At 41.5% G+C, this 144,179-nt stretch overlaps 2 protein-coding genes across 2 annotated transcripts; one reads left to right on the top strand and one right to left on the bottom strand.

Annotated features, from left to right (window-relative positions):
- Nucleotides 1-30,692: 30,692 nt before the first annotated feature.
- On the top strand, nt 30,693-101,248 carry ABCD3 (ATP binding cassette subfamily D member 3). The gene is made up of 23 exons (XM_084635752.1): nt 30,693-30,876; nt 58,590-58,626; nt 70,369-70,467; nt 72,278-72,366; nt 75,588-75,657; nt 76,690-76,787; nt 77,008-77,131; nt 80,285-80,341; nt 84,386-84,528; nt 84,894-84,963; nt 89,235-89,304; nt 89,438-89,535; nt 89,630-89,721; nt 90,460-90,551; nt 90,644-90,716; nt 91,408-91,471; nt 93,658-93,735; nt 93,843-93,908; nt 94,017-94,106; nt 94,786-94,905; nt 96,250-96,354; nt 97,778-97,834; nt 99,408-101,248. Exons 1-23 carry the CDS (start codon nt 30,764-30,766, stop codon nt 99,483-99,485), a joined length of 1,983 nt encoding a protein of 660 aa, XP_084491878.1. The 5' UTR covers nt 30,693-30,763; the 3' UTR covers nt 99,486-101,248.
- Nucleotides 101,249-129,794: 28,546 nt separating this feature from the next.
- Nucleotides 129,795-139,970, bottom strand: F3 (coagulation factor III, tissue factor). Its single transcript, XM_084635751.1, has 6 exons — nt 139,786-139,970; nt 137,574-137,688; nt 133,046-133,230; nt 132,412-132,593; nt 132,121-132,280; nt 129,795-130,731 (listed from the first exon to the last, which is right to left on the bottom strand). The coding sequence occupies exons 1-6, from the start codon at nt 139,871-139,873 to the stop codon at nt 130,586-130,588; spliced, it is 876 nt and encodes a 291-aa protein (XP_084491877.1). The 5' UTR covers nt 139,874-139,970; the 3' UTR covers nt 129,795-130,585.
- Between the last annotated feature and the right edge of the window lie 4,209 nt (nt 139,971-144,179).

Genomic DNA, 144,179 nt, shown 5'->3' with positions numbered 1-144,179 from the left:
CAGGTGTCAGGCCTTAGTTAATGAGAAGATGCAACAGTTGGATGCAATGATCAGTCAGGTTGAGAAGAGGGTAATGAGTAATATGACCTTGTTTATGGAGTAGTAAAGTGCTTTCCAGAACAGTTTTTAAAACTTTCATGTAGCACACTATAGCGTGTTCAAAATTAACTTAGCTTTGTGCCAAGGTAGACATGGCTTCATTCACAAATCTTAACAAATCTTTGTTTAATTTCATTTGGAATTTAAAAGTTATAATAAAAACAAATGATCTAAAATACAATTCCCTTAATAGAGTTTAAAACTTGCAATGGCTGGGAGGTAAGACTTCACTATTTGCCACTGGGGAAAAAAAATGATTTCTAAGGACCTCTGACAGGTTAGCAAAGAAAAGCATTTAAAGAGTTTGTGGGAGGTGGTTGTGCTACATCAAATAATTGTCCTGCTTCACAGCCACACAAAACAATACAACAGTTAGTTAGTTTAGGGTTTAAAGGGAATTTTATGGTCTATTGTCACATACACTAGAAAAGGGTTAAATTGTTCAGATTACCCTTCTCCCAGGTGGAACATAAAACCACACCTTTTCTCCTGGGGTGGAAAATAAATATTTCCCTTGTCTTCACTGTGATAACAAGCCCCAACAAGGAAAATCAGGACACATTCCTTCCTTGCTTTATAAGCAGTCAATTGATTGCTCCCAGCACATTCCAGATCTGCTAGGAAACCTTAATTGTCTTCACCTGGGGGCCCTTGCCGGAATTCCTGTCCACTACTACAACCTGATGGAATGGAAAATTCTTCTCTTTCTCCCAATCCCTCACTGCCAAGTCCTGAATTGGGTTATACACCCCGCTCCACAGTCAAGTGTAATTCCATAGCTTCACTTATTATGTAAATATGTGTGAGCTCTGTAGGTGCAAATGGCTCTCTAGAAGTACATGTTTATAGGTGTGGTAAAATATTTTGAGTACAATTTATCATCATAGATTTAGAACTGATAAAAGATAAATAAGGGAATTTTGACCATAATGGGGAGAGGTGATAGGTGAGGTTATTTAGTTGTTGATTTTATAATTAATCGTAGTTATTTCATACAGAGTTGTCTGAGGACAGAAACAACTAAAGGCTATTTTTGCTTGTGGTTTTGCAGAAGTACAATAGAGCATGACAATGCACCATTTGGTGCACACTATTATTGCAGAGAGTAAGCCAAATCTCTCAAAGCCCTCTCCACAATCCAGACACCAGTTAATCCTTCTCATAGGATGGATCTATAAAAGACCAAATTCAGTTCTCTGAAGGTGTGAGTTGTCTTAATGGCAAAAAAAATCACACAGAATAATTTGGGGGAAGTCATGAGATCTAAATCACAGTGGAATGTAAATAACTCTGGAATCAGTAATGTACAAGACAGTTTATACTCATTTCTAAACAAAACTAGAAAAAGGGGATAACGAGCAGACTCCAGTATACACACCTAATCAAAGTAGCAGATCAGGTAGTAGTCCATGATGAGTCTTGAAATTCTCCAAGAACTCAAAGCCTGCCAAGGACAAGGAAGAAACCTCTGGGGCTGATCTTGATCTCATGCTGGTTTTACACCATATATGATTTTACTCCTGATTTACACCATTGTAAGTCAGATCAGAAGTAGGCTCACTATTTTTGAGATTCTCTAAATTTGGAACAACTGCATTTTTAGAAGCTCTTGTCTGTTTTTCCTTTCCAGATTTAGTTATATAACTGTTTGTGATGGCATCAAAGTGGTATTAATTATTTGAATGAGCAGTTGTATTGAGCATATAGCATGGTCTTAATATATTGCTTCATGGAACACAACTTTCAGAGACCAGATGTGTGCCTGAAATGCACAGCTAGAGAATAGGGTAAAAAAAAAAATTCTCTTTTGCACACTAACATAACTGACCAGTACCTGAGGGAAAATGAGAGGTTCATTGAGATCAGCAATAAGAATATGCCACAAATAGATGAGCAGAGCCCAAGACAGATGCACAGACAGTCTTGTAAAACTGTCATGAGAATGAACCAGTCCAGGCACAAAATCTACTCGCTCTTACAATGATGATGAACCATCAAAAGTTATTCACCCCATACAAGCAGAATTTTGCAAGGGCATGGCATGGGTACTCTGGCAGAATGGCATACAGGTGCCAGCAGGTTTGCAGCACTATCTGACCTTTACTAGAACAGGCATGTTATGGAAGATGCAGGAGTTGGAACTCTGTGACTGAGCTTGGAGCTCTACCCCATGCAGGACAATCAACAGGAAATAGGATTAGAAATAAGAAGGTGGCAGTAGCTCTGAATTCCTTACAGAGCCTGGTAGACTTCATATTATGCTGTTGCATTCCACAGTCTGGAATGGTATGTTACTCTCCATTGTACTTCTTGGATGATCAGAATGGAATCAAATTGTCAGCAATGGAAGCGGACCGTCCAGTGGTCATGATTTATAGTAGAATTAACCAAATAAACAGGTAGGACTAAGGTCCTAGTGCACAATTGCAGGAAGTACAGATAGGAATTTTTCAGAAAAAAAAATCTATCATTACTATACCAGTGCAGCTCCACCACTGGCGTTTTAACTATTATATAATCTAACTCTGCACAGATCAGATTTAGGAAACATTGTTATGAGGAATAAAGACTTTGGAATAGCTTTGAAAACAACTGCCTCCACCTAGAAAAGCTTTCTGGCATTTTGTGTAGGTACCTAGAAGTTCTCCAGGACAAATCCTGGAGATACCTGTTGCCAGCATAAGCTTCAGCATAAACCATACCAATGAATAACAGTGTCAGCTCTTTATTCAGGCATCCAGTTGCATAAGAGAGTAGATGTTGACAAAGCTTTTGACAGATATTGCAAGCCCAATATCTTTGGGACCATATATATTAATGTTATGAATGTTTATATATCATTGTGGACTGATGTATCAGAATTTGCAAGATTGCAAACATGTGGATTAGCAGTGAATGGAGGGAACTGATAATATTAATGTATCCACATTTTCTTGCTGACTGGAAGTCTGATTTTGGTTCAGAGCCTCAATCAACAAATTGGGGCGACATTATAATTCTAGGAGCCTTATGTGACAGTAAGTGGATAAAATACTTCTGAACGAGGAAGGGCATCGTGCCTGGCTAGGACATCTGGAATGAGTTCTTTATCCTGAGTTTGTCTGAAACAGCACACTCTGCAGTGATTTCTCCAAAGTGCAGATAGCTGACAGCAATGCAGCTAGCCCTGCTCAATTGATTGCACTAACTCTATCCCACAATGCAATGCCTTCTGGCTTCCAGTGAATGTTCTGTACTAGGGTCACGTAGTGTACTGTGTCCTTTCCCTAAGCAATCTATGGGTCAATTCTGCCTTATATAAAAGTGTGTTTCTACCAGTTGATAGGACTTGATCCAATGCCAATTAGAGTTAATGGAAGGCATGGCCTTGAGCCAGTTTTTGCTTCTTTATGGTGGATATTAGAGGTGTTTTTTCTGGTTTTTTTTTATACTAGAAACTCAGATGTTATTCATCCTCACTTTCCTGAGAGATCATAGATGACTGAAAACACCATGGGATCATGACATCGGCAAAACCATGCAGGTCCTTTTAAAAGCAGCAAAACGATGCACTCACAACAGTGAGAAAATTAAAACATTGACTCAAAATACTCGTGCTCTCTTGGGAAATGTAGCCTTTGGGTCTCAGGCTAGTTCTGAACCTCACCACTCAGACCCATTTTGAAGATGAAAGAGGGTCAAAACTGATTGTCATCTTTAACTTAGTGAGTGGCAGAAGGGGGGAACTAAAACAATGACGCTTTAAATGCATAAAATGGAACTGAATGACCAGAGAAGCTTCTGACAACTAAGGAGCAGCAAAAACAAACAAGTTTATTTTGCTTGTGCTCATAAAAAACAAGATGGTCAAAATGGAATTAAATGTGATGGGGGGGGGGGATGACAGTGAGAAATTAAGGACATTAGCAATTCCACCTGAGCAAATCTTGATAGTCTTTTCAAAGACAGATCAAACTGTGAATGGAATGGGTTACACCCTATAATCCTGAAAGAGATGGCTGAGAAGATTACTGGTGTATAATGGATACTTCTGATGGCTCTTTGGAGAGGGGGGAGGAACTCTTTGAGCAAGACAAAGTACATGTTCTATTCACTCAGAAAGGAATTACAGTAGGAAGAACCAGGAAATTAAAGACTAGTAAAACTGGCCCTGGTGGGACAGATTCTAGGAGCATTAGTAAGGGATAAAATCAGATAATATTTGGAGCAGTATGAACCCAATAAATTTTCTAACTTTGATTCATAATAGGTAAATCTGATCTGACTTGGTGATAATTTTTTTCAAATAGATAATGTGGATCAGATAAGATTGAATGATCTACTTGAATTTCAAAAAGATGTACTGGTCAGTATCTACAAAAAGAAAAGGAGGACTTGTGGCACCTTAGAGACTAACCAATTTATTAGAGCATAAGCTTTCGTGAGCTACAGCTCACTTCCTCAGATGCATCTGAGGAAGTGAGCTGTAGCTCACGAAAGCTTATGCTCTATCTGAGGAAGTGAGCTGTAGCTCACGAAAGCTTATGCTCTAATAAATTGGTTAGTCTCTAAGGTGCCACAAGTCCTCCTTTTCTTTTTGCGAATACAGACTAACACGGCTGCTACTCTGAAACTGGTCAGTATCTATTTATTTTTAATTTTTATATTGCGACCCCTCACTATAGAATCTGAGCTCCATCCATGTAAAATCCATAGTAATAGTAAAATCCCTAGTGAATTTCATGGAATCTCTTGCACTTCTCCCTTTTCAGAGTCAAAACACTGCTTGGGATAGGTTTTTTTGTTTGTTAGTTTTGCTTGTTTTTTTAGGAGGTGGCAGTGGAGGGGTTTAGGAATAAAAGGAGTAGTCAAATAGTGAACATTACTCATGGTGAAAAAGCAACATTTCCTAAAGTTGGTCAGACTCGGGATCACCTAATCTTTTGAAGACTGTTCCATAGCTGGATGCCCTTGATCGAGAGTGCTCTGTCCTTAGCTCTCGCCTGCTTCATCCTGAGTTTAGTGATCTCTGCATTGTCTCAGAGGAGTGCAGTTGTCACAGCAGTTCACAGTTCAAAATTTGGCCTTCAGTGTAGCTGGCATTTGATCCATTTTTTGCTTTGAAAATGTGCACAAAGGCCTGAAACTGCCATTGGAAGCTGACTGGGTGCCAGTGGAGGGACTTGAACTCACACCTGATGTACTTAGGGTGGCCTGAACCACGGAAAAGGGGTGCAGCTGCATTTTATATTAGCTGGAATCTGTGCATCATCTTCACATTCAGTTTTCAATACAATGAGTTACAGTAATCTAGCAAGGAGGTAACAAATGCATGGATTACTGTGGATAGGTCCTCTTCTGGAATGAAAGTATGAAGTTTCTTAGCAAGCCGTAGTGAAAGAAAACATTTTTTGGAAAATGACGGTACCTGGTCATCCAAGCTTAGTGAGGAGTCAAACAAGATCCCAAAGCTTGGCACCACTTTGACAAATTAGGACTTCATGCCTTCAGTAGAATGCCCTTGGGCATTTATTGGAAGCATTTTCCCGGCTTCATTTTGGTCTTGCCTGGGTTTTGCTTGAGCCAGCTACTTTTCACCCAAGGGCTAATTTTTTGTAGGCATTCTAACATTTTGCAAAGGAAGCACTGCACACCTCAAGAAAGGTTGCAGTTTTGGTCAACCAATGTGACCCTCCAATACTAATTTACTTTATCATTCCTTCTTCATAAAATCCTTCCTCATTTATTTGTTCATTCTCAATATTTTATATATTATATGCACTCCTCATCTCTCTCTCTCTCTCAGCATGACATTGTTGAAGAGCAGCACTGTACCAGATTAAATTAAAGAAACAATCGTGTTGGCTGGTAACCATTTTGTTCGCCAAGTTTCCACTGCATGGAGGAGTTTAGTTTGAAAGAACAGTTACTACTACCTTTGCCTTTTCTGCACATAAATAAATTCAACATGGTTTTAAAGAAAACAGTTTGTAATACACTTTAAAGCTAGCTAATTGCTCTGTAACAAAAATGAAAAGTATTTGTGTATAGTATGCAGACGTTTAAAGAAACATGGAAGGGTAAATTTAATATAGTTTTTTTATTCTTTACTTGTATTATAACACTTTATTATAATGAGAAGAACTTTAGAAATGTAGGGTTTGGTACTACAAATCTTAACTCAAGCATGTAGTCCATAAGGATTACATGATTGAGGCTGGGTTTGTGGGTTGGGGCTCAGTTTACTTGTAACTGGTTATTGCTTGTAACTGGTTATTGCTGGGCTTACATTTTGGACTTCTTGTAGTGAAAATAGATTAGTACATTTCTTTCTAGTTCTCATCAGCTTCAAAAGAGTTTAAAAATCAAACAAAATACTGGTTCCATTTGTTTTACTTAGTAACAGTACCATAGGTTTTGTAAAGCTTTTTTTTAACCCCCCCCGAATCTAAATTTTCTATCTAAGCTATCTGACAATGTCTCTTTAAGTAGATGTGGTCCAATTTCTGAGGGCTGCATAAATGATTAATATAGTTGTCACTGTTTATAAGTTTGATTATACTATTTTCTTTTCACTTCCTGCAGCTATAAACAGAGTAGATAAATCTTTTAGAAAAAGTCTTAGTTTATGCAATTAACATGTTTTATGTTTTTGTTAATAATGTTATATTTTTATCTACGTTTTGGAAAATAAAATTGTAATTTTTTTTGAAGTCAGGAAAGCAAATTAAAAGCTGCATGGTAGTTCACAATGTCAGGAGCTCAACAACCGGGAAGCCTATAAAAGCATGCCCTCAACTAATGGGTTTAATACTGGTGTTGATCACTTCCTTTACCATTAGCTTTTTCAAATAACTATTCTCAGATTCCCTTTGAAAGGTTTACAAAACTAAATTGCTGGCACCATCCTGTGGCACACTCAGGAACTACATGAATTTTGGAAACAATCCTGCTGCTGCTGTAACTGACTATGGCCTTTCCCCAATGAATGTCTAGAATCCCGTAGTCATGGGATTTGTGTCTTGCACTCAGCCTCGCTGCCCTTCCTTGTGACCAAAGGTCACACCAACTACTCATCAGAAGAGGAAGCTCATTTACTGGCTGCTGGCTGAGAGGAAGCTTTCTCTCGTACCATAAGTGGTAGCCTGTGACCCTCTTCCCCCTGTTACAGCGTTAAACTTGACCTGGGGATTGTCCCAAAAACAAAGGCACCCATGACTATGGTTTTCCAGATGCAAAAAAACATTGCTTATTTTTTTGTCTAGACAGGTTCTAATGTGGTTGGTAAAATCTGATATTTTTCTTAAAGGCTTATGGTATACTTTAGATAGTCTACAGATGACGTGACTTGTTAAATCCTGATCATACAACCAATATTACTCAACTGAAATTCTGTCTTTGACTTCTTTGGCTGCAGGATCAAATTGTTATTTTCTACACTTTACATATCAACCCTAGGTTTCTTTTCAAAATGATATTTATTTTCATAATATGATACTATGAGGTTACAAAATTTAATTTAAGTGTTTGTCCTAAAGTAATTTATGCAGTTACTTTAACATTTATAGAGCCCCATCTTAAACATATTCAACTTGATTGTAAAGTGATACACCTGCCACTTTCCAGGTTAATACTACAATAATTTACAATATGACAGTGCTTTGCTATTGAATCTTTTCATATGAGATGCACATATTGTATGATGTTGCAGCAGATATCATGTTATGCACACTCACTTGGTGTCTTTTACAGCCCCAGCTGATTATAATACTGTAATTCTTTGAGTCCCGGTTTCCCCATTTGTCAAACAGAGATAAATTAGCTAAATTCACAAAGAGGACTTAGGCATTGCAACACTAAGCATTGGACTGCTACCCATCTCTGGCTCACCTCTCCCCTTCACTATCTTTGTGGCACCTTTTCTTTCTCTCTCCAGCCTCCCAGCATTCCCTCTTCCTATTTTTTTTTTTAATTCTCTCCCTCTTCCCTCTGAGATCTTAATTACTTCTTTCTTTCCCTTCCACACCCCAGGTAAGATTAATTTTTCTCCTTCTCCACTCCCAGATCCCACTTCACCCAAAGGTCTGGAATCCTTCCTCCCCCCAGGTTTTGGCTCCCCAACAATGGGGCAGCTGGGGTCATTGTTCTGGTTTCTATTGCTAGACTGTCTGACAATCATCCTCTCCTTGGCCAGCTGTGGCTCAGGTTTCTCTCTGCCTTTGCTGCTTCCTCTGTGAAGTCTGAACATGGAGAATTGAGGAGAGCCTGGGGAGGAGCAGAGACAGATTGTAACTGGGAGAGAGAAGACTCCTTAGTAATCAGAACAGCTGCCTCAAGCTGCTAGGATGGGACAGCAGGACAGGTACCTCTGCTGAGCTTCCATCCTGAAGGTCATGTGATTTCAGGGCTGGGTGAAGTAATCTCTGTACAAACTGCAATGCACTTTAGGACCCTTTAGGTTGAAAGGTACTTGTAATGGGATGCCTTTAGAGTCTTTCTGCTAACTCACCCTGGAAGCCACACCAGGAAAATCCTCTTATTTCCAACCCAGGATTGTAAAAAGATTAATAATTTCTATGAACTAGGGTTAGGACCAGAGAGTTCTTGCAGAGAGAAATATGACCAAGCTCAGGAAAAAGTTTAGGATTAGGTTTATGTTTCTTGTTTAATGACAAAGGCAAACTCCAGGAAGGCTTGACCCACAGCCATTGTGTGATTATTGTAGTAGGAACAGGGTGGGGATACTACCTGCTTATTATATTATTTATTTTATGTGCTCTGCACCCATCTGAACAGTGAAGAGGTTAAACCAGGGGTGGGCAAACTTTTTGGCCCAAGGGCCACATCTGGGTATAGAAATTGTATGGCAGGCCATGAATGCTCATGAAATTGGGGTTGGGATGCAGGAGGAGGTGAGGGCTCTGGCTGGGGGTGCAGGCTCTGGGATGGGGCCAGAAATGAGGAGTTCAGGGTGTTGGAGAGGGCTCCAGGCTGGGGTGAGGTGCGGAGTGGTGGTGAGGACTCCATCTGGGGGTGCGGGCTCTGGAGTGGGGCTGGGGTTGAGGTGTTTGGGGTGCAGGAGTGTGCTCAGGGCTGGGACCAAGGGGTTCAGAGGGGGATCAGGGCTGGGGTAGGGAATTGGGATGGTGGGGCGGTGGCTCAGGGGTGCAGGTTCTGGGCGGCGCTTACCTCAAGCGGCTCCCGAAAGCAGCGGCATGTCTCCCCCTGGTGGCTTTGCTGCACGCTGCCCTGTCCACAGCACTCCTGCACTCCCATTGGCTATGGTTTCCAGCCAATGGGAGCTGCAGGGGCAGCGCTAGGGGCAGTGTGTGGAGCCCCCTGGCTTCCCCTACATGTAGGAACCAGAGGGGGGACATGCTGCTGCTTCCGGGAGCTGCACAGAGCAGCCCCCGCCGCTCCTTCCGGTGGCCGCGTGGAGCAGCCTCCAACCCTGCTCCCCGGCTGGAGTGCCGGAGTGGGACAAGCCCCAGACTCCGCTCCCCAGCGGGAGCTGGAGGGCTGAATTAAAACGACTGGTGGTCTGGATCTGGCCCTTGGGCCATAGTTTGCCCACCCCTGGGTTAAACTCACTAGGGTGAAGGAGGAAATCCTTCCCTACACTATAAATTTTGATTTAGCTGTTGGGCATGAAGGAATGAGCCTTCAAGGGATAGCAATCAGAAGGGTGGGGCTTTGGGGGTGTTTGTGGGAAGGAGTTGAATGTCTTTCCACACTGATTACAGAAGACACATCACCATATGCTATGAACCTGAAATCTAGTATTTTTTCCCGCTAGAAAGGAGTATGCTGAGCAGTTATTTTCCTCTAGTGAAAGAAAGATTGATGTATTTATTTTTCCTGTATGAGAGAGAGCAAGAGGGGGGGGGGGGGGGGGGGGGTGTGTGTGTGTGTGTGTGTGTGTGTGTGTGTGTGTGTGTGTGTGTGTGTGTGTGTGTGTGTGTGTGTGTGTGTGTGTGTGTGTGTGTGTGTGTGTGTGTGAGAGAGAGAGAGAGAGAGAGAGAGAGAGAGACCCTGCCAAGAAGGAAAGGAAAAGTTGTTTGACACTGAGAAGTAAATCTGTCTGCTTTGACAGCCTGAGCATGGAAACTCTTTTGCTTTTTTCCTGGCCCATCTAGAATAAAATTAGGGTCACTAAGTAGGGTTAACTGTTATTTATAACAACTACTAATAAACTCTTTATAAGGGAGAACTACCACTTTCTTGTGTATTTGGGCCCTTAACAGTATAGCTCAGAGGAACTGTAGAATTCTATTTCTTGAAATATTACTGCTTCTCTTTTCATTTCCTCTTTGAATTTTTAACAAATATTACTTGGTATAAATAAAAAAAACTAAGAACATATAAAATAGGGGCCCATTTAAAACTCTGGTAGCCTATTTCTGTAACTTTGACCTCTTTTGCTCTGCCTTTTTCCTGGATTGCCTTCAGTTTTGCTTATGTTCTGTTCACTCTTTCACATAATGAAATCTCTTTCTACCATCTCCAACAACCTCTTCCAGCCTTAATTGTTTGGCTGCCCTTCATATTGTTAATCATAACCTTGTCTTTTGGCTTCTGTGGTCTTGTTCTTTCATGTTTCTCTGACCACTCCTTCAGCATCTCCGCCGCAATTACTGCTCTCTGGCACTATCCCTCAGGATTTTTACCTTTGTCCCCTTCTTTTCTTGTTCTATGTTATACTCCTGGGGATCTCCTCCATCCATTTGCGTGATACTGAAGTCTCGATCCCTATGTTACATAAATCTAGGTGTGCCCTTGCAGTGTCACATGTCACCAAATCTGGCTGGTTTTCCTCTTTCTATGACATTGCCTATGCAATCTTAATTTGGTCCTCTTATGTGTATGCATTATGATTACATGATCACATACTTTTTTTTACCAAAGGACTCCTGCTTCATTCAGTGAATGGGTAGTCATTAATATTTATTTTTATCCTCCACATTCAGTGTGTGATTCCAGGCCTTAAAATATTAATTTCCTTCTGGGTATTTCTGTGGTGTGTACATCATAATGTTTGTGAAGCACTCATATTAAAGAATTTATCTTCACAATACCCCTTTCAGATTCAATGGTATTATTGTCCATGTTTTACAGCTGGGGAACTGAGACAGAGAGATTAAGGTCAAAATTGTCTAAAGTGTCCACAGATTTTGGGTGCCCAAATTGAGACTCCTACAGCCTGATTTTTTAAAGTTCTTAACATTTTTATAGCACTTCATATGTTCAAAACAAAGCTTCAGTCAACTTCAGTTCAAGTTGCAAGAGCTCTAAACATTTATGTAAATCAGGTCATATGCATCTCATGTTGGGCATCTAGAAAATGAGGCATACGCAATTATGAGCCAACTATGAATATTTTAGTTTAATTGACTCACCGTAAGTGGCAGAGGAGGGATAGAATCCAAATCTCCAGGATGGCATTCAGCTTCCTTAAACATGAGACCCTCCTTTCTCTCCCACTGCAGTTCCCTGCCTAAGTCAACACACACCTTTCAGCTTCTATGAAAGCAGCAGGGATGCTATTTAGGGAGAGGGGGGAGGCACCTGTCCCCCCTGAGTTTTGTACCACAGCGGAACAGGGGTGTCATTTCAGATTTTGGTTGGGGTACACCCCCCCTCCCTAAATGGCACCCCTGAGGGCCAGCTCTGTGACACAGCATGTCAGGCTCACACTGCCAGACCCTGTACCCCTTCTCTGGGGAGTGACACCAGCAAGGGCTGAACTTTGCAGTGTGGGAGATGATCACCATGCTGCAGATGTCCGACAACGTCTGGTGGGAAGGCCAGAAGGAGAATGGGCTGCGCGGCTCATCCAGGGCAAGCTGCATGATTAGGGGAGAAGGGGCGCAGGAGGGGAATGCAGGGGTTAGGGGAGAAGGGGAGCAGGAAGAGAGAGGAGAGGTTAGGGGAGAAGGGGACACATGAGCATCAGCATAGGTACTAGGAGGGCAAGGGGTTTACAAGTGGGGTTATGTGATGGAGCATACATGAAATGTGCTAGGTGCTGTATGGATCTGTCATAAGGGACTGTGTGGTCGATTAGCCCAGGATGGGGTTGTTGCCTTCCCCAGACCCGCTGTCTGGCCATGCTCCACTGGCTGTGCTCATGCTCCCTAACCTGTGTGTAGGGCTGAGCCCTGGCAGAGCCATGTTGCCAGCCTGGGGCCTGGCCCTTCCCAGCGCTGGGGGAGAGAGGGCACCTGAGGTTAAGGATCTCATTAAAGTTGCTAATCACCAGTTGTACCTGACTAGAGGGTGTTTAAACAGTTTAAATAGACTCATCCCCGGCCAGGGTTTCTCTGTTGACAAAGCCAGGGTGCTGAGCTGCGCAGCTGTGGCTCTTGGGAGGCCTGGCTGAACATCTCACTGACACACACCCACGGGGCACTGCTCAGGCCACTCACAGAGTCATTGTAGTCCTGGGGCCTTTGCTGCACACAGGGCTGACCTCTGTCCCTTGGTGTTGACAAACCTTTGACCCTGACAGAACTGCCTGGCAGTGGCAAGGAGGAAAGGCCTCCTAGAGCCCCACATGGCAGCAAGTGCCCCCTGGCACTCAGCTTCATGGAACTGGGGAGTCCCAGGCTGGGATTCCAGCTGAGGGGGCTCGGGAGACTCAAGTTTTTCACAGCTACTGCTGAAATGATGGTCCATGTCACTCACACATGGATTTCAAATTACAGTGGCCAGCTTTTATTTGACCTTTTGTTCTGTTTGTAACAACCTTTTCACTGCACTGAACAGCTCACTGGGCACTGGGATGGCAAAGGAGTAACTCAGGGAGGTTCTGCTCCGTTGTAACAGTTCCATAGCCATTTGGAACTGCCACATGCCACTGTGCTGCACACAACAGCCTTGGAGAGCTTCACAGCTGCAGCTGAGGCAGAACCCCCAACACTTGCACCAAAGCACCAGGGCCCTGATGCCTGAGCTAATGGACAATCTCTGCTATCTGTTAGCAGTAGGGCCCATGACAGCTATGGGAACCACGAGAGGTACATGGTGCATGTACACACCAGCTGTTCATTACACACTTGCCTAGATAGACAAAGCTTGCCCTCAGAACCAGCTGTTCAGAACTTACTTCTGACATCAGCATAAGAAATCTCTGTGCACCAAGCGCTTCCACTCTGTAATCTCCTCTGTCTTTGCTCGGGCTTGTCTGAGATAGGATCTTGGGCCCTGTCATTCTCAAATCCAGAATTCTTCCCAAAGAGCAACAGGCCACTCAGTGGCTGTAGCACCCCCGCCTCATATGGGTCTTTATCCTGACCATGGGGATTGAAATGGACTCCTCCCATTCCCAAAGCACAGGTTCCTCCCCACCACCGAGTTGAATGAGGGTCTTAATGGTTTAATAGCAGGACACAGCTGACCAGTTCTAACTCAACCTCAAGGCTTGGGATTGGAAATATATTGTTGTATTATCTCCTGATTGTTCTAAACTTACATATAAACTTAAAATATGGCTTTAATTGGAGTGTGTGTGTGTGTGTGTATATATATATATATATATATATATATAATTTCTTTATATAGGAATTAGATACAGTGCTCCTGTAATCTAATCGAAGTTATTATCTGCAAAAAAACCCTAGAGTTTTCAGGTGCCTAAGTAGCCCCTGGAATAACGGTTAAAGTTGTACCCCTCCCGCTAAAATCTGAATTGGCACCTTTGCAGGGGTCCTACAAACGCCAGCCTCATTCACTACACAACCCTGATTTGTTCACAGAGCACTGTCCATCCTGTGTACTAAGTGAGGCAGGACTCTTGTGGAAAAATTAGTAGGTGATTGTAAAATTAATTATTATCATAATGTATATACATAAAGGGACCAAATTAAGATTGCACAGCAAACCTTTATTCTGGCATTTCCTAACTTTTGAGTGTTTCATTTTTCAATCTTAATAGTCTTTTAACTTTTTTTTGTAATTTCCTACACTTTAAAAAAAGCAAATTTAAAAATAGAAATTCCATCTTGTGGCATCATATTGACACTCACAGAGTTCATAATTAGGATTGGAACATTTAGAGCCATCACACAGACTTCTGCCACTTGAGTTAATGGAGTAACTGACGGCAGTTATAAGTTGTCAGCCTGTATGTGGACCAGCACTAGAGGGAGATAAGACATACACTTTGCTGTAGGTTTCACAGATAGTCACTTAGAGCAGTGGAATGGTGAGACTCAGGATTGTTGGGTTCCATTCCAACCTCTGGAGGAGAGTGTATTCTAGTGGGCACAGACTCTTCTGTTTATTGCCCCCAAACTTGACTCCTTCTGTCCCATCTCCTCCAACCTGTCCCAGTCCTTTTTTTTTCTATCTCTGGCTCCTTGTTCCTTTCCCATTCTCCTTCCCTACCCAGTCTCAACTCCTTAGGCTTCTCTTTCCAGTCCCACTGTCTTTGTCCAGCCAGTCCTAGTCTTCCCCTCTGGGTTCACTGTAGTTAAGGTTCTGTTGTAAATTTCATTTCAATTTCTGTTTTATATTTTAATTATTAAATCTAGTCTCTAAATATGACACATTAACTCTTAAAAGGACAAGTGAATTTTCTATTTTTTTTTTCAGTAAAAGATCTTACTTCAGTGATAGAAACATTTAAATGCCCCTTAAAATTCCCCAACCCCTTTTTCTGGGTTCTCTAGCTAAACAACATTTTTCTTTGTGGCAAAAATAACAGTGGGCTACCTCAGAGGTTCATACAGAGTCTAATGTTGTTTTATATACACGGTTTCTCAATGGATAAACACCCATAAAGCACCTCAATACAAAATAAATAAATAAATACATGAAAAAAATTAAAAATCAGTGTTCCCCTCTTCTAGAGCTATTTATTTATGTAGGCAGTATCTCTGCTCCCTGACTTTTATCTGAAGGCTTATCTACACAGAGCAGGGGTGGGCAAACTACGGCCCACGGGCTGCATCCTGTCTGCCAGCCATTTTAATCCGGCCCTTGAGCTCCCTCTAGGGAGCGAGGTCTGGGGCTTGCCCCACTCCAGCACTCCAGGCGGGGAGAAGGGTCGGAGGTTGCTCTGAGTAGCTCTCAGAAGCAGCGGTGTGGCCCCTCTCTGGCTCCTATGCATAGGGGAAGCCAGGGGACTCTGCTCTGCATGCCGCCCCTGCCCCAAGCACCACCCCCGCACCTCCCATTGGCCAGGAACCGTGGCCAATGGGAGCTGCAGGATGGCACCTGAGGATGGGGCAGCGCACAGCAGAGCTACCTGGCCATGCCTCCACGTAGGAGCCGGAGAGGGGACATGCCACTGCTTCCGGGAGCCACTTGAGGTAAGTGCTGCCCCAAGCCGGCACCCCTGAGCCACCCCCCTGCACCCCAACCCACTGCCCCAGCCCTGATCCTCCTCCCGCCCTCCAAACCCCTTGGTCCCAGCCCGGAGCACGCTCCTACACCTCAAACCCCTCATCCCCAGCCCCACCCCAGAGTCTGCACCCTTCCTCTCCCTGCCCCAGCCTGGAGCCCCCTCTCCTCATTTCTGGCCCGACCCCAGAGCCCGCACCCCCCAGCCAGAGCCCTCCCCGCCCTCGTGCACTCCAATCCCAATTTTGTGAGCATTCATAGCCCACCATACAATTTCTATACCCGGATGTGACCCTCAGGCCAAAAAGTTTGCCCACCCCTGACATAGAGCAATAATGTGGACCATGCGGATGTGATTTCTAAAGCATACTAATGTGTTGTGCGTTAATTAGTCTGCGTAGACCCTGCTGCTGAGCACTAAAGAACCCCTAGTGTTCTTTAATGTAGCCCTGTTTGAAAAAGTACTACGTATACATACAAAGAGAAACCCCAAATCCCCTGATTTTTTGGCATCTACATAGAACTCAAAAACTGCAGAAAATAAACCCTGAAAAATAAAAATAAACCCTGAAAAACAGAAGCCCTATTTATATATTTAATGATAATATATGTAATGATCTGGAAATGGAGGTGAGCAATGAGGTAGTGAATTATTTAGTTTAGTCAAGACCAGAGAGGTCTGTGAGGCAGTTCAGAGATCTAACCAAGCTAGGTGACTGGGTAGTACAATGGCAAATTAAGTTAAATGTTGATAAATACAAAGTAACGCATTTTGAAGGGGGAAAACATAAAGTACTCTTACACACCACATAAGGTTCTAAATTAACTGTATTAACTCAGGAAAGGGACCTGGGCATCATTGTGGACAGTTCAATGAAGACCTCTCCTCAATGTGCAGCTGCCATCAAAAAAGCGAACAAGATGTTAAATTCCATAAGGTATGGGATTGAGAATAATAAGAGAAAGTATTACAATATTTGTATATAAATCAATGGATATCTGGAATACTGATTGCCCCATCTCAGAAATGGATATTGCAGAATTTAAAGGGGGTTAGAGAAGAGACATAACTATTACGGGCATGGAATAACTCCCATATGAAGAGAGATTGGAAAAACTGGGATTGTTTACCTCAGAAAGGAGACATATAAGAAGGGACATGATAAAAGTATATGAAATAATGAATTTTATAGAGAAAGTGGATCAGGGATATCTCTGTCTCATAAGTATGGATGTGATTTTGTCATGGTAAAATTATGCATAATTCATGGTACTGTCATGGCAAAAAAATAATGCATGACACAGTCATGGTAAAAAAAAATTATTTTCATACTTTGGTCATGGTAAGGGCATAGACCATGCTGAGGTGCATTAAAGGTTTGTTAGTTTGCTTTGATCTAGTCCTCTTTGGATTAGATGAAAGTGTACTAATGAACTGTTAATGTGCAGCACCAGGGTGCACCAATGTACCACCTGCTCACCAACATCCTGAGAGCCTAGGACTACGAGGTCCAGATCCCTGGTCGTGGGAGCCCTGGGCGCGTGAGACCCCCACAATGAACCGGTGCTGAGAGTGTGCAGAGTCGGTTGGTGCTACGCCCGGCTTATGAGACAGCTCAGGGTGTCCGACACCATCAGGTGGTCCAGTGACATCTACATAGAGCACATCACAGGACACCGTCAGTACTAGGATGAGTAAATGAGACCTCCGGTCAGGGATATCACCCACTTTCTTCCCTGACGAACCAAGGGACACACCCCATCCATGTACCTATTTGCTACACCAATACTGACTTGGACTCTAAATTCATTCTATGGGTGACTTATTCACTGACACTTTAAAAACTACCGCACCCCAATCTGGGTCTATGCTGGTTATGTACTATGTATGTATCTTGTGAACCTTGTAACCGATACTTGTAATCTCTCATAACTCAAGCCTGACCCCAGATGTACAGTACCGTCCTTCTTAACTTGTGTAAACTTGATTTTAAACATGAACTGCTAATGTGCAGCACCAAGGTTTACATGAAAATTTCATTAGTTCGCTTTGGACTTGATCAAGGCAAACTATTAAACTGTTAATATCTGGCAGCAGGGTTCGTATAAATCAGGGTTGGCCAACCTGTGGCTCTGGAGCCACATGCGGCTCTTCAGAGGTTAATATGCAGCTCCTTTCATATTACTATGAAAGCTACAGGCACCAACTTTCCAATATGCTACCGGATGCTCACTGCTCAACCCCTGGCTCTGCCCCAAGCCCCAGCCTCAGCCCCATTCCACTACTTCCCCCAAAGCCCCCGCCCCTTCCCCTGAGTCTGCTGCACCCTTGCTCCTCCTCCCTGCCCCCTCACCCCGAGCCTCCTGCACACCACAAAACAGCTGATTGCGGTGGACAGGAGGCGCAGGGATGGAGGGTTAGGTGCTGATCGGCAGTGCTGCTGGTGGGTGGGAGACACTGGAGGCAAGGGGTGGGAGCTGACGGGGGGGCTGCTGATGTGTTACTGTGGCTCTTTGGCAATGCACATTGGTAAATTCTGGCTCCTTCTCAGGCTCAGGTTGGCCACCCCTGATATAAATGGCAACATTCATGGTCACAGAAGCTGGGAAGGGGCTCCTGAGGGAGAGAGACTAGCTAGCATGCAACAGCCTGCATGAGGAAGGACACTCTGCCCTGAATGGGCCAGATGGTTCCTCAAGGACTCACAAGGGAAGGGTGAGATAGGAAGTGTGGGATATTGCCATTTCAGATGTTTATTATTTTGTATGAGCTGTGCTCTCCTGTGCCTTATATAATTAAGTATAAAAGAGCATAAAAGTGTTGGACTGTGTTTAACTACTTCACAACTGTTGTGTGTTCTTGAAAGAGTTAAACTGTAACCCAGAAGCTTCACAACTGTTGGGCAATAACATAGCGCTGGAACTGTCTTGTGCTCCCAGCTTCCATCTCTACACCCCACATCATACCTGCTCCCTGCCCCTTCCTCCCCACTTGGCCCTGGCCCTGCATGCTCTGGTCTACACTTGCCCCTTGGCATAGGTGTCTTGTGGATTGGGGGCTCAGAGTAGGGGAGGTTTTAAGATGTGGGTTTATTGGGGAATAGGGCTTGAGGAAATGATGAGCAGGGGCAGGGTAGGGATGTGGGGCTTCGGGGAGTGCAGATATTTTAGGGGGGTGTTTATTTGGTGTGTTGCAACAGGGAGTTGGTTTATTTGGGGAGATGGGGATTGGTGTGGTAGTGAGGGGGATGGGCGGGTGGCTAAGGCAGGACGAAGTTTTATGGGGCTTGGGGTTATTTGCGGGATGTGAGTGAGTTGTGGTGTTTATTTGGGGATGGGGTAGCAGGGTCTGTATGGGTTTAAGCAGGGGCTAGGAGGTTCAGTGTGGACTGTGAGAGGAGGTCAAGGGGAGGTGGGTGAGCTGTGCGGGGTGGGGTGGAGGCTATGGTGGAAGCAGTGGAATGGGACTGTTAGCGCAGGGAGCTGTGTGGTGTGGTGACTGCACCTGGCTGTGTCTCGCTCCCTCCTCCACAGCCTCTTCCCTGTCTCCTCTCCTCCCTGTATCTTGCTCCCTCCCTTGCTGACTCCAGCTCTACCCTCAGGCCCCAGGGGAGGATGGATTCACCGCCAGTGCACCAGGGACAGAGCTGGCTCATTGGGTGCTGGCAGCAGCATGCCAGAGCCTCACATCACCAGGAAAGGTGGGAATGGGGCAGAGTTGGAGGAGGAGGGAGAGGATTGGGGAAGGAAGGACAGACTTGCCACCAGGCTCTGAGGACTCCCTCTCCTCATCCTGCTGCTGGACAGCCCGGTGGCTCAGAGCCAAACTGGCCCTCATGCTACCAGTGGCAGGGTTTCACCTGCTGAGCGTCAACCAAGCAACAGACACAAGCCAGGCAGCACAGATACCAAGGAGCAGCAACAGAAAGCGCAGCTGGTGGGTACTCATTGCTGCTGCTGAATGATATCTGAATGGCATTCTGGCATGTTCCGGCTTGACTACACCACTGCTGCTGGGTGGAGTTGTGGGAGAGGGCTGTGTGTAAGTAACTAGGGTATCTTGGGGGGTCAGCACTGGTTCTGGAGGCCTGAGGTGGGCTGAGAAGCCCCATTTCAGAGAAGGAGTGGCAGACTGAGTCATTGCCCAATAAATGTGCCAGAGGCCAAGGGAGGAACCACTGCTGAAGCCTGCTAAGGCTCTAGAAGTTTACCACTCCCCAGGGCACAGACAACACCCTTCAGCTTTCTCTGGGGGTGCTCCATCCCCACTCGGCCCTGCCCCGACTCTGCTTCTTCCCCCAAAGCTCCACCATTGCCCTGCCTCTTCCTGCCCCCACTCCGCCCCCTGCCCTGAGGTTCCACCCCATCCGCCTCTTTCCGCCCCCGCTCTGCTCCCTCCCCTGAGCACACTCCACCCTTGCTGCACCTCTTCCTGCGCCCGCTCCTCCCCCACCCTTCCAGGGCCTCTGGACCAGTGATCTGTTAGGTCACTCCAATCCCTGACTCTGGGAGCCAGCTTTACCCTGCTCTACTGTGAGAACCCCCACTCCCGGGTTGTTCATGCACAGACTCTAGCATGTAAGCTGCTCCCAGCTACCGCTGCTTGGATCGTGCAACCAAATTACACTAGCCAATATCTCCAGTCCCAGACACAACCCTAGGAACCGCCGACTTGCAGTGTCCATTTATGCTTACTGGATGCTGCAAGCTTATAAGAGTTCGTCAATTTAACAAAGAAATTGATATGTACCAGGCTTGTTATCCCAAGGGGAGTCTCTGACAAGCTTCAGATCAATCTCACTGCTTCAGGTAGAATAAGCAAACAAAATAACTACAAAAGAAGCATGTGGCTTCCCCCTGCTGCAGAAGAATCAAGGAGACTCTCTCCCATTCTCTCAGCAGTTCCTGAGACCTTACCCTTTCCCTTGGGGGTCCCAGCATAAAACTTCCTCCTGCTGCAGGCAAATACTTTAACCTGAGCTACATGGAAAAAATCATTAGAAGAAGCAGGTCGACTAGGAGGTGTTCTATTACCCCCACAGTCAAAACACTTTCTAAACTTTCCCACACCACATGGATTTTACCTAGTGATACGAGGAATCTGCTTTTGCCCACCCCCACAATCTCTGCCATTTGGCCAGATAGCATACTGGCCTTTGGGACCACATTCTGCTTAACCAGAGAGATCTGGGCCCCTGTATCCCTCTGCCCCAAGCACTCCCTGCCATTAATTTGGACAGCCTTAACATGCTCCATATCTCGTTCTGCAGAGGCTAATCTCACAAAACCAATATGACAGGTTTCAATTGCTTGGGGCGTTTCTGTGTTGAGGACAGCAGAACTAACGTGAGCTATTGGTTGCCTGCTTCCTACTAGCACTGGGCATTTATCCCTCTTCTGATCAGTGGAATTACACTGATAGCACCTTCTGGGCTCTTCTGCTTTTACAGGAGATTTGGGATGAGGGTTAGAGGAATGTTTTTAGGTAAGAATGTTTAGGCTCCCAACCCCTTCTCTCTTCCCGGAGCAAAATGGGATCGTCCCTTCCCACCAGTTTTGAACCCCTCTTTCTATTGCCTGCCCTCAATAGACACCTGAGTCTGTTCAAAGGCATCAGCTAAAAAAGCCATCTCACCCACAGACTTTACATCTTTATCCCATAGACACTGCTTTACTTCGGCCTTACATATGCTTAGGAAATGCTCTTGAGCAACAAGATCAAGCATTCCTTCAAAACTTGCCACCTCTTTACCCCTCACCCATTTTCCCAACAAATCTTTCATTTTGTTTACACTCGAAGGAGTGGGTGAAACTGGGTGAGAAGAGGCAGGGCAGGGGTGGAGCCTTGGGGGAAGGGGTGGAATGGGGGCAGGGCCTGGGGCACAGCTGGGGGTCAAGCAACCCCCAGCACTTTGGAAAGTCAGGGCCTGTGGATCAGAGATTTAAGATTAGCTTTCTACTCCTTCTTTCATGTACGTTGAAAGGTCAGAACTGACTTGAGATTTCAATGGTACAGCATAACAGCCCTTTTTTCTCTCTGATCCTGTTCACCTATGGTTCTGCATGTGAGCAGCAAAGTAAAATTGACAAGATCTTGACAAGATAACACTAAATTTCTTATTAATAAAATAGGCTTAACCTATTGATTATCTTGCAAACTATGTGTGACCCATACGTAACTCTATAGTTGGGATACACAGGAAAAGATTGAGGGCTTGGCTACACTTGCAAGTTAGACGCATTAAATCAGCCCCAGACGCCCTAACTCCTGAGGTGTCCACACTGGCAAGGCACTTAGAATGCCTGGACTCCGTGGCTGGAGCGCCCCTGGTAATCCACCTCCACGAGAAGCATAGAGCTTGCTGCACTCTGGCTGAAATGCCAAGATGTCAGTGTAGACGAGGTGTTCACAAAAAATGTGAATTAAAAATCTTTTAGTCATTTTGGTGCAAGTTAGTTTGTGTGACACTTTTACTGGAGGGGTGGCGGGTTAAAGGGGATTTTGTCAAAGTTAGCTTTAGTTAGTTGAGGGGATAGGTTAAAAACCCCTGTAGTGTGGGCACAACTATATCCGTATAAAAGTGCATTATACTACTATAATTATTCCTGTACAGGAATGGGAATAACAATACCAGTATAAAGCCATGTCTACACTAGAAAGGGTTTGCCAGCATAGCTATATCAGCAAACCCTCCTGGTGTAGGCCTAGTTTGCCAGCAAAAAAGTGCTTTTGCTAGTATAGCTAGTACTGTTTTGGCAAGCAAAATAAACTAGATTGTCCAAACAGCTTTCATGCTGCTATAATTGCATCTACACTAGGGTTTTGCTGGGTGGCACCTGCGGATGGGGCAGCGTGCAGCAGAGACACCTGGTCGCGCCTCCGCGTAGGAGCCGGAGAAGAACATTCTGCTGCTTCCGGGAGCTGCTTGAGGTAAGTGCCGCCCGGAGCCTGCACCCCTGAGCCACCCCATGCCCCCCAACCCCCTTCCCCAGTCCTGATCCCCCTCCTGCCCTCCAAACCCCTCGGTCCCAGCCCAGAGTGCCCTCCTACTCCTCAAACCCTTCATACCCAGCCTGGAGCCCCCTCTCTCACTCTGAACTCCTCATTTCTAGCCCCATCCCAGAGCCCACAACCCCAGCCAGAGCTGTAACCTCCCTGCACTGCAACCCCATTTTCGTGAGCATTCATGGCCTGCCATACAATTTCTATACCCAGATGTGGCCCTTGGGCCAAAAAATTTGCCCACCCCTGCCTTAGTCTCTGGCTAGTCCCCATTCTATGTTAATCTTCACTATTTTGCCTTCAGGGTGGTGCTTTGCATACCTGTTGTCAGTCTTCTCCTGTTCCTGACTCTTGGCTAGCCTGCTACTTCTGACTGACTGTATCAGGGAAGGTAGAGAATGCCAGATTGCCATTCCTATTCCCTACAGCCACTCTTAACTGACACACAAACTACAAAATATTCCTCTTTAAGGACATTTCAAACCCACAGTGGCTAGGAGTTTTCTAAACTACCAATAAATTAGCTGAACTTTTCCCAAGTCTGATTCCTTTCTTAGTTATTACAATAGTAACTGGTCATATAGGTACATGCTTCCTTGAAATCCTCAGCCCAGAACCCATCCTGAATAGCTGGGCTGAGAACTCTGTTCCACCTGTTTAACAGGAAAACCTCTATCCATCCTGTCTCTCTCACCCCCCAACCCCAACCCTGAGTTCTGGGCATGTTATCATTTTCATCCCCCACCAACATAGTATAGGCATTTTTGGAGTGAGGCGCAAGAGAAAGTGGTAGGAAGAGGTATAGGCAATCAAATGGCTTCATAGTGCCCCAAATTTTTTTCAGTTGGCCCTGCCTCCTGCACTCTTTGCATCTTCAGTGTGTCTGCATATGCCTTTTTCTGTATTGTCAGGCAGTGCACATATTTTTGTTACATTTGTGATGATCTAGTCCCTGGAATCTCATGTTCCTGTATAAAAGTAGAGTCAGCATACAGAAACACAAAGCATGCATTTTCTGGAGTCAGGACTACTTTATCTACTTTTTTTTCTCTGCCACTGACTCACTATATACTTTGGACAAGTTGATAATTTCTCTGTGCTTCAGTTTCCCCATATGTTAAGTGAAATCTCACAACAATGTTTTGAGAAATAATGCATTAATATTTTAAGGGCATGAGATCCTCAGAAGAATAATGCTAGAGGTATTATTGTTGCCCCTCTTATTATTCAGGGCCATGCGGATGTTCCAGTTGGTAGCAGAAATTGATGCAGTCTGATATTTTCTTTGATGTAATCTTGTTTACAAGGAATGTACAAAGTCCTGCTTTTCCAAATGCAAGAACTACCAAGAACAAAAGGAGCAATTTCTTAGATTACAACCCTAAGCCTCTTCAGCCAGCAAACACAGAAGCTCTCTCTCTCTCGCTTTTTCCAGGATCCCAGTGTGTTCACCAACTACTGCTGGGCTTTCTTGGTTTTTTTTCCCTCTGCCCCTCTCTCTGTTCTCAATTTCTGTATGTTCCATCTTCCCTCACATGCAAACATACACCCCAACCTGGTGACACTAGCCAGTGGAACCACCTGCCCACGCAGTGCTAGACCTAGTGTACACTTAAAATTTTGATTGACCTACCTATGTCAGTCAGGGGTGTGAAAAAATTCACACCCCTGAGCACAACAGTTAAGCAGACCTACACCCTGCAATACATGCAGCTAAAATTCTTCCATCATCCTAGCTACCACCACTCAAGGAGGTGAATTACCCACATCGATGGAAAAACCCCTTCTGTCCATATAGGCAGCATTTACACTATGGCGCTGAAGCAGCATAGCTGTAGTCCCACAGCTGTAACACTCATAGTTTAGACATAACCCTAGCCATCAGTCTGAACAAGGTTGTAATTTAACCCATAACACATTTTCACCCAGCTCATAACAATACCTCTCCCTGGAGTGTTTTCCCCAGGAATTGAAATTAGGGGGGGGTGTCTGAATTTATGGGGGGGAGGAGGGAGGGACATGGTCAGGACCTATGAGGGGTGAGACCGTGAGGATGAAGGTGGGCTGTATGGCACCATAGTAAAAACTGAAAAATATTTCATGACCATTTTATTAGATTTAACTCATGTTTCAAAATCATCACACAAATTAAAGTTGGCTACTCAAGTCTTCTATAAAGTGCTACATCCACACCCTTCTTGGATTTTTGTTATAATTTTGCGCAACCTTGTTAATGAACTTCTTGAATGCAATGCGTTCATCTTTGGTGGCTTCTCGTGTGTCCGGTACTTCCATTCTTTCAATTGATATGCTCACTAGTTCATTAACATGATCAGGTAGAAGATGACTTCTTTCAGAACACAAAATTCTGTTCCATGATGAAAAAGAATGCTCAATTGTAGCTTTTGTGACTGTAGCATGAGATGAATTCCTACTTCTTTCATCCCAGAAAACATAGCATAAAGATTGGGTCAAGCCACTAGTCGTGATAAAAAAGAAGTTGAAGTCAAATCTTCATTCATTCGTTATATGATATTCCATTCTGTGTTCAAATTCTCTCTTCTGTCCTGAGCACATGGCAGTCCCATTGCTGGTAGTGCCTCACTCCACTCAACTGGAGGTGTTTTATAGGACAGGGATCTGTAAAAGCTACGCAGAGGTTCAGTAGAATCTAGAAGTTGCTGTCGTACATTTGTAAGAGACAAGTCTGTGTACTTTTTTAGTTGTCTTAACAAACATTTCTTGTCCTTTTCACCTAAGGATTCAGTATAAATGCCTTCATTAGTCAACTTCTGGACTGAAGTCTTTGCTTCTTGCAGTACTTTTTCAATGGATAGCTCTCTGATTGATCCAAATGTACCTTCTATTGCTGGACAGAGCTCTACTACTGTTGTAGCAGGTGCCTGCATGGCATTGTTTAATGACCCAAGTGGTTTCAATAGTAGACTTACAAGAGAGCCAATGGCAATAGACTTCTCTGAATGTAGGAGCAAAAGTAATCCACCAGCCTCACTACTTAGATCCATCCCATTTTGGTAGATACTTTTCAAAGCCAGTAACAATGGCTGGAGTAATTTTAAGACAACAGCCAAGGATCTCTCATGAGAAAGCCAGTGGGTTTTCCCAGGTTGGACTAATTTGAACTTCAGTCCCAGTGTATCTTCTGTATTTTCCAATATATTCAGTCTTTTTGGACTCTTGCTGAAAAAAGAACATAACGAAGACATTAATTTTATAGCTTTTTTAATGTCTTTTGAAGAGTCTGCAGCTTGTACTAGTGCTAGTTGGAGTAGATGGCCTCTGCAGTGTGTATAGGAGAGATTAGGGTTACACTTTTCTCTGAGCAAAGCTTGTACTCCACCATGTCTTCCAGAGAAGTTTGCAGCTCCATCAAATGCACAAGCAGCCATCTGTTTGGGGTCCAACTGACAAGCATTTAATTCTTCTAAAATGTGGGTTGTCACAGATGCAGCCAATGTGTCTTCTATAACTTGAACATATAGAAATGCATCTACTGGCCTACCACTGACATCAAGATAATGTACACAATGACTTAATACTTGATGCCCATTTGCATCTGTGCATTCATCAGCCATGTACGCAAATGTTTTGAATGTGGTGAGAGAGTTCTTCACTTTTTCAGCTGTTGAGTCTTTCACTGTTGCACCACATCCTTCTAGCCAGTCAGTTGAATTTCTTGTAGAAAGATAGTGAGCATTTGCTGGTCTTGTTTGGAACCAGTGTTCAACTTCAGGATGAACAAGTGACAATGCACTTAACATTGGCCTCCAGTTTGCAGTGTGTGGTATCTCTTGCTTAAATAGAAAGTACGATGCCACAGCCATGTTTGTTCGCATGAACTGTGTTGTGTCTCCATCATTCTTAACAGCCTCATTAACAGTCACCGGTGTTGTACTTGGTCAGTGGAGACTCAAAGTTCAGAGGTGCTTTCACGTGAGTTCACCTCCCAGGTTGGGGGCAAGAAGGCACCTTACTTGTTCCTCCAGCTGCTCACTGTTCGCTCTGGCCACTGTTTGTTGTGCCACTGTTCACTCCATCGCTTTGTTGCCAATGGCTCTGCGCCATCACCTTCTGCTGCCACCTGCCACTGTGACCTCTGTGAGTTGGCCTCTGGAGGTTCCATCCAGCTCTCAAGGATTTCAGCTGAGCTCTCAGTGGGGGAACCTTGCTGCTAGTACAGACTGGGCCATCTCTTCCACAGAAACACTGTCTCACAACAGGTCTAAGCACTTAGACCCGATTATCAGTGATTTCAGCTGCAGTGGTCACTTAAGAAAACAAAAGACTATCTATGGAGCCTAATCAGCTCTGTCTTTAAACAGCAGAGAGGGTGAAATAGTACTTGTGACTCAGGCAGACCATCAAGCAAAACACCTGTCCCTACCCTCTCTCTTGATGCCCTCAGTGAGCAGAGGCTACATACAGTTCTACTGCCCTTTACTCATACAATAAAAATAACATTTCATTACCCCCCCAACCCCGCATTCAAGTGATTTGTAACCCAACCCCAGCCAAAATCTATCACTTGGGCAACACAGCTCTGTTTGCTGGATACCTAGGTAGATTAGGTGTAAATGTAAATACAATCTGGTCCTGAAGCCTTTCCCCCCAGCCCCTAGCTCATCACTAGCTGTCAGGGAGAGCTCATTTAGACTTTGCTTACAAATAATAATTTGAAATTGTTAGGTTGGCCAACATCACTGAAATGAATGCACTGACATTGTCCTAAAAAACAACAGCTGTATAAGGAAGCTAGCCTATGTTCATACTTTTCAAATCTATTATACTTTTTCAGATACACGTATTTTATCATACACTTTATATACTTTTAAAGTGTGTATTAATGTTTCAATTTCAATTAAAATGTCCAAACAATCACTAAATTGGCAATACTGCATGTAACTAGTTCACAAAACTGGGGGTGGGTGGGAAAATTCGGGGGGTGTACACCCCCCAAGGAGGGTGTAGGGAAATCCCTGTCTCCCCCACCCCTACTGCCCGCCTCAGCTTCACCCTTCATCCTGATGAGGCCTAAAATGGTGATGTGCCAAATTCACATTCCCTTTTTCCTACACTCAGGCTATGTCTACACTTGCAGCTGTAGAGCGCTGGGAGTTAAACCAGCCCTTGGAGACTGCAGCAGGGAAAGCACTGCTGTGTGTTTACACTGTCAGCTGTAAGCGCAGTGGCGTGGCCACATTAGCAACTCTTGCAATGCCACAGAGAGCAGTGCATTGCGGTAGCTATCCCAGTGTGCAAGTGGCTGCAGCGTGCTTTTCAAATGGGGGTGGGTGGGGGTGGAGCGTGACAGGGAGTGTGTTGTGTGTATGTGGGGGGAGAGACAGTGTGTTTTGGGGGGCAGAGAGCATGTCAGCATGCTGTCTTGTAAGTTCAGACAGCAGCAGGGGGAAACCCCATCAGCACCCCCCCACACACAAACATGTCTGCCTTGGCAGCAGCAGCATTCCACAGTAATGCTTTGCTTTGTGTACCGGAGCAGATAAACATGCCGACTGTCAGAAATGGAGCTTTGAAAGGGGATATCTGCATGCCTGCAGCTGAGTTCAAATCAATGACCAGACAATTCACATCTTTTGTTATTCCATGGCAAGGCTGTATGTAGCTCTGCTTTTAAACTTGTGCAACTTTGCATGTAGACAAGCTCTTTACATGCAAACAAGGCCAAAGAGAGGTTGACATTGGAAGATTAAAATAGGAACTGGAGTCAGAACTAGAAAATACGTTTCAGAACGAAACGTATTTCTTTGAGCTAACTTTTCCACTGCTTAAAAAAAAAATTCCCCACAATCAGTGGATAGAGACAAGAAAAGAAGAAAAAATCTTTTAAAATAAGGTGGTCAAACGTCACAGTGGTGAACGCAGTTTAAATACCACAAGTTCTAAGGGCAAAAAGAGAAAGAAGCTAGACAAGCAATCTGAAAGCTACAAAAGCAGATATTGTCTCAGATTACACACACTTGTTTTTGTACCTAAGGCACCACAGTCCCTCCCTGCTGCCTGGAAATACAGAGGCATGTTTCAAAGAGTACAGTTCCCAGCTAGGTGCCAATTTTTCAGCAGTTATTTAGGTGTCTAAATAGAAGTTGGCCTGTCATGTTCTGGGGTGCAATCTAGAACAATGAGGCATTGTATCACCACTTGCCCTGCAACGTAAGGTGCCTCATAGTGCATTGCTTTTGTAGCACTCAAACTGGGCCACTCATAAACAGCATGCAGGTCACACCCTGAGTATCTGGGTATAGCTACAGCCCTGGTCCAGCAATGCAGACTCCAGTGTCAGCAACATACCAGCCACATTCTGGCTTCCAGCAGCCTTGGTTACTACCTGTAGGATGACCTCCACACACGCCCAGTGCAATTTTCCCAAAAGCATGTGCTCTGCACTGTTCAGCCCTCTCCTAGACTGTTCAGCTATTAGCAGTCTGTTGCTCCCATAACACTGAATTAGTTTTGATTAAAAACTAAAACAAGTTTATTTAACTACAAAAAGAGATTTTTCAGTGAGTACAAGAATAAGGTATTAAAATCAGAAATGGTTGCAAGAGAAATAAAGTTAAAACAGGTTTCAGAGTAACAGCCGTGTTAGTCTGTATTCGCAAAAAGAAAAGGAGTACTTGTGGCACCTTAGAGACTAACCAATTTATTAGAGCATAAGCTTTCGTGAGCTACAGCTCACTTCCTCAGATGCATATCGTGGAAACTGCAGCAGGCTTTATATATACACAGAGAATATGAAACAATACCTCCTCCCACCCCACTGTCCTGCTGGTAATAGCTTATCTAAAATGATCATCAGGTGGGCCATTTCCAGCACAAATCCAGGTTTTCTCACCCTCCACCCCCCCACACAAATTCACTCTCCTGCTGGTGATAGCCCATCCAAAGTGACAACTCTTTACACAATGTGCATGACAATCAAGTTGGGCTATTTCCTGCACAAATCCAGGTTTTCTCACATCCCCCCCACCCCCATACACACACAAACTCACTCTCCTGCTGGTAATAGCTCATCCAAACTGACCACTCTTCAAGTTTAAATCCAAGTTAAACCAGAACATCTGGGGGGGGGGGGGCTTACCAAACTAGACTTGGTTCAAGGTAAAATCCTTATTACACGTTCCCAGCAACATTACTAACCAAATTCTCAGATCAGGAACTCCCCCAAAGTCAAACAGCTAGGCTGATTCCTTTGTCTTCTTAGGTGAAAGGGAGCAAGAGAAAGAGACACAGGGGTGATTTTGCCCCTCCCTTTTGTAGTTCAGTCACCTTTGAAAAGCATTTTCCTGAGGATTTCTCCTAAATAAAGTTCCATCCCACTGAGATGGCACAGAGTCTCATGGTGAAAGAGGTTCCGTGCTGTTGCTTGCTAGAATGCAGATCCATCTGTTCCTGCCCTCCTTCTTTGCTAAAGAATGGCCACTTGACAGGTGATTGTCAATCAACTTTGATGATACCTGGCTAGAGGCCTTAGCTTGTCCTTTGTCTTTGACTTGTCTGGGAAACACGACAGTCATAATTTCAGTTTATGTTCATATAATGTAGCTGCACATATGTCACCATGATAATATTGACCAGCGAGCTATTCATTTTCAAATGATACCTCACAAGGCATAGTTTGTACAAAGATTATTGCAATAGTGTGCAGGGTGTGAATGCAGGGGTGAAAATCTGGCCCATCTGTGCTGTTCCAGGCTCTTGCAACTACTGTGTCTTTATGAATGCGTCCACTGAACTCAGTTTCTCAGAGATAAGGTGCAGAAGCAGAGGCTAAGGGAAGAGCAGGGATTGGGTGAGGTGCAGAAGCAGAGGTGAAGGGACTTGCCCAGCAAGATGGCACTGGAAACCCCTCACTCGCACACGCCCATCCTCCGAATCTATTGCAAACAGCCGCGCCCCAGCCGCAGGTGAGGGGTCTCTCTGGGCTAGAGGGGAGCCGCCAAGGCCAGGAAAGCACTTCGTGGTCCCCTGTGTCTGCAAAGGGGAATGAGTCGTGGGGCACTCGGCCTAGGGCACAGGGGCCGAGCTGCCCCACGGCAGACGGGGCCCCCCCCGCGGGGCCAGGCCGGCCGCATAACGGCAGCTCAGGACGCGCGCCGAGCACAGCCTGGGCCCCCCCCACACCGCCTTTCCCTCGGAGCCTGCCTGAGTGACAGGAGGGGCTGAGCCCGCAGTAGAGGAGCCGGCCTGAGGGGGCGGGGCCTCTGCCCTGCCCCCCCCTCCCCGCTCCCGGCATTCCCTGCGTCAGCCTCCTTGCCTGGGCTCGGTGCGGGTCAGTCCCCCAGCCGCTGCGCTAGCTCTATGGCCGCCTACAGCAAGTACCTGACCGCGCGCCACTCCGTCGTGGCCGGCGCGGCCGCCTGCCTCCTGCTCTGCCTGCTCAACAAGCGCCGGAGAGCGGCCACCAGGCACGGGTAAGGGGCGGCCCAGGCTGGCAACGCCGGTCCCCGGAGTGGGGGGAGGGGAGAGAGGGGGTTGGGCTGGCGGGGGGGGGTGGAGAAGTGGGGGGAAGGGTAGTTGTGGCTTTTATGGAGACGAGAAGGGGGCGCAGGAGAGGCAGATGGGGTGGTTGAGGGACTGAGAAGGGGAGAAGTGAATGATGTTTGCGGGATGAGAGAGAGAAGAAGGGCAGAAGTAAGATGCGGAGAGCCCTGCTAGTCTCCCACCACCCCTAGGCCTGGCCAGGAGAATGCTGGGGTTTATTTGTCTTTAATGCCAGAGCGTGATCTCCTCCCCCCTGTGCATGACATGTTCTGCCAAGAAACCCCCTTCTGTTCGGCAGACAAAGCTGTCTTTCTCCCTCACCATTCGCTCTCCCTCAGTCTGGTAAGTGCTGCTGGAGAGAGAATTCACAGACATACAACTTTGAGAGTTAAGGTAAATTATATCCATCCTTAACAAATAATGGGCCCTGTTGCACAGAACGGTGATTGGGCTGTGAATAATGTACCTCTGTTCTATGCTATATGTTAGAATAGTGAAGTATGTTCCATCAATAAGAAATTCAGGGAGAGGGAGATCAGATTCTGTATAGGGTTACCAAGTTTGGTTGGACGAATTCCTGGAGGTTTCATCACATGACTTTATCTTTAATTCCTGTAGACTCCAGGACAATCCTGGAGGCTTGGCAACCCTAGTTCTGTAGCGTATGAGGTTGAAATTTTGGTATATTTGTTTTCATATGTCATTGTGTTAACTAATCTGTGTAATTGAAGAGTGAGTTGTGTTATGAAGTTTTTCCTGTTGGGGAAATGTAGGAGAAGGTGCGTGATATGTTAGGAATGCATTTTAAATTCAACCTGCCCTTTGCTGTCACTCTTGCTGGACTGAGTAATTGAACATGTATTACAGGCATATGGCATACCTAACACCTACACAGTACTTAACTTCAAAGTGTTGAATAAACATAAACAAATCAGGATGGTGGATCTAGAAGATGAAATGGTTTGTAGCAAGATATACTGTAGTAGGTGTAAATAGCAGATTTAAGTAAGAATTTAGCAATGATTGAGCAATAACTCAATTTTATTTTGGTAAGTGTCTTTCATACAAATGATCATAAAAGCTTCACAATATTAAAAAATTAATTGATACATTATATATTAAGAGCTACCAATAGGGCAGGTTCTGAAAGCTGCTTCATGATGGTGTGTTGCACAATGACAGAAACAGTAAGAAAGGACTCCAACTATTGTAGGAAGTTGTCAGTTTATCAGAATGACAGTAAAAATGGTATTTCTCAGGCTATTTTTTTAATTCAGCAAAATATGCCAAAGCAATTTGAGGTGAAGAGCCAAACCTGTGTTTCAAAATTAAAGGGTTTGGGGTCTTATAGGCTTTTTGTAGTTATTTCTTTCGTTTGCTTGGACAAGTTAGGCATAATATTGCTGTGCTGATTTTGTTTGAGGACCTGGAAGTGGTGAGATTGGAGAGGCATTCAGGTACTACAGTCCTAGGTTTTCATACTGTACCTATCTAAATATATTATACTTCTGCTGCAAGTGGTAAGAAGAAGCTCTGTGTCAAAAAGATTTATTTTCATAGGTGTCAGTGAACATGTAGAAGTGGGAGTTTAACCTTAATTTAAGAGACTTGCATATGGAGTGTGTCATTGTGTGTGATGCCTTGGGTTTTGCCAGGTGTAACCCTAAAAATACTGTTCCTAATGATCAGTTATATACTTTAGAGAGGAGCCCAAATGCTGTTATTACAAGATGAATTAGAATGGTGTGGAGAGTGTACACATATCTGGGGAGAAGAGATTACTTCCAACTAATTAAACAGGCGATTTGAATTAAAACTGCCTGACCTAATTTGGCCTTCTTTCTGTGTCCAGACTGCCAAAGAAATTTTCAAGGCCCTTACAAATGTATCTTGATTGCTGTAATTTCATTCTCCTCACCTTTGACTGATACAACCTTGCCATCCTCAAATCTAATCCAAATGCTTCTGCTAAAATAATTTTCATTGCTTGTCACTTTGGTCATGTCATCTTCTCCTCAGTGTTCCTCCACTGGCTTCCTCTTCTCCAGTGCATCCAATATATATATGTCTCCTGTCAGTACTTTTAAGGCTCTCTACAACTTAGTTAGACCCTATCTAGTAGTTCTAGTATGTTTTTGTGCCATCATCTCCAATCTTTATCACATATCCAGCCTGTCATAAATATAAGGGAAGGGTAACCACTTTTCTGTATACACTGCTATAAAATCTCTCCTGGCCAGAGGCAAAACCCTTTCACCTGTAAAGGGTTAAGAAGCTACGGTAACCTAGCTGGCACCTGACCCAAAATGACCAATGAGAGGACAAGATACTGTCAAATCTGGAGGGGAGGGGATAAAGGGTTGGTCTGTCTGTGTGATGCTTTTGTCAAGAACAGATCAGGAATGCAGCCTTACAACTCCTGTTAAGTTAGTAAGTAATCTAGCTAGAAATGCGTTGGATTTCCTTTTGTTTAATGGCTGATAAAATAAGCTGTGCTGGATGGAATGTATATTTGTTTTTGTATCTTTTTGTAACTTAAGGTTTTGCCTAGCGGGATTCTCTATGTTTTGAATCTGATTACCCTGTAAGGTATTTACCATCCTGATTTTACAGAGGTGATTCGTTTACCTTTTCTTTAATTAAAATTCTTCTTTTAAGGACCTGATTGATTTTTTTCATTGCTCTTAAGATCCAAGAGTTTGGGTCTGTGTTCACCTGTAGAAATTGGTGAGGATTCTTATCAAGCCTTGCCCAGGAAAGGGGGTGTAGGGCTCGGGGGGATATTTGGGGGAAGACGTCTCCAAGTGGGCTCTTTCCTTGTTCTTTGTTTAAAACGCTTGGTGGTGGCAGCGTATGGTTCAAGGACAAGGCAAAGTTTGTACCTTGGGGAAGTTTTTAACCTAAGTTGGTAAGAACAGGCTTAGGGGGTTTTTCATGCAGGTCCCCACATCTGTAGCCTAGAGTTCAGAGTGGGGAAGGAACCTTGACCTGGTGGCAGAGCAGTGGGATCATTTTGAACCAGAGACCATTTTGAACCAGAAGCACAGCAGGATTTTAAAAGGTTTTGTAAAAGTTGATTGCAGCTGTAGATTCTGTCTCTCTGCCTGCGGGACAGAGCAGCAGGCATAACAAAAGGATTTTTCTGTAGGCTGAGAACAGCTATCAAGAAAAAAAAAGGGGGGGGGATATCAGGTTACAGCACAGCAAAATTGTACAAGCCAGTTTTTTCTTGTTTTGTTTTCTTTCTAATTCTCGGGTGTAAAGTTAGTTAAGAACAGAGAGGTTAGGATGAGAGACTGCACTGTTCAACAGAAGTTGGAATTAGCCAGATTTGAGGTTGAGGAAAAACAAAAGGAACATGAAAGGCTGGTAGAACTCAGACAGATGGAAATGGAGGCAAAAGAAAAATAAATGGCAGCCAAAGAAAAAGGGAGGCTGCCCACAGGAGAAAAATGGAGGCAAAAGAAAAGGAGAAGGAAAAAGAGAGGAAACATGCACTGGAGATGGAGAAGGCAAAGGCTCATCGGAATATATCGAATGACCCTAACAATCCTTCCCCAACAATCCACAAATGGGAGCGACTATGTCCACAGTATGATGAATCCAGTGATATTGCTGAATATTTTCTCATCTTTGAGAGACTGTGCACACTCCCATCAAATTCCTGAAGCTCACAAGATGACCACATTGGTCGCAAAATTGACTGGAAGAGCTCTAGACATATTCAGTAAGATGCCTATTGATGAGGCTTCTGACTATAATAAATTCAAGGATTTGGGTTTAAAGCAATTTCCAGTTACACCTGAAATTTATAGAGTAAAATTTAGAGCCCTTAAGAGAGGACCTGGGCTAAGTAATGTGGCTTATATAAACCAGATTCATAGATACTAAGGTCAGAAGGGACCATTATGATCATCTAGTCTGACCTCCTGCACAATGCAGGCCACAGAATCTCACTCACCCACTCCTGCGAAAAACCTCACCTATGTTAGAGCTATTGAAGTTGTCAAATCGTGGTTTAAAGACTTCAAGGAGCAGAGAATCCTCCAGCAAGTGACCCCTGCCCCATACTACAGAGGAAGGCGAAAAACCCACTGGGGCCTCTTCCAATCTGCCCTGGAGGAAAATTCCTTCCCGACCCCAAATATGGCGGTCAGCTAAACCTTGAGCATATGGGCAAGATTCACCAGGCGGATGAAGGATCTGTTAGATAAATGGGTGAAAGGAAGGGGTGTAACTAGCTTTGAAGGAATGTGTGATTTGATGATTTAGGAGCAATTTTTGAATATGTCCAAGGAGGATATAAAACAGTGTTTAGGGGATAAGAAAATGGACTCCACAGAAAGCCTTGCTTCTTATGCTGATCAATACGAGCAGTCCCAGACTGCTAGAGACCTGGGGCAAACCGGAGCAAAAGGGGTGGAGGGAGGAGAGAGAAACAACCCTGGTCGCAGTTGGAGCAGATACCAGAAGGGACACCCTCAGACCACACCCTACTACCGGGGGCAGCCCAAGTCCCCAACTACAAGCCAAGGAATACTCCAGACACCTTATCGTCCTGCCACACTGTTCTCCAGCAACCCACCTTGCCCCAGTGACCCATCAGCCGGATGATGTTTTGAATGTAATGAGCCGGGGCATGTAAAAGCCAACTGCCCCAAGGACCCCAACAGATTACAGTTCATTGCATCGGAATCACACCAGAGGTCCTCAGGCCCAGATGCCTCCCAGATACCCTCAGAGTGGAGGGAAACTGTGAGTGTGGGCAGGAAGAAGGTCACAGCGTGGAGGGACACTGGACCACAAGTGTTGGCTATCCGTGCTTCCTTGGTGGACCCCAGTTTAATCAACCCAGAGATCCAAGTGACCATTCAACCCTTCAAGTCCAACTCTTTCAATTTGCCTACAGCCAAGTTGCCTGTCCAGTACAGGGCTGGTCAGGAATGTGGACTTTTGCAGTCTATGATGATTATCCCATCCCCATGCTGTTGGGGGAAGACTTGGCCAATCATGTGAAGGTAGCCAAGAGGGTGGGAATGGTCACCCGCAGCCAGGCTAAGCAAGCTGTCACACCTAGCTCTGTTCCGGAAACTTCTACCAGGACCCGGTCAGAGGCGATGGAACCGGACCCCATGCCAAAGTCTGCAACAGCAGTAGTAGAGCCAGTCTCAGAACCGGAAACAGCGGAACAACCAGAACCATTGTCAGCACTGAATCCAGTACTTGCAACCCCAACACCAGAGGGCACCACTGAACCTGCACCGGCAGCAGCAGATAACCCTACACGAGAGGCTCAGCTGGAGCCTGAACCCCAACATAGTGCACCAGCGGAGAGCGGTTCACAGTCAACGGAAACAGCCCCATCACCTGCATTGCTTCCAGAGGGACCAAGCCTAGGCCCACAATCCAATGAGGAACTGATGTCTCCAGCATCAAGGGAACAGTTCCAGACTGAACAGAAAGCTGATGAAAGCTTCCAGAGAGCTTGGAAGCCGGCACGGAGCAACTCACCGCCTCTCAGCTCTTCTAATCGATCCAGGTTTGTTGTAGAAAGAGGACTTTTATACAAGGAAACTCTTTCTGGTGGACACCAGGGAAGACTGGCATCCTCAGAGACAGTTGGTAGTTCCAACTAAGTACTGAATAAAGCTATTTAAGCTTAGCCCATGATCATCCTAGTGGCCATGCTGGGGTTAACAGAAGCAAAGACCATTTGGGAAAGTTGTTCCACTGGGAGGGAATGGGCAAGGATGTTTCTTCCTATGTCCGGTCTTGTGAGGTGTGCCAAAGAGTGGGAAAACCCCAAGACCAGGTCAAAGCCCCTCTCCAGCCACTCCCCATCATTGAGGTTCCATTTTGGCAAGTAGCTGTAGATATTCTGGGTCCTTTTCCAAAAAAGAGACCCAGAGAAAAGCAGTACATACTGACTTTCATGGATTTTGCCACCCGATGGCCGGAAGCAGTAGCCTAAGCAACACCAGAGCTAAAAGTGTGTGCCAGGCACTAGCAGACATTTTTGCCAGGGTAGGTTGGCCCTCCAACATCCTCACAGATGCAGGGACTAATTTTCTGGCAGGAACTATGGAAAGCCTTTGGAAAGCTAATGGGGTGAATCGCTTGGTTTCCATCCCTTACCATCATCAAACAAATGGTGGAGAAGTTTAATGGAACTCTGGGGGCCATGATATGTAAATTCATAAATGAGCACTCCAGTGATTGGAACCTAGTGTTGCAGCAGTTGCTCTTTGCCTGCAGAGCTGTACCTCATCCCAGTTTTCACCATTTGAACTTGTATATGGCCGTGAGGTTAAGGGGCCATTGCAGTTGATGAAGCAGCAATGGGAGGGGTTTACACCTTCTCCGGGAACTAACATTCTGGACTTTGTAACCAACCTACAAATCATCCTCTGAACCTCTTTAGCCCTTGCTAAAGAAAACCTAAAAGATGCTCAAAAAGAGCAAAAAGCCTGGTTTGATAAACATGCCAGAGAGCGTTCCTTCAAAGTAGGGGACCAGGTCATGGTCTTAAAGGCGCTCCAGGCCCATAAAATGGAAGCATCGTGGGAAGGGTCATTCACGGTCCAGGAGCGCCTGGGAGCTGTTAATTATCTCATAGCATTCCCCACCTCCAACCGAAAGCCTAAGGTGTACCATATTAATTCTCTAAAGCCCATTTATTCCAGAAAATTAAAGGTTTGTCAGTTTACAGCCCAGGGAGGAGACGACGCTGAGTGGCCTGAAGGTGTCTATTACGAAGGGAAATGTGCTGGAGGTGTGGAAGAGGTGAACCTCTCCATGACCCTTGGGCGTATGCAGCGACAGCAGATCAAGGAGCTGTGCACTAGCTACGCGCCAACGTTCTCAGCCACCCCAGGACTGACTGAACGGGCATACCACTCCATTGACACAGGTAATGCTCACCCAATTAGGGTCCAACCTTACTGGGTGTCTCCTCAAGCTAAAACTGCTATAGAACGGGAGATCCAGGATATGTTACAGATGGGTGTAATCCGCCCCTCTGAAAGTGCATGGGCATCTCCGGTGGTTCTAGTTCCCAAACCAGATGGGGAAATACGTTTTTGCATGGATTACCGTAAGCTAAATGCTGTAACTCGCCCAGACAACTATCCAATGCCACGCACAGATGAACTATTGGAGAAACTGGGACGGGCCCAGTTCATCTCTACCTTGGACTTAACCAAGGGGTACTGGCAGGTACCGCTAGATGAATCTGCCAAGGAAAGGTCAGCCTTCACCACACGTCGGGCTGTATGAATTTGATGTGCTCCTTTTCGGGCTGTGGAATGCACCCGCCACCTTCCAAAGACTTGTAGATGGTCTCCTAGCGGGATTAGGAGAATGTGCAGTCGCCTGCCTTGACGATGTGACCATATTTTTGGATTCCTGGGCAGAACACCTGGAACGTCTACAAAAAATCTTTGAGCGCATAAGGGAGGCAGGACTAACTGTTAAGGCTAAGAAGTTTCATATAGGCCTAAACAGAGTGACTTACCTTGGACCCCAGGTGGGTCAAGGAACTATCAACCCCCTACAGGCGAAAGTGGATGCTATTCAAAAGGGGCCTGCCCCAAAGTCAAAGAAACAGATCCAATCCTTCTTAGGTTTGGCCGGATATTACAGGTGATTTGTACCGCAATACAGCCAAATCGCCGCCCCACTGACAGACCTAACCAAAAAGAAACGGCCAAATGCAGTTCAGTGGACTGAAGAGTTTCAGAAGGCCTTTAACCAGCTTAAAGTGACACTCATGTCTGACCCTGTACTAAGGGCCCCAGATTTTGACAAACCGGTCCTAGTAACCACAGATGCGTCCAAGCGTGGGGTGGAAGCAGTCTTAATGCAGGAAGGACCAAATCAGGAGTTCCATCCTGTCGTGTTTCTCAGCAAGAAGCTGTCTGAGAGGGAAAGCCACTGGTCAATCAGTGAAAAGGAATGTTACACCATTGTCTACGCTCTGGAAAAGCTACGCCCATACGTTTGGGGATGGCGCTTCTACCTGCAAACCGACCATGCTGTGCTACAGTGGCTTCATACCGCCAAGGGAAATAACAAAAAAACTTCTTCGGTGGAGTTTAGCTCTCCAAGATTTTGATTTTGACATACAACACATCTCAGGAGCTTCTAATAAAGTGGCTGGTGCACTCTCCAGTGAAAGTTTTCCAGAATCAACTAACTATAATCTCTAATTATACTACTAACTACTAAATATTGTTAGTCTTTATACAGTTAGTAGTATATTTAGGGATGCCTGTGTCTTATTAACTCTGTTTTCCCCTAGAGCTCCAGGAAGAAATCACATCCAGTGTTTCACCCTATCTGTGATTGGGGGGGGGGGCATGTCATAAATATAAGGGAAGGGTAACCACCTTTCTGTATACACTGCTATAAAATCTCTCCTGGCCAGAGGCAAAACCCTTTCACCTGTAAAGGGTTAAGAAGCTAAGGTAACCTAGCTGGCACCTGACCCAAAATAACCAATGAGAGGACAAGATACTTTCAAATCTGGATGGGGGGGGGGGGAAACAAAGGGTTGGTCTGTCTGTGTTATGCTTTTGTCAAGAACAGATCAGGAATGCAGCCTTACGACTCCTGTTAAGTTAGTAAGTAATCTAGCTAGAAATGCGTTAGATTTCCTTTTGTTTAATGGTTGGTAAAATAAGCTGTGCTGGATGGAGTGTATATTCCTGTTTTTGTGTCTTTTTGTAACTTAAGGTTTTGCCTAGCGGGATTCTCTGTTTTGAATCTGATTACCCTGTAAGGTATTTACCATCCTGATTTTCAGAGGAGATTCTTTTACCTTTTTCTTTAATTAAAATTCTTCTTTTAAGAACCTGATTGTTTTTTTCATTGCTCTTAAGATCCAAGGGTTTGGGTCTATGTTCACCTGTAGAAATTGGTGAGGATTCTTATCAAGCCTTGCCCAGGAAAGGGGGTGTAGGGCTCGGGGGGATATTTTGGGGGGGAAGACATCTCCAAGTGGGCTCTTTGCCTTGTCCTTGAACCGTATGTTGCCACCACCAAGCGTTTTAAACAAAGAACAAGGAAAGTTTGTACCTTGGGGAAGTTTTTAACCTAAGCTGGTAAGAATAGGCTTAGGGGGTCTTTAATGGAGGTCCCCACATCTGTACCCTAGAGTTCAGAGTGGGGAAGGAACCTTGACACAGCCAATTATCCCACAAGTATGTATGCTTATTTTCCATGATGGCCTTTTTACCTGATATAATCTTCCACCAAAAATCCATTCATCCACTTCCCTGTCCTCCAGACTTTTTCATAAGCCTTACTTCAGCCATGTAGCTTTCACAATGTTACCAGTCAAAAGCTAGGCAAATGATGAGTTACACTGTATGCACCATTAGGCTACATGAAAGCACACTCTTATTACTGTTGCCTTGCCCTGCTTGCAGTCTGTCAGTTTCATTCACCTATTGCATCTTGTCATTAATTTAGATTGTAAATGACTTGGGGCAGGGATCATTTTACCAGATTTTTTTTGTATGGCCTCTGAGTTATTAAACTATAAATAATAATCAACAGTAAGCTCTTGTGCAAATCTCAAAAAATTATTTCGAAGTGTGTTGCACCATTTAAATCCTGTGGGGCTATTACACAAGGTGTATGTGTTTTTGGGGGTGGGGGGACAGAGTGGATGTTCTGGGGGCTTCTTGCTGGTCCTGAACAGATCTCTCTAGAAGGGGTAACGGACTAGAACTATGGATCTAGTAGCTGGGTAACTGAGTAAGGGGTGTGGAAGAGTTGTTGCCTCTATTCCACCCTGTAAATTGGTCTTTTTTGTGGGTGGAATTCTTTCCTCTATGTAGCTTCTCTGTCAGTGCTGATAATATTGCTTGAGTGCAGGGAAAAGTGAATTTCACCTTTAAAAATTTCTGGACTTTGAAATCCTTTTGTTTGAGGAGTATCATGAAGGATGATGTAGGTATTGTAAGCCCTATTTAGGAATCAAATCATATAAAATAAAGGTTAGAAAATCATTTTCTTAAGTAAATCAAGGAGTTGCTTGTTCGGAGAGCCAGAACACGTGTGTCTTGCACAAAGTGTCATAGTACCTATCCTAATTTTGCTTTATGCAAGGCAGTTGCAAAAATGTTTCTTCTCTGTCAACTTTCACCTGCTTGTTTGATGCCTTTGGGATTAAGGGCAAGGTAAAGTATGACTCAAGTCCTGTAGTAACATAAAAGTTCCTTAAGTAGTGTAATAATCATATATTGCGTATCTTAGTAGGGGAAAGGTCAATTACTACCTTCCAGTTGAATGTGTCTCAACATTTTGTTTAGAAGATCCACAAAACTAATGAATGATGTTATAAAACTTAAAAGTGTAGTATCATTTAGGAGCATTTGTTCTTTTGCATTGTGATGCATTCTCCTAACCAAACTATGCAGAAGTTATTAAAAAGAAATGGTACAAAACATTGTTTTACTGGAACTACTCTGTTAGTATTCTATATTAAAACCTCTGACTGAAATATCCGTATAGTGGAATGTTTCACAATAAATTGCCCTGTTTTTCAATCAGTATTATCCTCTCAGACATGATTTTTGTTTATCCGGAGTGGACTAGACTTGCTTAGTTTACTTCCAGAGCTGCATAAAAATATAAGTGAAGTTGTGGCTTCTGTTAGAATTTTAAATTTAGACATATGTGATACATAGAAACTAGTCCTATTTGAGAGATTACATCATGCTGAAATGTTTTTTTTCCCCCAAGTACATCAATTAAGATTTGTTGATGTGAACAAAAATTATTCCAATTATTGTGGTCAGTGTCTGACAGCTGAAAATCGTTGCTTCTGTTAAAGGGACTGACTTAAAATCTGTTTTAGCTTTTAAAAGCATGGGGTTCTATTCTCCACTGGCAGCCATTGAAATAAATTAAAAAGAAAGATTGGACAACCAAGAATGAAATCCTGCCTCAGTCCTTGCCCCATATCACCAGAGCTCAATAAGCAAGTTTAATCTTTTAGTACTTTGTCACAAAAGTCTGAATTTTGAAATGGCTATTAGTGTAATCAAGTAAATAATTGATACTGAAATAACAATTGTGTGAACCATAAAGTACATGAAAATATTGATAGATTTATATAACCAGTGGAGATAACTCTCAATCCATATACCTACCATATACCTAGTATACTTAGTACATACTAACTTTGTGTCTAGGCAGAGATCTGTTTTGGTATGGTGTAATTATAATATCTGATTGCATACAAACGCATCCTGGGTGAAATTCTGCCCCCTGGAAGTCAATGGGAAAACTTACATTGACTTCAATAGGGCAGGAAGTTCCAGCATATATTTTGTCATTCATAGCACATCTCTTGGGATGTGTCCAACCAAAAAGAAGATGGAGTGATACAATTTTGCAAGATCTAAGAGCTCTCTCTATGTGAATTACCATCAGTGGGAAAAATATGCCCTTGACAGAGTGACCAAGGACCTTCAGGTAGAGACAGGGAATAAGTAAGCTGGTCATAAGCAACCTTCTTGTGGTTTCACTTTATTCTTCCGCTTGTGGTTAGAAGTAGTTACTGGGCCCAAACACCGTGTGATTTGTAATGTAACACAAAATGTAAAATATTTTTGATTTGGTAGTGGTCCCTGGTCAAAACATTCTAATGAGTAACTGTTAACTTTTAATTCTCTTTCTAGACATATTTCAGATTAATTCAAGGTGGTACTGGAAGAGTAGAATTCTTTGGTGTTTAAAGACCTGTGAATTCCAATGTAATATAATTATTGTATCCTTAAATAATTTGCCATACAAGAAGCAATTCATCTTTGAATATTTTACTTTTTGAGATTAAAACACTGGGCTAAGTGCTATTTTTGGATGCACTGGTGTCACCCTCCTTTTAAGTCAGTCACATCTGGGGGTAGAACTGGTAGTGACACTCTAGTTAAGGTTGCCTCACATTTTCCATTATAAGACCGTTTTGAGCTGCTTTTATCTTTGTAAAATTTAAATTGGGCTGAAATTTTTCAAGTTTGGTGTCTGCTTCAAAATGAATTTTTGTGGAAAGTTTCAACTAAAATGGTTCAACTGCTTCTGGGAATGAGGTTGGGGAAAATACATAAGGAAAACAATGTTAAAAATGTTGACAGTTATTGAGACGCTCTAGAGCCTTCATGTTTTGGAGCAGAAATGTAACATTTGATAGGGCGTTGCCTATTGTCAGGGATATACCTTTCGCTGTTCCCATGAAATCTGGCCAAATTTGGCCACTTACAACTCCGTATGCAAATCAAATTATCACTAGAGTTTTGGAGGCCAGCAGCTAAATTTTCCAAAGATTCCCTCTGTACTGACCATACTCCATCTCCCCACAGCTCCTACATGTCAACAGGGCTAAGCATACTACATCCCAGAGTTACAAGAGCCGAGCAGGACTTTTCCTACATTTGCTCCTCCTGGGTGTTCAGTGGCACTGTAGCACCAGCAATGAGAACTGAAATCAAGGAGACTCCATACTGGTGCTCGGGTAGTGTGGAAAAGGAAAAAGGTGCCTACATGGAATGCAAAGGGGGGAGGCACAGAAGCTGCCTGGAAGCAATATGAGAAGAAGGGGACATGGACTGGAGCATGGAAAGGGATAGGATAGGAGCAGAGGGGTAGAATAGGGATAGGCTGCTAGAGTATAGGGGCAGAATGTTTTATAATAGCGCTCAGCAACCTTTGCCACGCGGCCCGCCAGGGTAAGCCCCCTGGTGGGTCAGGCCGGCTTGTTTGCCTGCCGGGTCCTGAGGTTCAGCCGATCGCAGCCACCACTGGCCACGATTCACTGCTCCAGGCCAATGGGGGCTGCGGGAAGCGACAGCCAGCGCATCCCTAGGCCCGCGCCAATTCCCAGAGCCCCCATTGGCCTGGGGCAGCGAACCGTGGCCAGTGGGAGCTGCGATCGGCCAAACCTGCAGATGCTGTAGGTAAACAAACTGGCACGGCCTGCCAGGGCGCTTACCCTGGTGGGTCGCGTGCAAAGGTTGCCTATCCCTGTTCTATAACCATTGAGCACACTCCCTTCAAAAACCTGGAATTGACCCAGGATTTCTGAGCCTAACATTCCTTTGTTATCTCTAGCAAATAGCCGTGAAATTTACTGGCAAAACTTGACTTTTCCTCTAGATGGCCCAACCACTACAAGGAGAACAATTTACTAGTGCTATGGGTTTTTTAGCTCAAGTGGCAAAGGTCTGTTCTGTAGACCTGAAGGTCCCGACCCTGCTGACGACGCATAAGGTAGGGGATAAGCATGGTTCCATGATGGAATTTCTGTTTTTTCTGTTTGCTTCCCTAAAGGTTTAGGGAAATTAAAATCCAAAAAAGGCATTAAGAAAATGTTATGGTTGAAAAGTGAAACACTCAGAAGTTAAGAAAATACCAAAATTAAGGTTCCCTATACAGTAGTATGTGATCATGTAATTAAAGACTATATCCTAACGCATAAAACATCAGGAGACCAAATTAAGGTTGTACAGGCAACCTTAGTTTAGTCATTTCCTATTTTTTGAGTGTTCGACTTTGCAACTGTGACATTCTTTTAACATTTTTAAAAAATGTAATAGCTACTAATTTGATTGTTTCTAAAGTTATTTAAGAAATATAGTGCTTGGAAACTAATTGGATTGTAAACTCAGCAGAGCAGCTATGTAGCTTCTGTGAACTGCCTACTATTTCCGGGTGCTATATAATAAAAATAAATAGATTGGTCTCCTTTAGATCCCAGTGTTCTTACATCACTGTAAAAGCTTCCTTACAAATCAATATGGACTTTGCTCATATTACAAATACATCATATGATCACTTTCAAACACCTGCTGTAGTTCAGGTGAAAAGCAATATATACTCTACTGTTGACCTAAAACACACTTGGAGCCAGGTCCTCTTAGTTGAAAGGTAATGTATTATCTGATTACAATACTTATGGTCTCTGATTACCCTGTGATCAGCATACCACATAGAAAAAGAAGCCTGGAAAAGCAAAAAAATGTTCAGAACTTGATTACTCTAGAAATAAAATCTCTTAAAGAAACTTGATATTGATTCTAATGTTTCAGGTAATGAGAATTGTTCCTCTTTTTGTGTGTGTGTGTAGTAAAACTTGGTTGAGTAAAAATACAGCAAAAGAAATATATTTTACTTATTGAGTGCTGATGGTTGATTGGCTTTGTACAAATGTAGATAATACAGTACTTAATACAAAGCCCCAGAATTGTGTGCTACTTTTGGTTTCTAGCTTACATATAAAATACATAATTGTCTCCAGTGAATGCTCTTTGGAAATAAGTGCTACTGATGTTACTTTTTAATAGTAAAATATGGGTATAGTTTAAAAGAAAATGCAATACCTATTGATTAGCAGTGTTAGAGAGTTAAACAATTAGTTTAAACTTTGTGCTTGTCTACATGGGGGTTTAATCCACACTAACTTCCGTTGGTCTGATCTGGAAATATCTGCATAAATGTAACACAACTCCTTGGAGCGCTCTAACTCTGCATTTATTGTGAACTTTGGAATTCTCATTCAGTGAGTGCTAATGCAAATTGAGCACTTGATGCAAATTGAGCTAGTGCAATCTATTGTTTATGTGCACGAATTGCTGCCGCATGCTACTTTGATAATCATCCAGCAGCTATCCACACTGCATTGAAGATATGGATGACTGAACTGTGTGTTTATTGTGAGTCCTCCACTGCTCTGGGGCCAAGCTGTCCAGATGGCCCCTCCCCTGTTTAAAAGCTGGCTCAGTCTCAGGATTGGCTTATTTGCTCAATATTCCTCTAGCACCCTTTACAACATGCCTTGAGCAGTTGCTTAGAGCTGCTCTGAGACCCTAGATTTCATCGCCATCTGGGGAGAAGCAACGGTGCAGGAAGCTCTTGGGCCCAGCCACCATAATAAAGATGGGTTCATGGACATTGCTAGTCAGTTGTTCAAGAAGAGTCACAACCAGGATGCCTTCCAGTGCCAGATAAAGAGCAAACAGCTCATGAGAACTTACATTAAAACCAGAGATGGTAGGAAACTGTCTGGCTGTGGATATATAGCCTGTCCATTTTTTGAGGAGGTGGACAGGTTTTTTCATAGTTAGACCACTACTGAACCCAAGGAAGTTGTGGACTCTGCCCTCCTCTTCTCTCTCTCTGCCCCCCTTCCCCCTCCCGATTATTACATTTCCTGTGACTGCTCCCTGATTTTTTTTATTTAAAAATGCCGCCCTCCTTGCACTATCTAAAGGCACTGACCTCCCGCAGCGGTACCCTCCTCTTCTGGCACTGCAGCCCTAATCCTTGCCCTGTGCAGAGCGGAGGGGGCAGTGGGCTGGAGAGCAAGTCTGGTTTGCACTCACCCCACAGCAGTGGCTCCTATGTCCCACGGACTAGGCCTGCTGCCCTGCACTCACCTTGCAACAGCAGCTCCAGGTCTTGAGACCTGGCATGCGGGGTTGTAACACTGGTCATGTTTGTCCATGTTCCCCCTGTCATGACGGAGGGTCAGCTGGGTCTAACTTGAGTGGCATGTGAGCTGGTGCTGTAGGTCACAACACGCAGACAGGGGAGCTGGATCTAGCTCTGTGAGACAGGAGCCACAGGAACTGCTGCTGCAGGGTCGGTCACAGACACAAAAAAAGACACAGGCAAACAGACAAATCACTCTGACTTTTTTCCTGCCATGACAAGTGTCATAAATATAAAGGGAAGGGTAAACCCCTTTAAAATCCCTCCTGGCCAGAGAAAAAAATCCTCTCACCTGTAAAGGGTTAAGAAGCTAAAGGTAACCTCGCTGGCACCTGACCAAAATGACCAATGAGGAGACAAGATACTTTCAAAAGCTGGGAGGAGGGAGAGAAACAAAGGGTCTGTGTGTCTGTCTATATTCTGTCTTTGCCGGGGATAAACCAGGAATGGAGTCTTAGAACTTTTAGTAAGTAATCTAGCTAGGTACGTGTTAGATTATGATTTCTTTAAATGGCTGAGAAAAGAACTGTGCTGAATAGAATAACTATTTCTGTCTGTGTATCTTTTTTGTAACTTAAGGTTTTGCCTAGAGGGGTTCTCTGTGTTTTGAATCTGATTACCCTGTAAGGTATCTACCATCCTGATTTTACAGGGGGGATTTCTTTATTTCTATTTACTTCTATTTTTATTAAAAGTCTTCTTGTAAGAAAACTGAATGCTTTTTCATTGTTCTCAGATCCAAGGGTTTGGGTCTGTGGTCACCTATGCAAATTGGTGAGGCTTTTTATCCAACATTTCCCAGGAAAGGGGGGGGGGTGCAAGTGTTGGGAGGATTGTTCATTGTTCTTAAGATCCAAGGGTCTGGGTCTGTAGTCACCTAGGCAAATTGGTGAGGCTTTTTACCAAACCTTGTCCAGGAAGTGGGGTGCAAGGTTTTGGGAAGTATTTTGGGGGGAAAGACGTGTTCAAACAGCTCTTCCCCAGTAACCAGTATTAGTTTGGTGGTGGTAGCGGCCAATCCAAGGACAAAGGGTGGAATATTTTGTACCTTGGGGAAGTTTTGACCTAAGCTGGTAAAGATAAGCTTAGGAGGTTTTTCATGCAGGTCCCCACATCTGTACCCTAAAGTTCAGAGTGGGGGAGGAACCTTGACACATCCTGTTTGCTTTTTTGACTGCTGCTGCACGCTGCATGGATGTCTTCAGAGTTCTCTGAAGACGTCCACGCAGTGTGCAGTGGCAGTCAAAAAGATGACTCCAAGATCTTTCTCCTGATTAGTTGTAGCTAAATTAGCCCCCATCATATTGTATGTATAGTTGGGGTTATTTTTTCCAATGTGCATTACTTTGCATTTATTAACATTAAATTTCATTTCCCATTTTGTTGCCCAGTCACTTAGTTTTGTGAGATCTTTTTGAAGTTCTTCACAGTCTACTTTGGTCTTAACTATCTTGAGCAGTTTAGTATCATCTGCAAACTTTGCCACCTCACTGTTTACCCCTTTCTCCAGATTGGTTATGAATAAAGTGAATACGATTAGTCCTAGGACTGGTTATGAATAAAGTGAATACGATTAGTCCCTTGGGGAACACCACTAATTACCTCTCTCCATTCTGAAAATTTACCATTTATTCCTGCCCTTTGTTCCCTGTCTTTTAAACGGTTCTCAATCCATGAAAGGAGCTTCCCTCCTATCCCATGACAACTTAATTTATGTAAGAGCCTTTAGTGAGGGACCTTGTCAAAGGCGTTCTGGAAATCTAAGTACACTATGTCCACTGGATCCCCCTTGTCCACGTTTGTTGACCCCCCCCCCGCCCCTCCCAAAGAACTCTAATAGATTAGTAAGACATGATCTCCCTTTACAGAAACCATGTTGACTTTTGTGCAACAATTTATGTTCTTCTATGTGTCTGACAATTTTATTCTTTACTATTGTTTCAACTAATTTGTCCGGTACGGACGTTAGACTTACCAGTCTGTAATTGCCAGGATCACCTCTGGAGCCCTTCTTAAATATTGCTGTTACATTAGCTATCTTCCAGTCATTGGGTACAGTACCTGATTTAAAGAACAGGTTACAAACCATAGTTAATAGTTCTGCAATTTCACATTTGAGTTCTTTCAGAACTTTTGGGTGAATGCCATCAGGTCCCAGTGACTTGTTACTGTTAAGTTTCTCAGTGAATTCCAAGACTTCCTCTAGGACACTTCAATCTGTGACAATTCCTCAGATTTGTCACCTACAAAAGATGGCTCAGATTTGGGAATCTCCCTAACATCCTCAGCTGTGAAGACTGAAGCAAAGAATTCATTTAGTTTCTCTGCAATGACTTTATCGTCGTTAAGTGCTCCTTTTATATCTTGATTGTCCAGTGGCCCCACTGGTTGTTTAGCAAGCTACCTGCTTCTGATGTACTTTAAAAACATGTTGTTATTACCTTCTGAGTTTTTGACTAGCTGTTCTTCAAACTCCTTTTTGGCTTTTCTTATTACATTTTTACATTTAATTTGGCAGTGTTTATGCTCCTTTCTATTTACCTCACTAGGATTTGACTTCCACTTGTTTTTTTTTTCCATACTCCCCCTGCTATGGCATCTGCAATGGCTAGACCTCCAGGACAGGGCTTTTATCAGTGGCTGAGTAGCTGGCTAACCTGAGGGTGAAGAAACGGAGAACACAGGATGACATGTTTGGCAATCTCATTGCAGACTTCCTTTTCCCCCCCCTGTTCTCCCAAATGAAAGCAATGGAGAGCTGGAGATTGTTTTTGTGGTCAGAGAGGGAAAAAGAAGAGCAACTATCCAGAGAGAGTTGCACTGGCCAAAGACACTGTAATTAAAGAGGGACAAGCAGAGGCAACTCCTAAAGGCAGTATGGAAGCAGAATGCTCTGCTGGAGTTCATACTGTCTGTTGGCCCACTGTCAATCTAGTGCTCTCAATCAGGACCCAGACAAAATCTGCACAAAAGATGTTTCCCACTGTACCCCCACAGCCATGCTCCCTTTCTTTCCCTGGTTCCAGCTCAGGGCAGCGAGCACAATTACATGTGGGAGCCCAACTCTTTGAATCATCAAATACCCCTATTAACTTTGGGCCCCAACACGCAACATAAGTACAACCCTACTGGGTCATAGAATATTAGGGTTGGAGGAGACCTCAGGAGGTCATCTCGTCCAATCCCCTCCTCAAAGCAGGACCAATCCCCAACTAAATCATCCCAGACAGGGCTTTGTCAAGCTGGGCCTTAAAAACCTCTAAGGGTGGAGATTCCGCCACCTCCCATGGTAACCCATTCCAAAGGTCCATCTAGCCCAGTGTCCTGTCTTTCGACAGTGGCCAATGCCAAGTGCCCCAGAGGGAATGAACCGAACAGTGATAAAGTGATCCATCCGCTGTCACCCGTTCACAACTTCTGGCAAACAAAGGCTAGGAACACCATCTCTGCCCATCCTGGCTAATGACAACACCAGAAGGGAGAAGAATGAGAAGAGGCAGAGGCAAGAAGTATAGTTGCCTAAGAAATGGAGACACTCCCCCTCCCTCCCCCACAACACTGTTTAACTTTAAGACGTTTCTTTATTGTTCTAATCAGGTTTATTTTTGATTGTTTAATAAAAACTGTTAGAAATTCATTTACAAAGAATCTGCAGTGCATGGTGCAACAGAGCAATTTCCTGCAATATGCTTAAAAGACAATATTGTGTTAAGTTTATGTATTATTGTGGGCTAGGATTGTATGTAACCTCTTTAGAAGGGAGATGTGATAGATGTAAGACCTAGGAGTTCAGAATACTATATTGAAAATGTGCCAAACAAGTTAGGACCTTTGGGACAATAAGTGTTAAGAGGATTTTACTGGGGAATCTCTAGGCGGAGGTTAATGCAAATTACCCAGTTCTGGTTATGCAAAAACCTAGTCTTTTGAAGATGTGCCCTTAGAAAAGGATGAGTGTCTGCTGATTACCTGTTACAGAGGGCCAAGGTCAACAGCCCAAGCTATATAAAGAAATGGCTGATCTGCCCAGCCCAGGTCCTATTTCTAGATTTAAGAGAGATGAACTTGTAACCACAGGGAAACCCCACTTGTGGGTTTTGAAGGACTAAAAACCTACCAGAGCCATAGGTTGGAGTTGAAGTGACCTCTGGTAAGCTTTTTAGCATGTGTGTAGGTTGTTTTAATATTGTTTAACGTATCGTATGCAGTATATACTAAAACAAGATAATGTTTTTATATGTTTAATGCTTTTACCTTGAGAATAAATGTGCTTGCTTAGAAGGATCTGTGTTTAACTTATAACTGTGGATATAGTTGGTCATAGTCTTTGGAGAAAAAGCCAAGCTCAGGCATTGGCCTGTTTAGGCAGACTGGCTTGCTAGGGATATCACAGTGTAAATCAGGGAACTGTGAAGCATTAAAATTTCCAGTCAAAAGAGAGTGAAACATAGGTTTCCACACAGGAGAAGGCTGGGAGTTGGAAGCCTAAAGCAGGTGCCCTTAGTGGACTACAGAGGGGGAATACAGGTGCAGTTGCCCTGAAACTGAGACACTTGGTGTTGTCAGACGTCACCAGTGTGGTGCTCTGCTCTATTCAATGTTGATAACAGTCAGCTGCATGCATGTGTTCCCTCTGTGTGCTGCCCCAGCTCTGCAGATCACTGGCACAGCAGACCCCGAGAGAACGCCCAACTCTGATAAGGTACGAAGGCACCCAGCCAGGTTTATTGTCAAACAAAGCACAGTAATAGTTTCCAGCAGACTTTACAGGACATACTGCGAATATGTGCCCCCTGACAATGGACGCAGCTCAGTCAGTGGCGGGACACTCCACTGCCCCCTAGGCTGTACAGAGACACTGCCTCAGGGATGCATTCTTATAACAAACAAGTTACATATCGTTTCTGACGTATTGAGGTGCAACCTCTCTACGTAGCGAGGTGCCGCCTCTCACCTTGTACATGTTGGTTTGAACAAAACAACTCTATCCATCATATTACCCTTTTGCCCCTGTCTTTAGGATGGGTCAGCCTGTTACTTGTTATGTGTGTGGAATGTGCAAGTATCAGAATGTTCTGGTATCTCTAGTGTCCAGTACCTTTTAGGTATGTATATTTTTGCAACATCAGCCATTTCCTTGCCAACTTCTGTGAGCAGGGCCTGCCTCTAGCTCACAGCCTAACTTTGCTTTATGTTAGCAAAGTCTTGACCATTCATTTAGTTCAGGCCTTAGGCCTCATACCGGGCCTCTGATACAAGGGTTTATGTTTCAGGACTGTATCTTCCCACATTTGGTGTACACACAGAATTACTCCTGGGGGAATTTTGCACCACTGTGCAATACAGAAATGAAAGTTGTTTGCACCCCCACTCCGCCCCGAAATGGGATGCAGAGATGTTGGCTGCCACTAGGGTCTGCTTGACCCAGCAGAGCCCAGCTCACAAACAGAAGATAAGGCCAGGGATGGGGGAGGGAACTGGAGTGTTCCTAGCAGCTGCAGTTCCCAGCACGCACTAAAGGAAGGAGGTGGCGGAACTGCGCAAGAAACTCTGTGCAAGCCCGGTACCCAGCATCAGACTGTTTCTCCCTCTGGATCCTTGGGCTCTGTGGGGTAGAGGGTTTGAATGTCTGGGCTGGGGGCCGGGGGCCACAGTTGGCCTCTGGGGAGTAGGGGATGTGAATGTCTGGTCTGGCAGGGGGACGGCTGGGCTCTGGGTGGGAGGGGATGAGAGTGTCTGGCCCCCCGGCTGGGCTCTGATAGTGAGGGGGCAGAGAAACAGGGATGGGGCTGTCATATGGGTTTCTTTAACTCTCTACTCCTGGGGGAATTTTTTCCTGTATCTGTATTGTTACAGACATTTGCTGACAGGTATTTTTGAATAAATTACCAAAATAATTGAAACTGGTGTGTTATATAGAGTTATTTTGACAAATATAATTTGCAGAATTTTGTAGAATTTTAAAACGTGCACAGAATTTTTAATTATTTGGTGCAGAATTCCCCCAGCAGTAAAAAATGTAATTTTTGCATACAAAATTACAAAGTCACAGACACAAGCTAAAAGGAGTGCCACAGTGTGCTACTTCTACCACCCATAAAGGAAACTGCAATTCTTCCAATCCATTTCTCCTCTTCTTCCCCTCCCCATGGTTAACAGCTGGATGTACAGCTGTACACTTTCAAGCCTGATACTCAAAGTAAACTGTGGGACCATACCTAAGTTTTATGTGTATTCCAATGCAGAAACAAAGGCAAGTTCCAAAACACACTTACAAATTCAGGAAGTGGCTTTTCCTCCTGTAAATATTTCAGAACCAGTGTTTGCACAATACAGTACTTAAGTGTTTGTTCTACTTGCATAGTTTGGAAGTGAACATGGTTTTTCAGGGACACTGGAAACCTTTCACCACTCATTTCAGAGCATTGCGAGTTGGTTTCTCATTGAAAAGGAAATCAATTTCATGGAGTCAGGTTACTTTCTAAATGTAAGTTATTTATTTATGCTGTATACACCAGTCCTTGAACAGAGGTCGTCACAAACAGCGTGAAGGCAATCCCCTTTCAGAAATCTCACTCCAAAAACTAATGCTTGGTTTGAAGGAAACAACTGAAATATTGAGAATAGAGCAAACACTCTTGCTGATTGCAACAGGCCTCCAAAATAACTCTCATTACAAAATTAGCAACAATACATTTTTTCCCAGTCTGTACGCTGTTCGCAATTTAAGAAAAATAACTTGTAAGACTAATAGCACCATCTGGTGACTCCTGCCATAATACTGTATCCCTCTTCTTTGGCCCACAATCAATAACAATTACTCTACACACCACCACTGTGCCTCTCCCTGTGAACACTTCTTAATAGCAACATATTATAGTAGTTCACAAATCCAATATGTCAAACAGTCCTTAAATGATTAAAATTTTAAAGGACAAACATCACCCAAATCAAACCACATAAACTAGGAAATACAGTATCATCATACAGAGGGCAGAGTTAAAGTTGTCTAGATGGCTGCAATACCCAGTATTACAATAACTGTTGACTTTTTTTGTGGTAAAGACTGTCTGGGTGTGTCCATTTGGGAAGTGTCCACTGTCTGGGTGTGTCCATTTCCATACTTCCTGATTTTTGTGGTTTTGAAGTGGGTGTTATTTGCCCTTAGCAACTGTAACTGTACTTTTGTTTGACGCTTTTGTCTGTTACCAACGTTTATTTAATTATAGACATTTCTGTGGCACTCATCACCAAAATACCTGAACACCTCACATCCAAATTATGTCAAGAAGATAGAGCTCTTCTTCCTTATCCATTTGACATTTCTCTACAGAGCAGAGTGAGGGTGAATTCCTTTTGTGTAGGTATAACTATTACATAATTGTTTAGGAAAGTCTTTTTTTCATATATGTATGTTGCACCTTGCTTTGCAAATGGTGAGATTGTGGCTTGACTTGTGTGCAACTTTGTTCCATAATTATAGACTCTTCATTCAGAACACCCTTCTCTCTGCCACTGCAAGAAGACATACTGTTAATTCCGCTTATTAGCAACTCCTCTGTTGCCAGCAAAAAGTTGCTATTATCCGGCAGTTACTAATAAATGGAAGGCCGGTTTGCAAGGCACCAGCCAGGGAAGGAAGTGCTGGGATGTGCCTTCCTTGGCTGCAGTCCTGCAAACCTGCTTGTGGCAGAGAACAGCATGGTGTGGGTCTGCACGCTAGATGTAGAGGCTTTCTACAGGAGTGGGAGTGTGGGATATTTGGAAGGGCTGCGCCATACTTCCTCTGCACTCTCCAGGAATCAGAAGTCTAGGTACAGTCCCCCAGCAGGATGCAGCCCAGGCTGTGCAGAGAGAGGTGCCACACAGCTCCAGCTTCTGGGCTGCAGCCCATTATCTCCTGTGTAGTCCCTATGTGTGCAGGCTGGTTTCCAGGGCTGCAGCCCCTGAAGGAAGTGCTGGAATGGGTTGAGCACTGGCTTCAGGCAAGTTTGTAGGGTGATGTCCAGGGAAGGTGCATCCCAACGCTTCATTTCCAGGTTGCAGCTCTGCAAACCTGCATGCCTGGCACTTCCCAGTGCTTCCTTCTCTGGCTGCAGCCTTGCAAACCTGCTGCAGGTGGGGCATTTGTTCCAAAAATGTTAATAAGCAATATGCCATTGCCGATATCCAAATCCCATTGACGTTAAAGTCAATGGGACAGGATTCATAGAATCATAGAACTGGAAGGGACTTCGAGAGGTCATCTAGTCCAGTCCCCTGCACTCAAGGCAGGACTAAGTATTATCTAGACCATCCCTGACGGGTGTTTGTCCAACCTGCTCTTAAAAATACCCAGTGATGGAGATTACACCGCCTCCCTAGGCAATTTATTCCTGTGTTTAACCACTCTGACAGTTAGGAAGTTTTTCTTAATGTCCAGCCTAAACTGCCCTTGCTGCAATTTAGGGCCATTACTTCTTGTCCTATCCTCAGAGGTTAACATCAATTTTTCTCCCTCCTCCTTGTAACAGTCTTTTAAGTACTTGAAAACTGTTATCATGTCCCATCTGTCTTCTCTCCTCCAGACTAAGCAAACCCAATTTTTTTCAATCTTCCCTCATAGGTCATGTTTTCCAGACCTTTAATCATTTTGGTTGCTCTTTTCTGGACTCTCTCCAATTTATCCACATCTTTCCTGAAATGTGGTGCCCAGAACTGTACTCCAATACTCCACAGTACTCCAATTGATGCCTAATCAGCACGGAGTAGAGCGGAAGAATTACTCCAGAACCCATCCCTGCGGGACCCCACTTGTTATGCCCTTCCAGCATGACTGTGAACCACTGATAACTACTCTCTGGGAACGATTTTCTACCAGTTATGCACCCACCTTATAGTAGCTCCATCTTGGTTGCATTTCCCTAGTTTGTTTATGAGAAGGTCATGTGAGACCGTATCAAAAGCCTTACTATAGTCAAGATGTATCACATCTACCGCTTCCCCCCATTCACAAGGCTAGTTACCCTGTCAAAGAAAGCTATCAGGTTGGTTTGACATGATTTGTTCTTGACATATCCATGCTGACTGTTATTTATCACCTTATTATCTTCTAGGTGTTTGCAAATTGATTGCTTAATTATTTGCTCCATTATCTTTCCGGGCAAAGAGTTGGATGGGAGGGTGACACCCAGGGAGCTTGTGGTGGGGAATGGAGGAATGCAAGAAGCCACTGGTGTGCAATTCGCTTGGCCTACAAATGCTACAACATGTTCATGTTCTTCTGTCAGGACACTTTTTACATCACCATCACGATTTTACTCCTATCCAAATCTTTTGGGAATTTTCTGCTCCCTGCCTGATTTCTCTGTTACAACGCTTCCAGCCTCAGCTACATTCTTGGTTGCTGAGGGCAGCTGAACTAATATTCTGCCCTCTGGGTACCTCTTAGATGGCCCTTACACCTGAACAGTCATTTTTATTTACACTGGATAACACACAGTGCTTGGTTTCAGAGTAGCAGCTGGGTTAGTCTGTATCCACAAAAAGAAAAGGAGTACTTGTGGCACCTTAGAGACTAACCAATTTATTTGAGCATAAGCTTTCGTGAGCTACAGCATCCACGGTATGCATCCAATGAAGTGAGCTGTAGCTCACGAAAGCTTATGCTCAAATAAATTTGTTAGTCTCTAAGGTGCCACAAGTACACAGTGCTTGGTTTACGTAAGCAACTAAGTGTGTGACCCTCTTTGTATGTAAGAGAGAGGCCTGGAATAGTGGAGAATCTTTTTCTAAACCCGAATGTATTTGGTCACAATATAATGCAGTATTGCTCACAGCCACCACTCTTGCTATCTGATTTTGAGGGTATTCTTTGGCCTTTGAATCCACTGAACATGTAACCACAGTTCCTACAGAAAGCTTTACAATAAGATAATAGAATCTGGATTAGTGCCAGTGTGTACCAAGCTGAAGAAATGAGGCTCTTAAGGAGGGGAAAACAGAGAAACCAAACAAACCCTACAGCAATCAGCCTTTAGAAGTAAGTTTGTAACAAACATTCTGTGACACAGCTTTTTATCAACCGAATACCCTTATAGCTAAGACATACAACTTTTACTATTTAAAATGACAATGGATTCACTTGTTAGTTCTTTGTGTTATGTAATGGAATTTACATTTCTCTGGTTTTTTTCATTGTAGGGGTTGATTATAAAACAAGCATTTCCTTGTCACTGCTGTGAAGTTCATGGCATGTGTGACTTGTGAAACACTGAGCCTCAAATTACCATTGCTTCATCTCTCCTAATTGTGCTGTTGTGTCACTGGACCTGTGTACTGGTATAGTTACACCAGCAAAGCCTTCCTTGCTCTCCCTGCTCCGCTTTGCAGGTCTCCTCTTCCATCTTTCCCTTTTCCTCCCCTTCCTCCTACCTCCTCCCCTTTTATGTAGTTCAGTTCTCTTCTTTCTTCTGGTTGGGCCATGACACACATGGATCCTTCCAGCAGGGATTTGTTAAAACGTACACTTAGTGCTGGACCCTTTTTCAGTGCAGTCAGAACAGAGCTTTCAGGTGCAAGTGTTGGAGGATGCTACTGTTGCCATGGCAGGATGGTTGGACACATTATAGGTACTTTAGTAGCCACCCAGCACAGACATTGGTGCTGCTTCTGGTGCCTGCCTCTTTTTGCCTGCTACTTCTGATACCCCATCTTGGGTTTCTGAGGTGACATCTGCAACTGCATGCTGTTACAGCCTCAGGGCCTCTGCTAAAAACTTATTTTGGAACTAATCCGTTTGTTGAGAGAACTTAATTTGGGGCTCTAAACTTTGAGCATATTTAAATTTATTCTGTGTACGTTCTGAATGTTTACCACCTTTCTTCCCGTCCAGTGATTCAGTGTTCTCATATGCCCAAGTATTCTGTTCTAGAAATATTGGAAAGGAAGTGACTTTGTACTTTGAACTCCTAATTAATGACAATTGTTAGTAAATGAGTTTTTCTTTAACTGTTTCGAGAAATACAGGAGGGAAAAAAGTTCTTTCAGAAATCTGGTTTCAAGAAGTCTAATTTCTTCTGTAAAAGGTTTATCTAAAATAATAATCTCTATTATAATATTGTTTGTAGTTACATGTCAAATGCCATACAAAACATACTGGTTCAGCCCCTGTATATAGGGTGAAACATCAAAGCTAAAATGACTGGATTTTTAACTTGTACCTGGGCACAGATCTCTCCATTTTAGTCAGTGGAGCAACTGCAGATCTGCTTGGAGAGTCTTCATTTGTTAAATGAAAATCCCAGCAATGTATAATATAGAAAACAACATATAGCATAAAGTCCCAGGATTAAGTATTTTACTATCACTGAGAGTGAAAAAACGTTGTAATGTTTCTGTTAAATACATAGTTTTGAAAAAAAGAGTGGTCTTATGGCTAAGGCAGTGGTTTAGAACTAAGAAAATAGGAGTTCAGTTCCCAGCTCTGTCAGACACTTGCTGTGTGTAAGCCATTTAATCTTTCTGTGCCTCAATTCCCTCTCTATAAAATGGGGGAAGATAATGCTTTCCATCCCTTATGGGTATTCAGAACATGACATCCATTTATTTGTGTAGGGTACTCAAATACAACAGTGATGGGAGTGCCTGGTAAAATGCCCAGATTTATATACTGGTAAATATACTTGGTAAATACTTTTAAGATTTACAGGTATGAATATGCAAAACTAATGGCAATGTGCTTAGAATCTTCGAAATCTGGACTAATAATTTCAGCAAATCAGTCCATGGTTTTTGGTAATTATGTGCAAGAAATTAATCAGACTTGTCGAACATAAGCAAAAACATAATCCTCTTAATCTTTTTAAAGATTATAGTGTCAGGTGAGACTTCTGATGGCTTGTTTAGTTCTACTGTACTCCTAAATGTAAACAAAATGACAAGACATTCTGAACTAGATTTGGTACAGGTGCATAAAGTGCACTTGCAATTCTCAGATTACATAAAATACTTTGCTGTATAGTGTATTGTACTGTACCATATAGATGCCACGTCTTTCCTGAAAATCCCCTTGCTCTTTTAAAACTTTCTAAAGAGGCCAAGATATTGCAAAATTAAGTACCAAAAAATGTTAGAAAAAAGCTAAGTAAAATCCTTTTTTCCTCCACAGTAAGAAAAATGAAAAACCAACATTGCAGAACAATGAGGTAATTATTTCTTATTTTTTATTTTAAATAATACCAATAAAATATGGTTTAGATTTAATTAATCTTCTTCTTCCCAAAATTGAACTTCTTGTATTCTTTCCAAATCTGAGCTATCGTAGTTGTAGCTAAGAGGATGCATAGATTTGTGGTGGTTGGTTTCTTGATTTTGAGTACTGGATTGTGGGGTCTTTTCTTTTTAAAGAAGGTACTGAAGCTTCCTTTTGTAAGGGAAAAACACAAAGCATTTTATAAATTTAAGTTTCAAAATGTACCCATTTTATTTATATCAGGCTTCAATGTCTTCAAATTCTTTAAAGGTTACTTTCCAAAGGAAAAAAAAATAGCCTTGTGCCTTTTTGCTTTGTCATGGTGCATAATCAAGGCCTGACGGGGTTTGTTTTGTTTGTCTGTCTGTCTGTCTTTCATTAAATGTTCAGGTCTTATGTGCCTGGGACAACTCCATGATCACTAAAGAAGTAGTAGAAGGAGTTTTTTAGCCACTCTAGAATTTTAACATCTATTAAACTTTTATGCTTTATTAACATTTGGCGGAAGGACATCTTACAGATTCAGCATACCTATCACTTAATAATATGCCAAGGTAGTCTGTTCTAGAAATATGGGAAAGAGAGTCTAATTAGTGATAGTTTTTGGTAAAGTGCTCTGAATTCTGGCCTAGACTAGAAATATTGAATGGAATAACTAAATGAACTGTAAATCAGTCAACCTACAGCAGTGCAAAGCCTTAATGTAAAAGCACATAAACTGTTTTAAATCCTGTTTACATAAATTTACCTTAAGTTGCTAGATCAGTTTAATTGTATTTTTACAACTTTTTCAACTGTAGATCAGCCCTGATATGTAAAGAAAGTACACGAGTAAAACTGGAATACCAGATTTGGCATTCTTGGTTTTTTTGTTTTGTTTTGTTTTTTTAAAAAAAGTGTTTTTTTTAAGGGCGGGTGGACCCTTGTCAGGCTGTTAATGCAGTATTAAGCAGCAGAAGCGCAAAAAAAAAAAAAGCGTACATTTTAGATAGTCTTTAACAAATATAAGGTCTGTATATTTGGGACCTTTATCTGTAGAGGCTGAGAGACATGAATTGTTTAGTTCCAAGATCATCTTGTACCCTAAGACAAGATAATTTTTAAAACCTTTCTATATCATTGTTTTTTCACTGTGTAACAGATAATTTAGCTATAGCAAAGGAATGGCTAGAAAGATTCCCGGCCCAGTCTTGCTGAATTGACTACAATGGGAGCAGGGTCCAGCCTCTTTGTTACTATGAATAAATGTTATGACACGAGAAAATGCCTTTGCTCTTGATAGCTAGGGACAGATCTTGGTCTTGTGTACATTAGTGTAAATCTAGTGCAATACCATTGGCTTTGATGAAGTTACTGCAATATCACATCACAGTAACCAAGAGAAGAATCAGGACCATTTTGTGGGATAGAAGCAGATTGTAAAATGCTGACCTTTTTGTATCAAAGTACTTTACAAACATTAAATTAACCAGTGTTACAAGTTTGGCAACATGTCTTGTAACAATCACTGCCTATAAACAGGTTTCAGAGTAACAGCCGTGTTAGTCTGTATTCGCAAAAAGAAAAGGAGTACTTGTGGCACCTTAGAGACTAACCAATTTATTTGAGCATGAGCTTTCGTGAGCTACAGCTCAGTTCATCGGATGCATGCCGTGGAAACTGCAGCAGGCTTTATTTATACACAGAGAATATGAAAAAATACCTCCTCCCACCCCACTGTCCTGCTGGTAATAGCTTATCTAAAGTGATCATCAGGTGGGCCATTTCCAGCACAAATCCAGGTTTTCTCACCCTCCACCCCCCCACACAAATTCACTCTCCTGCTGGTGATAGCCCATCCAAAGTGACAACTCTTTACACAATGTGCATGATAATAAAGTTGGGCCATTTCCTGCACAAATCCAGGTTCTCTCACCCCTCACCCCCCTCCCAAAAACCACACACACAAACTCACTATCCTGCTGGTAATAGCTCATCCAAAGTGACCATTCTCCCTACAATGTGCATAATTAAGGTGGGCCATTTCCAGCACAAATCCAGGTTCTCTCACATCCCCCCCACCCCCATACACACACAAACTCACTCTCCTGCTGGTAATAGCTCATCCAAACTGACCACTCTCCAAGTTTAAATCCAAGTTAACCCAGAACATCTGTGGGGGGGGGGGAATAGGAAAAAACAAGAGGAAATAGGCTACCTTGCATAATGACTTAGCCACTCCCAGTCTCTATTTAAGCCTAAATTAATAGTATCCAATTTGCAAATGAATTCCAATTCAGCAGTTTCTCGCTGGAGTCTGGATTTGAAGTTTTTTTGTTTTAAGATAGCGACCTTCATGTCTGTGATTGCGTGACCAGAGAGATTGAAGTGTTCTCCGACTGGTTTATGAATGTTATAATTCTTGACATCTGATTTGTGTCCATTTATTCTTTTACGTAGAGACTGTCCAGTTTGACCAATGTACATGGCAGAGGGGCATTGCTGGCACATGATGGCATATATCACATTGGTGGATGTGCAGGTATACGAGCCTCTGATAGTGTGGCTGATGTTATTAGGCCCTGTGATGGTGTCCCCTGAATAGATATGTGGGCACAATTGGCAACGGGCTTTGTTGCAAGGATAAGTTCCTGGGTTAGTGGTTCTGTTGTGTGGTATGTGGTTGTTGGTGAGTATTTGCTTCAGGTTGCGGGGCTGTCTGTAGGCAAGGACTGGCCTGTCTCCCAAGATTTGTGAGAGTGTTGGGTCATCCTTTAGGATAGGTTGTAGATCCTTAATAATGCGTTGGAGGGGTTTTAGTTGGGGGCTGAAGGTGACGGCTAGTGGCGTTCAGTTATTTTCTTGTTAGGCCTGTCCTGTAGTAGGTAACTTCTGGGAACTCTTCTGGCTCTATCAATCTGTTTCTTAACTTCTGCAGTTGGTATTGTAGTTGTAAGAAAGCTTGATAGAGATCTTGTAGGTGTTTGTCTCTGTCTGAGGGGTTGGAGCAAATGCGGTTGTATCGCAGAGCTTGGCTGAAAAAGGACACTAAACTTTCTAAACTACTACATGCTACAAGGGGCCACAGCAATGGTTCCCTCAACCCACCTAGCAATATTGTTAACCTATCCAACTATACTGTCAGCCCAGCAGAAGCAGCTGTCCTATCTCGGGGCCTTTCCTTCTGCCCCTCCTCCCCCACGAACATGATACAGTTCTGTGGTGACCTAGAATCCTATTTTCGACGTCTCCGACTCAAGGAATATTTCCAAAATACCTCTGAACAACATACTAATCCACAGAGACCTTCCTACCAACACTACAGAAAGAGGGATTCTAGGTGGACTCCTCCTGAAGGTCGAAACAGCAGACTGGACTTCTACATAGAGTGCTTCCGCTGACGTGCACGGGCTGAAATTGTGGAAAAGCAGCATCACTTGCCCCATAACCTCTGCCGTGCAGAACACAATGCCATCCACAGCCTCAGAAACAACTCTGACATCATAATCAAAAAGGCTGACAAAGGAGGTGCTGTTGTCATCATGAATAGGTCGGAATATGAACAAGAGGCTGCTCGGCAGCTCTCCAACACGAGTTTCTACAAGCCATTACCCTATGATCCCACTGAGAGTTACCAAAAGCAACTACAGCATTTGCTCAAGAAACTTCCTGAAAAAGCATAAGATCAAATCCGCACAGACACACCCCTGGAACCCCGACCTGGGATATTCTATCTACTACCCAAGATCCATAAACCTGGAAATCCTGGGCGCCCCATCATCTCAGGCATTGGCACCCTGACAGCAGGATTGTCTGGCTATGTAGACTCCCTCCTCAGGCCCTACGCTACCAGCACTCCCAGCTACCTTCGAGACACCACTGACTTCCTAAGGAAACTTCAATCTATCGGTGATCTTCCTGATAACACCATCCTGGCCACTATGGATGTAGAAGCCCTCTACACCAACATTCCACACAAAGATGGACTACAAGCCGTCAGGAACACTATCCCCGATAATGTCACGGCTAACCTGGTGGCTGAACTTTGTGACTTTGTCCTTACCCATAACTATTTCACATTTGGGGACAATGTATACCTTCAGATCAGCGGCACTGCTATGGGTACCCGCATGGCCCCACAGTATGCCAACATTTTTATGGCTGATTTAGAACAACGCTTCCTCAGTTCTCGTCCCCTAAAGCCCCTACTCTACTTGCGCTATATTGATGACATCTTCATCATCTGGACCCATGGAAAAGAAGCCCTTGAGGAATTCCACCATGATTTCAACAATTTCCATCCCACCACCAACCTCAGCCTGGTCCAGTCCACACAAGAGATCCACTTCCTGGACACTACAGTGCTAATAAACAATGGTCACATAAACACCACCCTATACCGGAAACCTACTGACCGCTATTCCTACCTGCATGCCTCCAGCTTTCACCCTGACCACACCACACGATCCATCGTCTACAGCCAAGCTCTGCGATACAACCGCATTTGCTCCAACCCCTCAGACAGAGACAAACACCTACAAGATCTCTATCAAGCTTTCTTACAACTACAATACCAACTGCAGAAGTTAAGAAACAGATTGATAGAGCCAGAAGAGTTCCCAGAAGTTACCTACTACAGGACAGGCCTAACAAGAAAATAACTGAACGCCACTAGCCGTCACCTTCAGCCCCCAACTAAAACCCCTCCAACGCATTATTAAGGATCTACAACCTATCCTAAAGGATGACCCAACACTCTCACAAATCTTGGGAGACAGGCCAGTCCTTGCCTACAGACAGCCCCGCAACCTGAAGCAAATACTCACCAACAACCACATACCACACAACAGAACCACTAACCCAGGAACTTATCCTTGCAACAAAGCCCGTTGCCAATTGTGCCCACATATCTATTCAGGGGACACCATCACAGGGCCTAATAACATCAGCCACACTATCAGAGGCTCGTATACCTGCACATCCACCAATGTGATATATGCCATCATGTGCCAGCAATGCCCCTCTGCCATGTACATTGGTCAAACTGGACAGTCTCTACGTAAAAGAATAAATGGACACAAATCAGATGTCAAGAATTATAACATTCATAAACCAGTCGGAGAACACTTCAATCTCTCTGGTCACGCAATCACAGACATGAAGGTCACTATCTTAAAACAAAAAAACTTCAAATCCAGACTCCAGCGAGAAACTGCTGAATTGGAATTCATTTGCAAATTGGATACTATTAATTTAGGCTTAAATAGAGACTGGGAGTGGCTAAGTCATTATGCAAGGTAGCCTATTTCCTCTTGTTTTTTCCTATTCCCCCCCCCCCCCCCCACAGATGTTCTGGGTTAACTTGGATTTAAACTTGGAGAGTGGTCAGTTTGGATGAGCTATTACCAGCAGGAGAGTGAGTTTGTGTGTGTATGGGGGTGGGGGGGATGTGAGAGAACCTGGATTTGTGCTGGAAATGGCCCACCTTAATTATGCACATTGTAGGGAGAATGGTCACTTTGGATGAGCTATTACCAGCAGGATAGTGAGTTTGTGTGTGTGGTTTTTGGGAGGGGGGTGAGGGGGTGAGAGAACCTGGATTTGTGCAGGAAATGGCCCAACTTTATTATCATGCACATTGTGTAAAGAGTTGTCACTTTGGATGGGCTATCACCAGCAGGAGAGTGAATTTGTGTGGGGGGGTGGAGGGTGAGAAAACCTGGATTTGTGCTGGAAATGGCCCATCTGATGATCACTTTAGATAAGCTATTACCAGCAGGACAGTGGGGTGGGAGGAGGTATTTTTTCATATTCTCTGTGTATAAATAAAGCCTGCTGCAGTTTCCACGGCATGCATCCGATGAAGTGAGCTGTAGCTCACGAAAGCTCATGCTCAAATAAATTGGTTAGTCTCTAAGGTGCCACAAGTACTCCTTTTCTTTTTGCCTATAAACACTGGCATTAGTTGATTGGAATAGTTCATTTGATGTTTAAAATGATCATCACTAATATTTTTTTCCTAATTTTCAGTGTTGAAATTAGTGTAGAATCTGACATTATAATCCTTTTTAAAAAACAAAAGCCTTTTGAAAGTTCAACAATTTCAGGTTTCTTTTTTTAAATAAAATGCACCTTTTTAAGCCAAAATTTGTATGTTTGATTTTTAAAGTACAATATAAAATAAGATGAGATTTCAAGAGTTGCTAAAAAGTAAATGTCAGTACTAGGCACTTTATGCTGCATAACCAAGGCCTGAAATGTTTTTTCTGCTTGTTTTTAATATTAGAAATTCATTTCCTTTCTAGTCCGGAAAGACTCTCTGTGACTGGAGACCTAGAGAAACTGATATTTTAAGAACAAAGCAAGTGAAAGTTAGGGCAGGGGAGTGATATTTTAGTCACTGTTTGGCTTTTTTATTAACAATGTATTTAATTTCAGTGACTAACACTTTAGTGAGAATGTATGTCTTCAAGATTTTATTCCACCCCTTCAATTAGTATGAGAGCTCATGATAAACATGATCTAGCACATCGTCCACCAAAACCAGAGAAGATGGGGCTTGACATTTATGATACTTCTAAACTGAAAAGTAAGCACACAAAATAAACAAAACAAAAAATAAAAAACAACTTTGGTGAAAAAGGAGCACAAGCCCAATTTTTAAAGAAATACTTTGCAGGGCACCTCTATTTTTTTAATGCGCTGTAATCAGTGTTCCCTTTAATTTTTCTCACCTAGGTGCGGAATGAATTTTGTTACGTGCACCAATATGGAGGTGATGTATTGGTGCATGTAACAAAATTCACGTGGTGGGGGTTGGGTCCAGGGGTTTGGAGTGTGGGAAGGGAGCTCAGGGTTGGGTGCAGGGGGTAAGGGCTCTGGCTGAGGGTGTGGGCTCTGGGGTGGGGCCAGGAATGAGGGACTTGTGTAGGAGGATGGTCCGGGGCTACGGCAGGGAGAGAGGACTCTCTCAGCTCTCTCTCACCGCAGCAGTACCTGGGCCGGGGGCAGGAGAGGCGCCTTTCCCCGCTGTGGCAGTGCTGGGGCTGCAGGATAGGCGCCCCTTCCTCGGCCACAGCAGGTTGGAGGCCAGGCTAGGTTGGGGCCAGGGGAGGGCTGCTGCTCCCCCGTCCAGTCCCTGGGCGGGTTCCCTGAGTGCCTGCATGGCGCTAAATAGACTGGGACCTTAGGTTGTAATAGTTTCCAGAACAATTAAGCAACATGGCACAAAAAGCAATTTTTTCGTATAATTTCTGCAACATAGTCCTAGGCCGGTGTACCCTAGAGAAATTTATCATGCTAAAAAGTGTTTATTGGTTTTGGCCTGTTTGTAATGTGTTCTGCGTCCACAAGTAAATGTTCTCAAACAGTTTAATAAATGTGCTAAATACCATTTGGACTGTACTTGCTTACAGCAGGGCTGAATACAATGCGTGAACCATTGTCAGTGATAGTATGGACACAGGCTACCTGAAGTTCAAGTAACCCTCTTAATAGTTCAGTGCACAGCTATTTTTTTGAAATCTCCAGAATGTCCTGTTTCTGGAAACTGTGTTGGGAACTGTGGGATGGGTATCCAGAACAGGTTGCAAGTGGAACAGTTTAGATCCATGCTAGTGTGGATGTGATGCAAACCTGCAAGAGCTGTTATAGACACAACAAACTGTATGCCATGAGTTCAGTTATAAACTGTTGAATTCTAGAGAGCAGAGAAGGCCTGAGAGTTTGGTCAAGCCAGTGGTCCAATGTTCATTGCTAGAATTTCTTGTGGCCTGATCTGTTGTCTGTCCACTGCCTTTGTAAGCCATGATCCTGCAAACATTTGAGTGCATGTTTAAATTTATGCACCACAGTACCCCCATTGACTTCAGTGGGATATCTTGCATATAAGAGTGTGCAGAATCGGGGCCTTACTGTTACTATATTTGCTTGATTTTTAGATAGATTTGCTGCTAATTTAAATTTACCAAAGGTAATTGAAGCAGATATTTATGAAGTCGTTGGGAGGTGAACTATCTCCACTTCAACAGGTTAATCATTAATATTTGGAGGATTTTCTTGCCATGTTGTATTAGGAGGAGAACATCACCAGACAGACATTTAAATTGATTTATTTAACTAAAACAACATTATGTATTCTGGATTTTTTTCTTCAAAAGCAAACATATAATATTTTAACAAAACAAACATGAATTTTTTGAATTTAGTTAAACATTCAAGTTTTTTAAAATCAGGTTTGGTTTTGTTAAAATTGTTTTTAACTAAAATAGTTAAATGAAATTTTTCAAAAAAACAAAAATTAAACTACGTCAGCCAGGTCAACATGAGAAACATAAAATATTGGCTTCTGCAGCTAACTTAGTTGTCTTCACCTTCATTTTCCTGTTTGTTCATAATCTGGAAAAGAAAAACAAGCTTTCCTGCATTTTCAGGTCCCAAACGCTTTCTCAATTTGGAATGAATTAGTCCAAAAGCAAATATTCTTTCTACACTGGCAGAAGAAACTACTGCTGTTAAAAGTGAGATTATCACTTCAACAGTCTCTGAATCCAAGTGCTTAAATGACTTCCACTGGTGTGACTTTCTTTAAAACATCATCAGCAAACATATATTTCTTGTATGGTTCCCCCTTAGCTCTGAAGTTTACTATAGTTGCCATTGTGGAGGGATGATTGCTGGATGTCCATGTCATAGCCAACTCCTCTTCTTCAGCAGTTAAGGTTTGACCGTGGTACCGAGTATTGAGAATATTTGCAAGAAAACTATCTGAAGATAGTGCTTGTCCCATTCGTTTTTTTTAATGCTTGTAATTTAACTCTGTCATTGCATATTTCTCTTTTTAAGATCTCACTCAGTTCTTTCCAAATTTCAACAGCATCAGCAATAAAACAGCTATTTCCCTGCATTTTGTTCAACGCTACAGAAATAGGCTTCAGCATGTGAGGGAACTTTGGCCATCTATTTTTTCATAATTTTGTTCATGAACTGTCATCTGAGTAGGCCAGTTCTTGATACAGTGCTCAGAACAGTCCACTACTGAGTTCCGTTGCATGTCTTGTGGGAGAGTTAGCTTGGTTCCTCCCACTTTTTTCAGAGCAGCTGCTGCAAAGTGGTTGTTACGGAAGTATTTTGCAATTTCAACAACAATAGCCATTACTTCTGGAACACTGAAGTCTTTGGTTAGGAGGTGCATCAAATGAGCACTGCAACCGTATGTTGTTAGCTTGGGACTCTCTTCTGAATAATTTCTTCTCATCTTGGATACATTTGCAGTATTGTCTGTGACCAAGCTGTGTACTAGACATTTGAATTTTTTTCACAGTTTGTTATAGCTTTTACTGCTACTTCTTGTAAGTATTCTGCTGTGTGTGCATTTTCTGATGTATCAATTGTTTCTGTAAAGAAGACATTCCCTTCTTCTGTTGTTGCACAAGCACATACAACAGGTTCAGTGTGGACATTGCTCCACTCATCAAGACTCAGGTTAACAATTTTACCCTCTAGACCTTTTGCACACTGCTCAATTTCTCTTTCATACACTTTATCCAGCAATTTGCCTGCGACATCTGTTCTGTTGGGTGGACTGTCTTAATCCTCGTCTTAATGACTGTACCATATTAATGAAGTGTGGGTTCTCAGTCATCCGGAAAGGAGAGTTTGTTGCATAAACAAACGGCAATTTTTTCACCAGTTACCTATTTTTCCTGCCTTTGTAGGTTTTTCATTCTAGTGAGAGAATGGTATGGTAGATCTCAAATCAATGAAGGCTACACTCAGAAAGACCTCAAGATTTCTAGAATGTGCTGCTCAAACGGTTACACTTTTATTTCCGCTGCCTGTCCCTCCCTTCTCACATTTATCTCCAGACTTCTTGTTCAGATCTGTTCTGCCCCCAACAGTCTTCTGTTCATTGAACTTTTTGAAACTTTGCACTGTTAGAGAGAGGTAAGGGATTGACTGTGTACACAAATTTGCAGAGGGACGATAGGGTTGAGGTCTGTTATTTCTCACCTCTATAATTTATTTATTTTAAAACATTTTTGCTGTTAACAACATGTTATCTCTGGAGACACAAATCCACAGTTTGAGAACTGCAAAACTAAGCATGGTATCTTATGGTATCTTCAAGACTGAGCACTGAGTTGCATTGGGTAGATAAAAAGATTAACCTAAATAATCTGTACAGAAGCCCCTGGAATCCCATAAAATTGGGTCCCTAATCCATGAACTATTGGAACTCATTTACAAAACTTTTCTTAAACATTACATGAATATATTCTCATACTATAGAATTAGAATTTATAATCCCTATTCTATAAGGAGATATCTTTGAGCTATAACGTATCTTAATTAAAACTATCCTTAGACAGGTTTTTTCCTCAAAGGATTTTATCAAAAAAATCTGGTTTAAATTAAAAAAATGTGATTTTTTTTTGACTTTTTAAAAAAAATCATTGATTTTTATCCACCCTGGACAAACCTAATTTTTACTCAGTTCTGATGAGTCTTAAAATGAGCCTTTTGTCAGTATCTCTTGGTCTATATCATCTGTTTTAAGGTAACTTAAAATATAGGTAAACTGATCTGATGCTAACGGAGCCCAGTGTGGAAGATTACCGTATATACTCAATCATAAGCCGGTTCATATATAAGCCAACACCTCCCCCTCCCCCAAGATGGATAAGTAAAAATGGAAAATTTTTATGACCCATTCATAAGACGACCCTATAATTCCGGGGTCGGCAAACTTTTTGGCTCCCAGGCCATCAGGATAAGCCGCTGGTGGGCCGAGATGGTTTGTTTACCTCGAGCATCTGTAGGCACAGAGGTAAACCTAAGTAAACAAAGTGTCCTAGGACGCCAGCTGTTTACCCTGACAGGCCAGGACAGCAACTGGTGGGGAAATTTTTTTGGGGGGGAGAAGCTGGGGGTCAGGGGAGTAACCCCTGTGATAACCCCCCACATGACCCCACCCCTAGCCCAGGACCCCCGCATTCTCCCCATCCCATCCCTTCCCACCTTATCTGGGGAGGGCCAGGAGAGGATGTGTCTGGCCTGGCTGGAGCTGCTCCAGCAGGCTGGGCAGCGCTGCTGCAGCCTGCTCCGGTGGGCCAGACCGGGCAGTGCGGCTGCAGCATGTTCCCTGTGGGCAGGGTGGCACGGCTGCAGCCTGCTCTGGTGGGCGGGGCCGAGTGGCACGGCTGCAGCCTGCCAACCCCGGAGCTGAAGCTGCTTTTGGAGGCTGGGGGGAAAGCAGAGTGGCCAGAAGCGGCGAGACTCTGGCCCCACCTCTTCCCTTCTGGCTCTGCTGGCTGTGCTGCCTATCGTTGCTCCCTTTGTTGGGTGGAGGGGCTGTGTCCCACCTCTCCCTCTCTATACCCGTTCATAAGCCAACCCCCTTCTCTGATGCTTCCCTTTTTTACTAAAAAAATTCGGCTTATGAACGAGTATATACTGGTCTGCATTGCTTGTATCTATCTAGTTTAGTTTTTTATAACTCTTAATGTAACTAAGTATTGAACTACAGTTTTATAAATCATGGCATGTAATTCAGGTATGTTGTAACATACTTTAATTGCAGAGAAATGTCAAGATACCGCACAAGGCAACTTGTTCCTAATGTGGATACGACCTTTTCCCTATCTGCTTGTTGTAACAATTTAACTGAACACAAAAGACCTAAATTTTCTTGTCTCATGTTGTCCATGCTATGCAGAAAGAAGGGAAAAAAGAGCGAGCAGTCGTGGACAGAGTGTTCGTTGCAAGAATATGTCGAATCCTGAAAATAATGGTCCCTAGAACATTTTGTAAAGAGGTAAGCGTTGCCATCCAGTTACAAATAAAAATGATCAAACTTCTTAGTCATGTAGCTTTTTTTTGTAATCATAGCTCAGAAAACATAAATACATTGTTCTCTTACTTGTACTAGACTAGAAAAATAGCATGTCACTAGTGGCACATTAAAAAACATTATTTTTGATTAAATTTTAGAAATTGAAGTTCACAAGTAGATAATTTTAAAATTAAATAGTTATCTAGTCTGACTGTTATAACATAGGCCATGGAACTTTGCTTAGTAATTCCTGAATTGAGCCCAGTAACTTGTGGTTGAGCTGTAGAGTATCTTTTAGAAGGACAGCTAGTGCTGATTTACTATATATGATGGAGAATTGATTACCTTTCTTGGCAATTTCTTCCAGAGGTTAATAACCATCACTGTGAATCGTGATTTAGCTTTTGGGGGCCAAGTTCTGCCTACTAGAGAGCCATTTTGGCCAAAATCAATGAAGGTCTTCCTAGGAAAACTGCTCAGACTGCAGTTTTTTGCAAGATAAAATTCTTTGCTGTATGCACCAACCGGGGGTCTCCATACACCAAACTTGTATATTCTGTAAGCATCTGAAGATATTTTTGGAATGGAAGAATCAGTTGAACTCTGAACGAAAGTTCTGATGTACAGGCATTAGAGGCTCATTACAGATCGCATTGTTCGGCTTTCTAGGCTGAAAAGTTGCCCCTAAATGCTTAAATTTGGTACATAAGCTTGTTCCTTGACATGTCTACGCTTTCTCTCCATTTGTTAGAATACTTGTGTCATGTGTGGTGTACAGTTTTCAGTGGGTTATATGTAAGGCTCCGTGGATTCCGTCACCTACATGACTTCTGCAGCAGCCCAGTGTGGCTGTTCTAGGAGCCCCCTGCGCAGCTCGGACAGCCCATGGGCCAGTGGCTGCTGCTGGGGCAGTCTCGGGCCCCCAGCAGTAGGAGTTTGGGTGTGGGGGGGCTCAGGGCTGGGGATTGGAGTGCAGGTCAGTGCTTACCTGGGGGGGGGGAATCCCTGGAACGGTGACAGGAACTCTCCTAGCTCCGCCCGCAGGCACTGCCCCGCAGCTCCCATTGGCCATGGCTCCCAGCGAATGGGAGCTGCAGAACTGGGGCTTGGGGCACAATGGAGGCAGCAAGTGGAGCTAGGAGCTGGGGTTGCCGTTTTTCCCAGGATCTGGGTAGGAAACCTGCCCCAGCCCCACCCCCCCACCCCTTCAGCACCTGCGGCGCCACCCTGGGTGGCGCCACCCTGGGTTGCACCCCCCCGAGCACCTGCAGCCCTTCCCCGGGCCGCGTCCCCCTCCTCAGCATCCACAACGCCCCCCGGGCCGCGTCCCCCTCTCCAGCACCTGTGCCTCCCCCAAGCACCCATGTTGCCCGCCCCCCATACTCAGGCCTCCCCTGAGCCCCCCTTCCCCCCAGTTTTAGTCAGGGGTATACAGTAAAAGTCACGGACAGGTCACGGACCATGAATTTTGGTTAACTATCCATGACTTTTACTAAAAATACCTGTGACTAAAACATAGCTGTAGGTATATGTAATAAACCATAGTAGCTTTTAGAATGCAGAAAAGTAACCTCTTCTTCAAAAGAGATCTTCCTGATAACAAGTGTAGTAATGGACTTTTGTTGTAGAAAACATTACATATTAGAATCTGTCCTATAAAGTAAGCAAAGTGTTTCCCTTAAAAAGGAGTGGAAGATTTCTACTTTCCTGATAATTTTCCATTAGGTAAACTTTTAATTTTTGTGTTATCATTACTAAACATTAATTATTTGCTTTGCTTGTTTTGTATTAGACAGGTTATTTGGTACTTATTGCCGTTATGCTGATAGTGCGCACATATTGTGATATTTGGATGATTCAAAATGGAACAGTCATTGAAAGGTACCTGTAAATTATTTAAGTAGCTGCTTCTAAATATTGTCTTGTTTCTCATGTGAAATGATATTGTGATGATAGTGGAAGATAGGTTCTGTGATAGATATGAAATGTCTAAGCCAAATAACATGAAATGACATGATATATGAACATCTGCAACACTGATTAAATGGTGATATTTTAAAAAGAAAAACATAAAACTACAAATGTAGGACTGGAAGGGACCTTGAGAGGTCATCTAGTCCAGCTCTCCTGTGCTGAGGCAGGGCAAGGACACCTAGACAGGTGTTTGTCTAATCTTTCCTTCAGAGCCTCCAGCTAGGGTGATTCCAATCTGTCTTGGAAGCCTAGTCCAGTGCTTAGGTATCATTACAGTTAGAAAATTTTTCCTAATATTTAACCTAAGGCCATGTCTCCGCTACCACTTATGTCGGCAAAATTTATGTTGCTCAGGGCTGTGACATAGCTACCACCGCTCATTTAGGTGGGTTTATGATGTCGACTGGAGTGCTCTCTCCCATTGGCATAGAGCGGCTATATGAGGGGGCCATTTAGGGAGCTGGAGCAAAAATTGGGGATCGGTCCTGCTTTGAGCAGAGGGTTGGACTAGATGACCTCCTGAGGTCCCTTCCAACCCTGATAGTCTGTCTGATAGTCTGAGCAATCTTACACTGGCGCAGCTGCATCGGTACAGCTGCACCGCTGTAAATTCGCTAGTGTAGACATGTAGTGTAGGCCTAAACCTCCCTTGCTGCAAATTAAGCTGAATACTTCTTGTCCTACCTTCAGTCGATGTGGAGAATAATTGATCACCATCCTCTTTATAACAGCTCTTAACATATTTGAAGACTGGTAGGTCCCCCCCCCCCGGTCGTCTTTTCTTCAGTAAACATGTCCCCTTTTTTTTAACCTTTCCTCATAAGTCAGGTTTTTCTAAACCTCTTATCATTTTTATTGCTCTCCTCTGGACACACTCTCACTTTCCTTAAGGATGGTACCCAGAGTTGGACTCAGTACTCCATTGAGGCCTCACCAGCACTGAGTAGAATGGGACAATTACTTGATGTGTCTTACATACAACTCTGTTAATACATCCCAGAGTATTAGCCTTTTCTGAAACTGCATCACATTGTTCTCACTCATTCAACTTGTGATCCACTGCAGCCCCGAGATCCTTTTTCAGCAGTACTATCGCCTAGCCTGTTATTCCTAATTTTGTAGTTGTGCTTTTTATTTTTTTTCTTCCTCGGTGTAATACTTCACACTTGTCTTTATTGAATTTCATCTTGTTGGTTTCAGACAATTTGTCAAAGTCGTTTTAATTTCTAATCCAGTCTAGTCTTCTAAAGTTCTAGGAACCCCTCCCTGCTTTTGCCACTAATTTTGTAAGCATACTCTCCACTCAGTTATCCAAGAAATTGATAAAAATATTGAATAGTATTAGACGCAGCACAGACCGTGTTAGACTCCCACTGTATATGCCTCCCCCCCCCCCTTTAACTTGTGGGGTGGAAAGAGGATTTGATTTTTTTTTTTTTAAATCTGAGTTACATGATTCTAAAGTGGGATGCATTTTTTTAAATTGAAGTTAGCTCTTTCATACTGTAGATATTATCAGTCAATCTTTCTTGTTTTGTGGATATTGGTGTCTTTGAGGGCACTATCAGCTCATGAGATAGACATTAACTGTCCCTACAGAGAGCAATCCAGAATGCACTACTGTTGTAGTGTTCCCTATAGTAGATGGAAAAAGTCAGTTTTCCCATTGCAGTTGTGCAGTAATGTATTTTACGGTGCTTTTGACCTGTGTAATTATGCAGTCATTAAAGCAACATTATTTTCTATGTTCTCCACGACCACTGAAGGCAGGACAAGAAGTAATGGGCTTAACATGCAGCAAGGAAGATTTAGGTTAGATATTAGGAAAAACTTTCTAACTATAAGCATAGTTAAGCTCTGAAATAGGCTTCCAAGGGAGTCATGGAATCCCCATCATTGGCGGTTCTAAAGAAAAGGTTGAACACACTCCTGTCAGAGATGGTCTAGGTTTACTTGGTCCTGCCTCATTGCAGGAGGCTAGACTTGAGAACTTCTTGAGGTCCCTTCCAGCCTTACATTTCTATGGTTCTATAATCAGAAATATATATATAGTTGTTGAATTATGTACAATTTTATTTTTCTTGCAGTGCAATCGTAAGTAAGAAATTCTTTTTACATTTATAGCTTCAATCCCACTTGGTAAATAGTTGTTGAAAATAGTAGCATGCACATGCTCTACTGATGCTAAATATTTCATAACTGATGCAGTACTGATGCAATTTGCTTTTCATCTCAAAAGTTTTTGCCATAATAGATTTATTTTGAACAATTTCAGCTAATTTTTAAAAAAAACTCCATTGCTCCTATGTTTTCATATTTGTTTTTGCTTCAAAATATGTGTTTACTGTGGTATTTAAATTAAATGGTGGTGTTGATTCTTCCTTCTTGCCTGCCATCTCTCTAAAAATAAAAATCTATACTTAGTCTTTCTCAACAAACAGAGGAAGAAAAATAAATCTTGATCCTAAATGTAGGCTAACTGCTTGCCTAAAAATAAATTTACAATTCCTCACCCACCCATTTTAATGGATTGACAGATGGTCCTACTCAGTCTCTTTACACCATGTTCTGATATGGTTGCAAGTACTCATTCTCTTTTCCTGTCCATTTGTTTTCTCACATCTCATCTTCTCTGTTGTGTTTTTCTTTGTTTCTCTTCTGTGTATTCTCCCCCCCCTCCTTTCTTATTCCTCTTTTTCTTTTACATATTTTGCTAACTTTTTCCACTTTGCACCTTCCTTTCTCTCTCCTCCCCCCCCCCCCCCCCCCCGAAGGCAGTATGCTGCTGGGGTGAGTAGTGTCCTTTTGTTACCCAAGGTTACTAAGTGCCATGGGAGCAGGGAAGAGTATATGTGAGCTCCTCCTGTAGCCTCTAATGTTAGGGGTCACAACAAGAACAAGGAGAGAAGGCAGGTGGCTTTCAGTGAGCCACCTTCCACTTTACCTGACGTTGTTGTTGATACAACATTTGGTACTGCAGTTTTCCACAGTGATCCTTTCTTATACCCTGTTACCTCTGCCCTCCTGAACTAGTCAGGATCACCCATCTGCCCTCCCTGGTGGGCGGGTGTGTGTGTGTAGTACTTGCTTTCTCTCACAACTAATACGTAGCATGTGGTGGTTTGCAGTGCTATCATTGGTCGCAGCAGAAAAGATTTCAAGAGGTACTTGTTCAACTTCATCGCTGCCATGCCTGCTGTAAGTGCTTTTTTTTTTTTTTTTTTTTGTTAAAAGCGATTTAAAATATAAATTCAGAAATCATGAAGAGATTCCAAATGCATTTCTCAGAACTTTTAAAAGTAAACTGTTTTTAGAATGGGTGGTTTGATTTCACTTTCTGGTTGTAAGAAGTAGGGAAATATTTGAGTGCAGGTTTCTCTATTGGCTGCCTATTGATTCAGCAGAATTGTCTTGCCCTTAATTAATCTTTTAGACTGCTAGGTTTGTCTGTTGGAATTGATGAGTAATTTAAAATCCCTGTTGCCAATTGATGACAATAAGTTGTCAAGGTTTGTGATCAGGTAACTACTGGTACTTAAATAATTTAGTTTTTGTTTTTCAAGCAGATTCAAAATAAAGGTAAGATTTTTCACATTAACCATCTTTCAAAACACATAATGTTTTTAACATTCAGGGTTTTTTTTAAGTGACTTACAGCCTGTTCATATCTCCTAGGAATGCTAAAACAAATTGTTCTGGAAATAAACCCAGCACATTAAGGGGAATGATTCTCCCTAATTAAAGAAAAATGCAACCAAATTTTAAAATAGGCCAGAAAACAAGCTGATACAATTTTAAAGGTAGGGTGTGGGGCTGAGATGGTAAATACATTCTAAAACTGCTTATGAGAGTTAAATGTTTGGTTGTAACAATAAGACCAGTTTTAACTTTTATCAGTACTATAGTATGTATTGTTAGTACTCATTTGATGATCCAAAGCTTTTTAAAATTGAAATAGAAATATAGGCCATGATACCTGCAAATAATTATGCACTTGCTTGACTTTAAGTACGTGAATGGTGTCATTGACTTAAATGAGACTACTTTGGTGTTTAGACATTTGCAAGATCTGGGTCTTAGTTAATTTAAATCAATTTGTGTACAAAGTCTGACTAGGTAAAATTGTGTTTTGAACTTTTACCAATGTAAGCAAGCAATTTGCATGATCTATTTAATCCAACTGTTTTTGGTTTGTTTGTATTAACTTGTATTACTATTATTTATTCCTAGATCTCCCTGGTAAATAACTTTTTGAAGTATGGGCTAAATGAACTTAAGCTTTGCTTCCGAGTAAGACTCACAAAATACCTCTATGAGGAATATTTACAGTAAGTCATAACTTTAATGCTTAAAATATTAAAAGTGCGGTGTAATGTATCAACTGTAAAATAAATCCAAGTAAATATCAAATAAGAGATGGGATAGTTTGTGGAGTTTATAAATGTTCTGAAGTGGCTTTCAGCTACTCATTTAATACTACTTGAATCATTGATTCATTTTAGGTAAAACATAGCAAGTTTCTCAATCATTGTTTTGTTGATGTTTTAGGGCTTATACGTATTACAAAATGGGAAATCTGGACAACAGAATAGCTAATCCAGATCAACTGCTCACACAGGATGTGGAAAAATTCTGTAACAGTGTAGTGGACCTGTACTCAAACCTTAGTAAGGTGAGTTCCTTTAATAAAACTTTAATCTTTTATTAATAGTTGTCATTTGGAATCATTAAACACTGTGCAAACATTACAAGTGTCAAGGAATACAAATAGCATTGAATAAATGTATGGGTGATAAATCTTGTCAGTTTAGGAAGATCACTTTCATTTATGAATTATTGTATAGGATTGAGTCCACTTTATATCTAGTGAATTCATTTCAGTCAGTGTTATGTGAGGGAAATATTTTTCCTTACACAATGGTCTTTTTCCTTATTTGTGATTTTTTTTTCCCCCCCTTCCATGCTCCTTCCACAAACAGTAATTTTTTCCTTTTGGTTTTCTTTTAATATTCACCATTTTGAGAAGGTTGTGAGAGCACAGTCTTTTGTCAATTATTTAGTTTTCAAGGGAAAGAAAATTCTCATTCTTATTTGTCTTTTCTCTTTGATTTTAATATGTGAGTGGTTTGTGTTTCAGTGGTGGGGAAGGGTGAAATGAATAAAGAAATGCCCTCTTTACTTAATGGTTTCAGGTGTGTTTCCTAACTTTGGAGCAGGGAAGCAAAAGTGCCTATCCTGAAGGCAGTTTTGTAATTTAGTGGAGGAGTTTTTTTTTTATCGAAGTGTTCAGAAGTTGGCTCTATGTACAGAAGTAATTGGGTGGGTAAGTGAGCAGAGCTAGCAGGTTTAAAAATACTTATTAGGATGACTTTCTGTCCTTGAAATTACTCCTGCATGAAAGTTTGGTTGGACAATGCTAGATTTGTTGTGAATATAAACCTAATGCTTCACAATTTTATAATAGTGGTATCTAGTAGGGCATGTTTCATTGAGACCTGGTTGGATGAAGCAAGAGACTTTCACAAAATTGAAGATCAACAGAAAAATGTCTTTGAAACAGATATTTATCTTTAAAGGAACCAGTTTAATTTTATAGAAGAATATTCCCTTGCAGTATTTCAGTCCAAATATTAGAAAATGACTATAGATTAAAATGAAATATTCTTGTATATGGAATAGGTCATACAATAGGTCAGTGGTCTCCAACCTTTTTATACCCAAGATCACTTTTTGAATTTAAGGGTAATCCAGGATCTACCCAGTCCCTTCCCCGAAGCCGCCTGCCCCTAACACCCACCCCCGTCACTCGCTCTCCCCTACCCTCACTCACTTTCACTGAGCTGGGGCAAGGGGTTGGGCTTCAGGAAGTGGTGTGGGCTCTGGGTTGGGGCTGAGGGGTTCACAGTGTGGGAGGGGGCTCCGGGCTGAGCCTGGGGCAGGGGGTTGGGGTGCAAGCTCTTGGAGGAAGTTAGGGTGGAGGAGGGGGCTCTGGGCTTTAGCAGAGTGTTGGGGTGCAGGAGGGGATGCGGGGTGCTGGCTCTGAGAGGGTGGTTAGGGCTGGGGTTGGGTGCAGGAGGGGGTTTGGGGTGTCAGCTCTGAGGGGGGGGAGGGCCGCAGAGCCGCGCTGGCCACTTCCGGGAGTGGCGTGGGGCCAGGGCAGGCAGGGATTCTGCCACTGTGGCAGCCCCGCTGCACTGTCGGAGATCATGTTCGACTGGGAGAATCTCTAGGATCGACCGGTTGGTGACCACTGCAGTCGGTGTTCATTGCGCTCTATTTTTTTGTAGTCAAATACAAACACAGCCTTTGTCCTATGACATTTACTTGCTTGACCAAACTGAGTAAGATATGCAAAGTAAACAAAAGATGTTGAAAAGATTTTGAAAACTGTTTCATGAGTGGTACTGGTAACAAAACTAAAACTATTAGATATGTTTTCTTTTGTAAGAAAGAAGGAGAGTCACACAATTGATATATCTCTTCTTAAGATGTAGTTACCATGAGGTATGTGTCTATGGTTCCTGCTTTTAAGATATTGGTGTTTATCGCATAACGTGTACTCCTCTGTTTCTTTAAGTAGACACAGGTGGATAAGAGCATTCTGAGGGATACACAAATTACTGTAACTCTGTATGAGCAATTTTACATTGAATATGTATACAATCTCTGATGTAATATACGGCACTTTGAAAACATGCACTGGAATAAGAAATGCTTTTCCTGGTATGATCCATCAGACTTGTGAGATTAGAAAAATTCTATAGCTTTCATTTAGGAGTTAAAGATGAATATTAATAAAATAAATTAGAACATCATTATGAGAAAACAGTGACTTTTCCCACATAGTGTTCTAACGTACATTGGAAATCTGTTGGAAGTTACATTTTTTAAGTTCTTGTTTTCACAACTCAATACTAGTGATCCATTAAAAAACAAACAAAAAAGCCACCCATCAGTTAGATCAACTTATAGTATTTATAATGTTTTAAATTGCCATAAGTTAGTAAAACAAATTTTTTTAACATATTTTGATCAACAAATAACCCCTTTCAGTTTGGCTTCTATCTCCCATAACAACTGTCTGACCACCATTAGGACACACCTCACAAGGGTGAAATTCTTCCGTCTGGTATATTACTGTGCCAGGGAGACCATTTTATGCTTGTGCAAGCAGCCAGCCAGGATGAATTCAGAGAGCACAAATGTGTTAGGCGATACACCTAGCTAGTATGTTGGGGATGTGAACTTCCTCTCCAAAAGGGAGGGCTTTCAGATTAAGGGCCAGTCTAGTATGTAGTAACTAGCATTCAAAATTGCAGTTGAGTTGCTGCAACTCAGAGAAGTGATAAACTGCATCAGGAGTGTCATGACAATCTGGTGTCATCCTGCCCTTTAAAGTTGAATGTCCCTTGTGCCATATGCATGGCCAGCTGTATGCTGTCACTCCTCATTCCAGACCGTCCCCACTCTGCATGATTGTTTCTAGAAAGGCTAGGATTTAGCCCTTTGTTGTTCAGTTTAACAAGCTTAAACCAAATTGGGAGGTATAATTTTTTAATGTACTCTGCAGGGTGTGTGACGATTAGTATTAAGCACACATGATGCCATTTTCAATTGCTGAGCAAAATATGTAGCCTAAATTATCAGGCTGTCTGGAATGTTGCTTTTTGTTTCAGCTTTTTGTTTAATTATGGAATGTAAACTTTTACAATTTTATGTTAACTGAAGTATGTACCCGATTAATATGCTACAAAATCTGATGATTTTACTCTTTATATCCATGTTTTCTTCTGTGTCTTCTAATACTAACTTTTTTCTGTTGCAGCCATTTTTGGATATAGTTTTGTATATCTTCAAGCTGACAAATGCCATAGGAGCTCAGGTAAATCTATTTTAAAAAAAAGTTTACGATGCTTGAAATAAATCTTTCAGTGTCTTAGCTATTATATCCATTTGGAGATCGATGAAAATCATACTCAGCTACTTTTAAATATACTGTATTCTTTCAGAAAATGGACATCTGTTTTCATACTAGTTATGAAGTGCCATAAAAGCTCACTATTTTGAAGGAAACAAAATAAAAAAACTGATATCTGAGAATTTGGAGGCTTTCAAGAGAACAGATGACTTCTAGAAAGACCTGCAGGTTCTTCGTTTCCTTTCATCAGTTGTACAAAAGGCTTTCATCAGTTGTGCAGTACCTTTTCTAGCTGGATTATGTCTTGTACCACAGTTGTTTACACTCTACAAAAACATATTTCCTATCTCTATAAAACCTACAACATCAAAGGGGAGCTGTTTGTTGTACAGGATTTGGGACAGAAGACAGAAATGTGAGAAGCAACATCTTAGACTTAATATAAAATTTAAGAGTCAGTACAAGCTCTTTTTAAATTATTTGCTTTATCTTCGCAGGTGGGAAAAAAAAATCCTCATACAGGCGTTTTGTGTCTAATTCTTGCTTCATTACTATTTGCTAGTCTTACCTCTGTTCATGAGTTGTAGAAAGATAAAAGAAGTTATACTTTACAGTGGGAGCCTAATTTTCTTTCAAGGAGTACTCCTTCAGCACACATCACACTTTCTTTTCCCCTGGATAAATGTTGCTTACTGATTTCCCATAATTTCACATTGAAGACTGCACCAGAGAATTCATAGTAGGGTCTATGTCTGTGCCTAAAGAGGGAGGAATGTATGGGGTTGTCTTAGAAACTACAGGTGACCTGCATAATTATTAAACTTCAGAATTGTAGAACATGTGATAGTCTCAAGTTTCTAGTAGGAGAGTTTCTTCTCAGTTACATCTGAGATAGCACATATATTTCTCTGTATTTAGAAGAGCAAATGGTATCATCTTGGATTCCATTATGCAACTGCTTTCAATGTTGCCTTGTTAACAGGGAATGCTGTGTACTGTACTTTTGCTATATGAAGGAAATGAAAGTTTTTTTTCTTTGTGTAGGGTAACTGTTTTAGTAGTGCTAAAGTTGTAGTAAACCTATGTGACGATGCTGCCCGTGGGAACCAGCTGAGGTCACTCAATTAGGGTGAACTGCAGACAAACCCCAAAAGCTGGTGGATATTTCAATACTTAGATATACCAAGCCAGCACAAAACAGCTTCTATAGTACCTCACTGGTTACTCAGAAGTCCAAACAATGCAGTTCCCTTAAAGTACCCAGCCTCAAGCCTCCATCCGGACACATAGTCAGATATGATGATGATTACTGAAAATCTTATCTCATCATACAAAAGAAAAGGTTCTTCCAATCCCAAAGGATCAGCCACCACACCCAGGTCCAGTTACACTTCTACCCCAATATAACGCAGTCCTCAGGAGCCAAAAAAATCTTACCACGTTATCAGTGAAACCGTGTTATATCGAACTTGCTTTGGCCTCAAGCATTTCCGTTATTAATAGTCACTTCCCACCCCCTGACTGACCTCTCAGAACCCCCAACCAATCCAACTCCCCCCCCCCCCCCGGCTCCCTGTCCCCTGACTGCCCCGACCCCTATCCAACGCCCCCATCCCCTGACCACCCTGCCCCCAGAACCTCCAAAACATCCAACCGCCCTTGCTCCCTGTTCCCTAACCCCCCCCCCCCCCCCGACCCTCTGCCCCTTATCCAACCCCTCGGCCCTGGCCTGGCACCCTTAACATGCCGTTCAGACACGCTGATCCGCCAGAGTGCACAGCCCCGGCCCCCAGAGCGCTGTATTACTGCGTTATATCCGAATTCGTGTTATATCGGGTCACGTTATATCAGGGTAGTGGTTTATAACTTAGATCTTACCCACAATACGCTATTATAGCCAATTCTTATTAACTAAGCTAAAATTTATTAAGAAAAGAGAGTGTTTGTTAAAAGATCAATATACATACAGACTTGAATTCAGTTCTTGAGGTTCAGATACATAGCAGAGATGAGCTTGTAGTTGCCAAAAGTCCTTTTAGAAATAGTCCATAGGTTATAGTCCAATGTCCATATTCAGGGCGACTCCAGTCAGTGACTGGGGATCTCAATCTTTATGGCTTAAGGTTTCCCCCTCCTGAAACCCAAAGCAGATCTGAGATGAAGAAGGATCGGGTCCCAGGGTTTTTATACATTTCCAGCAGCCTTTTGGCCTGAACAACAGGCTTAACTTTCCTTCTTCTAAACATCATGGCATTTAGCACAGGTAACTTATCCATTAAACAGTTCAGCTACAGGTTACCACAACCTTCAAAGAGACATATAGACTATAATACTATTTCACTCCAGTGTCTTCATAAATGTTAAAAAACCAAAGCTATAGCAATAGACAAGACTTGTTTGCTTACATCACAAGACCTGAACAAACATCTACCCTTCTATCTCTAACAATGCAGACTTACATTTCAAAGCTCTAATCATTTACATATCTTCTTAACCTCCTTTAAAGTTTGGCTATGGTTCAGGTCAATCTGTGAGTTAATTAACTCTTTCTGGCCCTGTCACCTTTTAATGAGATATTAAATTACACTCCTAATGTCATAACCTAAAATTAAAAATCTGTTAAATTAGTAAAATTAGTAAATTAGTAAGTATTTTCCAATCTTACAAACTTTGTACATTAACAAAAATGTTCAGTTTCCAGCAGCAAGTAACCAGTGTGTGCATTGTTAGGTTTGGAAGAAGGGTAAGCAAGCTAGTTAAGCAGCAAATCTTTTGACTAATCATGGCAAACCTGTGCCAGCGTTAACATAAAATTTATTTTCAAATAAACCAAATAAATTCTTGCTGTTTTCAGATGGTTACATAATTTAGTAAGTCTATGTTAATGCAGTATTAACTATAAAGTAACTACAAGAAAAGCGATTTGATTTTAAAATAAAAAAAAAAAAAACTTCCATGAATGTGGTATGGCACGCTGAAAGTTTAACATGTTACATAAGCACCTTTTAAAATGTCCAGGTTCTAGCTTTGAATTGAAATCAGACTTTAATCCTTCTTCATTGTGATGGCATGACTTATACTATTTTTTCAAAGATTTTGAAGTTGTAAAATTATTGCTTAAAGAAATGCTTATCCGTTTTGGCTGAGTGAAGCAAGGTCCAACACTTGATGACATTCATCTGCAATGCCATAACTTTGGAATGCTGTGTCCGATCAATTACAAAATTCCACGGAATGTTATAGAAATCTATGGCACGAATTGGAATTGGTGCAAATTGGAATACTATTCCTTGATTTTCAGGAATATCAGGACCCACAGACTAATCTCTCTGCCACCCGCGGCTGCTGCCTACATACATCAGAGCAGCAGCAGCTTAATTTGCTGTGTGGGAACAGTGTATGAAGTCTGGATTGCACCAGAAATAAGAGACTTTTAAAGGGAAGGATTATAGGGTGGGAATCAGAGACCTGAGGATGGGTGGGGGAATAACTGTGTGTATGGCCGGGGGTGGGGGGAGGGAGCGGGGAGATAGAATGGGGTTCCAGTGTGGATGGGGCAAGAGTGTGAGGGTAGGGGGGAAGCAGCAGGGACTGGAGGGATAGAGCGGTGGAGGGGGAGGAAGCAGGGACTCAAAGAGGACTGGGGTGCTGGTGGTAGTAGGGGAAGCAGGCACCTGGAGGGCACTGGACTTGGTGATCATAGGGGGAAGTGCTCCCCCTAACACACACACGGGGGGTGGGGGGCATAGAAGCAGGGATCTGGAGAGGGGAAAGCAGGGGGAAGAAATGAGCACCAGGAATGTGAGAGACAGTGGTATAGTGGGTAGGGGGACAGGAGTTCCTGAAATAGAGGGGCCGGTGGCACACAGGGAGCTTGGTGGCAGGAGGAATAGAGGGATGCAAGGAGCCTCTGGTGGGTCCAGTGTGCTTGACCTACAGAAGTTACAAGTGTGCAGCTCCTTAGTTCTAGAGTTTTTATAGTCCTGTCTTTTTCTTTAATATTCACAGGGTCCAGCTACCATGATGGCCTACTTGATAGTTTCAGGCTTTTTCCTTACACGTCTAAGGAGACCCATTGGCAGGATGACGATTGCTGAACAAAAATATGAAGGAGAGTACAGATTTGTCAATTCACGGCTCATTACAAATAGGTATGGATTTATTTGTTGAATAAATGAAATCTTTGTAGTATTGCAAGGTACTTACTCAAGTAAATTCTAAAAACGTACTGAATTAATTTTGAGGAAAATGTTTATATTTCTATGTGGACTAATTATTTAATAACTCCTATATCCATTATTTACTCATTTTAAAAGGCAAACTGTAGTTGAGATACTATAAAGCTCTGTCCTACAGTTGTCTTGTGGTAATATTGTAAACTCATCTTTGGTGAGAAGGTAATTAAAATAATGTCTTTTATTAGAGCTTCATTTTTATAGCTAACTTTTTCAGGCTGGTCGCTCTGCAAGGATTGTCTATATTAAAAATTAAATGAATTGTCTTTTTTTTTTTTTAGTGAAGAAATTGCTTTTTATAATGGGAATTTAAGGGAAAAACAGACGATTCATAAAACCTTTCATAAACTGGTAAGAGAGCATAAAATACTTGATTATAGCTTAAATGCTAAATTTTCACTTAACCAAATTCTAAGGAATATTGTTATGGTGGTTCATAATGCTGAATTTGTGCTAGTCTTTTTGTTTTTGCCTCAATCCTTCCTTCAGCTGAAAACTGTATTGTGAGGGGGAGAAATCTTACTGCAAACGGTCTGGCACATATGCACCAAATTAATCGTAGCTTCTTAAAGTACGTCTACACAAGGATAAAAGACCAGCACAGCCACTGCTGGCATGGGTCAGCTGACTCGGGTTGTGGGGCTAAATATTGCTGTGTAGATATTCAGGCTTGGACTGGAGCCTGAGTTCTGGCACCCTGCAAGGGTGGAGGGTCCTAGAGCTCAGGCTTCTGCCCAAGCTTGACTGTGCACACAGTGATTTTTCAACCCCAGAGCCCATGCCCTGCGAGCCCAAGTCATACGACGCAGGCCAGCAGTTGGTTTTTAATTCCTGTGTAGATATACCCTTAGAAATTTAACTCTAAATTTTCTGGATTTCTAATGAGTTTTTTGTTAAACTCTGAACTTCTTAAAAAGTGAAAGTGTTGCTCATTCTTCAAGTTCGAAGATAACCAGTACATCACTGATTGATTTCGTTTCTGTGAACACGAGTGATTGATCAGGCCAATTTGAGCTTTGAACAGTTTGTGATGCACTGAACAAGAGATGCTGCTATGGGTTACTTGATTAACAGCGGACATGCTGCTGGTGTGAGATTTACGCTGCTTGTGCTTCTGCTCTATCTCAGTAGTTCTCTGCTTACAGACTGTAGCTCCAGTATGGATGACACTTTGCCAGGTAGAACAATCATTAGCAAGATCTTCCCATAACTCTGGATCAGTGTTGAAACACCTCAAAGGATAACTAGACTCCCTGTCTTTAAAAAGTTTCTTCTGGTCTCCCTGAGAGCGCTTTCTCTCCTTTAGCTCACCATAAAAGATCATCTTTGGCAGTCTCTCATCTGACATTCTGGTGACTTGGCCTGCCCATCTTATCTGTGACTTCATCAACAGAGTATGGATGCTTGGAATGTCTGCTCACAGGAGAACCTCAGTGTCTAGAACCTTGTCTTGCCATCTTATCCTCATTAGTTTCCTCAGACAACCCACGTGAAAGTGATTCAGCTTCATAGCATGGCATCTGTGCACCGTCCAGGTTTCTCATGCATACATCAAAGTTGGCAACACAATGGCTTTGTAGACCTTCAGTTTTGTTTGTTGACACATGCCTCTGCGCTCCCACACATTTGTATGTAGTCTGCCAAAGGCAAATTGCTTTGGCAATTCTGGTGTTGGTTTCATCATTGATGTGAACTGCACATGACTGTGTACTGCTGAGATAGGTGAACTTGTCCACTGCCTGGAGGATTTGACCATTCACTGTGATAATAGGCTCTATGTAATGCTTTTGTGGTGCAGGCTGGTACATCACTTCTCTCGTCTTAGATATTTATTGTGAGACCAAAATTGCCACAAGCTGAAGAGAAATAGTCGATACCCTGCTGCATGTCAGACTCAGATTTGGCATTCAGGGAACAATCATCAGCAAACAGGAGGGTTACAAACAGTCATTTCCTGTACCTTGGTCTTTGCCTGTAGTCTCCTCAGATTGATGGTATCTGATGCCAATCCTGGTGTGTCAGTCACGAAAGGCATCTGTAAGCATGGCAGAAAATATCATACTAAAGAGAGTTGGGGCAAGCACACAGCCCTGGTTCACTCGATTGGTGACTGGGAATGGTTCAGATGACTCACCGTCGACAGTCCATAATGGAAGTGAGCATGCCATTATGGAATTGCTGAACCATTGTGATGAATTTCTCTGGGCAACTGAATTTTGCCATGATCTTCCAAAGGCCATCCCGACTGACCGTATCAAATGCTTTTGTCAGATCAGTGAAAGTCATATACAGGTTGGAGTTCTGTTCCAGGCATTTCTCCTGAAGTTGATGAGCTGCAAACACCTTGTCTGTGGTCCTCTGACCTTTCCTGAAGCTACATTGACTCTCAGGCAGGAGCCCTTGGTTCAATGTGTTGCACAAAAATTCTGGCAAGAATTTTGCCAGCTATGGACAACAAGGAGGTGCCCTGATAGTTGCTGCAAGATTGTCTGTTGTCTTTCCACTTGTATAAGTGGATGATGGATACAGCCTTGTACTCCTGAGATATAGTTCTTTGAGACCATGTTGACTGGAAACCTTCAGTCAATTTCAGAGTCACGTGCAAGTCTCTGCTAATATAGCAGACTTCTGCTAGTATAGCATCTGCACCAGGTACTTTACCAGTTGATAGCAGGTCGCTTTCGCAGTTTCAGATCAGCGTTGGGGGATCAGCAAGAGAGGTTGATATCAGTCAGGGGCTACCAGTCAATTGCCTCCTCACTAATAGGTGATTGTTGATTGAGGATATTGTTAAAATGTTCTGCCCACCTTTCCAGTAGCTTTTCTTTCACAATAAGCAGTGTGTCACCATTGGCACTCAGTATTGGAGATGTTCCTGATGACCTAGGCCCATAGATTGTCCTCAGAGTATCATAGAAGTTCTTCATATCATTTGAGTCTGCATAGGACTAAATCTCATCTGCCTTGTTGCTCAGCCATGAGTTTTACATTTCTCTAAGTTTGCAATGGACAATCCTTTTGATGTTTTTAATCCGTGTGTAGAGATACCCTTAGAAATTTAACTCTAAATTTCTTGGATTTCTAATGTTTTATTAAACTCTAAACTTCTTGAAAGGTAGTGTACATTGAAACCACTGATATGTGCCAGCACTTCAGTGGAGTTTGGTGTGTGTGTAATTTACTACATAAATTAGTTTTAGCACACAGTATGTAAACTTGCAAGACTGCTACTGGCCAAGTGAGTGATGATCTTACTAGTGAGGCAAGGTGCGTGAGGTAATATTTTTTAATTAGACCAACTTCTGTTGGTAAGAGACAAACTTTGAAGCAACACAGAGCTTTTCGGGTCCTGTAAAAGATACTATCCCATCTACCTTGTCTCTCTAATATCCTGGGACCAACGTAGTTACAGCTACACTGCAGTCTCACTAGTGTCATACAGAAGATGGCAGGTTTTGGAGCAGTCTTGAGGAATGTGCTATTTGGACCCTAATGAAAAGATGACATGTGCTAACTAACCTGTGTAGTAGCCCCTGTTAGTTAATTGAGTGGCTGCAATGCCAGTTTTGAGAGAGAACATGCATCTCATATTCCATAAAGAATGATAGGTGGTGTATTCAGCAAAGGAGTAGGATCAAGTGGGAAATATGAGGGAAGAACTGAAAGCTGTGGACTTTAATTGGCCATACAGAAATGCATGAGGGGTCCACACGCTGGCAAAAGAACATAATTTAATTTTTTCCCTAAAATTCTTGAATAGGCCCTCATCTCCCATCTTGATTACTGTGACACGCACACCCCCTTTGGACCTTTTTGACACCCATCTTACCTCACTTGGGCCCATTTAAAAACTGCCACTACGACTCTTTCTGGCCTGTTGTTCTGACTGTGGGAACAACCCCCAGTCTCTGAATCCATTCACTAATTTTGTTTCCCATAAGACCAAAATTTAGACTATACGTCCTCCTCACCTTGAAGGTTCTTCACTCTTGTTCCATTACCTATCCACTTTTGTTTCTTGCTGTCTGTCATCTTTGTTCTGCCAGTGACATGAGATTTTAATATCTCTGTCTACTTCTCCTATAAACATCTCCACACTTTTTTCCATTCTTCCTTGTAAGTGGTACATCCTCCTTGAATTAATCTGTGAAACTATTAGTCTTTTCATCAAATGCCTCCACCAGACCCACTTCTGTTGTGACACCTCCAAAAAAGGTGAACCAGTTATAGCTAGATGTTTTAGCAGTTAGGATTAGCTGATTTTATTTAATATTTTTTCATTTCCTGATTATTTGAAACTATAGCTAATCTATCTAACAGTGACCTTTATTTCACAACCCAGGTCCTTTATTTGCATCACTTGCAAACTTTCCTCTTATTTACTGTTCAGTTGTTTGTGTGTTCTTTCAGATTATATTGTAAGCACTTGCGGGGTAGGGACTCTATCTGGATTTGCTCAGTGCCTAACACAATTAGGTCACAATCTTTATTGGGGCCTCTTTGATTTACTGCAAAATAAATTATTTTTTTAGAATTAAATTTGCTTCTCTATTGTAATTGCAGGGCGCATGGCAAATATTTGTGTATGTTACATTTTTTCATATGTATTGTTTTTTTTCCAGGTGGAACATTTGCATAATTTCATCTTGTTTAGGTTTTCTATGGGATTCATAGATACTATCATTGCCAAATGTAAGTGTTTTCCCAATGCTAGTGGAATGTTTTTTATAGTACAAGTGGTGTTACAAATATTTTAATATGTGTTCATTTTATGTTCTGATTTTAACTTTTCTTGCTAGAAAACATTTACTTTTAAATATTGCAGACCTAGCTACTGTGGTTGGTTACCTGGTCGTTAGTCGTCCGTTTCTGAACCTAGCTCATCCTCGCCATCAAAAGAGTACCCATTCAGAACTCTTGGAGGTAAGTAATGCAGAATAGAAATAAGTAAAATATAATAATTGCTTGAATTTTGTTAGTTCACATAAGTAAACATAGTTGTATTTTGCTATTTAAGGATTACTACCAAAGCGGAAGAATGTTGTTGAGAATGTCTCAAGCTCTGGGCAGAATAGTCCTGGCAGGCCGTGAAATGACCAGATTGGCTGGGTAAGATTGATAACTGGTGTTCACAGCTGCTTAAAACTATTTTATTTTAGATATATGTAGTTCCTGTACTCCATAGCTGTTGTTTATAAATGGATTGTAGTTTAAAACAAAACAAATGTGCACTCATTTTGCACAGTGCAGCAAAAATATAGACATTAATAAACATCTTATTGTGAGAATATTAGGGAAAATTAATGTTTTCAAGTACGTTGGTAATTTCTGAGCCTATTAGTGGTTGCAGATGTTTTGAATGTGAGATCAGCAGTGATGGGCAGTATGTAAGTAAACCATTTTCCATCTTAATGTAATGTTGTTGGGAGAATATTTTAATATGAAAGTTTTACCTTCAAGCTTAACTTTCTAAAGTGTTAAATATTTCACCATTTTAAGGGCCATCTTGGTAAACTGCAGAGGTTAGAAGATTTCTTTATTGGAATTAGGAAGCTTTTAATGCAGTTCTAGAGCAAAATTGATTATATTCCAGAGTTTTGCAGTATCTGGTGCTTGAGGTAATGAGCCCAAGACATACAACAAAAAATAAACACGTATGTTTTGAAACAGGTTGCATTCAGAAAGTACTGTATCCCAATCACACTGCAAAAATGTGATTACAGTTCTTCCTTATTATGATTTTAATTTTGACAGTGTAGGGTACTTATTAGTAGTTTATTTTTGTGCGTAACAATAAAATCCTTAAAATGTTTCTGAAGATTAATTCTTAATGCATCCTTATTTTAGCTTCACAGCTCGAATTACAGAATTAATGCAAGTACTGAAGGACTTGAACAGGGGCAGATATCAGCGGACTATGATATCACAACAAGAGAAAGGTAATTATGACAGAAGTTTAATGCACAATACTCACACCTTGGCAGACATAAATCTAGTCTCTAATACTTGTTTATCTTTTTTAAAATTTAAGATGGAGATGGAACCCAAACTATTCCCTTGATACCTGGGGCTGGAGAAATTATCAACACTGATAATCTTATCAAGTATGTATAGAAAGTGTAATGTATAGAAAATATAAACCTGCTTTTTAGTCTTGCCTTATATCACTATTTTTAATACAGTTCATTACATATAACAATATTTTATATCCACTTCCTTCTGTACAATGTCTACAGAATTTTTCTCCCAATCCTCACTGCATAAGGCATTCTACAACCTTAGTACTCTCTACTGGTTCTCCAGAATCAATCTCCCTTCTGACCTGTCCTGCTGTCCCCTAGAACATGACTACCCAGATCATTATACTTCCTATCAGTTAAACTACATCTCTTACTAGAATTTCTGCATTGGCTTTCCAACGTTCTCTATATACATTTCAAGCCACTTCATCTTTGAGGCACTTGACAGCTATGGCTTGCCTATATAGTTGTCCCTGACTTTTTTTACAACTCTTTTAGCGCCTTTTAGAACCCTTTTAGACTTTTACAGTCTTTTTAGCCAAGTCTTGCTATAAATGCCAGGAAGAAGCTTTCAGTTAATGTTTGTCAAGATACCTCCTACTCTTCTTTAAATTAAAAAAAAAAAAATCCAAGAAGCAGTCCAGCTCTGGCCACATGCAACTCTGTACCTTCATAGCACCTGCTTGTGTTCTAGTATCCTGTTCTTCCACAGAGTTGACCAGTTGGTAAAGAACTATACGTCATAGTAGTAGTAATGTGTCAATTTTACCCATAGGTTTGATCATGTTCCATTAGCAACTCCTAATGGAGACATTTTGATTCGAGACCTTAATTTTGAGGTAAGTTCTAAGATATAAATCTTCATGTAACACTTCAAAAATGAAGGTGACTATTTCCCACAAACTTATTCTGTTATGAACAAAGAAAACAATCAAGAATAAGAACAAAAGATGTGTGTAGGATAGGGATACTGTCAGTGTGGTAATCATATTTTGTTAATTAACTCTGTTAATAAGATATTGGGCTATTAAAATGGATTTTTTCAAAATTGTATTCCCTTTTCACAGGTAATGCTTTCTTTATTTGTATACCACTTTTTAACATTTTTTGCTTGGCATTGGCACTGAAACTTAAAAACTGTTTCACTTTGGGCTCTCTAGCACTAGCATGATGTTGTGGTACTACACACTCACAAAACTTGTCTGGAAGTGTCTGTGTGTATTTCAACTTTTATAGTTTTAGAAAACCAGCAATTTTACCTATCTTTGGGAATTTATATGGGACTTGTTCAAATACCAGTGCTACACCACTGTATCTGACACAAAACGTACAAAAATGATGAATACATAGTTAATTTTTTGAGAAAATCTACATGAGTAGAAAGGAGTAAATGTTTGTAAATCTATTTGTAAATAGAAATGTTTTCATTATATTTAAAAGCGTTCTCCTCTTTTCTACCCAAACACACATTTTGGGTCTAAACTAGTTGAAAACATTCCACTTATGTAAATATGAGTAGAAATTACTGATCTTTTCCTTATCCTAGCATTCCTGCATCAACAAATATATTGCAGAAGTTTACACACAATAGCATGAATAATTTAACCTAAGACGTAAAGAAATCAGAAAACAAGTTATGGAGTGGTAGAGGGAGAAAGAATATGAAAAGAAAGTGTTACTGGATATTAGTCTGCCTAATTGAAGTGTTCTTTATGATAAAAACCTGTTTGTGCCAACAGTTGAAATAACAGAGTGTAAGTTATATGGTGTAAGATGGATTGTGTCAGCTCAGATGTACCACAGTTTGCCGTTTTCCTCGTGCTGTTTTTATACAGCATGTCCAATAGGTGGCACTGGAAGGTTTTTCCTGTGTTCGATTGTAACGATCGATTTATAGTAAAAAATTCATCATTCTAGAAAACAAAATTGCAATGCCATAGGTGTGCAATTAGTTAAGTAGAATAGTCAGTACCCAGTTTCATCTGATGCTTTGTTCCAGTTATGACATAAAGCAGGAAAAGTAAAATCCCATTATAACAATTATACTAATTTTATATTCTATTCCTGAAGACCTGATTATATTCTTTTGCTTTCTAGAATGTCATTATGGCATCTTGTAATTTTGAAACATCTTTAACTAAAAAGTTTGAATAAAAATAAGGCAATTTAATCCTATAAGTTCCTTTTAAATTGCCCATCAACATCTTTAGGTAAATTCAAGGCCGCTCCCCCCCCCCCCCCAAAATAAAGTTTGAGTTACGGTTAAAAATAAGAATCTGTAACTTCAATGGCTATGCCTTAAAAAAAATCATAAAGCTAGGAAATTGAATTTCACGTTGTATTTTTACAGGGTATCCTTAACTTTGCCTGTGGGATCTAGTGTTTTAAGTTCTTAAAATTGTTAAATCTTGGCATACTTGCTCGAGGGGTACATTTGATGTTTAAATTAAGGATGCTTGTTAGATTGGTAGATAATGCTTGATAAACAAGATGATTACGTATTTATGCTTAATCTCACAAGTGTCATAACAGGCTTGACCATTTAAATTTTAAAATTCAGTGATTTGCCCTGAATCTTGACATTATTATATAGTGCCTACCTTTATTATGTGTGCTAAAGGCAGTCAAGGCAATATGATCCCAGCCCTGAAAGGCTAGTCTTCCAAGCAGGCAACCTGCAGACAAAAGTAGGGAAGGGATTTAACAAAAGCAAGATGATACTTTCCTTCTCTCCCTCCTCCTTCACTGTCTTGCCAATTTACTCCTTCCAATCAAACACACAACTTTTCAGCAATATTTTCTGCTCACCACTCTTCCTCCAGTGTAGCTTTCTCACTCAGCTCCCCCATACCAGACCAAACTGCATGCAGTCCCCCGACCCCTCCATCGTAGCACATGAAGAGGCTTACTCCAGTTTTGAGGTCTTATGAAGTCATGGTCTGGATTTTATAGGGCTGTGCAGGGATTATAATCTTCACATGGTGACCCATTTTCCTATTGTTTAATGTGTTGACATGTATTTTAGGTTCAGTCTGGTGCAAATGTTCTGATTTGTGGGCCAAACGGATGTGGGAAGAGTTCACTTTTCCGTGTTCTTGGTGAGGTAAGGAAATACTAAAATGAAATTTATCATTTTAAAAAACACACAACCCCCCACCCTAATTTTTTAAGAGAAATTTTCTTTCTATGACTTTTGTTTTCTTGTTGCAGTTGTGGCCTCTGTTTGGTGGATGTCTAACCAAGCCTGAGAGAGGAAAGCTTTTCTACGTTCCTCAGGTAAAGCAAAGTACCATAGTAATTGATAGTTGTATTTTTTGTTACCTCTTTATTTGATGACTGTTACATAGGTCTGTAATGCTGTAATAATTTGTAATTTAATCCCAGAGACCATATATGACGCTAGGAACCCTCAGAGACCAAGTAATATATCCAGATACTGTAGAAGACCAGAGGAAGAAGGGGATATCTGACCAGGTAAAAGAGACATTCTCCTCAATAACCATTATTTGCAGCCATTACTTTTCCTGATTCTTTGTAGTGTGGGATTATTTATACTTTAAATTTGTTAAATGATAGAGAAACCCAAGTCTGTTACCTGGGGACTCCTTCTGCAGTTTTTTTCAGAGGGTTTTTTCCCCCCCATGTAGATCCAAACAGGAAATGTTGATGGAACCATGGCTTCCCTACAGCTCTTTGCTTTGGGAGACTTCATAGCATTTTGGTTTTTCTCTTAATTCACCTTTTCCATTTTTGAACCTGATTGGCTGTAAGATACAAAGGTTCACCAAATCAAAGGTCATCAGTTGTGGCTTTAAACGTGCCACATTAATGGGCTGCTGCTTTCGCCATTTATCACATAACCTCTAGTATTACCTGCCAGCAGATGTCAAGGATGTCATGTGTCTGTTAATGACAGTTTCACTGTTCATTTAAACTTGTTCTGAAGTATCATTCATTTTTTAAGTTATTGGTATAGCAAGTAAGAACATTAGATTTGTTTACATTTTGAAATGTTATTTTTGGTACCAATATCTTGGGTGATAGAGTGATTTTAATATTTTATAGTATTATAGTATACTATACTAATCTGAGAAATTATTGCAACATGAAGTATGTTTAGGTGTATCTGTAAGCATTATTGTTTTGCTAAAAGGTGCTGAAGGAGTACTTGGATAATGTTCAGTTGGGTCAAATCCTGGAACGTGAAAGTGGCTGGGATAGTGTTCAGGACTGGATGGATGTGCTCAGCGGAGGAGAAAAACAGAGGATGGCAGTGCGTGTCTATCTTATACTTACTTGGAAAATACTGTAAATTAGTATAACTAATCTGAAACGTAGATGATATCTAGTCAGTAAATTTTTCTATTGCTTTATTCTTTAAAGAAATAATGTAAGGTTTTTATAATATTAGTGCTCATGAAAATAACTTAAATTACTACAGGTGGGCATTATTATTTTCACATTGTAATGTAGATTTCTGAATGCTTTCTTATCAGATCACCATATTCTTTTCTATTATGTAAGCTCGCCTGCTGGTAATAGCTCACCTTACCTGATCACTCTCGTTACAGTGTGTATGGTAACACCCATTGTTTCATGTTCTCTGTGTATATAAATCTCCCCACTGTATTTTCCACGGAATACATCCGATGAAGTGAGCTGTAGCTCACGAAAGCTTATGGCTCAAATAAATTTGTTAGTCTCTAAGGTGCCACAAGTCCTCCTTTTCTTTTTGCGGATACAGACTAACACGGCTGCTATTCTGAAACCTGTAAAATATTTCTTACCCTTGGAAAGTATACAAAGAATACTATAAAGTGTTCAAATTTTAAGTGAGGTTCAGTAAACGATGGTTAAAAAAAAATTCTTTCCCCTTTTAATTTTCAGTCAATAATTTCTGGTTAAAACTTCTAAGACTACAGTATTAGTTGTGATTGTTGAGAACACTTGACTTTCTACTAACAGCATTGATCATTATATATGTAAATATTTTGGCATTCATCCTTTTTCCTCTAGCAAAAATCAAGCCAGAATGATGGTATGGCAGTACATACACAACATTTCTGGGTTAATAAGTACCAGATAATTGTGGAAAGCTGCTTATGTGTTACACATACACCTAAGATTATATTCTATGACAAACTATTACCATTTTTTAAATTAAGTATTCATATTGACTGTGAGCTGCCTGTCTGCTAGAAGACAAACTGACAAGACAGCAAAGGAAATTTTCATTGCACACTGGCTGTAACTCGCTGTGCTTCAGTATTACTCAAGTCTCTGATTATTGCATGGTAATGTACATATTACTGTATCTGCTGAACACTTAGGAGTAATGGGATGAAATCACACTAAAATGTCTTTAAATAGCTTCATAGTTTTCATTTATGCCTTTTGCGAGAGAGAGGTAATGGTAGCACAAAAACTGACGTTTTTGAGCAATTGTGTAAATATTTCAAACCATTTGTTAAAATGTTTTTTATATTTCCAATAGATTACAATAGTTTCATCTCTTAAATGCTCATTTAGACAATAGGTTATGCTATTATAAAGATGAAGAAACTTGCATTGTGCTTGTGCTCTCTATTCACAAATCGTGTATTGTTTTGCATTCCAGATGGCAAGGTTATTTTATCATAAACCTCAGTTTGCAATTCTCGATGAATGTACAAGTGCTGTTAGCGTTGATGTAGAAGGCTACATTTACAGTCATTGCCGGAAGGTAAGTTTGTTTTGTTTCTGTTTTTTTTAGATAAAGAAAGAAGGCTGAGATGCATGTAAATTGTTCTTTGTGAATGTAATTTCTAATTTGGAAAATGTTAACTTGACGGATTGGTAAAACTGGACTGCAGCAACAATATTAGACATGATAATATTAAATTTCCAAAAACTTGATTAAAATGTGAAGTGGAATCTAGATAACACCCAAAACAATCTTATACTTTTCTTATGGAAAATAACCTTCTCAGCAAGGCCAACAAAACAAAAGGACTTGTAAGTGAACCTATTTTGGAGATAGGAGCCAGCAACACTAGGGGAACTTTCAAAAAGTAAATGAAAAGAAAGTATTTAAAAAAGCATGAAGTTTTAACTTCTTTCCTATTCCCCATCCTCCCCGAGAATTCTCAAAAAAAAAAAAAAAAATATTCTACCCTCATATGGGATGTGGTCGGAGAAATATCAAGGGGGTTGATTTCTTTTTGGGGAAGGGGAGAAGGGTTTGAAAATAGAGCTTATAATGGGAAACTCACTTTAAATTTAACTATGGAGCAGTGATGTCCTTGGAAAGGAAACAAACTCCTGCAGGAATTGAAACCTTTATCCAGATCTCTCCGTGGGAGCAGGAGCAGGCCCTAAGATCGTTTTATAGTAGTAATTTTGATGCTGGATGGGCTCTGTGCAAAAGAGCAGTAGTTATTTCATTGTTTAAGTACATTTACCGTTTGGCTGCCAGGTTGTACTGCTTTCTATTTTGAGGATTTACTGTTGCAAAGTGACTGATAATGCATCCCTCTGGAAAATCAAACCCCTTGTCAGCTGACTCTTACAGAAGGTTAAAATTATTATCACTTTCATTTCTATTTGTTTTAACCATTTACAGCTTAACCATTCAATACAGTTGCAACTGTTGCTTACAGGTTATTTTAAAGGTGAATTTTTCATTGCATTTAAGAAGCACTTCAAGTTCTTAAATCATTAACATCATACACTTTAGTTTGCAATCAAATACATTAAAAACAAAATATTTGGAAATAATTTCCTCCTTTACTTACCTGCTAGGGCTCAAGTTCAGGAATTTGTTTTTTCTGCAAGAGCCTATGACATTGCTAACATCTAAGCATAGGGAGTGAATTTTTTAGTCTGATATTTTCAGCTCCTGCAGGAAAAACAGAACATTTAAATAAATCAGTAGGTTTAAAAAACCAAACCTAAAACCTCTTTTGTTTTTCCTCTAAAATGTGCAATATTGAGGCTACACACACATAGTATAAATGATTTAAGGCCTTAAAGCTTTTCTATTTATTAGTATGAGCTTTTAGTTTCATCTTTTAAAATGTTACCAAGTGTGAGGGATCGAGGAAATTAGTTGAGTTTGTCTTATGGGTGAAGTTTTACTTAATGTTTGTATTCTCTTCTTGCTATAGGTTGGCATCACACTCTTCACTGTCTCTCACAGAAAGTCCCTCTGGAAACACCACGATGTATGTCATTTTTATTTTTGTTGATGATTATGTATTTAGCCTTTTTGTGGGTATTAAATGGACTTTGAGTTCAGGTGCATTCAAATGTCTTGCCTTCCAAACGGACACACTCCTCTCAAAAAATAGTAGCATAGATGATATTTTCATAGTCCAGCAGCAGTATCTGAAGGATTCACAAAAAGCTGTTATGAAAATCTAAGAAATTTACAGTCCTACATTTCTGTTCTGAAGGGTTATCCATATAAATATTCAAAGTTAGTGTTTCTTCGTCTATGGACACTGATTAAAAGAGCCTGTAGCTAAACAATTCTATAAAACTTTTCTGGCGAAGGTGCCAATGCACATGTTTATAAAGGGCCTTTGTGCCATGCAAGATGTATTTTTAATTGTGGGGCTAATCCTTGTTTACTCTATAACTAAGTAAATTATTGGCTGGAATTTAAATTTTGTGTATGTGCGCTGAGGTACAATGAAGAGAACACTGCTATAAGTACAAAAAATAAATCTGATACAGTTGAAATACACATGGCTTTTATAATCCTATAAAATAGTTTTAGCAAACGTTTTCCCTTCCAGTTACAATAAGATATGATTACCCCCTAGAGGGGGTGTGTAGGTGGGGAAGCATAAAATCTGTGGATATTTTGTTCAGATAGGGATTGGGGAATTCAGTGTTCATGGAGATATTGGGTAAAGGAATGTTAAACATTTTAAACATGTAAAACTGTGATACATGTATTCCTTTTGTCCCCCAAGAAAAGGTATTCCTTTTCTCCCCTAAATTCTTTTTCATAATTTCATCTGTTATAGTCCTGAAGTGGACAAAATAAGGATTGTAATTAATAATTGAAGAAATCATTTTACTCTTAGAAAATATATAAAATTTGAAGCTCTGTGGGGATACTCCTTTGCTAATTTCCGTCCCCCAGCACCAGCCAAATCTTTAACAAGGGCCTGATTTTCAAAAAGCACATGCTTAGTTTGTGTATACAAAAATGTACATGAGGGAAGTCAATTGTCTAAGTCCACATTTCTTGGTCAAGGTATAGACTCCAGAGAAAATAATAAAAAAAAACCCATAATAATAATAAGTAAATAAAAATATTTTGGGGTCCATTCAAAAGTGTCTGGTGGTCCAGGTTTGGCCCATGGTCCGCCTATTAACTGCCCCAGTGTATACCATTTCACACCTAATTTATGCACACATTTCTGCAATTCAGGTATTGGTGTAAGTGACTCACTGTGTACAAATACCAGATTTATACACATAATTATAATTATGCATGCAAATTAGACATCTGTCACAACAAACCAAATCCCAGTGATGAGCAGTATGACCAACTAGCAGAAGATGGAGACAGAGCATATCCAAAAAATCATACAATGTTATTCCTCAAAGGCAATTGAATTGGGTAAGCATTGCAATAGGAGATCATCCTCTGACCAGTTGATTTAGGGTTTTAGTTTTTGTTCTTTAACAATTATTTGCTTATACAATTTATTATGATAAACAAAGCTAATATAAAAATATTTTTTGTCTTTTGGTTGATGATGTACATTTTTCATTCCACAGTTTTACCTGCACATGGATGGTAGAGGAAATTATGAGTTCAAGAAGATAACTGAAGATACAGTTGAATTTGGATCTTAAAATCCATAAAGTTGCAACTACTACAGAGACTGATAATTACAGAGAACATGTAGAAAGGAAAAGTACATAGCAAGATAAAACTACTTGGCTTGTTTTTAAACAAATTTAACTAGGTATAGGATAATCCAAAGCAAGCTATTAAGCATTTATTATTATGTAGGATATTGCTAATTGTGTATATGTTGGTTTAATTATTAATATGTACTAAGAATGTCCTTATTCTTGTGGTTTAAAACCTGCCTAAATTAAATTGGGCTTAAATCAATATAACCTGATTCATCTTGGGATGTAAACCATTTGAAGTCAGCTGATTTGACTTTTATGGACCTTCCTGTCCTTCAGTGAAGAACTCTGTTAAAATTAGGGTTACTGCCTCTCATGTTTCTGGCAACAATTCTGGATTTTCACTGTCTAGTCTATGCATACTTTTGAATTATCCCACATGATGCAGGATGTCCTCCCCTTCATAGCTATATCCTGCTATCCTGTACAGTGCCAGACCTGGGTAGAGGCCAAGCTTTGTGATGGGTGTTGTATGTGCACTGTTCCTGGTGCAGGGTGGACTGAATCCAAGAGGGCAGGAGCCTAATTCCCTCTGTTGTTAAAGAGATTAGGCCTGATCCACTGTGGATCTCTAGGCCTTTTCAGCCTGTCTGTCTACAGCTCTCCTGTGCTTCTCACGGTCTCCCATTCTTCCCCCATTCGACAAAAGCAGTGCTGCACTGTGTTCGCCTCCTCCCGCAGAAAAGGCAGTGGAAGCAAATGGGGAGAGTTGAGAAGAAATTGAGATGGAAGGGAACTGACAGAAAAAAAATAATAGTAGTGAAAATGGTATTCTGTATTTCAGGGGTCAGGGTCCTTGACTATTTTTCATTTGGGGTTGTGTAGACACACATGACAGCTCTGGGAAGTTGAGGAGTATGATTTTAGTTCCCACAGCAATGGTGGAGGAGGGAGAATGATTAAAAGACCAATCTGCCTATTGAAGTCTTAGGAGTTTTGCCACTGACATTAATGGGACCAAGAATTGGGCCCAAAATGTATCCTTCTAAAGCACTTACCATCCCTCCATGAAAGCAGTAGCAGACTTTCAATTGTCTCAGTAGCAGACTTTCAGTTGTCCTCTTTGCTCCCATTCCTGGGAAGTGTGGTGATGGTGGTCTTCCCTCAGAGTCCTTCTTTGTCCCGCTTGTTAAAATAGGATGTACCCTGTCCAGCTGCTGTATAGGTTTGGGTTTTAAGAGGGAGCGATGATGGTAGCCTCTGTTTTGCTTTCCACCTTTTTATGTGATGTCTGGGGTCCCACATCTCAAAATTCATCAAAATTTGACTCCATTTCCTGAGGGGTTTTTAGGCAATTTTTATGTAAATTAGTAAATCGTATGACAGTGGTCCATGGACCACTAGTCCATGGAGTGCTGGTTCTTTCATTCCAACTGCCAAATTTTATTAAAAGACAGCTAAAAATACAGTAAATACTTTCTTAATATTACTTTTCCATGTAAACAATTACTGTAGTTGCCACATGATTTTAAGTGATCACAAATGCAAAAAGAGATGGTTTGTGTGATCAGGAATGGGAGGCTGGTGGTCCATAGGCCTATGTACAGTTATAGTCCACACTGTGAAAACATTTAAAAATCCCTGCCATACACTGATGTTCTGGTGGCTCTGTAGTGTTGCACACATGATGTAACATAGGAATGCACTACATGAAGACATGCACTAAATACACAATAAATGTGATCTCTGTACATCTTTTATCAAGGTTTTCTTTTTTTCTTTTTATATAATCAGTATACACTTGGGTGTATATCTTCCTCTTAGTGACTAATTCAGCTCTTTGAATACTGAATATCATCTTTCGTATTAAGATTACTTATTATTTCCCCCTTTTATCTTGAAACTTGAAAACTTGAGGTTATTACACTTCTTGCCCATACCACTCACAATATTAAAATACTTTTACATAGCAGAAGAAATGCCAGTGACCTCATGTCTTAGTACAGGTATCCACTGACATAGGCAATAAATTCAACAAGTTAAATAGCATCAATAAAACTCCAAAAGGCATGTGTTTGAAGCTTAACTGCATCCATGGATCACCTGACACTGAAATAAACTCTTTCATTCCACAAGATGGCAAAGTTAGCTTTTTTTTACCAGTTTTTAATTCAAATTCTTAAACACTGATATCAGACTAATTTATAGTGAAGCAAGTGGTGCTGCTATAGGTGAGATTATAGTGTTTTCATGATAGCCCTATATTTTCAGCATTTACCATAATGGCTGTTTTGTGAAAGTTGTCACCCAATTGCAACTTTTTTTAAAAAAAAGAAATGTTTTAGTAGCTTTTTAAAGAGACACAGCAAAGAATATTTCTCTAAATTGAAATATCTGTTTTTATTCTTTTGACTGGAGAGAAGTTTTCAGTAATGTAAAGTAGTGGATTTGGGATTTTTTTTAATGTATTATTGTATTTTTGACACTAACAAGCAGAAACCACTCAAAGTGCATTTATATATCCTCTTCTGCAGCAAGTTCAAGGGTGCTTTACAATTCAAAATTGATTAGAAACAGCACTGAGCATAAACTTTTTCAATTTTGCCTTAAAAACTAAACCAGATCCAGCTTCATAAACAAGGAGAAATGGGCCGGCTCCTGTAGTGTACTGAAGTCAGTTTGAGAATCAAGGGTCATCTCCTCATTTAATTCCTAAAAGCTATAATTTATATTATGGATATATTAAAGAATAACCTGGTGAGCAACTAGGAACACATAGTAAAAACAATTTAGAAAGATCTTCTAGACCACCATTGTTTAAAGGATTACATAACAGTACCTTAAAAGATAAGCTTTTATTGTCAATGAAGAAATTTTTAATCCAGTGAGAATGATTGAATCTTAGTTCACTTATAAAATGGAGCTGTGGTATATATTGGTTGTAGTCTTTTTTTTAATTGCTCAAGCTGGAAGTTTGAAAATAATGAATTATAATCATAGTGAGAATGAAAGTATTGATGAAAGCATCTCCATATCCTCAACTATGGAGTCTCAAGCTGGTGACATTTCAAAATAGCACTAGTGGTAGTCAGAGATGGTTGCATTTCCATGGTGTTGGGAGATATTCCTGTATGTGTACATATTGTAGTTTGTAAAGCTCTCTGAGAAGAAAGACACTATATAAATGTAAGACATTTAAGTGCCTCTGGATTAATAAATCTGAAGAGAAAATTGCATTAGGCTTTTTATATTTGTTGATGGTGTAATTAGCAATAGTCTTGTGTAACAATACAGGAAAGGTAGATGTTTGACAAACCTAGAACCAATTAATGAGATTTTTGAATTCTTTGGGGTCAACTTTATAAAATTCTATTACATCAGAGTAAGAATTTCATACAGTCAGTCAGTCAAATGGTAATCAGTGTAAGTTAATGGAAAGAAGAGCTAAATGCTATAGGTCTGGGTGAGGTAATATCTTTTATTGGACCAACGTTTGTTGGTGAGAGAGAGACAAGCATTCAAGCTTACACAGAGCTCTTATGCAGGTCTGCCTAAGCTCAAAACTTGCCTCATTGACAGAAGTTGGTCCAATAAAAGATATTACCTCACCCACCTTGTCTTTCTAATATCTGGGACCAGAACAATACTTCATACAACATAGGTATGGGTGTCACAGCAAATAATTCTGGCATGAAAAGGATAAACTCCTTTTCATTTTTGCCAGGCTGTATCTGAAAAAAGGGGAAAGACCTAATTTAAAAAAATCAGAGACTGAGTGTTTGAGCCTTTGACTATATATCCAGAAAAGAAAATGTTTACATTTGGAAAAATAGCTAAGGAGTATGAGTAGTAAACTCCACTTAAACTGAACTGAACTGTGCAGACCAAAGCTCTATAGTTTAGCTCTATTACTTAAGCTGTAGAGAAAATAATTTTTACAGTCCTGTTTGGCTACCCTATCCTCTTGCTTCCTCAGTCTTCCTTCCCAGGGTAAAATTGTCCAGTATCTGAACATTTAGAGTATAGTTGTATGAAGGATGAACCAAGCTTTGCTCCATGAATTAATTCTAAAGCATCTTGTGATGTAGTTTACTTTTCATTCATTTTAATCTGATATACCTATTCCTCATTCTCTTGATTGGGATCTAGATCTTGAGTATAATCATAAGATTATAAAAAATGTGTTGTTTAGCCTTCTCAAAGGATATAGCCCTCTGTTAAAAAATTCCTTAACTGAGAATACCATTTCACCAATCTGGGATACGTATGTAGATTGGGGTGCGGGGAATACAAGATCAGGGCCTCGATTTGTTTTTGTTTGTTTTTAACTGACTCTGCGTGGGTATCAAGGTCTTAATATGTGCAGCTTTTACTACAGTACTTGTTTATAAATTTCAGTTGTTGAGTAAATCAAGTCACTGCCAGACACAAAATCTAATTAAAACCAGTATGTGAGATACACTGCTCACATAAGACTAATAGTTTAATGGCATTGTTGTCAGACTCCCCTATAATGGTGTTGTGTTGATGGTCTTAGTGAAAACTTACAGTACTGGGGGAAACGCTGGAATTGGATCCTGCTGCACATATCAGAGAGAAGTGAAGTTGTAAGTTTTATTCCAAATTGCAGGATTGAGTTCGTATTTGACAAGATGTTACGGAACTTTAGTGCAAAGCAGTTGAAATCTTGATTCCCAGAGACAACCCTTAGAGATCACCAGTTAACCAGAGCTAACATTCAGGACCTGAAAACTGATCTATATGGTTGGACTCTTACACCCCTGCATTGTCCTCTTGAAATCAATGAAGCTTTGCATAGGCACAGAAGTCCATGTGCATGCATCTCACTGCAGGATCAGAACCTAAGACAGTCAGAGGTGATTTGTTTTTCATTATTTTTGTTGCAGTAGCACCTAGAAGCTTTAGTCATGGACCATTACGTGGCTTCAGTGTAAAACGTGATCTATTTGTAAAGAGCTACCCAAGATAGGCAGTCACCCAGTGCTGAGTCCCCGTAGCAGAGGACCATATGAATTGCAATGCCTGGATAATAGGATTTGATTTTTTTTAAAGTAAATGCTAATATTTGTGAAATGTGCCACAAAGGCACCACTAGAAATTGAGCTTTTTTGTTGAAAAAGCATGAACAAGCAGCAGCAGTGCAAGCTTTTCCAAACTACTTTCCACTGTGCCTCAGTTGTGGTCTGATGTGATCACTCCTAGGAATTGGGCATTTGTGTCCATTCTTTGGCACCTCTCATCATATTTTTACCAGGGATTCCAGCTGGTGTTGACAGTAGTTTAGCTTGTAATGTAGATGGTGCAAGATGCTAGTCATCACTATTACATAAAGTATAGTTGAGACTTTGTTGAATATAGCTCAAAGCATGTTTTGTCTTATGGCAGTGGTAGAAGGGACAAATCCATTTTATGCTAGCAGTAGAACCATTTTCAACAGCAGCGGATTGAAGGCCGGAGGACCAGTTGCTGAAAAACGTTGTCAGCACTGGATCAATTTCCTAGTGTAGACACAGCCTAAAACAACCAGCTCACTTCATACATGCCTTTAGCCAACTATCAGATAGCAAAAATTATTTCCTGGGTCAAATTTGAACGAATAACTTATAAGTGGGAGATGTAATTTCTCTTTACTAATCTTGTGAACAAATCCATTCCCTCAGTAAGACAAAGTTAACAGGCTATGTCTATGCAAAGGAAATTCACATTGATTCCTGCTGGGAATTTCACCAGTATAGATGCGGCCATGGTGGTAGCTTTAATCTTTTTATGTGAGTAATAGATTTTGTGCAGCTCAATATGGATTCTGATGCTAAATACCTTAAAATTTTTTGCTTTTGTAAAATTGTCTGATTTATTTAACACATGAAGTAATTTTCCCTTACAGTCTTCCTCCAGTTGACCTCATGGCACGAGACCTAGTTTCACAACATCAAGTTCATTTTCAAGAATCAAGTTTAAGGTCTCAACTTTATCTTCAAGATACTCCAGCAGCCTGGGATGAGCATATCTAAAAGACCACCTAAAGCTCCAGGATTAAGAGCATGGTCCACAACTCTGCTCCTCAGGCACAGTGGAACTTTCTACCACAACGTTTAAAGCTTGTCTGTGCAAGAGTCAGTGCTAACTCAACAACTATTCTGAAACTGTGGAATGAACTCCAGTAGGAACTGAGGAAACCTTCACCATTTTCTGCCCTTGTGTGCCAAAGGAACCCTCCCTCCTTCCTGCCCTCCCCCCCCCCCCCCAAGAAACCCCCACCCCCCAAAAACAAACCACTCCTTACACAATTCTTCCTCAGGGAGAGGAGAGCATGAACTGAATGTAACAGTTGTTACTCTTGTTGCTTAATGCATTACTGCCAGGTGCTCAGATATTACATTCCCCTCCTTACAGTAAGAAAAGTATTCTATATATAGGATTTTAAAGATAAGTGTCAAATTCCCATAGGTACCACTTGAAGATAGTTTGTAGTATGAGGAGAATGGCAACGTAGTATTACACTATTAAATATAAGTTCAGTGCTACATAATAGGATGAAGTAGGGTGGTGAGAGAAGGAATAATGGTATCACACTTGTGTCTTCCTGTTTCTGTAACTCCATTCAGGAGGGACTTTTGGGCAGAAGTATAAGCCACCATTTGATAGTCCTTTCCATGAAATGCAATTAGTAACTCTTTAGAAGACTGTTTCCAGTCAAAACCATAGGGAATTTTCATTTCTACACAGTGTTTATGTCCAGAAAGAGGGAATAATAGCCTCAAACTCTGAGGATGGGGGGGAGAGGACAGATAAATTCAGTGACTCTCTGCAGGGGGTGAATAAGAGCTATACACCACTTGAATCATGCTTTGAGGCCTCTGGTGGTGTATAAATGGTGTGCTGGCCCTCCTTTTAAATTGCACCACCTTTGAATGGCTTCTGCTGAGAGCTGGAGCTGCTTCCCCAGAGCCACCCCAGATAAGAAGAGCAAGTGAGACTCACTCTCTTCCCTTATGCCTCTGGCCTGAACAAGCTGCATCTTTAGTGTTCCCAGTGCAGCATACAGAAATGAAGCAGGGATCCACAGATTATAAAACAATGGCCTATCATACCAGCTGCTGCTGCTTTTATCTTATAAACTCTTCAGAAGTTATCATTCTAACAGAGCAAAAGGTTTTGGGTAGTCTTTTCTTAAAGCCCTGGTTCTGTACCTACTGAAGGTATAAGGCTTTGCTACTGCTCCCATTGAAGTTATGGAAGTTTTTCCAGTGACATAATTAGGAGTGTGTCCTAAGAATGTGCTGTCAAAATCGTCAATAAATCAGAGTTTTAAGTTGTCTGTCTAAACATCACTTCCTCTCTCCAGTAATCAGGCTTGACTGCCATAGTGTTTGTGATGTCATAATCCTATCAGACCTTCTTGGGGTGGGGAGGATAGACCTCAATTTCTAGCATGAAAAACAAGCAGAAGAAAAAAGTATGGCTTCGTTTTTAAATAAAAGATAAAAACCCAGTCAACTTTTTCAGGCCTTTAAACATAATAAAGAAACCAAGAAAAAAAAAAAGGAGGGGACACACAAGGGGAGGGGACTTTTTTTTTTTCCCTCAAGGTCACTATTAAATGACTAAGGCTAAGATTTTGTCTTGGACATTTTTAGTAAAAGTCAGGGACAGGTCACAGGCAATAATGAAAAATTCATGGAAGCCGGTGACCTGCCCCTGACTTTTACTAAAAATATCCAAGACAAAATATCGGACCCTGGGCAGCTGTGAGGGCTGGGAACTCCAGGGCCCCCTACCACCCATGGGGGCTTGGAGCTCCAGGGTCCCCCTGTGCTGTCAGCTCTGAACTGTGGGACTTCCTCCTGCCACCAGCTGTGGCTCTGAGCTGTGAGGGTTCCTCCTGCTGCCAACAGCATAGCCTCCAGGAGTTGCGGGTGTCCCCCCTGTGGTGGTAGGGAGTTGTGGGGCTCCCCATGCTGCCTGGAGGGAGCTCTGGGGGTCTCCTCTGTCTCCCGTGGTGATGGGGAGCTGTGGAGTGGGGGGTGGTCCTGCTGCCTTGCACAGTGGGGGTACTACACAGTTCCCTGCCTCTGCAAGCAGAGGGGGGCCCTGCAGCTCCCCGCGCTGGCTGAGTCACTGAGCTCTTTGGAAGTCATGGATTCTGTGACCTCTGTGACTAAATCCCAGCCTTATAAATGACCGATTTAAAACATCTCAAAGCCGTCCAGTATAATTTTATTCAGTCTTTCATTAAAACTACACAGTAATAGCTATTTCTGCAGGTCCCTTGTGTGGTCACTAAAACAGGTTTCCCTCCCTTTGCGAGTTCACCACTGCCAGCTGTGACTTTGTCCCATAGACACTGAGTTTCCAGACCTTTCTACAGCTCTAGAAGGAAAGGAAATGTGTCAGTTTACACAGTAAACGCCTCTGATTGGCTAACGTTCCCCACCCCCGGGGGAAAGGCAGCTACTGAGAGTGTTTCATGGGCTGGGGGGGCAGTTCCCTCCTGTGAAGGGAGCAGGAGTGCTCCTGGCTCCGGCTAGGGCAGGGGTGGGCAAACTTTTTGGCCCGAGTGCCACATTGGGGTGCGAAACTGTATGGAGAGCTGGGTAGGGAAGGCTGTGCCCCCAAACAACCTGGCCCCCACCCCCAATTTTCCCTCTCCCACTTCCCGCCCCCTGACTGTCCCCCTCATAACCTCTGACCCATCCAACCCCCCCTGCTCCTTGTCCCCTGACTGCCCCTTCCTGGGAAACCCCTGCCCCGAATGCCCCCCCCCGGGATCCCACCCCCTATCCAACCCCCCCTGCTCCCTGTCCCCTGACTGCCCTGACCTATCCACACATGCCAACCTCTGACAGGCCCCCTGGGACTCCCACGCCCTATCCACCCCCCCGGTTCCCTGACCCCTGACTGCCCCAGAACCTCCGCCCCATCCAACCGCTCCCTGTCCCCTGACTGCTCCCCGGGACCCCCTACTCAAATCCCCCCCCCACACTGCCCCCTTACCATGCTGCTCAGAGCATCAGGATCTCTCTGCCCGCATGGCAGCATGGCTGCATGGGAGGGGGAACAGCGGGGGAGAGGCCGGGGGCAACCCTCCCTGGCCAGGAGCTCAGGGGCGGGGCAGGACAGTCCCACAGACTGGATGTGGCCTGTGGGTCGTAGTTTGCCCACCTCTGTGCTAGGGGGACTGCCCAGCCCCCTGTGCTGGTTTGTGGCAGCGTGGGGGAGAAGAAACTCTCTCCCTCGGCCTCGGGTGAGTGACTCCCAGCTACCACCTCCATCCCTCCTCAGCCAGTACCAGGAGGGGAGCAGAGGCCTAGCACAGTGTGGAGCAACAGCGTGTGAAGAGGTGTGTTTGCCAGGCCTAGTTGCTGGAGTGTGTGAGGGGGCAGCCAATTAACTAATGAGGGAGTCTCTGTGTGCGTGGGGTGGTGGGGGGGAAAGCAGATTAATTCAGTTGCGGGAGTCTGTAGGGGAAAGAGCAGATCAATTGAGGAGGCCTCTTTTGCGTGTGGGGGGGTGGAAATGGCAGATTAATTTGAGGGGAGTAGCAGATAGCTTGGGGTGGGGCCTTTGTGTGGGGGTGGACACAGCAATTGATGGGGGTAGTGTCTGGAGTCAGGTGACTGGAGGTTTCTAGCTCCTCTCCCTTGATGTGTGTGGGGGGATCCCAGTAGGGAGAGCACACAACAGCTCCCCTGTCACTGGGCTGGGAGCCCACGCAATGTCTCTCTAAGACCTTATCTAAACTGGGCTTTTGCCCGATTCTAACCACTGATGTAGCTTTACCAGTGCAATCCTCAATGTAGGCAGCCAAAGGCATTAATTGGATCCACTGGGTTTATCCCGGGTTTGAAAGCCTGAGGGTAAACTCCACTGGTGCAAAGAGCAACTTTGCCCATTGATGCTAGGTGTTGTGCTGGAACAGTTTCTTTAAAGGCTGTAATTGGGGCAAATCCCCCGTCAAGACAAAGTCTCATTTCATTTCTACAAATTTCTGCATGTTTATGGAAATTATTTGTTATTTTGCTGGAAGATGTTGGCAGATACTCTTAGTATATGTTCGGAATACAAAAAGAATTATGGTAAAATTAGATGGGGAATTTTCCAAACTCCACTATTAATTTCTATTCCTCATTTTAATTTTTCCTTCCCTCTAATTTCTAATAATGGATGAGTTATTGTTTCAGCCCCTACTTGTATCTTCCTCTGTTCCAGCACACTCACTGCCTACTACTGACATTTTACTACTCTAGTAACGTCTGGTGTCTTACTCTTCTATTACCATATCTTACGTTTGACTTCTTATTTGATCTCATTCGATATTTTCTCTTTGTACCAAAAGTTCTTCGAGTGATTGCTCATGTGCATGTCACAATAGGTGTGTGTGCTCGCCACGTGCACTGGTGCCTAAGTTTTTCCGTAGGGGAGTGCCCCGAGTGATGCCACCATGGCGTGGTATAAGGGGTGCTGTGTGCTCCCCCCACCCTCAGTTCCTTCTTGTTGCCAGTGAAGGTGCTTCGGAACTGCTGTGCTCCAGCTTTCTGCTGTAGCTTTCCCTGTTTGGACTGTCATTTAGTTCATAGATAGATAGTACCTGTAGTGTAAAAAAAAAAAAAAAAAAAAAAAAGTTAGAGTAGAGAAGTGCGCCAGGGTCAGGGCATACCCCAGGGGCGAGGGACCCCTCAATAGCCCAGCCCTGAAGGCAGGGGGACCGTGGAGCTCCCATGCACCGCAGGGGTGGGGGACCTGGGAGCCCCAGCAGCAGTGGGTGCTGAACCCACCTACCCCTTTTGTCAGGGATATTTTTAGTGAAAGTCAGGGACAGGTCACAGGTTATTGCCTATGCCCTGTCCCTGACTTTTACTAAAAATATTCCTGACAAAAAACTAGCCTTAATACTAAGTATTTTTTTCAGTTGTGTAATATTATTCATGAGCTGTAGATGGTGCCATAACCAAAATATCTTTACCTATTGTTCGCTTGGGTCTGCACATTTTGTGTCACTTACTATTCATCCTTTTGCTGAATGATTGCCATTTGTTTTCCAAACCTAGCTGTAAAACTACCTTCTCAGAATGCCTTTTTCCATCATAAATATAGTATTTTCAGTAATTTATTTAATAAAGGAATTACACCTAAACCTGTACAAAGGATCAGTGACTAAATCTTTCCTAATCTTTGTCCACAGAAGAAGAACTGAAAAGGTGCAGTGCCAAAAATTTGAGATGTTCCTTATTAGGGTGAAACTAACAGATGACCAATACATAAATTTTTTATGCCAGATCCCATATTCCTTGCGCACCCAGCTTCAGTGGCAGTTTTTGTGTGTCCAGTGAATTGAAGACCTGTGTGAAGAAAAGAGAAGCAAAAGACTGGATAAATGTAGATCTTTAATTCTAATAGTGTGTATCATCTTCTGTTAGTAATTTAGACAATGTCTTTCACAGTCCAGTGTAATGTACATCTTTCTTGACAATCTCACTGTTGCTTCTCAGTAGCTTTCCAGTTTGCTTCCCACTTGTGCTAATTGTTTCCATTGTCTGAAACTACTTGTATTTCTCTGATGCATCCCCCTTTCTTCTGAAATATCAGAATAAGTTTCTCATACAACTGTGTTATCTGGCGCCCAAATATGGCGGTGGATGCACTAGAAATACCAGGATGGGTAGATAGACAGCTATGTGAAATAAAAGCCTGGGTTATAGTAAAAACAAACCAATTTCTTGAGGCTCTTCGCCATCAGTATGCTTGAGGTTATATTTTCAATTTTTTTTAAAATAGATTGTTTTATTTTTCCAATAACTTTTCTTCATGAGACATGCCAAATCTTGCTCACTGAGAGGGAAATGCATTTGTTTGGGAGCTGAGTAACTTTCAATAATCTTCCCCCCTATAACAAAGAAATTTGCAATGTATTTCATTGAGAGATTTAAAATCTCTGTGATCAGTTTTTCAAATCTGGTTCATTCAGGGTGGTTCCCTCAAGGTCTCTTCATGGAGAGCTCTCATTGAAATGAGTCTCTAATCACCCAGGAGCCTCTGTGGTGGGTCATATGATCCCTCCTGCTCATGGGATCACACCTGGTTTTGAAGACACATGAACTCCTGCTCTGTAAGATAAAGTGACAGCATGCTGGAAAATATATGAATGTGGTTGGCTATTACTCCACATGTTGTTGCTAGTGAAAATTTAATTAACAATTTTAAAGGTATCTTTCAATGAATAGTTCAACTTAATCTACTGTTGTACAGCCTTTCCTTATTTATTAGATTATTTTAAATGAATAAATGGCCATCTGCCACTTGTTTCTTTTTTTACTGATTGTACAAAGGGACAGATTCCCACCCATCCTCTTCCAAAGTCAACTCCATCACATTAAACTTTAGCTAGAAGTTTAAAATTCTGACACACCTTGTAGTGTCCTACAATTCCTGTTGACTCTCTCATATTCTCTCTTCTGCACACACACAGGAACCAGTTGCAGATACTGAGACAGAATTAAGATAGGCTAGAAACAATATTATGTTTACGTTACATTTTATTTCTTCCTGTTAGTTCAATAAATTATTGGATAAGCTGTCCCAGTCATCTTTGAAATGCTGCAACATCCTCTGGCTTGAAGTAGGAGTAAAGCCAGATAAAACACCCATAAAAGCCACAGACACAGGGGGTCAAGATTCAAAGGAGACTTGAATTTTTTACTTCAACTTTCAACTGAAATTATGTTTCCAAACATCTGCTGACGTTTCTGTGGGTACAGCCTCCTCATAAAGAGAGGACTTGGTGCCAGTATTTCAGTGAGAAATAGTGCAGTATGAGGATGCTCATGCAGTTGGTATTTTGACGAAATGTAAGGGGGCACTCAGGCATTCCCTTGGGGAAGGAAAGGTCATTTCCATGGAAAATATCTTTCAAAGACCAGACTTGGGAACTTGCTATGGTTTCAGGCTACGACCTCTGAAACTTTTTTTGCTGGGGCTATATTTCTCCACCTGCTGAAAGAGAAACCCTAAAAGTTTGTGAAATTCTCAGAAGATAACTAATATAGTGCTTGTTATTGAGAACAATCCCCATATACTTTATATTCTGAAATACACCCACCTCTGGAGTGGAATTCAGCAGTCACACTGCACCAATAACACTACTCAGCAATTTTTTAGAGAAATGAGATCTTCCCCAGTTGAACTTAAATGGGAATGTAAAATAGAATAAGTCCTGCCCTGCCCTGCAGGCATAGAAGACTTACAATGTAGAAGAACCTCTCTGCTTTCACTGTATAGAGTGGAAGGCTATGGAGAAAAAATGGGGGGACAGGGAGTGCATATCTGCCGCACATAAAACAGAAGTGCTGTGGGTCATCAACTCTTCACACCAAGGCCAAGCAGCGTCTTGGGAGTGGGGAAAATGGGCCACAGAGAGACTAGCTACAGTATGATGATCCACTGATGTAAAATCTCTGCAAGAAAAGGAGGGATGTGGCAGCCACAGCTAGGGTTACAACATGTGGTGTTTCATGTCCTGAGGACAGCATTCTACCTCTCCTGACCAACAGCGTTGCACTTTACAAGGTCTGTTTGCTCAGGAATTGTACAAGTGGCTAGGATTTGGGCCCATATAATTACCCAACTAGAAATTTTCCAAAGGGATTGCCCAGGGTCTTTAATAGATAGGAGTTTTACAACTTGGTCAAAAGCTAGAAATGTCTTCTCAAATGTTTAACATGATGCAGACATCTGTACTGAGAAGGAGATAAATAAGCATTATTGCACACCCTTGACTCTATTTTGAATGCTAATTTCATTTGATATAGTTTCCATATCTGATACAAACTTCTTATGCAGATGAATATGATTATGTTTGAGTGGATCACAAAACTAAGGTAGTGGTTTGTGCCGAAATACCATGGTGATTGGTGCATCTTCTAAGAATTAGTTGACCACACTTTTATATTTAATGAACATCTATAAATGCAGGTTTCAGAGTAGCAGTCGTGTTAATCTGTATTCACAAAAAGAAAAGGAGTACTTGTGGCACCTTAGAGTCTAACCAATTTATTTGAGCATAAGCTTTCGTGAGCTACAGCTCACTTCATCTGATGCATAAAAGTGGAAAATGCAGTGGGGATGTTTTTATATACACAGACCATGAAAAAATGCGTGTTTATCACTTCAAAAGGTTTTCTCCCCCAACCCCACTCTCCTGCTGGTAATAACTTATCTAAAGTGATCACTCTCCTTACAATGTGTATGATAATCAAGGTGGGCCATTTCCAGCACAAATCCAGAGTTTAACAAGAACGTCTGCGGAAGGGGGAGAGGGGCGGGGGAAGAGGGTAGGAGAAAACAAGGGGAAATAGGTTACCTTGCATAATGACTTAGCCACTCCCAGTCTCTATTCAAGCCTAAGTTAATTATATCCAATTTGCAAATGAATTCCAATTCAGCAGTCTCTCGCTGGACTCTGGTTTTGAAGTTTTTCTGTTGTAATATCACAACTTCCATGTCTGTAATCGCGTGACCAGAGAGATTGAAGTATTCTCCGACTGGTTTATGAATGTTACAATTCTTGACATCTGATTTGTGTCCATTTATTCTTTTATGTAGAGACTGTCCAGTTTGACCAATGTACATGGCAGAGGGGCATTGCTGGCACATGATGGGATATATCACATTGGTAGATGTGCAGGTGAACAAGTCTCTGATAGTGTGGCTGATGTTGTTAGGCCTTGTGATGGTGTCCCCTGAATAGATATGTGGGCACAGTAGGCAGCAGGCTTTGTTGCAAGGATAGGTTCCTGGGTTAGTGGTTCTGTTGTGTGGTATGTAGTTGCTGGTGAGTATTTGCTTCAGGTTGCGGGGCTGTCTGTAGGCAAGGACTGGCCTGTTTCCCAAGATTTTTGAGAGTGATGGGTCATCCTTCAGGATAGGTTGTAGATCCTTGATGATGCGTTGGAGAGGTTTTAGTTGGGGGCTGAAGGTGATGGCTAGTGGCATTCTGTTATTTTCTTTGTTGGGCCTGGCCTGTAGTAGGTGACTTCTGGGTTCCTCAGACGTTCTTGTTAAACCCTGGATTTGTGCTGGAAATGGCCCACCTTGATTTTCATACACATTGTAAGGAGAGTGATCACTTTAGATAAGCTATTACTAGCAGGAGAGTGGGGTGTTGGGAGAAAACCTTTTGAAGTGATAAACACGCATTTTTTCATGGTCTGTGTGTATAAAAACATCCCCACTGCATTTTCCACTTTTATGCATCAGATGAAGTGAGCTGTAGCTCATGAAAGCTTATGCTCAAATAAATTGGTTAGTCTCTAAGGTGCCACAAATACTCCTTTTCTTTTTATCTATAAATGTCTTATACAGGATTAATAAATGATTAACAGATGTCTTAAGTGTTTAATCAAGTGTAATAAATTATTATAGACTCCGGCAGTCAGTAGTTTGCTTATAAACAGGGTGGATTTGATTTAAATCAAATTTAAATCATAATTTAAATCACTAGTCAGGAAGACTCGATTTAATCATGGATTTCTACATAAAAGTGCATTCTTGTTGGTTGTTATAACCTTAATATATATTCTTCACAACTCAGAGATTTCATTTTTAGAAGGTACACACTATACATTTTTAAAGTGATTTATTTTGAAAACTTTTCAATTAGTTTTACAGCTATATAAGAAAATGAATGATTATTTGGTTATTTCATTTACCACAGGTAATTGAAGCAGATATTTATGAAGTCATTGGGAGGTGAACTATCTCAAATGCAACACATTAATCATTAATATTTGGAGGATTTTCTTGCCATGCTGTATTAGGAGGAGAACATCATCAGACAGACATTTAAATTCTTTTATTTAACTAAAACAACATTATGTATTCTGGATTTTTTTTCTTCAACAGCAAACATAATATTTTAGCAAAACAAGCATATGAATTTTTGAATTTAGTTAAACATTAAAGTTTTTTAAAATCAGATTTGTTTTTGTTAAAATTGTTTTTAACTAAAATAGTTAAATGAAAATTTAAAAAAAAATTAAATCAACTACGTCAGCCAGGTCAACATGAGAAACTTCAAATATTGGCTTCTGCAGCTAACTCAGTCGTCTTCACCTTCATTTTCCTGTTTGTTCATAATCTGGAAAAGAAAAACAAGCTTTCCTGCTTTTTCAGGTCCCAAATGCTTTCTCAATTTGGAATGAATTAGTTCAAAGGAAGAAAATATTCTTTCTACACTGGCAGAAGAAGCTACTGCTGTTAAGAGTGAGATTATCACTTCAACAGTCTCTGAATCCAAGTGCTTAAGTGACTTCCACCAGTTCACTGGTGTGACTTTCTTTAAAACATCATCAGCAAACATATATTTCTTGAATGGTTCCCTCTTAGCTCTGAAGTTTACTATAGTTGGCATTGTGGAAGGATGATTGCTGGATGTCCAACTCCTCTTCTTCAGCAGTTAAGGTTTGACCCTGGTACCGAATACTGAGAATATTTGCAAGAAAATGAGCTGGAGATAGTGCTTGTCCCATTCGTTTTTTTAATGCTTGTAATTTAACTCTGTCATTGCATATTTCTCTTTTTAAGATCTCACTCAGTTCCTTCCAAATTTCAACAGCACCAGCAACAAAACAGCTATTTCCCTGCATTTTGTTCAAGGCTACAGAAATAGGCCTCAGGGTACTCAGCATGTGTTCAACATTTCTCTTAAGCCCAATTTTTTCATGATTTTGTTCACGAACTGTCGTCAGAGTAAGCCAGTTCTTGACAGTGCTCAAAACAGTCCACTACTGAGTTCCATCGCATGTCTTGTAGGAGAGTTAGCTTGGTTCCTCCCACTTTTTTCAGAGCAGCTATTGCAAAGTGGTTGTTACGGAAGTGTCAGGGTTCCTTCCCCACTATGAACTCTAGGGTACAGATGTGGGGACCCGCATGAAAGACCCCCTAAGATTATTCTTACTAGCTTAGGTTAAAAACTTCCCCAAGGTACAAACTTTGCCTTGTCCTTGAACCGTATGCTGCTGCCACCAAGCATTTTAAACAAAGAACAGGGAAAGAGACCACTTGGAGAAGTCTTTCCCCAAAATATGCCCCCAAGCCCTACACCCCTTTTCCTGGGGAAGGCTTGATAATAATCCTCACCAATTTGTACAGGTGAACACAGACCCAAACCCTTGGATCTTAAGAACAATGAAAAAATCAATCAGGTTCTTAAAAGAAGAATTTTAATTAAAGAAAAGGTAAAAGAATCACCTCTGTAAAATCAGGATGGAAAATACTTTACAGGGTAATCAGATTCAAAACACAGAGGATCCCCCTCTGGGCAAAACCTTAAAGTTACAGAAAACAGGAATAAACCTCCCTCTTAACACAGGGAAAATTCACATAAAACAAAAGAAACTAATCCGCCTTGCCTGGCTTACCTATACTGGTTGCAATATTGGAGACTTGGATTAGGATGGGTTGGAGAAGATGGATTTCTGTCTGGCCTCTCTCAGTCCCAAGAGAGAACAAACACGTAAACAAAGAGCACAAACAAAAGCCTTTCCCCCCCCCCCCCCGCACCCCACCAGATTTGAAAGTATCTTGTTCCCTTATTGGTCCTTTGGGTCAGGTGCCAGCCAGGTTAGCTGAGCTTCTTAACCCTTTACAGGTAACAGGATGTTGCCTCTGGCCAGGAGGGATTTTATAGCACTGTATACAGAAAGGTGGTTACCCTTCCCTTTATATTTATGACTGGAAGTATTTTGCAATTTCAACAACTTTAGCCTTTATTTCTGGAACACTGAAGGCTTTGGCTAGAAGGTGCATCAAATGAGCACTGCAACCGTATGTTGTTAGCTTGGGACTCTCTTCTAAATAATTTCTTCTCATCTTGGATACATTTGCAGTATTGTCTGTGACCAAGCTGCATACTAGACATTTGAATTTTTTTTCACAGTTTGTTATAGCTTTTACTGCTACTTCTTGTAAGTATTCTGCTGTGTGTGCATTTCCTGACGTATCAATTGTTTCTTTAAAGAAGACATTCCCTTCTTCTGTTGTCACACAAGCACATACAATAGGATTATTGTGGACATTGCTCCACTCATCAAGACTCAGGTTAACAATTTTACCCTCTAGACCTTTTGCACACTGCTCAATTTCTCTTTCATACACTTTATCCAGCAATTTGCCTGCGACATCTATGGACTGTATCCTTGTCTTAATGACTGTACCATGTTAATGCAGTGTGGGTTCTCAATCATGTGGAAAGGAGAGTTTGTTGCAAAAACAAACAGGCAATTTTTTCATCAATCACCTCTTTTTGTAATCTGCTGGTTCTCATCACAAATTTATCTATGGTTGTTTCTGGATGATGGAGATTTTTTTTTCTTTTTGCTACAGGTGATATACTGTGGCTATGTGAAATACATGATGTGACTGAAACATTATCATTGGCAGATAACTCTGAAACTATAGAAAATGATGGTGATGTTGAAGGTGGATAGTCTTGAGAATCCTCTATGTTAAGGATGGATTCTCCGAAACAAAATAAGTCAATGCAGTTATTTAATTATTATTACCATACTGCCCATTTAGTATTACTCATTGCATTCACTGACACTCAGTACTACTTTAAAGGTGAAATTGTAAAAGGAAAATCTGCCTATTTCAGCTATTTATTTTTTATCACAACTGCATCTAAAATGATAGTACCATAGGGTAACAACTATATTTTTTGCTCAAACATGAGAATTCAAGAATAGTCCAGAAGGAAGACAGACAGTCCTTTTGGAAAAGTATGAAATAAAAAAAGTTTACCAACCTGAAGATCCTGCATGTTCAGACATATTCCTTTCATCAGCTTCAAAGCAGCTTTGTCCTAAGAAGGAACGCCTCTCATGATGTTGTTTCATTAGGGCAAACAGGCCTTGCATTTCTTTGTTGCACTGTTTGCATTTTGCACAAATGCCTGTCTTACCCACAGGTAGAGGAACTTCATTAAAATATTCCCAAACTGGTTATCTTTTACAGCCTGCTGCTATTATAGGTTTTCCCTTCTAATGAGAGAATGGTATGGTAGATCTCAAATCAATGAAGGCTACACTCAGAAAGACCTCAAGACTTCTAGAATGTGCTGCTCAAACAGTTTCATTTTTGTTTCTACTGCCTGTCCTCCCTTCTCACATTTATCTCCAGACTTCTTGTCCAGATCTATTCTGCCCCCAACAATCTTCTATTCATTGAACTTTTTGAAACTTTGCACTTTTAGAAAGAGGTAAGGGATTGACTCTGTGAACACAAATTTTCAGAGGGACAATAGGTTTGAGGTCTGTTATTTCTCACCTCTATATATTTATTTATTTATTTGTTTGTTTGTTTAAAAACATTTTTGCTGTTAACAACATGTTATCTCTGGAGACACATCCACAGTTTGAGAACTGTAAAACTAAGCCTCTCTGATGGTATCTTCTAAACTGAGCACTGAGTCCCATTGGGTAGGTAGAAAGATTAACCTAAATAATCTATACAGAAGCCCCTGGAACTCCATAAAATTGGGTCCCCAATCCATGAACAATTGGAACTCATTTACAAAACTTTTCCTAAATATTACATGAATATATTCTCATACTATAGAATTAGAATTTATAATCCCTATTCCATGATGAGCAATCTTTAAGCTATAATGTATCTTAATTAAAACTATCTTTAGATAGGTTTTTTTCCTCAAAAAGCATTTTATCAAAAAAATCTGATTTTTAAATTTTTTTTTAAATCATTGATTTTTATCCACCGTGCTTATAAATGATATATAAATCAGATGGTTGTAACACCATCTACTGATGTGCTGACAAATACCTATACCACATATTACTCATGTCTGTAGCATGCTCATAACATCTATTAATGATTTTGTAACTCTTTTTATAAACTATTTGTAAATGTGTATTTAACTTTTCCTCATCTCCAAAGAGAATTAAAGCCCCACCTTTTAGTGTGGATAGATTCTAAGATTTCTAAGTGGCAACATTGTGCTTTGTCTATCCCATCATTCATAAAACTAAAGCACTTACAAGTGTGGGAATGACTAGTTTTGGAAATTTAATGACCTCAGCCTAGTTGAGGTTAAGCAGGCAGAGAGAGACTTTCTTTAGAAAAAAAAGTTATTCCTCTACAAAAATTTAAATATATTGATGTGTTTAAAAAAAGATTTAAATGTATCAAACTTAAGGCTAATAAATGGGCAAGTAGAATATTTTAAGTGGTAAATGAATAAGTGATAAATGAAGTGCAGGATATTTTTTGGAGATTGAGGACTGGATTGCAGGATCTTATGTCCTCTGGCTGCATCTTATGAGGTTATAGATTGTGTAATGGTTGATATAACTTCCATTAGTATGTTCAGAAGAATTCTAGGGAATTCTGTCTACTATGGTCTATTACATTGATTGAATCATCTTTCAAAATTCCATTAATCTTAGCATTATAGGAAGAAGTTCTCGCAAACATATTGAAGTGTGATTCTTGCTTATTGTAGTAGTCCGTGGGAGTTTTGCTGTCAAAATTTATTGGAAGCAGGATCAGGGCCATATAACTTTTTTTTCCCAAAATAGTCAGATTTTGGGGGTTTGCAATGTAATGGAGAATAATCTATGCCCTTTGTTTCAATTTACAGTGAAACTGGCCCAAGAAATATTAGGCAATTTCTTGTAGTAGGAGACTCGTCCAAATGTAAAAAGTAAATTCTGCTGCATCTGTATTAGAAGACCATCATCAGGTAGCAACCAATTTTTGTTACTCTGGACAAGTCTCACTGTATATGCATTCCAGAAAATGTTCTTTCATTAATACATTTTTATTCTATTGCTTTCCTAATCTATCATGTTCAGCTTGATTTTAGACTACTATGGTATTAGTTTTCTTTACTGCCTCTACAGTCCAAGCAATGTTTTCAAATTTCATGAATTTCATTTGTCTTAGTGAGATCTTACATTTTTGTTTGAGTCATAATTATGGATCATTTTAACACTGAAAGAAAATGACTTAAGGATTGCTCATTTGGTACGTTTGTTTGGTAAGGTACCAAATGGTGCTTACAGTGTCCAGAAAGATTAACTGAATAGCTATTTCATGGTGTAAGTTTTGTGCAGAGCAGTGTTGAGTAACACACCGATGGTACTGTATTAGTACAACAAAGCCGTCTCTGAATCACAGCCCCACTTCAGTATTCTTAATACCATATTGGGATAGGAGAGGCAGAGTTCTTAGGCCAAATTCATCCCTGCAATAATACCATCAAAGTCAGATGAGGGGTCTTGGGATATGGTTGAACCTTTAGATCTATGATCTCCAACCTTTTTATGCCCAAGATCACTTTTTGAATCTAAGGGCAACTCAGGATCTACCCTTTTCCGAGGCCCCGCCCCTTCCTCAAAGCCCTGCTCTGCTCACTCCATCCCCCCCCTCCATCGCTCACTCTCCTCCACCCTCACTCATTTTCACCGGGTTGGGATAGCAGGTTGGGGTTCAGGCTCTGGGCTGGGGCCAAGGCATTCGCAGTGTGGGAGGGGGCTCTGGGCTGAGCCTCTGGGTTGGAGTGTAGGAAGGAGTGAGGGGTGGAAGCTCTAGGTGGGAGTTTGCATGCAGAAGGGGCTCCAAGCTGGGGCAGAGTGTTGGGGTGCTGGCTCTGGGAGGGGGCTCAGGGCTGGGGTGCAGGAGGAAGTTTCAGGTGCTGGCTCTGGGAGGGGGCTAAGGGTGGGCCTTGGGGTGCAGGAGCGGGTATGGGGTGCTGGCTCTGGGAGGGAGTCAGGGCTGGGGTAGGGGGTTGGGGTTGTGGAAGGGGTACGGGGTGCTGGCTCTGGGAGGGAGCTTCAGGCTGAGGCAGAGTGTTGGGGTAGAGGAGGGGGTTTGGAGTGCTGGCTTTGAGAGGGAGGTCAGGGCTGGGGGTTAGGGTGCAGGAGGGGGTTTGAGGTGCTGACTCCGGGAGGCGGCTCAGGGTGGGGTTTGGGGTGCAGGAGGGAGTATGGGGTGCTGAGTCTTGGAGGGGGCTCAGGGTGGGGTTTGGGGTGCAGGAGGGGGTATGGGTTCCTGGCTCCAGGACAGGGATCAGGGCTGGGGGTTGGGGTGTGGCCTCCCTCCAGGCAGCACTTACCTCCGGCAGCTCCTGGTCGGCGGCGGGCGTAGCAAGGCTAAGGCAGGCTCCCTGCCTACCCCAGCCCGACACTGCTCCTGGAAGGGGCCAACACGCCGCTGAGGCCCCTGAGGGGGGCAGGGGGCACGTGGCCAATGGGAGCTGCAGGGGTGGTGCTTGCAGGCAGAAACAGTGTGCAGAGGGAGACCCCTGCACCCCCCCACCCCAGGGCCATGTTCCCTTAGCGGCAGCCCCGCTGCACCGCCGGAGATTGTGATCGATCGGGAGATCCTCTAGCATCGACCAGTCAATCATGATCGACCAGTTGGTGACCACTGCTTTAGATTGAATGGTTTATAACAAGCAGGCCGCAAAAATTATTTGACTAATTATAAGTTTTATATGCTACATGGCAATGAAACAAATATTAGTATACAAACTGCTGCATAGAGTATGACAGGTTTCAGAGTAACAGCCGTGTTAGTCTGTATTCGCAAAAAGAAAAGGAGTACTTGTGGCACCTTAGAGACTAACCAATTTATTTGAGCATAAGCTTTCGTGAGCTACAGTTCACTGAGCTGTAGCTCACGAAAGCTTATGCTCAAATAAATTGGTTAGTCTCTAAGGTGCCACAAGTACTCCATTTCTTTTTGCATAGAGTATGGAAGCCTCAACCCTTCTAATGCCTTTTTTAAAATATGGTAAATTACTGCAGGAACACAGTAAAAAGTATTGACACAGAAAGTGGCTGTTACAGCCAGAGAAAACTACCTGTGAGAGTGGCTAATGTGGGACATTTGTGGAAGCAACCAAACAAAATATGATGTATGAGAAACTGAAAACCAAAAAAATGGAAGATGGGCTAAATTATTTTGGGAAGTAGTGGTTAAATTAATGACTTGATGTGCAGAGCACCTCTGAAAACCTAAGGCATGATCTTTTATATTGATACAGGGCCTTGCTGGAAAACCAGGCCACCTATGCAAAATGTTTATTTTCTGCATGTGATAGGGAGTTAAAGGCTACAATGCAAATTCGCAGCTTGACATTTATATTCAAAAGAAAAAGTGCTAGAGTTTTAACATAAATAAGGCCAAATACGTAGCAAAATTCAAAGAGGGATTTCATATATAAAAATGAAAGTACCCAGAATTATAATAGTTCGCTAAATAAAAAGTTTTGGAGTGGATATAAAGCTGCATGCTTCATGGTTTAACCCAGTCTCTAACTATTGGGCATTAGGGTGAGACCTTAAAGGGGACAGATTACCACCCATCTGCTTCCTGTGAGGTTTGTTGCACATTTCTCTGAAGCAACTAGTGCTGGTCACTGTTGGACACAGGATACTGAGCTAGAAGGACTAAAAGTCTGATCCAGTCTGGCAATTCCTATGTTCACAATGTAATACATATTAGCATCATACAAATATTATATAATATCCTACCGTAATGGTCCATGTGATACAATAGTGAGATGTACAACAGAGAGAAGCAGTCCCTTCCTGGTGATTTCTTGATCCCTAGTATCTCCCAAGTGCAAGGTTGTCCCCTTCGAGGATTTTTTTTTCTCCACCAGAGGCTGTTCTGGGGCTGGCACACTAAAATGTGGCAGAGCCCAAGGAGCTGTAGCTCTTAAGAGTATGTCTACACAGCTGTCGCGAGCGAGTCTCACAGTCTGGCCCCACAGATTTGTGCTGGTGGGGCTCATGCTAGCTCACTCAAAGTAACAGTATCAGGGGGTAGCCGTGTTCGTCTGTATCCACAAAAACAAGGAGTCCGGTGGCACTTTAAAGACCAACATATGTATTTGAACATAAGCTTTCGTGGGTAAAACCCCCACTTCTTCAGATGCATGGAGTGAAAATTACAGATGCAGGCATTATTATATTGACACATGAAGAGAAGGGAGTTACCTCACAAGTGGAGAACCAGTGTTGACAGGGCCAATTCAATCAGGGTGGATGTGGTCCACTCCCAATAACTGATGAGGAGGTGTCAATTCCAGGAGAGGGAAAGTTGCTTTTGTAATGAGCCAGCCACTCCCAGTCCCTATTCAAACCCAAATTAATGGTGTTAAATTTGCAAATGAATTTTAGTTCTGCTGTTTCTCTTTGAAGTCTGTTTCTGAAGTTTTTTTGTTCAAGTATGGCTACTTTTAAATCTGTTAGAGAATGTCCAGGAAGATTGAAGTGTTCTCCTACTGGCTTTTGTATGTTACCATTCCTGGTGTCCGATTTGTGTCCATTTATTCTTTTATGTAGGGACTGTCTGGCCAATGTACATGGCAGAGGGGCATTGCTGGCACATGATGGCATATATAACATTAGTAGACGTGCAAGTGAATGAGTCTCTGATGGTGTGCCTGATGTGGTTGGGTCCTCTGATCTTGTCGCTAGAGTAGATATGGGGACAGAGTAGTCAACGAGGTTTGCTACAGGGATTGGTACCTGGGTTAGTGTTTCTGTGGTATGGTGTGTAGTTGCTGGTGAGTATTTGCTTCAGGTTGGGGGGCTGTCTGTAAGCGAGGATTGGACTGCCTCCCAAGATCTGGGAGAGTGAGGGATCGTTTTCCAGGATAGGTTGTAGATGGTTGATAATGTGCTGGAGAGGGTTTAGCTGGGGGCTGTACGTGATGGCCTGTGGTGTTCTGTTATTTTCCTTGTTGGGCCTGTCCTGTAGTAGGTGTCTCGCTCTGTCAGTCTGTTTCCTCACTTCCCCAGGTGGGTATTGTAAGAGAAACAGCAGAACTAAAATTCATTTGCAAATTTAACACTATTAATTTGGGCTTGAATAGGGATTGGGAGTGGCTGGCTCATTATAAAAGCAGCTTTGCCTCTCCTGGAATTGACACCTGTCAACCCTGGTTCTCCACTTGTGAGGTAACTCCCTTCTCTTCATGTGTCAGTATATTTATATCTGCATCTGTAATTTTCCATGCATCTGAAGAAGAGGGGTTTTTACCACGAAAGCTTATGCTCAAATAAATTTGTTAGTCTTTAAGGTGCCACCAGACTCCTTGTTTCAAAGTAACAGTGTAGATGTTATGGCTTGGACTGGAGCTCAGGCTCTGAAGCCTAGGGAAGCAGTCAATGCAACAGCTACACAGCTGTTTTTAGCGCACTAGCCCAAGATATGCTAGCATTAGTCTATTGCTTTCAGCAGTTGTGTAGACATACCCAAAGTGGACACTTGTACAGAGCTGCATCTTTCTCTCTTCCAGCTAGAAAGTACCTGTTATGCCCCACACATCCTTTAGTTTTCTCTCCTGTTGCTGAGGAGATGGCACATTATCACAGTTCAAAACATTATTGCTTATATTGCTACTACTGTGTGATTAAGGTCAAACACTCTAGCATATTTTTAGAAGGGTAGTATGGTAACTGTAGAAGAGGTGAACATAAACAGGAAGTACAAAGGACTGAAGTTGGAACTTTTGTTGATGAAGCAAGACAAATGCTGTGAACTCTGATCTGGGGAAAAAAAAAAAAAAAGCAAGTGAACTTTCCATGCACTGCAGTCTTTGTAGCAAAGAATGTGACAGTACTTAGGGATGTTGGAGGATCTCAACCACTTTTTGAAACTTCAGAATCCATTCTCCATGAGTTAAAACAGGAAGGACAGCGCTCCATTTGCTTTATGTGAAGCATCCTTACAATACACCAAAGAGAGAGAAAAGTCCAATATGTTAATGGTAATATTGTGGCAAGATTTTCTGGCATTAGGAACAATTACTGTATTTTACAAGCATTCAGAAGATCAAAAGAATTTGTTTGCAAACAGAATTTAATATGCTCTTTTCCAGGCATCAGCCCCATCTTGCAGGCAAAGGGTAGATAACCATGCTACCCATCCAAGGAACGTTAATGTAGCCTTGTTTCCGGTCATACTTAAAGTTAGATCCTGAGATAAAATGTGCATACTGAGACTCAGAATGCTCAAACAAATTAGAAAAGCAGATTATGCAGACTAGTTGGAAGACTCGGACTGGGAATGAGCTCCTATACCAATCACTCAGTCCTGGGATTAACATGATATAAATTGCTCATGGAGTGCAAAGTGAGTGTGTGTGTGTGAGAAATGCTACTGTTCCTATTGGATTACACCAAGAGCAAAACAGTGAAGAATTAGGCCCTTTGTATGTAATATTATCTATGGCTATGTTACCGAAGTGGCTGACTAAAGCAGCCTCACAAGGAGGGGAGCTGGCTGTATTTTTGATGTTATGCGGAAACAAATGAACTGAGAATAAAATGGAAGGGCAAGAAACCAAATCCAAATTTTCGTTGCAACAAAAGTGTCTGTGATGTGATCTGAACAGTGAATAAAGCATGCAGGACACCACCACATTGAATTAAAAGCTATTCAGTTAAATTAATTATATATTTTGTTAATATGTTTTAAAAAGTTCTCATAGGCTTTATCTGATATTGCTTAATAACAGTACGCTGTATTGAAGTAAGTTAAATCCTGCTAGAGTCATTGTGAAATTAGTTCTGGCACTATGATTTACTTTTGGAGGAATGAATGAAATAAACAACTTTTATGCAATCTCAATGGAAAATATTAATTTTTCCACCCAGATGAAGAAGGGTTTTAATTTAATTGATCTGTTGGTGAAATAATTTTGTGCAAAAGTGAGCACAGATTCTCTTCATAAAATGACTAATGTTCAAGTAAATTTGTGGTTTAAATATTTCACTGTGTAATATGATTGAGTATTTTAAAAAATACAAGCAGAAAATTTACATCGCCAAGGGTAAATAAGAACTGGAAAAGCAAGTCCTCCTGGGTTTAGATTGGTGACTTCAGCTCTAGTTAACAACTCATTAGAAATAATCATCATATTAAAATTCTGTAGTGTGTGCTAAAGAAGGGTCTTAAAAAAAATCAGAGCACTAAAATAAACCCTATTGAAAATGTGATTATTAAGGTTTAGTCTAAGGAAAATTAGGGTTAGTTTGCCATTATTTGTGTATGTTTAATTTTGGCAGCCAGGAGAAGCTATGGAGAGCTGGAAAATGCTGATAATATCTTAATTGTGCTGATCCAAGGGCTGATTAAATGAAAATGTGGTATGATTATATTGAAAGAGGATGGGGACTTTTCATTGGCTTCCAGCCAAGCAGGAGGAGGAGCTGTGAAGGGCTCACATCTCTGCCTAACCTAGCCATGACATATTTCAGTTAGAGGAGCACTGGGGATGCAGAGAGTGTCCCATTGAGAGACACTGAATTGCACTCTGTGGACTGAAGGGAGAATTTCTGGCAATTTCAAAATGGAGCTCGACTAGGGAGAAGTGGGGGTCCTCATTAGGCTTGAAGATGCCCCACCCCCACCAGTGATGTGGAGAGAAATGCATAGCATCCTGCTCTGTACAAGGCTTTCTTTTATTATATTTTGGCCTTTTGTACAGTTTCACATTCCATATAAGTGCACACAATAAATCACAAATAAGGAAAGGATATGATTCCTTTCTGCACAGCTGTCTGCTATTCATTAAGAAGGTGAGTATGCTGAACTAGTTATAAGGAGTAGGCAGATGTGAACAGGCAAATGTTGATTCATCTAATTATGGGAAATAAAATTCAGTGAGTTCAACACCTTTTTCTGGATCTGCTCCATCATACCTCACTTTCTCACACACACCCTCTTCTAGTGAATTCAATGAGGCACCCAGGCATGAGAGACTACTTGCATGTACATAACTACCCACACTGATTAAACTGAAGACTATGTTCCAAATTCTAATTTCTGATACTGTACACCCAGACAAGCCCCTTGAAAGCGGTGGAGTTGTGCAGGAACAAGTGAGAGCATGCTGAGGCACTCTGCCTATTTTAATCTGCTATAAATTTTCTTTGGTACAATTGTAATAGTCTCCTGTGTTTCAAGGTGCTGGAATTGTGCAGTATTTACTACCAGTATAAACAATAATGAGCATTACAAAAATGCAGGCTTGTAATCTCTTTCACAGTTTGTCACTTATGCAATGCCATAAGCTCTTTGTCCAGAATTGTCATATGAGTAGTGATCCAAGTTAAGCTCATAATCACATTTCATTTCATGCCTCTCAGCAGCAGACTTTCCCACTACAAAGAGCTGAGTTTGCTATACTAGAAGTAAAATTTGTATTTTGCTTGGTTATTGTTGTACCTAGCTTATGTCTTTACAGGGTCTTGCTTTAATGAAGACTGCTATGGATAGTAACACAAAAGTCTGTATGTTTTCAATAATCACATTAATATATGCTGCATGTAGTCTTTTAGTCTAGGACTTGCCTGGCAGAACTCCATCCTTCATTAACTAGTACCAGGGAGAACAATGTGTGACACAGAAAAGGAAATACTATAAAGTTTCAGTAGACTTTAGTGTGATATGTTACACTGATTATATTCAGAACTTAATTCAAGTACATGTTGTCATTAAGGTAGTATGCAAGTTTGTTTCTCTGTTGTATAGAAATATTGAATTCCTCTTTCTTAAATGATCACACATAATGCTAGAACATAATATTGAGAGGATTTAAAACCAAAAATTATTTTAATAAACCTGAGACATTAGTGGGCAACATAATAAAGACCTTGTTGCATTACTAATTGCCTAAGGAAATATATACAGAAGAGAGGGAGACCAGTGATATCTGAAGGAGAGTAAGCAAAATGGATGTGTCCCTATCCTTCCTGAAGGATTCTCTAGGTAATTTTTCTGATTAAAAATGGTGCAGTGTTAGGGCTGGCTAGAGGTGTGCCAGGTGTGTGGTAACACAGGCCTTTGTGGTTCAGGGACTCCTACTCTTTTTACATTCCCTGCCCAACACATCAGTGATCTCCCTTGTCTTCTAGTCCTCCCTGCACACCTTGAAGATGCATTTAGGGATCTGATATTCTCCACCCTCCTCCACTGATGATTGCCTCAGGCTTTGTCTACACCACTGGTGTGCAAACTGGCGGGTCACTTCGGGGGGGGGCGGTATGAAGAACCTTTGGCCTTTTGCCCTTTTAAAACAACAAACATACAAATAAAAGCACAGGTTGGCTTATTTTCAACAATTTGGTAAGTTTCATAACTACAATAGGCCTACTATGCCTTTAAAATTAATTTTGATTCTCATTAATTTTAAGGCATCTAAGGCAAGGCAATAAACCAGCAACATATATAATAGAGTTCAGAGCCCAGGACCTCTCAAGTGAGTCAGATGCTCTAACACTAAACTGAATGAATAGTCTCATCTCTGTTTGTCCCCTCCACCTTCCTGGTGTGACCTTCAAGTCAATCTAATTAGCAGTGCACACAGAGTATGATGCCATAAAAAGTGTCAAGAAAAGAATTTGGATCAACTCACTGTGTTTGGCAGGTATTCCTAGGAGGATGAAATTCTGGAAGATACGCTGTTCTGCAAACCACTTGAGCGGTGAATGCTGATTATATATGCCCCCTAGTTTGCGCACCACTGGGATAGAGTACAGGAGTCAGAGCTAGGAAAACTGCGTTTTATTCCTGGCTCCACTAGGTTGCTGTGTTGCCTTAGCCCAGTTATGAAACATCTCAGGGACTCAGCTACCTAATCTGTAGAACAGGCATACAGCTATTTACAGTACTTTACCTTCTCTTATAGCAAATCCTGTATAATGCAATAGAGAGATTATACTAATAGAATTCTATATAAATTGCTCTGAATGTTTATAGAATGTAATGGAATGGGACATGCCTACTATAGATTGGTATAAAAATTCTTCAAGATGGTATTCATTCCCTAATAAATTCAATAGGACTGTTCCTTAGAGCAGTTAAAATGCTTTGAGATTAGTGCTCTGCAGCTGTCAAACATAACTACAGTATATATTTTTAAAATCTCTAGAGATGATACAGCAAGCCAGGCTACACTAGTAACATATGAAGTGGGATTACTCAGGAATTAGTACAAAAGTAAGAGCAACCTAGGACACTTCATGACTTTGTCTAGTTCAAGAGTTGTGTCTTCTTACATGGTGTTTTCCCCCTCTACGGGGTAGCTAACTGGGTGTTCTGTTTTACAGAGCAATAATCTGGGGCCCAAGTTTCTAAAAGAGGCCAAGCTCTGCTCCACATATTTCTTAGATAAAGTTAAACATGTATTTCTAGAATAAACATTGCTCTGCAATAATGAGTCTTGTTTTTCCATTCACCTTTATTTCAGTAAGAAATTATATTAAATAAGTTAACACAATATATACAAATATCACCAATATAAAAATTCCCATTTATAAAAATCATAAATATATTAGAAACTGTAGTAGTATGAGGTACCTCTAAATCACATCACCCAAGTAGTTCATTTATATAGACATCCCATTATAAAAATAAAAGTGATCTCTCAAGTGTTTAATCATCAGTATAAAATATAAGTGCTAAATTCTTCTTCCTATTGAGTATGTGCAGGAAATTAGTTACCTATTGATTCAAATAAATTGCAAAGTACTCAGTTTAGCACCTGGCGTTGCCTAAAGTACATTTTACAGTTTAGACATGCAATTCTGTCTCTATATTGATTGTTAGAAGTTTGGATCTGTTGTATTATGGTTTTGAATGTTAGTTTTTGATATGGTACTCCCACTTCCTCACAAGTGAACTTGTTAGGATGTCATATAGACACAGTCATTTAGTTTTGATAACTTATATCAACTGATATACAGAATAACCAATTTAAAATTGACTTCTCCATGAAGTGCAGAAGGAATAGTAGTGTTTTCATATTTGTGAGCTAACATTTCATCAGTTTAACATTGTTAAAATTAAAACAAAAGTAGTGGTTTTTGCTTTAAAATATAAAAAAACAAAATGTTTCACAGAAACAGGAAGTGTTCCTTTACACTTAAGTAAAGGCTAATAATATTTAGAGACAGCAGTTTTTTCCCCTCAAGTACCATAAGCTTTTCTGTCTGGGAATGCAGCAGCATTTGAAATAGTAACAAAAGGCACTTCTTGTGTTTTTCCTAAATATCATTAAGTGGCATGGTTTCTTTTTCCTTTGCAGCTTTTGTTTTCTTGCATTTATACAGGGTCACAGACAAGCCAATGATTATAATAAGGATTACAATGGCTGCAGCTGCTATGATAATAAACACTTCGGTTCCATACTCTGGTTGGGGAGAAGAAAAAGCAAACAAAGAATTAATAGCTCATCAGTGCATACAGATTTTCTATATAGTAGTAATTTGCTTTACCTTAACGTCATGACTAACATGGGTCCCAGTCCTACAAAAACATTGAATACCTCCCAGGAGGTGCGAAGACCATTCAGGTCCCCTTGAAGCCAGTCCCTTCCTATGAGGGACTCTGCACCTCAAAGGATCAGGCCCTCAGTTATAGCCATAAATGTCATGCTTGTGCAAAAGTTTTGTATACTAACAGAAACTTATTCTAGGGTTTTAAACTAACAAAAAACAGTTTGGACAAAGTTTACTGAACTCAAATATTTTGTGATATCACATTGAAAATTCTATATTGAGGGAAAGGTTTTAATTTTTGGATGGTGGAGAGAGGACAATGAGGTTTTGGGAGAAGAGGTTTCTGCTTATTAATATAAAATGCACAGATTCTTTCCCAATAGGGAAAGAAGAGGGAGCATAAGGTAGAGCTGAGAGCACTGATTTAAAACCTGGTATGTTTTCAGTAAATTATTTGTCTTGATACCAATGAAGGATAATGCTTTAAACAAAAAAAAAACCCCACAACAACAACAACAAATCAGCCCTACACACACACACAAACCCAAAAACAGTCCCCACAAAGCAACGACTATCAAAGGGCACAATGGATAAGTCTCCTTCCCAGCACCATTCCCTCACTGACCTCTTCATTGTTTGATAAAGAGCTTATATATTTGCCTGGTTGGACACATTTTTAATGTACACAATTTGGGGAAAACAGTTAGGATTATGGGCACTACAATTTGAAGGACAGTAAACCTTAAAGGATCACCTGCACTTGAGAAAATGGACTAGAGCACAGGAAAAAAGCAGGAGTTAGCCTCATTCAAATATATGCACAGCTCCTACTGACCGTTAAGTCTTACATAGTTTGCTGGCACGCATATCTAAAGGCTTCATCATGCAAGCACTCACTACTGGGTCACTAGTTGGGAAAAATTTCATTATATGTAAACTAGTATTTATCAAAGGGAAGAAAAGGGAAACAAGAAAAATATAGGCCCATTGATGAGGCAATTTGAAATCTCAGTGAAAAGTCATCAATGCAGGCCCTGCAAAGAGGAAAAACATTTTTTTTAAGTGAACAGATAATTGTGGATGGTGGACAAAGGTGGAATGTTCAAAAGCACTCGGTGTTGGCCTAACTCTGCTCCCACTGTAGTCAATGGCAATTTTGTGATATGGTAGAAATCTCAGTGATGGTTACCTCATGGGAGATTTCTTCTCATGGGTTTTCTATATGAGAGGGAAATTTTTTTGTTGGAATGCAAGAGATAGCAAGAAAAATAGTCTATTTACTTGTTTCACCAGATACTTACCATCCAAAACATTTCTCTCATGGCTGGTACAATTCACCTTGCTCTCTTGACTTTTGCGGTTCTCTCTGCGAGAGAGAATAATTGCCTGTACATAAAAGCAGTAGTTCTTCCCTTTGTCAATGCTTATTTCAAATTGATTACTTTTTGTTGTTGCCTCTTTCTATGTATAAAGGAAAAAAAGACACTTTCAAGACATTCTTTATAAAAGTTTTAGCTCTTAATAGCATAGAAGTTTTGTAACTATAAAACATACAAAATTAGAGGTATAGGAAGTTGAAAATAAGGGCTTACCTTTCCTGTACTTTGATCTTTCCAATAATAGAGTGTATATTCCAGGTCATTTTTAAAAATCTCTCTGATACTTTTAAAGCTTTTATTGGTAAATCTGTATGGTGTAAGTGGATCTTCAACCAACACTTTCAGCTTGGAGTCAGTTAGTTCATAAGTTTGAATCTCTGGTCTCCCAATTGTAGCTAATGCACACAAAAACATTTTTAGAATTCATTCAAGGCATAGGAAAAACTTTATTGGCAAAATATCCTTTTCACACAACATTCTCCACTACCACCTCAAAACAAAACAAAACACCCCCCCCCCACACACACACACAATCTCTCTACTTTACCAGGTTTAAACACATGTAACATAGTGACTGGCACAGTCAATGCATATTAATAAAATTTCAACCCAGTGCATGGGGCTCACACGAAGCTCTAGACACCACTTAAATCCTGTATTAACAGTGAAGTGGTGCATGAGGTTATGAAGTCCCCCGCAGTGGGAAAGATTTCAGCTACTGCTAAAAGGTGGTCAAACACCACAAGAGCAAGAACCTAAACAGAAAAACTCTAGGCTCAATTCAAGCCCTATTGAATTAATGGGGGTGATGTGATGTAACAGACTATTACTAGGCAATCCTACTTACTCTGATTGTAAGGTGTGAATTTTGGGGAGATTGCGTAGGACGGCTCCTCAAACTTTTCTGTCTCTGAAAGCATTTCAGACACTATGTGTGCAGTATAGGTGTCTTTTACCTTCTCCAGTTTGTCAGTAACGTCACACTCTGTTTCTTTTGTGTGGACGCACACTTTTTCCCAGTTTGAGTTGATTCTGAAAGGAACCAAGAATGAAGTATTGATATAACACTTTCTGAATATAGTTTCATTCACATGCATACATTCATGCATAAGGTATACAATGCCTGGGATAAAATGGTTTTCAGTAATCGTCAAAGTCCAGAATTTTTACAATGTCTTCTGACTACATCATGCTTGTACCTGTAAACCAGTCTGTGAAGATGAGTGGAAAAATCCATACTATGCAAACATGCTTGATTCACGGTTTAAAAAGCTGAACCACGCAACTAAAATTTAACTCACAGTGAAGCAATATATAATTAAGGAAAGATGTTTTCTTCATGGTATGCACTGATTTGATAACATATTTTCATAAAAAGAAAAGTAGTACTTGTGGCACCTTAGAGACTAACCAATTTATTTGAGCATGAGCGTTCGTGAGCTACAGCTCACTTCATCATGAACACTTATGCTCAAATAAATTGGTTAGTCTCTAAGGTCCCACAAGTACTACTTTTCTTTGAGAATACAGACTAACACGGCTGCTACTCTGAAACCATATATTTTCATGTCTGTAAATTTAACAGGAAATTGTCACACTGAATAATTTTGACACTGGTCATTCCCTCCCTCCCCCATCTATATAGAAAGAGGTAAAATGTTCACAAACGCCTCAGTGACTAAAGACAATGGGACTTAGGCTCTTAAGTTACTTAGAGCCTTTGAAAATGTTACTCAAAAGCAATAATACATTTCCAGATATGTCCTAAAGTACCTCTAACTATCTTGAATGCACTTCTGCGAATGTGGAGGAGGGGGGATCAGATATGGACACTATACATAGTTATAAAAAAGAGACAATTAACTAATCTAGTGAATGTTGTCACTTGTTTGCTAGATACAGTATTCTGCATATGGGTATGGGCATAATTAAAACCATGTAATAACATAATCAGTACTAGTCATACAGGAGCAAAAACTTCAGTTCAGATACATTAAGTAATCAACTGCAAAAAAAATGACAAACTTCTCTGGGTGTCTAAATGGCAAAGAGGGGTGCAATTCATGTATTTTTTCATAAATTAAAACAAGCAGATTTTTTAAAGATTTGCAATCAGGGAAAAAAAGTGTGTTTGTCCCTTTTTTCTTCCTAATATAAAAAGGAAGCAAAAAAATTAATTAAAAGCAGAAATATTAAATCTGGCCTCCTTTGTTTTTGCTGGAGAATCAAAGGACAAGTGTGAGGGCTCTCATGTAGTTCAGTTGAAATGGCAGGAGTGCTGAGTGTATGTTAACAAAGGGATTTTCGTCCACATGTTTTTCAGAATTTTTAATTAAATAGGAGTTTGCTCAGATTTCAGTTTCTCGTGATGTCATAATTCTATTAGTTTCAAAGTGGTTTACAGAGTCCTCCAGGAAAGACAGGGAGGATAATACCTGATCTTCATAAAGGGGAAGAAGAAAAAAAAAAAAACACAAAACCCACAAACAACCCATCTTTGCAGGGGGCGTTTTAAATCCACAATAAGGAAGCAAAAAAGACAAACTTTTAAAGTTTGTGTATCTTTAAAGGGGACATGCCAACCACCTCCTGTCCTCTGCCCACAGAAAACAAAAACAAAAAATCCACCTCTCCTGTGCACAGTAACCTTTTAAAAATGCCCACAAACGAAGTCCTAGTTGAAACACAATGCCCTACAATTATTCTTAGCACAGGCACTGTGTTTTTCAAATCTTTGGACCCTTAATTGATGTATATAATTTGTAAAAAAAATTAAGGCTCCAAGGTTTAAAAATAAACCAAAACAGTGCTTGTGCTAAGAATAGTTATGTCCATATTAGCACAGCTTGGAGATCTACAATACTTATTTACAAATCTCATTGTACACATGTCTTCAGTTTAAAAACTAACTATATAGGCCACACCCACCTGACGTATATTCCTTGCAAGTAACAAAGGTTACTTAAACTTACATTGTTTAGTAGTTCTCTCAAAGTTTCTATCTTTTTGGAAGTTTAAATCAGCTTAAAAGCTTTCTTGTGAATCATTAATTGAAACTAATTGTATTTCAGACACTTCTGCCTGTGAAACTACATGCAAGAAAATATGAGACACACATTCTTGAATTAGGACCAAATCCTGCCTACCTTACTTGCACAAACAGTCAGATTCAGTTCAGTTATATTACATACTAAGAGAATTTGGCCCTACACGAGAGCCAAATAAAAGTAAAAGGACTAGATTTAGGCACCTAAAGATGAAAAATAATATCTAGTGGAATTTTTTAAAGTGCTTAATGCTTAACTCCATAATATCTGGATCTTACACAGCAAGTCAGGTGAGCAGACTGCTATACTCACATGGGGTACCATTGAGATAGATGGGGCTCAGTGTGGGTGCAACACTAAACGTGCCTGGATCACAGTGCAGGATTGGGGCCTATGTCCATTTGTGTCTGTAGGCTTGGGCCCTTGGTTGCATTATACCAGTGATTGTCAACCTTTCATTTGTGGTCACTTAATGAATTTCAAACTGAAGCGTGAACCCCTTTGGAAATCTTAAGACAGTCTGCGGACCCCCAGGTTCCATGGACCACAGGTTGAAAACCACTGAATTATGCCAAAAGAAAAAGGAGTACTTGTGGCACCTTAGAGACTAACCAATTTATTTGAGCATAAGCTTTCGTGAGCTACAGCTGAAGTGAGCTGTAGCTCACGAAAGCTTATGCTCAAATAAATTGGTTAGTCTCTAAGGTGCCACAAGTACTCCTTTTTCTTTTTGCGAATACAGACTAACACGGCTGCTACTCTGAAACCTGAATTATGCCATTCTGCTTAAACATTTGCTTTTATATTAATTTTTAAAAGGCTGTGTAAGGAACATGACAAAGCACATTTAACCCTACCCCCTGTGCACAGAGAAAAAATTCACAAGTGTTATTGGGTATTTCACCCATTACTCATGAAATTTAGCCTCCAGTTGTAGACACTGGAACATGCCAGAAACTATTACAGTACAATGTTTTCCAAAAGTGTGCAGACGGTTTATAATGCAGTTTCTCTTTGAGGCATGTTCAGTCATTGTTTTTATGTTAATTCATAGACTGTATGCATAGTGAACATTTCATATTCGTCAGAGTTTTGTAATAAAAAAATAAAATTATGCACTTAATATGGGCTTGGATTTTATTGGCCCAGTGTTTTGAAAAAGTCTAACATTAATTTTATAAGCCATGAATTAGAGTAAGTCTAGGAAGTTAGATGAAGAGGTCATTTTTTAAGAAAAAGAAAAGGAGTACTTGTGGCACTTTAGAGGCTAACAAATTTATTTGAGCATAAGCTTTCATGAACTACAGCTCACTTCATCGGATGCATTCAGTGGAAAATATAGTGGGGGGATCTATATACACAGAGAACATGAAACAATGGGTGTCACCATACGCACTGTACCCAGAGTGATCACTTAAGGTGAGCTATTACTAGCAAGAGGTGGGGTTTGCTGGAAATGGCCCACCTTGATTATACTACAAAAGATTCCCCCCAACTCCTGCTGGTAATAGCTCACCTTAAGTGATCACTCTGGTTACAGTGTGTATGGTAACACCCATGGTTTCATGTTCTCTATGTATATAAGTCTCCCCACTATATTTTCCACTGAATGCATCCGATGAAGTGAGCTACTGAAGTGAGCTGTAGCTCACGAAAGCTTATGCTCAAATAAATTGGTTAGTCTCTAAGGTGCCACAAGTCCTCCTTTTCTTTTTGCGAATACAGACTAACACAACTGCTACTCTGAAACCTGTCATTTTTTAAGTTTACCCAACTAGACTAAGTAATACTGATCCACTTAACTAATGCATTAATCATTAAATTAGAATAAAATTAGTCATATCTATGATATCTCTGCAAATTCTCTCAACATTAAAAAAAGAGGGAATTGTTTTGACAGATAAAAACTCTGGTGGTTTGTTTTAAATGTAGATCAAATTCTACACCGTCTTCGTGAAGGGGATGGTAAACTGGTGCAAAATATTTTGGGCCAAGTTTTCCAGTACTGGGTGGCCTAAACTGAAAGTGCAGAGCCAGGATCTAGATCCATACATTTTATTTCTAGAACAAGCCTGGAATCAGGTACACCTGCACTTGGAAGCAACCAAAACTCAAAATAGAGATCATAACTTTCCTAAAAGTTCTCATATTTGGACTCTGCATTACATTCACAGATTCAAGATATTCAAACATTCTACCATGACTACACTTTTTTCTGCCTCAATCACAAATGTCTTTTTAAAATTGGCATTCACTACCATCTAGTGAGCACAGAGAGAAGGGCAGGGGTACACCAGGCACTCATACCTACAAATTAGATCTACTCACCCAGATATTTCTACTGTATAGACATAGTTGGTTGGCTCGGGTTGCCACTGTAGTATTGTTTTGAAATTGATTGATGACCAAGTTATATTAACTGCTGTTGACAGTTCTGAATTACCTTTAGGAGACAAAAAAAAAAAAAGAAAGTTGTGATGAGTCACACTGTGTAGTGCTCTAGATTTATTATATTCCCTATTTAGCAGAAGTGAGGTTTCTATAAGAAAGTATCTGTGATTATAGTAAAATTCTGTTTGAGAGAAAAAATTCACAGAAATCACACTCGTTTTACTTCTGCCATGGGAAATTCCTTTTTAATGCTGAATGTTGGAAGAAAGTTCCTCCAGTTCCTCTCCTTCCCCTCGGTGACCTGAATCTTTTGTAATTCAGCATAGTTGTTTCCCCTGGCCACCAAATCAAATGCGCAGAAAGACCATTTGATTCATCTAGGAACAGTTCAGAATTGTGCTTGCTTCTAGTGTTTCCTTCTGCTGTTTAAACCAACACAAGCATTTTATAATGAGTTTGCAAAGACTTGAAGGAAATGTGAGATTTTGCATCGTATTTGACATTCATATATACCATGTGCAGTATAGGTAAAATTCATCTGTAGTTATAGTTACTGTGGAATCCAATAACTGAGTTTCCTGATTTTTATTCAGGTGAATTCTCAGCCATAGTAATTGCATATATTTGCATTTTTCTTCTTTTAAAAAGCACACAGACAAGCAAATTGCATACCAAAATAAATGCACAATTTCATTCTATAAAAGTGTCTAATCAGTTAAATAGTTATGCTTATGTAAACATTTTTATAGTGTTCGGTGCATAAAGAAAAATCAGTTAAAAAAAATAAGTGCATGTATATTGTATTCTTGTTTACTCTAGTATTAATTTCTTAATTTTCAACCATTTCCAATCACAAAATTAATGAAGTCTAAATTCACCTTAAAGAACTAGAAGTATGTAAAAAACATACAACACTAGCCAAACCACGGGCGTAGTGCATTAAAGTGTCATACATTCCACACAACCACAATCAAATAGAAGTAATTGTTTTAGAATTTTTTTTATAATCTGTTTGCTCATATGAATATTACCTAATTGATATGTTTTTTTTAACATATAGCCAAAAATTAGAGCTGTCCAAACTGGCGATATTGAAAAGGAAGTAAATAATTCTAAGAAAAATGACAGGTTTCAGAGCAGTAGCCGTGTTAGTCTGTATTTGCAAAAAGAAAAGGAGTACGTGTGGCACCTTAGAGACTAACCAATTTATTTGAGCATAAGCTTTCGTGAGCTACAGCTCATTTCATCAGATGTATCCGATGAAGTGAGCTGTAGCTCAAAAGCTTATGCTCAACTAAATTTGTTAGTCTCCTTTTCTTCTTTTTAAGTAAAATGTTGGTCGGTAACCAGCACATAATTATTAATAAGTTTAAGTGCCTTCACCTTACCGCATTTAAAATACGTTAACATAAAAGATCACTCTCTAACGTACCCATGAACACCTGTAAAGCTGAATCTTAACTTTGAAAAGCCAACTTTGTATTAAAAAGGGAGACAAAAAAATACGGGGCATTCCTGGAAAGGGGAATGGGCAAACCCTACTGCGCTCATGGGCTCCGCTGGCAGATTTCAGCAGAGCCCTGTTGATTTCACTGGTGCTTCCTGGAGGCATGGGGTCCATTTGCAGCATCCGGCCCCAAGTAGGTAACTCCCACCAAACACCCCTGCCATCCCCACCACAGGAGGTAAGACAACTTAGATCTCGGGGAATTCCGACACAACGAAGTAACTCTTGCCCTTTTAGCTACAGAAAAGTTGTACGGGGTTTCTGGCCACCAAACCAGCCACGGCATCTTGCGCCACACGGGACGCTCCCCCAGGGAGGGTTCCTGAGTTGTTTTATCCTCGAAATCCCTCATGCAACTTCACTTCTCCGTCGGCCTCCCCAGGCTCCACGCCGGACACTGTCCCCCAGTCTTTACAACACCAACACCCCCGGAGGAAGCAGCACGTCCCCCACGTATCTCTGCGTGCGCCCCTGGTCCTCCGCGGCGGGCAGGCGCCGCGCCGGCTCGGGGAACAAGCCGCAGAGAGGTAGCTCCATCCAGGGACATGGGACCCGTGCCAGCCTAGCAGGCAGCCCCGACCAGGTGAGGCGCGAAGGCACCTGGTGGCGCTCGGCACGCAGCCCCGGGGTAGTGGCACTCACCTGAGCAGGGGCCCAGCTGGGAGAGCAGCGCGCCCAGGAGCAGCGCCCGGCCACGGGCTGCTGCTAAGGCAGCCAAAGCGCTCGCCATCCTCGGCAGCGGGGAAAGTAGCGGGGATCCGGCCCGGGCGAGGCGAGGCGAGGCGAGGCGGGTACCTGTAACGTAATGGTCGCTGTGGAGGCTGCTGCTGTCTGAGCGAAGTCTGCCAAGGAGGCGGGGTTGACCCTATTTATAGCCCTGCACCGCCCCCGCCGAGTACCGGGGTCTGGGCCGGGCGGCGCGCGGAGCAGACGGGGCGGGCTGGGGGGATGAGTCAGTGGCGGTGATTCAGCTGCTGTGCCCGCCGCACGGAGGTGCGGAGTTCAGAGCCGCTCCCCTCGGCCAGGTGCCGGGCGCCAAGGGACAGAGCGAGCGAGGCTGGGGCCCCGGCGGCTGCTGCGCGCTGAGCCGCGGAAGCTGCTTCTACTGCCGCGAATGGTGCAATGTAGAGGCCGGCAGAGAAGTGAAACCCCAGTTCCTGGGAGAGCCGGGGCAGGCGCTTCTCCTCCCCTGCTCCCGCTTTTCATTTCCTCCCAGCCTGGCGGAGGAGAGCGCAGCACAGTCCGGGGAGCTCTGCTGCTCTCACCCCTTCCCCTGCTCTAGCCGGACCAGCCTCGCTGGCCGGGCCTTCAGGAAGGCTGGGGTCGCACTCCGGAGTCTGCAGCCTGTGCTGTGGTGGCACCCCTGCCCCAAGCACCTTAGTTCTAGAGCGGGGCACAAAATCCTGGTTCAGAGTAACAGCCCTGTTAGTCTATATTTTTTTTGCAAATCCTGGTTCAGTTCATCTGCTGATCCTATGGGGGGGGGGGGGGAGGGTAGAGAAAGAAATTCTGGAACCTCCTCCTGGGCAAGAAAGCGTTTTCAGCTTTCCTCTGAAGAATCTGATACTGGCCAGTTCTGGGGCCATATGCCCCTGGGGTTTGGAGCAGGTGTAGGGTCTCAAACTGGAAAGGAGAGGGGAGGAAGTTAATTCAGACAGGCCTGTTTCTGCAGTGTTCTTTATTTTATTTAGTACCTGGATTCCAAGGTGGTAGAAACACCTTTCTGCACCATGTATCAGGGTGGCCAAACTTACAGACCCTCTGAGCTGCATATGACAATCTTCAGAAGTTCGAGGGCTGGGGCGCACCTGGCAGGGCTCAGGTCTTTAGCCCTGCAGGAGGTGCCTGAGAGAGCTCTGGACCCCACTCCACACTGGGCAGAAGCCCCTACTCCACCACCCCAGTCTGGTAGGTGGAGATGGGGTGGGGAGCTTCACGAGCCACACTTTAACATTATCAAGCCCCAATTTAGGGCCATTTAGGGGTCTGGGCCAAAAATTGGGGCTTGATCCTACTTTAACATTATGTAGCTTGTGAGCTACAGTCAGGGCCGGCTCCACTTTTTTTGCCGCCCCAAACAGCCAAAAAACAAAAACAAACCTCAAACCTGCCAAATACGCCACTGCCGGAGAGAACAGGAACATCGGAGGGAGCTGCTGCCGAAAATGCCACTAACAGCGAGAGCCGAGTCAGAAGAGTCGTCACCGAACTGCTGCCAGGGCTGCTGCCACAGTACCATCCCAAGAACAGCCAGAGTGCCGCCCCTTCAGCAGCGCCGCCCCAGGCACCAGCTTACTTAGCTGGTGCCTAGAGCTGGCCCTGGCTACAGTTTGGTCACCCCTGCCATATATCCATGTAGCTCATATCTGTATCTATATAAAGATCTGCCACTCTTTTTTATGCCCCAGTATTGGCCTCTTTTAATTAGAGCTGTGTGAAACTTTGGAACAAACCCCAAGATGGTAATTTAGTTTTATGCTTCATTATAAATTCAAAACTTTGGCCAGGTGAGACAAATTTCGTGAGTGCATGTGGGCTGATTTGTGGTTATAGGTGACATATGCACAAATAATTGGTTTACATAATTTACATCTGAAATCAGGTAAAACTGTGAATTGGGCTGAGTTGTGCTTTTGGTCCATTCAAACCCCAGACTCAAACATTCAGGAGGTATAAACCCCATCAAAGCAAAACTGGAAAAAATGTTTTGTATGAGATGAAGCACAGGGGTTTGCACAATTCTACTTGGGATGAATTTGCAAATGTGTACCATTGCCATCTACTGGAAATAATTTCCTGCTCATATAAGATATCAGAAAAACTAGGGGAATTGTTTTCATCAAATTAGAAACTTGTAGCTTTTGAAGATGAAAATCTGTGCATAGGTGCTAGAACTAGGGGTGCTGTAGGTCCTGCTGCAACCCCTGGCTTGAAGGGGTTTCCATCATCTATAATGTTCATGGTTTGGTTCAGTAGTTCACAGCACCCCCACTAAACAAATTGTTCCAGCATCCCTGTTTCTTTGTAAACTCTCTTGCCTTCCCATGATGATAATCTGATATGGACCATTCTATGTTCTCCCCCCATCCCTCTACTTTTTTATATATTTAAGTATTTATATAGCACTCATCACCATAGCATTTGAATACTTCTCAAGTGTTTATGGAGTTGGTCTCATAATATCTCTGGAAAGAAGGAACATATTATACCAGTTTTACAGATGAGATGCTGAGAAGATAAGTAACATGTACAAAATCATGTAGGAAGTCTGTAACCATGTCTCATTGGACCCAGATCTTCTGAGTCCCAGTCAGGAGCCCTAACTACAAGCCTATCCATCCTCCCACTATACTGTCCTGACTTCTCCATCTCTTTTTCTGACGAAGACTGCTTCCTTCTCAGCCTCACTTTTTTTTAAAAAAAACCCTCAGCCTTAAAAACAGAAGTTCTTTATGCCGCATGTAGCAGATACTAGATATCCTGTTGCACTTTCCTTCCTGCGTGCCAGCCTACACTATTTTGCAACGACCCCTCTGGCATTTCAGTATTGTTGTATGTATTTGGTGATCTGAAAAGTGTCAAATAAATGTAAAATAGCAGCAATGCTATATATAGAAAATACTATAAAATCAGAAAGGGTATGTAGATTTTATGGTATGAAGCGGACTTCCTCTGTAATCAAAGTTGAATTTGACAAAGTCTAATGCTTGGAGTCTGTGGGGGAGAGAGAGGAAACAAAAGGAAGGAGAGAAGAAAAAGGAGGTCAGTGTCTGTATATGTTTACAAAACATTTCGGTTTTAATTGCCTTTTACTTGCAGGCTAAGCACATAAAATCTTTTAAACAGTCAGATCTGTTTTGTAATTTAAAAATAAGTATTAAAGGATCAAGCTTAGTTCAACCCCCTGTGTTGCATCATAATTCATCTAATCTATTTTAAGGTGCTTACAAAGCTTATAATTTAAAATTATTAATCAGCACCAGCCACACAAAGTCTCGTTTTTCTTCACAGTTTTAGATTAAATTTCAACATTGTATCCCATTATGCAGCTGCACTTTTCCAGCAGAAAGCATGCATTCTTTAACTCCGTAAAATATTCTTATTTTATATGTGGGATTAGATTGTCTTCTGCAATAAATTCATTGATTACAAGATTATGACCTTGTAAATTTTTCAGTCTGTGTATTAATTTGAAGAGAAGTTTATATGGAGAAATCTTTTTCCTTTGGTTACAGAAAAGAGCCATTTATGTGAAGTTTTTACTCTCCCTTAAACTTTTATTTCCATTTAAATTTCCTTACAGTTTTTCTATAAGGAATGGAAAGTAAGAGCATAAGAATGGCCATACTGGGTCAGACCAATGATCCATCTTTCCCAGTATCCTGTCTTCTGACAGTGGCCAGTGCCGGAAGCTTCAGAAGGATTGAACAGAACAGGGCAATTTATTGAGTGATAAATCTCCTTTCATCTAGTCCCAGCTTCTGGCAGTCAGAGTTTAGGGACACCTTCCATAGACACAAAAAGAAAAGGAGTACTTGTGGCACCTTAGAGACTAACCAATTTATTTGAGCATGAGCTTTCGTGAGCTACAGCTCACTTCATCGGATGCATACCGTTATGCATCCGATGAAGTGAGCTGTAGCTCACGAAAGCTCATGCTCAAATAAATTGGTTAGTCTCTAAGGTGCCACAAGTACTCCTTTTCTTTTTGCGAATACAGACTAACACGGCTGTTACTCTGAATCCATAGACACAGATACTCTACAATAGATAATGTATTGGGTCAAGTTCTGCCGCCATTTCAGTGGAGTAGACCATGATATAAGTTAGGGCAGAAGTTTTCCACCATGTATTAAAAGGTGTATGTTTATCACACATCTGCATGCCAGGGTCTGTACTGACCTGTAGCCCTTGCAACCCCCATGCCAGGCCAGAATTTGACTCTTTGTGTCTATTGTGAGGCAAGATACAAAAGGACATTCATTTTTAGGCAAAAGCAAAAATTTCACAGAGTTGCCAGTTCCAACAATTTTATC

The sequence above is a fragment of the Lepidochelys olivacea genome (genome assembly GCF_965140295.1).
Source record: "Lepidochelys olivacea isolate rLepOli2 genome assembly, chromosome: 8".
NCBI classification, from domain to species: domain Eukaryota; kingdom Metazoa; phylum Chordata; order Testudines; family Cheloniidae; genus Lepidochelys; species Lepidochelys olivacea.
Note: the sequence above shows the minus strand (reverse complement) of the source record. Positions and strands in the feature narration are given on the sequence as shown.

Excerpts from the sequence above, each read along its gene's own strand:
- F3 (XM_084635751.1), bottom strand. The coding sequence starts at position 139,873 with ATGGCGAGCGCTTTGGCTGCCTTAGCAGCAGCCCGTGGCCGGGCGCTG. Across the intron at positions 137,689-139,785 it reads CCAGCTGGGCCCCTGCTCAG|GTAATTCAGAACTGTCAACA; the intron begins GTGAGTGCCACT and ends TGTCTCCTAAAG. Across the intron at positions 132,281-132,411 it reads AAGATCAAAGTACAGGAAAG|AAAGAGGCAACAACAAAAAG; the intron begins GTAAGCCCTTAT and ends CTTTATACATAG.
- ABCD3 (XM_084635752.1), top strand. The coding sequence starts at position 30,764 with ATGGCCGCCTACAGCAAGTACCTGACCGCGCGCCACTCCGTCGTGGCC. Across the intron at positions 89,722-90,459 it reads GAAATGACCAGATTGGCTGG|CTTCACAGCTCGAATTACAG; the intron begins GTAAGATTGATA and ends TCCTTATTTTAG. Across the intron at positions 93,909-94,016 it reads AGCTTTTCTACGTTCCTCAG|AGACCATATATGACGCTAGG; the intron begins GTAAAGCAAAGT and ends ATTTAATCCCAG.